A 144,179-nucleotide genomic window follows, 5' to 3' on the forward strand; every position below is an offset into this window, starting at 1 on the left:
CTCATCTCAGACTCCGGACATCTCTGGGGGACCTTCCTCCAGTCGGTCGATGGTTCTTGAGGTTTCAGCTTCATTCTTTCCAGCTGACATACCTTTTCCTCCTCCCACCATTAACGGTGGGCCCAACCCTAGCAAGCATATTATAGTCACTGTAAGAACTTCAAAGGAGCGGTGCATCATCAAGATCAAATACATAGCGCAGGGTTCATGCTTCTGTGCTTTTTAAAGCTGCTCAGAAAATTGTAACGTTCCGCCACTGCACTCGATATGACTGAGTGAATGAATGGATAGAAGAACACACCTGCTTGCTGGCGGGGCGAGGTGGGGGAATTTTAGTGCAAGGAGTTTTCTTTTTGTTGGGGAAAAGAAGAACTCACTTATTCCAACTCAGTGTTGCTGTATCCGAGCATTTAGAAGAGTCTCAAAGTGTTCGGGAAGACATCCACTAGCGTCAACTGTGCCTGTAGAAGATTTCTTGTTTTGCAGCGCTGTCTTGGTGTTTCCCAAGTGCACTTTGGTTTGCTGTAATCCTGTTGACCTGCCGTGAGAGGGCGCCATGCTCCTGAGAGGTGCTGACTCTAGGGGAGTCCCTGCTCTCACTAGGCTGGCGAGAGTCAGGTGTTTCAGACAAGAGGGAGGGGACTTCAAGTATAACCCCTGGAGAGCAAGCGTGCTGCTCTGCTCTGAAACGCGGTGAGATAGCACACCAAAAAAAAAAAAAAAAAAAAAATCCTACTTTCTGGTTGCAAGAGGAAACCATGATTCTCTTAGGCATGGCGTTATTTGGAGAAAAACTGCATGCCTAAGAGAGTGATCTGTCTCAATTGCAGAACTAGAGGTGACAACCTGTCTAGAATGCTAGGATGCAGCAAGCATTGGGCTCCCTGTCGGCTGCTTCTCTAAGTTGGGAACTACATTTCCCAGAATCCCCTTCTGTCGGGCTCTAGGATCCAATCTTTGGTAGTCAAAATTTGACGCGAGTAGCACAACTAAAAGTGTTCCAGAAAACCTGTCAAAAGAAGGTTTGTCACCCCATGCTAACTGCCAAGTACAGCTCCCTCTGTACCTGCATGTTACTGCACAGCTTTCATGCAAGGTTCTGGCTGGATTGATTCTCACTTAGAAACGCACAGGAGAGGGGCTTCTGGGGAAATGTAATTCTCAACAAGTAGATCAGAGCGGAGCCAAATGGTTCCTACAGGGAAGTTTGCAGAGAGGATGGAGGGCCACCAGCGGCAGGTAACCTGCATATACCACATCCATGTGGATAACCCATGGCAGAAGCGAGCTCAGGATTCAGGTCCGAGGATTGGAGGGTCACAGGCAGCCTCCTCCCCTTGCAGTAATGCCTTTCTTCACTTAAGTAATGAGAATGCTCTTAAAGTCTTGCAAGCAGAAAGAGTAGAAAATTGCCATGCATCACTTTTGGGGGCCCCTCCCTGCAGGGGCTGTGCTTCTCTTCCCAGGAGGCTCAGCAGCAGCAGCGTCTGACCACAGTTAAATTAGCTCTGCTTTTCCCCTCATTGTTATTGGAAGAGAATTTTTGAACACAAGCATACTGGCGCATGGGCAAATCACCTATGTCAGTTGTCTTAGCAGTGAGAAGACCTTCACTTGGAGAGAAGCGATGCTGGCAGGTGCAGATGGGTCTAGAGAAACTGTGGTGACTGGGGACCATTTGCAGATGCCGTGAGGAACCAGTCCATGGGAGAGAACAGAGCTGGTCCTTTCCACAGCCAGGCCACACTCCTCTTAGGGAGTCATTGGAAGGCCAGCAATGGTGACCGGCCTTAGATATGCCGTGTACCAATGGATGTCTTCCCCAGTGCTAGACTGGCCTGGCACAAAGGGGGGCCATCATTGCCAGCTGTGATGGAGGGAGGGTCTTGCCTGCAACTTCCTCCCAGACCCCATATCAGGAAAGAGAACTCTAGTAGTGGAAGTTTAAGTTTTCCACCCCATGGTTTGGTGTTCTGATCCTGAAGGATGCAACCCCCAACTCATCATATTATCCATGCATGCCTGGTAAACCCTGGAAGTAAAGATTATGTCATTGACAACGTGCTTGCATTTTGTTCTCCATTCTTTACCATATTACTCAAGACTGCATGTCATCATCTGTGTCTTTCTTATTCTGAAAATGATGAACACCTAGATGCTTCTGGAGGGAAAAAAAGCTATGAAATATAACACTCACTTGTTTTTCCATCTGCAAATAAAAGACAAGCTGCTTTCCTTGTATTATGAAGTTTTACATTAGTATAGGCATACTTAAGGGAACTTTACGCATTCATGGAAAATGGATTTGCAAAGTACGTTTATTTTGGTGCAGAAAAACATTTCAAAATCCATGCCTATGAGGGAACACAAAGAAATTCATGAAAAAAAATGTATATTTTGAAAGCACTGAACAGATGAAAACATTTTCTGTACCTTGCCTTTTTAGCTCCATTTCCATGAAGTTTTCAAGTCACCACCCTGCAGATCCTTCTGACTCCTTAGCTCAATCTCCTAACTCCCCCTTCAACCTCCAACCCTGCTGGCCCACAGCAGGCACGGCAGGTTCCCTGGCTGTTCTCCCATCCTGACTACCTGCCATTTTGGAGTGTGCCCCCTTGTTCAAAGTCTGCCTTCGCTTCAGGCTTTCCTGAGGTTCCCACACACCCCGCAAGATTCCTCAGCACACAGGCCCACACTACACTTTGAACACTCATCACACAGTTGATGGTGACACTGAGCAACTTCTGACCTGCAAAGACTGCAGTCACATCTCGGTCAGTTTAATACAAACAACCTTTTACCCAAACAAAATCTTCCCACATTCCCCTATCCATCATCACTTCTTATACTGGTATTTATTAGAAAGACCTTGACTATTCTTAAATTGGCTTAATAGACATAATCTTCCATTTTTACCTGAAAGCAATCTTAACCCATAGATATACTCATTTTAATCCATGAAAACTTGGGATGTCCATGACTTAACTTTGCAAAAATGAAGCCTAAAATCTTAAAACTTAAAGGTACTAGAAATCATGGCTGCACGTATTGATTTGTAGATAGTATGGAGTTTGCATAGGTGCTACATTTCAAAAACATCATTTCTAGGATTTTTAATCAGAAAATTCCACATTTCTTAAACTATATGTTATCTTTATTATGTAAGAAGCCATACAACCCAGTTTTAAAAAGGCACAATACTATGCTTTTTCTAATTCCACTGCATAGATTCCTCTGTCCCTCTCTTCTTGTGATCTTCATTCTAGATATAATGATAATAATTTCTGTGAGATAAACTGGATATGGAAAAATATGGTCAGAGAATATATATTTTTCTAAAGCTAAGGACTTTGAAAGTATCTGACAGCAACTTCAGAGGCTTCCTTCTGTCTGAGATAATAATGAGGAATGCTGAATTGAATTCAGTATTCTAAGGACAGGATACATTTATAACAGCAGGATAGCAATGGGGCAGCCTGTTACTTTGTATTCCCATGTTGTCAGGCTCCAAGTTATGTGAGAGCAAATGAGTACCTCATGTCCCCCTTGCCCAGATTACTTTCTCAATGTTGCTATATTTCCCCCAGAGCAATACTTATTATGTTAAGTCTTTAGAACTTGACCCCAAAGCATTTATAAGATTTTCTAAAGAACTATCCTAACCTATAGAGACTCCATGATGCTACATCAACATAAAACTGCATCTGCAGTCTTGATGAACATGGTCTACCTTAGTATAGAGAAGCTCCACCTTTTCCAGTTTACGATGAAGCCCATCTTCAATGCCCAAGTTCTTTACTGTCTTGAGAAAGCCACCAGGGATATTTTTAAAATGCAACTTCTTCAAAGGTCTTCTTCCTTTATGTTCCCAAAAACACAATCATTTTCGGTGGCCTTAATCTTGCTTTTTCTTAATAGAAAGCTGTGAGAGTCTTTATGCTGCAACAGAGAGGTCAGAAACGTAAGTGAGTGAAGGAAATAATTTCTACAATAACAATAAAAATCCACAGAGGTTAAAATAATATTAAAAGGGAGCCAGAAAGGTTGTTTGTTTAAGCCCTGGTTCATTCCTATAGATATTTTGCAGTAGCTATTTTCTGTTCTGGCAAAGGAGGGTTCCCCCTGTTGGTCAGAAGGAGTAGATAGGCTTGAGTTATTGCCCCTCTTGAAGCTTTATTATTTTGAACCTTCCACTCACAACCTTTACTTCACATCCCTCAATAATACAAACTTTAAAAAACCTATATTATGCTATTTTAAAGAATTTTAAGAGCCAGTGATTGCCATATACTCCTAGTAAGGAAGAAGTTTGCCTTCTGTATTTAGGCAATCTAGAGCAACAGGGCTTTGGAAAGCAAGCTTGAGCCTACATGGGAATGAAGATGTTGGGCAACTACTTCAACAGTCACATGAACCACATGAACTGAAGTCTTTGCGGGGGGCACGGGGGGAGAGGTGTTGTTGCCAGAGGAGCATGGCTCCATGGCCAAGTGGTTAAAGAAACAAAGCTAATTTTATTTTTTAAACACAAAGACAATTTGAGTTGAGATTTCAGGGGCCACCATTTGTTGCCTGTGCGACCCAAGGCAAGTTAATGAGCCCTTCTGTTTGGTTCCCTAGCCTTTAAACTAAGCATAACATTTAGTAATCACATCTGGGCTGTTCTGAAGATCACATGTGTTCTCCATGGAAAGGAATTCCCACAACATATGGCTCAGGATAGTCCACGTGAGGGTATTTGGTAGAGCTGGACCTGCCTGGTGCAAGGGCTCTGCTCCCAGCATGAGATGGGTCCATGTGATGCTGGTGTCCCATATAAGTGTTGGTTCTAGTCCGGGCTGCTCTGCTTCCAATCCACAACAAAAGATGGTCCTGCCATCTCTGTAAGAGACCTGGTTGGAATTCCAGGCTCCTGGCTTCAGCCTAGCCCAACCCCTATGGTTATTGCCATCTGGGGAGTGAACCAGTGGATACAAAATCTCTCTCTTTCTGCCCTTTAAATAAATAAATAAATAAATAAAGCTCTCAAACAGAAGTAAAGGATTGTTACTCATCAGGAGGACGAGTGAAAGAACATGGGCACTGGGCCTGGTTGCGCTGCATTGTTTTGTCTGTTCTTCTAGGATAAGGATCTCAAAGTGGAACATGCATCACTCTCATCTTGTCAAACACATGCAGAACCAGGTGTGGTCCCAGAGCTCCTGATCCAGTTGGTTTGGGCTTGAGAATTTGAATTTCAAGTAAGTACCCAAGTAACGCTGACACAAGTCTAGAGGCCACACTTGAAGGTCTGTTTGTTTTAGGATGAGTAGTTTCAGTCCTGGTTGCCTATTAGCACCAACTGGGGGAACTTTTTAAAGATTTATTTTATTTTTATTTGAAAAGTTACAAAGAGAGGAGAGACACGCACAGAGCGCTTCCACCTGCTGGTACACTGGATCTGAGCCAGTCTAAAGCCCAGAACCAGGAGCTTCTTCTGGGTCTCCCATATGGGTACACAGCAGCTCAAGCACTTGAGCTATCCTCCTCTACTGCTTTCTCAGGCCATCAGCAGGGACCTGGATCAGGAGTAGAGCAGCCATGACTTGAATCAGCACCCATATGGGATGCCAGTGCTGCAGTAGCTTAATCAGGTACACCACCACACCAGGAATTTGCCTGATCTACCTGAAGCCACACAGCCAGTAAGTGGTGGAGTCCTGTCTCCTATCTCTGATCTAAGCAGCCAGAAAGGCTGTTATGACAGGGAAAAGCAGCATTTATGGGGTTCTTTTCTGAGCTTTTTTACTCCAGAAAGGTCCTTAAGTATTAGCATATTTATTTGTCCTTGTAGAATGAGGGCCTTTGCATACACTCCAGACACCAACAGGAGCTAGAACACACAGAGAACCCATTTACTTTAGGGGGTCACCTTGATTTCAGCACCTACCCTCAGATTTGGATGTAGAAAGGAAGGGTTTGCAAGGCTGTTAAAGGCACTATTTCAAGGTCAGACTCCTGCTTCCTTCCACTATCAACTCCTGTGCAAATTTGGGCAAACCATTAGCCTTCTCTGGGACCCAGTTTGCTTAACTGATGGATGGGGATGTGAAGAATTGAGGTGAATATGTTCATTGACATGAAATGGTCAGACTAAGGGCTGGGAGTGCCCACACATGCTGACACTGACAACTCTTTCTCCTTTTGTTAGCTGCATGACAGACTTAAATGCCTAAAAGCATGCTTAGAAACTTAGAAGCTGTTTTATACAGTAAACACTGCAGAAAACCTGTGAAATAAAATATGCTAGATAGACTAAAGCATACCAATGATAAACAAGGGTTTGTAAAACATGCATGGGACATAGGCAAGAAAAAAATCATCAAAGAATGTTGTGTTCCTCTTGGAAAATTTCTTTGTAAAAAAATTCCCTTAGCCTTCTTACAATAAGAACACTGTATTTCTGTGCTGGCCCTCCTGTGGGCCTAGGCTACATAGGATAACTGTCAGAAAAAAAAATTCTCACTTTTTTTTTTTTAAGAATGACTTTGAGTAAAGGGAGGCCAAGGGCAGATCGACTAAGACGACACTACATCAACACCATAATTGTACTCACGGACCCGGTTTTGCAGAATGTGGTGTTTTTTCATTTTGCTTTGTTCTGGAACTTCAATCTGCTAAATAGATTAGTTAAATGTCAGCACAACCTAGAGAGGCAAGCACACAAATGCTCTGTTTAGCTACTACAGCCCTCCTTCCACGCTAATCCTCTTACTGATCCCGAAGGCTGCCAGGCAGCGGGTGCACCTGCTTGTCACTCATGCATTCCCCCTTCGCTTGGCAGGGTCTAAATCAAGTTCCCAGTGTTTAGCAAGAGTGGTTGCCTATGGATTTTGGATTTTGTGATTTTATGCAGCTTTGGCAAGGGACTTCACTCAAAATGCAAGGTACAGCTAAATCCCGAAATAAGCCATGGAGCTCCAATTCGTATGGGAAGTGTGAGCTAAGTGAGGCTTAACCAAAGGCCCCATGAGTCACATAAAGAATCCAATTCAAGCTGAAGACTCTTGAATAGATCTCTTGGACACAGGTAAATTTAATACATTGCTCAGGGTTCCTGCAGAAACAGATGGCACAACAGGGAGGCAAGGGAACAGACTTTGAAACAAGAACTCTTTAGCTGCTGCTTAAGGGATGAGTGGGCAGGAGTAAAACCAGTGTTGGGATGTTGGGGCCATGCAGGTGCCAGCTACAAGAGCTGCATGGAGGCGAGAATATTTTTCCTAAGATTAATTTACCTTTGTATTTGAAAGAGTTACAGTTAGAGAGGGAGAGACAGGGAGGTGGTTTTTTGTTTTGTTTTGTTTTTTCTTTTTCATCCACTGATTCACTTCCCAAATAGTTGCAACAGCCAGGGCTGGACCAGGCCAAATCCAGCAGCTTGGGGCTTCTTATAGGTCTCCCACTATGTTGCAGGGGCCCAAGTACTTGGGTCATCCTTTGTGGCTTTCCCAGGTGGATTAGCAGGGAGCAGGATTGAAAGTGGAGTAGCCTGGACCCAAACCAATGCCTATATGGGATGCCAGCATTGCAGATGGAGGCTTAGGTTGCTATGCCACAATGTCAGTACAGGAGTAGAATTCTTATCATCTCTAGGTCTGAAGGGACACGAGAAGCAGCTGCCGCTGGAGTCAGAGTAGTTGCAGTTACAGCAGTAGAGGCAGCCATGGCCTTGAGTAGAAGGCTGTACCAACCTGAAAGCAAGCAGGACAAGACTGGAGAAATATCCCAGTCTCACTCCCTGCTCCCAGTCTCTCTGTTGGGCTTCCCAATGGCAACCCCAGGGAGAGCACGAGCATTGAAAGCAGAGCTCAGTCTCCTGAGCACAGAGCTTGGTGGGGCAGATGGAGAAGGATCTGTAAAGGAAAGCAGTGTCTGGCATACCCAATGAACCTGATCTAGCCAGAGTTTGGAGGGAAAGGGTAAGTCACGGAAAAGCAAAGCACTGCTCTCCAACAATCACACACCGCTTAGCACCTCATAGTCCGACATTTCCAGTGGTAAGCATGGACACCTGCAGATGACAGCAAAAGTGCTTGTTTTCTTTATAGAAATGCTCAAATATTTAAAGCCTAGCTCAGTTACTTCAAAAAATCATCTACTAAATCTCAGTATATAAGTAAACACTATAATGTTAAATATGTTGTTAATTATCCTATGGCATTACATTACAGTTTATAATCTTGTGCTATGAAATACAGTTGGAATTCTTAGTTTTTTTCTCTCTTCTAGTCTCTTTCCTATTCACTTCCCTACACGAAAAGAAACCAGAACTTATCACCAATGTTAAGCAAATTTATGATCATGTTCTTGATTTGTTGTAACACATCTTTAAATATTTAATAGGGGGAATAAAACTGGGGAAAGCACATTCACCTCCAATTCCAACTTCCTGCTAATGCACATTTCCTGGAAAGTGGCAAGTGAGGCTCAGGTGGCTGGGTCCCTGTCACCCACTTAGGAAGCCTAGACTTAATTCCCACTTTCCGGTTTTAGTATGTCCTGGTCCAGCCCTTAGCTCTTACAGGCATTTGAGAAGTCAATCAGTGCATCAGAGTTGGCTCTCTCTACTTTTCAAATAAGTAATGTAAATTAAAAAAAAAAAAGACTCCCCAAAATAGAGTATTTTTTATTACTCCAATAGTCATTTATTCCTCCAGAGTAACTTCCCGCCTGGCTCTTCCACACTTCATTAGCCCTGCTCTGCTCACATCATTCTGTGACTGCTACCATATGTATGTGCTGTCTGTTTAAATCAGATGCCACTAACCCTGGTATCTGGTATCTGGTTTTCCCTCCTTGTCACAGAATACAAACACACTTGGAGTACCTGTTACCTTTCAAACAGTCTTACCTGGCCTCAAATGAAAGAAAAATGAAGAGAAAAATCGAGATGGCAATGGTATTTGGAAAGGGAGAGGTATGAGGTAAACAGAAATTAGAAAACTATCTTGCTCTTTTCCATTTTTTAGAAAACTAAATTCAGGGCCTGGCGCGATGGCACAAGTGGTTAAGGTCCTCGCCTTGCACGCCTGGGATCCCATATGGGCGCGGTTCTAATCCCGGCAGCCCCGCTTCCCATCCAGCTCCCTGCCTGTGGCCCGGGAAAGCAGTCAAGGACAGTCCAAAGCTTTGGGACCCTGCACCAGCGTGGGAGACCCGGAAGAGGCTCCTGGCTTCGGATCGGCATAGCATTGGCCATTGCAGTCACTTGGGGAGTGAATCATCGGACGGAAGATCTTCCTCTCTGTCTCTCCTCTCTGTATATCTGCCTTTCCAATAAAACATAATAAAAATAAATCTTTAAAAAAAAAAAAAAGAAAACTAAATTCAGAGGTCAGACTCAATTTTAAGAGAAACAAGGTGTTGTTATTATGGCATAGCAGGTAAGGCTACCACCTGCAATGCTGGTATATTCTATTGGTGCAGCTCTGTGTCCCAGCTACTCTACCCCTAATCCAGTTCCCTACCAATGGCCTGGGAAAAGCAATGGAGGATGGTCAGAGTGCACCTATGTAGGAGACCCTGATGAAGCTTTGACCTGAACATTGCTGCCATCTGGAGGGTGAATGTGAACCAATGGATGGGAGATTTTTTTAAAAGACTTATTTTATTTATTTATTTATTTATTTATTTATTTATTTATTTATTTATTTATTTATTGTTGGAAAGGCAGATTTACAGAGAGAAGGACAGACAGAAAAATCTTCCATCCAGCAGTTCACTCCCCAAGTGGCTGCAATAGCTGGAGATAAGCCAATTTGAAGCCAGGAGCATAAGAGCTTCTTCGGGGTTTCCCATGTGGGTGCAGGATTCCAAGGATTTGAGCCATCCTCCACTGCTTTCCCAGGCCACAAGAAGGGAGCTGGATGGGAAGTTGGAGCTGCTGGGATATGAAATGGTACCCATATGGGATCTCAATGCTTGAAGGGGAAGGACTAGCCAATTAAGCCACTGCACTGGGCACTGGATGTAAGATTTTGATATGTCCCTCTCTCTCTCTGTAACTCTTTCAAATAAGTATTTTTTGAAGGAAAAAAGAATACACAAATTAGTTATAGTTAAAATCTAAACTGTTTTTCAATTCAGAACAAATTTACCAGCATATTCCTGATGTTTTACTATAGTGAATAGTATTTATTATTGTACAAATAGTAAAGCAAAATAATAGTAATGTACTTTTACAAATTCCCTAGGAATACATCTATTGGATTAAATATAGGAACTTTTTTTTCCTGTTATGTTTTGAATTCTGTACATGGCAGAGATAGTTAGGAAAGTACTTTAGTACTCATTGTGCCTTTATTCTTTGGTAGTAACACCTGATTAAACTTGAAACAGCAACACATTCTACTAAAAAACTGCATTTACCAGACTCTCTTGGAGCTAGGTGCAAGCTGATGCTAGGACAACAGTCAATGAACTGTAAGCAGAAATCCTCATGGACTTCTGAGACTCCTTAAAAAAAGTGAGCCCTTACTCAGGTCGTGCTCATTCCACTGCCTGATATGTGGATGTAACTGAAACTCCGCCGCTCATCCTGGGCATGACATTGAAGCCACACATGGAAGATGACACAGCACAGAGGTCTCTGATGGCATTTTGAAGCCTCCATCCCAATCTCAGCCTGCCTTTTTTTTAAGATGACAGAGAAAGCAGCTTCTATTTTGTGTAAGATACCTGTGTTGTCTTAGTTTCCTCAACCTGTTCCTAATGAACACATATGATTTAGAAATAAAATAGTTCTTTAGGAAGCAACGAATCCAAAAAAAAAAAAAGAAAGTAAGATTTAGGTCTTTGTATAGGAATATATTTTTTAGAAGACTTGCTTTTTTTTTTTTTTGCTTTTGATTGTGTTTGATATTGCCTTTAGGAATTTAACTTTTTTTTTTTGCTGTGGTACGTATTAATATTATTCTTTAGTGCATCTGTTTGTGTCCAATTTTAATGATCTATTTATAAACAGTTCATATTTTCAAAGCATTGATTAAAGCTAGCTAAATTTAGCAGGCATCTTTTTTGACTCATTCTTTCAGGATTAAGCAATATTCACTATTCTATCAGCTTTCTGGGCCATCTGCTTTATTTATGGAACTCTTGAGGAAGGGTTTGCTTGTTCTCTCCTTGTGCCCCGAGAATCTTCAAGATTATTAAGATCTTGGGCTGAGAATGTGACTTGTGGAATAGAGGAGACCTCTGTACCCTGGCCCATAGAATTCTTCTATAAGTGACATGTGTCGGGATACCCAGGAAACAACTAAATCACGGTCACATGTTGTCACAGCTACAAACCACAAAGTGACTCCTGTCAAGTGACCTTTGGGATGAGGCCCAGGATTCAGTATGAGTTCAAATAGCTCATCTGTCTCATTTCTCATTACCTTCCACCATCCCCTTTAGCCCAGGATGTTACAGATGAGATTTCAACTTGAAATCTAACCATCCCTACAACATCATCTTGAAAACCCCATTTTCAAGAAAGTCTTAAATTTTCTTTCCAAGAAGCAAAGCATGCGACAAAAGATTTTATGCAGATCAAACATGTTGACTATTTGAAACCAAACAAGAGGATTTTCTATGCAAATCTAAGGAATGCAATGTCTTAAACTTCTCCCTTCTGCATCTACTGAGCTGGCTCTTCAGTTACTCACTGTAAGAGTATTTCCGGCATCAAGTAGCTCACATCTTGTTCATCCACAGCGGAGAGCACTTCTCCCATTTAATGAGGCTACTTCAGTTAATTGCTCTTTTCTTTCTCCCTTTTTTCTTTATATATAATAATCAGAGCCCACGGGTACCCACCCTGAGGACTTGAATCTTGTACTCTTTCAAGAAGGACCTAGTTGATTCACTCCCCACAGGTGTGTAACGAATTGTTCAAAAACCAAGAGGCATGGGCCCAGCGGCATGGCCTGGTGGCTAAAGTCCTCGCCTTGGACGTGCTGGGATCCCATATGGGCGTCAGTTCTAGTCCCAGCAGCTCCACTGCCCATCCAGCTTCCTGCTTGTGGCATGGGAGAGCAGTCGAGGATGGCCCAAAGCCTTGGGACCCTGCACCCACGTGGGAGACCCGGAAGAAGTTCCTGGATCCTGGCTTCGGATCGGCATAGCATCGGCCATTGTGCTCACTTGGGGAGTGAATCATCAGACGGAGGATCTTCCTCTCTGTCTCTCCCCCTCTCTGTACATCTGACTTTCCAATAAATAAATAAATCTTTTAAAAAAAAAAACACAAGAGGCAGTGATTTTATTTTCCCTAGAAAATTATTTTCAGTTCCACAAGAAATAGAAATAAGAATAAAATGCAGCAAATTTTTAAGAAGAAAAAAGTTGCAAAGTAAGGGTCAAGGCTAAACGATAACATCCACCCTCTAATGAAAAACTAAATTTAAATGAAAACATTAGGGAAACTTGGCAAAAGTTTCCTGATTTGAAGGATCAGTAACATATGATGCAAAATAACTATGCTCACAAATATTAGTCAGACATTGGCATTTATAACCATTAAAAAAAAACTAAACTGTGCTCTTACTGGTGACTTCTATATCACGGTGACAAAAAGCAAATCGAAAGGTTTAAAATATCAGTAACTTTTTTTTTCAATCCCTTTAATGAGTTTCTGAGTCTTTTAATAAATATACATAATTCGGCATTGTGAAAAAAGGACAGCGGGGAGAGTAGCTGTACCCAAGGGCTTCTCCAGTGGCCAGAGATGTTTTCACCACACACAACAAAAGAGACTTTGGAGTCTTCGCAGAGAACAACTACAGGGTCTTCTTTAAGCTCCCACCATGGAAGACATGCCCCCAAAGATACCTGGAAAGCCTCCTTTTGGGGAAGGTGGAAGGGAAACATAAAGAGGCCGAGGCTGTAGAGTTGTCCCGCAGTCTCAGAGGACTTCTCCTTGGACAAAACACGCCCTGTCTGGAGACAGTGCGGCCTGGGACCACTGGCCAGGGAGGAGGCTCATGGATTTCTCCCAATATGGAGGGTGACGGTGGGAGGCAAACTTGCTGGCCCCACGGCAGATCTCAGTGTGGACTATGGTGGGAAAGCCAAGCAAGGAGGACTTACCATCTCTGGGTTCTCTGCAGCTGACTTCTCCATCTTCTCTGAGATCATCTTTTTCAAGCAGCTACTCAGCAAAAAAGCCTAAGAGAGAGAATTGTCACACCTGAAGAGAACTTTATTCTCTTTGTCTTTCTCCTGGCATCACAAAGCTGATGTGGAAGTCTGCCTTAAACAGCAGCTTAAACAGGTAGATTTCAAGGGTTTTGATGGCAGGGGAGGGTCTTGCTATACTGCAAACTCTCATGAAATATATGAAATTTGTTCGCTGTATATTAATTTTGAAAAGAAAATGAAAGAGTGCAAAATTTCTGGGACTGGCACTGTGGCATAGCACAACATTAAGCAAATTCTGGCTATTTCATTTCCAATCCAGCTCCCTGTTAATGTGCCCAAGAAAGCAGCAGAAAATGGCCTAAGTGCTTGGGACCCTGCACCCATATGAAAGACCTGGAAGAAGCTCCTGGCTCCTGGTTTCGACCTGATTCAGTCCCTCTCCCAGCTATTGTGGTCATTTGGGGAATGAACCAGCAGATGGAAGACACATTTCTCTTTTTCTAACTCTGTCTTTTAGATAAATGAATCCTTTTAAAAGATTTGTTTAGTTATTTTATCTGAAAAGTAGTATTAAAATAGAGAAAAGGAAACAGATCGTCCATCTACTGGTTTACTCCCAAAATGGTGGCAATGGCCAGAGCTGGGCCAATCTAAAGCTGGGAGCCAAGACTAACGCTTTCTTCCAACATTCCCTGTGACGCAGGACTGAAGCACTTGGATCAGCTACTGCTCGCAGGCTGTAATGCAAGCTTGAAACCAGGGACCTGGGAGAGCTGGGGGAATTTCCTGGCTCCTGACATTGGCATGACCAAGACCTGACTGGGACAATCATTTGGGGAGTGAACCAGCAGATCTAATATCTCACTCTGCCTTTCAAACTAACTAATTAATTTTGCTAAGAGAGAGAGAAAGTAAGAAAGGAAAAAAAGAAAGAAAAAAGAAAACCGGGCTCTGATGTGCTAGATGGATTGGCTAATCCTCCACCTCCAAGCACTGGAATCCCTCCAAGCATATGGGCACTGGTTCATGTCCTGGCTGCTCCACGTCTGATCCAGCTCTCTGCTTAAGGCCTGGGAAAGCAACAGAGCACGGCTCAAGTCCTTGGGACCCTTGTGCATATGTGTGGAGGAGGCTTCTGACTCCTGATTCCAGATCTGCTCAGTTCTGGTCATTTAGGGAGTGGACCAGTAGTTGGGAGATCTTTCCCTGTATCTCTCCTTCTCTCTGTAAACCTGCCTTTCCAATAAAAAATAATAAGTCTTTTTTTTTAAAAAGATTTATTTATTTATTGGAAAGTCAGATATACAGAGAGGAGGAGAGACAGAGAGGAAGATCTTCCATCTGATGATTCACTCCCCAAGTGAGCACAATGGCCGATGCTATGCCGATCCGAAGCCAGGAGCCTCTTCCAGGAACTTCTTCCGGGTCTCCCACGCGGGTGCAGGGTCCTAAGGCTTTGGGCTGTCCTCGACTGCTTTCCCATGCCACAAGCAGGGAGCTGGATGGGAAGTGGAGCCGCTGGGATTAGAACTGACGCCCAAATGGTATCCCAGCACGTCCAAGGCGAGGACTTAAGCCACTAGGCCACGCTGCTGGGCCCAATAAGTCTTTAAAAAAAAATGAAGGGAAGACTTAGAAGAAGACATAGACAGCAAAATCAAAGGAACAGTGGGCTACACACAGGTGATTTGCAACATAGGACTGTACACTGTGATAGCAGTTTCTTGTACTTAAGGGGGAGGCAAAGAGGGAAGACAAGGGGACTTTCACCAATAAGGAAGAGTAACGGATGTGGCACTTACACCCACACAAGGCTCAGCCTCCTCGTTGGGTTAAGAACTTGCCCTGCTGGGCTTGGTGAGGGAGCCTAGTGGCTAAAGTCCTAGCTTCAAACATGCTGGGATCCATATGGGCACCAATTCTAATCCTGGCAGCCCCGCTTCCCATCCAGCTCCCTGCTCGTGACGTGGGAAAGCAATAGAAGATGGCCCAAAGCCTTGGGACCCTGCACCCATGTGGGAGACCTGGCTTCAGATTGGCACAGCTCTGGCCGTTGCGCTCACTTGGGGAATGAATCATCGGATGGAAGATCTTCCTCTCTGTCTCTCCTTCTCTCTGTATATCTACCTTTCTAATAAAAAATAAACAAATCTTAAAAAAAAAAAAAAAAGAACTTGCTCTGCTGATCTGGGTAGATATGTACCCTACACAAAACCAGATCATAAATAGACAAAACCCTGGGTTAGCACAGCCAGTAAGCATGTGAACGCATCCAGCACAGTGTAGACTAGTGTCATATTCCTATACAATGTATGTACACAAATACAAAAGTACTTTAACAAGCTAGTGGAAAACAAATTGAAATACAGATTTATTTGGGTGCAAGAAGTTTTCCAAAATCCATGCATTTTTTTTAATATAACACCTATTTCTTGTGAACTTTTCGAAAGATCCCTGATGCACATTGATTTTAAAGGTTTTGTTCCCAAATAAATTTATCTTCAAACTTTATTTTATAGAAACATTTTTGAAGTTTAGAGAGAAACTTGGCTATAAACTATATCCTTGATTAAATAAATAAAGGGACTGAGCTTTGTATAAAGAGCTGAGAAAAGAAAAGAAATGTGTCCCAGTGCTTACTCAGATTTATATGAGACACAGCCAAAGTAGGCCTTGGGTGCACCACAATAAAACTCACACTTCGAAGGAAATAAAAACCTTACTGGGAATCCTTTAAAAGAATGTTTATGTCTCACAAACTCATTTGTGCCTGACTACATTAAAAGATCGTAATGAAACAGCTGTACTTAACATTGGCGGTGCGGGGGAAGCAAGGAGAAGGTTTGCAATTTCACTGCCTAAATCATTCTGTCTCTCTTTGGCAAACCATCCTACTATTTCCTATGGATGCTTCATATTGAACCCAAGGACCCAGTTCTTGATTTTTCAGACTTATTTATTTATTTGAAAGGCAGAGTTACCAGGGGGAAGAAAGAGAGATCTTTTGTCTGCTGGTTTACTTTTCACAAATAGTCCCAAATAGCCAAGCCGAAGTAAGGGGCCCAGGACACCATCTGGGTCTCCACTGTAGCAGTGGCACAAGCGCATGGACTATCTTCTGCTACCTTTTTGGGTACATTAGTAGAGCAGCTGCGACTGGAATTGGTGCTTATATGGGATGCCTGCATTACATAACAGCTTAACTGGCTGTGCCACAACACTGGCCCCAGGACCCATTTCCTTTACCTAGGGTTTGGATTTGATATTTTGTGTTTTTCGGAAAGCTTTAATAACATGGCCATAATTGTCCTAAAATTAGAGCGGAAAGGGTGCTTTGGTTACTTGAATGCTCCTCAGGGTTTATCATAATCATGAGGGATTTCAGTAGAATAAATGTCAATGCAGACATCATTTGGACATTATTACCACATTGAAGAACATGTCAAGTGTGGCTGCAGTTGAAATTGGTGCTTAGAAAATTCGACTTCTCTTCTCTCTTTGAAGTAGTACAATTTCTGCTCCAGTTTTAGCCATAAGCCTTTTGCAGACAAGAGTAATTTGCTACTACTTCTAAAAGACCCTCACTTTGTGTGGGAAGGCCAAGTGTCAAACTTCCAAGCAATTCTTCATACTTCCTCTAAGTCAATCACAGATCCTGTTCCTCTTTGCTGGATGTTTTATTCTCAGACTCCCTTGCAGCTACAATTGGTCATGGGATGCAGTTCTGGCCAGTTCTGATGATAAAAAACCTGTTGGGGAATATCTGGGGTAAAGTTTTTGCTTTCCAGATAAGATATACAGCTTTACATCTGCTTGGAAAAGGCCGCAAGAATGACAAGGACACCAATTGTTGTCTTTGATCATCCTTATGGAGTTAGCTAATAAAAATCTGTTTTGTCTGGGCCACAGTCAACAAGTAGAACCAGCTTATCACCAGTTTTTGTAAACAAAGTTTTTACAGCCAGATTCTTTACTCTTGGATCCTCTGCAGCTGCTTTGAATTAAGTAGCCACACTAGGGACCACACGGACCTCCATTCCTAAACTATTTACCATCTGGCCCTTTAAGTAAAAGTTGGCCAGTTCCTGGTGAAAGCTAACATTCCTTGAGCCAACCATCATGTGATAATGAAAGTGATTTCTAAGTGAGAGGAAGGTATGAAGACTAAGAAAGGCAAATCAGGAAGGAGAAGTGTTGCGGTCATGCCCATGTGGTGTCCTATCCTTGCTGGGGTGGGGTGGGGTGGGAGATGTGTTCTGCCAGCCCAGCAGGCCAGGCAGCATTCCCACACAGCAGAATTGCACACCCTGCCCGAGAACTCACCTGTTTGCTATACATGACAAACCACTGCCAGTGACCTTCCTCACTGTATTGAAATCGGAGCTCTAAATCCTGGTGGAGAGTTCGCTGGGGCCCATCTGTATCCAGCAGAGTCCCCTGCGGAGGAAGATATGACTGAACATGCTACACTAAGTTAAGTGCCTGTTAACAGGCTGGGCAAAGTACCAAGATGAGTGGGCCTATCCCAGTTCCCAAGAAGTCATCAAGTCTGTTGAGGAGCCATGTTGGGAGACCACAGTTTGGTGCAGTAAATGGTATAAGGGAAGCAAAGTCTGGCCTGGAGAGGAAAGAGAATAGACAGCTGGGGCCAACACAGTGGCACAGCTGGCTAATCCACTGCCTGTGGTACTGGCATCCCATATCGTCTCCAATTCTATTCCTGGCTGCTCCACTTCTGATCCAGATCCCTGCTAATGGCCTGGGCAGTGAAGAATAGTGGCACAAATCCTTGGGTCTCTGCATCTGCTGGGGTCTGTGCAGTAAGTGTGAATAACACGAAGGTGTGAAGAGAACAGCTCCCTGCTTGGCAGGGCTCGGGGAGCTTCCAGCTATTTGACAGGGCCTAGCGGATTTCTCTCTGACCATCTTGACACAGTCTCATCCCCTTTTTGCATGGATCCTCAACTACCCCACTATGAATTTTGTAATCTATTGAGGTATTGCTTGCCCCTGTGAGATAACTTTTGCAACCAATGTGAGCTTGAGAGTTAATGTTATTGATAGTGTCTTGGCAAATGGGCCTTTATCTATGCACAGGAGTACAATTAAACCCACGCTGTTTCTGGACACCTTATTGTGTGCCTACCCATTGCCCTGAAATCTGGCCCAGACATATAGCATGCCTCTGGGAAAGGGCTTGATAAGAATTTTACAAACACGGGCCCAGCACGATAGTGTAGCGGCTAAGGTCCTCGCTTTGCAAGTGCCGAGACCCCATATGGTGCCAGTTCTAATCCTGGTGGCCCCGCTTCCCATCCAGCTCCCTGCCTGTGGCCTAGGAAAGCAGTCGAGGATGGCCCAAGACTTTGGGACTCTACACTCACGTGGGAGACCTGGAAGAGTCTCCTGGCTTCAGATCAGCTCAATTCCAGCCATTGTGGCCACTTGGGGAGTGAGCCGTCAGATGGAAGATCTCTCTCTCTCCTCCTTGCTGCATACCTGGCTTTCCAATAAAAATAAATAAATAAATAAATCTTTTAAAAAAGAATTTTACAAATTAATGGAAGTGATGAGAGTATGGGCTGAAACTGCTATGAGAAAAAATACAGCTAGTAGGACCCTAAAGGCCATCCTGTTACTGTGACTCTAAAGGCTGAGCTTGCAGACCTAATGGCCAACTAATGTCAATGACCCCAATCTCCATAAACCAAGGCCCCAGACCTTTTAACCCATACATAATTCAAGATAGGGGCCTGGTTGTCATAGGCATTGCCAAGGATAGGCATTACCAAAAGTTATCTCACAAGGATAGGGGCCTGGTTGTCACAGGCATTGCCAAGGACAGACTTGAGGAGAGCAGATGGGTGCTGGCAAGCCAAAATAAGCAAGGAATGTGTAATCCTCACTCATTCATCTCTCAAGCTGTTGTAACTTGTGCCCCAGTGAAGCTATGTCAAACTGCCCCTAAAGAAAACTTTGTAATTGTACTGCTTGGGGCCACACTCTGCGTTGAGTGGATGCAACCCTATGATGTAAAAAGTCTGGGCCAGAGCTTGTGGCTGCTTCTGTATAAATAAAGCAAGCAGACACCTTTTTTGCATGGTCCACAATGATCTTGGAATTGTACTGGTTCTTTTCTTCTCTCTATTCCTATTTCACGCACCCTTCTCAAGCTCCGAACTCAGCTGGAGCTGGACTCCAGCATGCATCCGTGTGGGAGACTCAGAAAAAACTCCTGGCTCTTAGCTTTAGACTGGCCCAGCTCTGGCAAGTACAGGCCTAGTCCACAGCAGAGCTGGAAAGAATAGGAGGGAAGAGAAAACCTTGTTAGAGGGAGTACCTGTGTAGAAGTAGCAGCTGGTCAAGGTTGCTGTGGGTTTTGCTGAGTGGGAGAGGGGCGGGTGGGGAGAAGTGAAAGGTGATTTTGATGGAAGACAGAGCAAGTGCAAACACCCTGAGGCAGGAGGGAGCCTGGCTGGCCTTAGGTGCTTGGTCGAGGCTGCAGCATGGGCCCTCGGGCATGGAGGTAGAAAGAGATAGGGTCAGTTGGGCCCAAGCCTGAAAGGCTGGGATTTTTTTCTAGGCAGCATCTGTCCTTTCTCTTGGCAATGGAATCTCAAATTCCTGTAGGATACCACCCTTTTCCATGGTGGGCTATCTATGGAGGATTGTCAGGGGATGGCAAGTCAGAGGGTGGTAGGGGATTCAAGCTTTAGTTAAGTGGACAAATAAGCCCTGGGCTTCTGGGCTTTTCATCTTATTCCAGAACAGAGAGACCCAATACACAGATTCTGATAAAGAGCTGCCTCCTAATTGCTTGGGCTCTTGACTTGCCTAAGGCAGAAGGAGGTATTGGGTAAGTATTAGGCTATTCTGCACCTGTCTGACAAATCCCTTTTTCCCACTACTATGAGATGCTTTGGTTTCTACTACTTGCTGCCAACAGGAGTCCTAACTCTCACAGGGCTTTGCAAACAAAGCTGGGTATCCAAGTCCTTATCATGGGGGTAACAGATATCCATTAGGAGGTTTTAAAAGCTGGATAATGATACAATTAGATTTCTGTTTTGGAAATACTGTCCAAAGGAGGAGCTGGAAAAGAGCTGTTTTCAGACACTGAATGTTGGCTAGCACAAGACTGTTAGCCCAGAGAGAAGGAAAAGGGACTGAAGTGAGAAGCACGATTGTCCCGTTCACTGCCTCGAGGACTTCGCTGGAAGTAGCACAAGGAGAGAGAAGCCAAACCCAGCACAGTGTTCTTGCTGATCTGAGGTCAAACACAAGCTTGGAGAAGCTGTGAAGAGATGATCTGGGTTGGGAGGGAGCAGAAGAGTGTCATAAAGAGGGGAAGGCTTTTGACACAGAGAGAACTCCAAGAGCTCCCCGCAAATCTCTGGATGAAGAATGCATAATTGGTGTAGGCATGAAGTGGACTGCACGAGGCTAGGGAAAGAACTGCTGAACACAGAAGGCTGAGCCCCTCCGGGTGTTCACAACTCCCAGGAGAGAGCTGGGGTTTCTACTGGGCAGAACAGAGAGACGTTGGGCAAGTATTAGGCAGAGTCCCAAAAGTGGTGGCTAATGAAGATAGGGTTAAAGGAGCCCCAAAGACAACTCTGGACTGGCCTGAGAGAGGTCAAAGTGAGCCTGACAATTCCCAAGTAACCCAACCCCAAGACAGAATTATATTCTTGAAAAGAATGTAACAAAAATCTACTGTACACCAATGTGAAAAACACCACGCTTGGTAAACTGCAAAACTAAGCAGAACAAAAACCCAAACAAACAAAAAACAACCTCTAGCAGCAGGGGCTGATGCTGAGGTGCCACAATTCTGGCATTCCATATTGGAGTGTAAGTGCAAGTCCCAGCTGCCTCATTTCTGATCCACCTCCCTGTTTAATGCATTTGGGGAGGCAGCTGATGATGGCCCAAAAGCTTGGGCCCCAGGTGGAGTTCCTGGCTCCTAGCTTCAGCCGGGATCATTTCTGGCTATTGCAACAGTTTGGGGAATGAATCAGCAGATCTCTTGCTCTTGCTCTTGCTCTTTCTTTCATTCCCTCTCTCTGTCTCTCTTTCTCTGTCTTCTTTCCACCCAACCCCTAAACTCCTGGTCACTCTGTCTTTCAAATAAATATTTCTTTTTAAAAAATTACCTGCTATACAATGGAAGGAGGAAGATATGTCCTGCAAAGAGGAAGAAAATCAATCAACAGAAACTACTCACAAATTACTGAGATGACAGGGTTGGTGGACAAAAATATTTTTAAAAATTAAAAGTTATTTAAATATGCTCCAAGCACTTGAAACTTTAAAGAAAGTCATAAGCACGATAATAGAGAAGTGAAAGATATAAAAAGGGCAAAATGTAATTTCTAGAGATAAAATGTAATATCTAGAGATGAAAAATACAATATTAGAAATAAAAACATGCTGGATTGGATAAACAATCAGGTTAGACATTACAAGGGAAAAAAAACCAATAATTTTAAAATCACAATAATAGAAACCCAAAATGAAGCCAGATGGAAAAAGGTATGAAAACAAATAAAATCATAATAGGATATTACGTGGCATACATTAGGTTAGTTATAATTTAAAATTCAGAAAATGATAAATACTGATATGGATGTGGGAAAACCAGAATCTTCATACATTGCTGGTGGGATATAAAATGATGCAGCCACCAGGTCAACCAGCCTGGCAGTTCCTCTTAGAATTAAACACAGAAGTGGGCCCGGCACGGTGGCCCAGTGGTTAAGGTCCTCAGGGGCGCCGGTTCTAATCCCGGCAGCCCCGCTTCCCATCCAGCTCCCTGCCTGTGGCCTGGGAAAGCAGTCGAGGACGGCCCAAAGCTTTGGGACCCTGCACCTGTGTGGGAGACCCGGAAGAGGCTCCTGGCTCCAGATCGGCATAGCATCGGCCATTGTGCTCACTTGGGGAGTGAATCATCGGACGGAAGATCTTTCTCTTTGTTTCTCCTCTCTGTATATCCACCTTTCCAATAAAAATAAAAAATAAATCTTAAAAAAAAAAGAATTAAACACAGAGGTATCATTGGTGCAGTAATTCCACTCCCAGCTTGAACAGACATGTGGAGTGAAAAATCATGTGCCCATCAAAGGTTAAGCAAAAATGTTCACAGAACAGAAATCATAATAGCTAAAAGGGAAGCAACCCATGTACTTATCAATGAATGAAGAGATAAATAACAGAAAGCAAATTTCCCAAAGCTGAAAGGAACGGAACTCATGCACTGATTCCAAGATGAGTGTAGGGTGGCAAGGAGATGGATTCACAAGCGTCTCAAAACTTGCAGGCAGGCAGTGTTGAGAACAAGCTGTGAGAGTATGGAAAAGAACAGCAAGATGGAAGAAGAGCCAGCATTCACTAAGCACAGAGGGCAAGAGAAAGAATAGTTAGAGGAAATGTCAAGTCTTCTAGCCTGGCAGTTAGGGGATGGTGGGGAAACACCCACACAAGTTAGAGAAATAGTGTAAGTTTAGAGCAGACAAGAAGGCAAAAATGAGCCTACATTGGGAAACACTGAGTCTGCAGTGTCTGTGTCATGTCCAGCGATTGTGTTCCAGGGCACAGGAAATGTTGAGGGTCTGGTGGTTAAGAGGTGGATCTGCTGATTGATTTCCGGGGGGAAATCTAATATTCATCTAGAAGTGTAATTTCAGCAAAAGAATTTTCAGGAATGCTCAGAGGGAGAAGGTCTACAAAAATATAGATGGAAAGAGAAAGATGGTTATTTTTAAAAACATTATTTGTTTGAAAGCAGAGAGAGTATTCTTCTACCTGCCGATTCCCTCCCCAAGTGCTTCCAGCAGCCGGGAGTTCAGACCCTACACATTGAGTGGCAAATAGTCGATCACTAGAGCCATCAACAGTTCTCGCTAGAGTCTGCCTACTCAGGAAGCTCAGACACAAGATGGAACTCAAGCATGACAATGCAGGATACAGGGGTCCCCACTGGGCTCTCACCAAGCTCAAAGCTCCACTCCAAAAGAGAGTGTTTGAGAAAGAAAAAGTGAATGGCATTATCAAACGCTACTGAGAGGTTAACTACTAGGTCAGCTAAAAAAAAAAAATCCTCTTGAATTGAACAAGTAAGTGTCAAACTTGCTCCAGAAGCTTTTGTCCCCTGTGTTACACTGCCTTGTGAAGATGATAACCCCACACATCTCAGAGTACGTGTAAGAATGAAATGACAGGGAAGTGCTCAGCCCAGCACCTGGTACTATGTAGGCTCTCCATCAATCTAAGGATGAGCAGTTTTTGTTTGTTTGCATGGAGAAGGCATCATATGCAAGTTTCTAGGACACATAAAGAAGAGCCTTACTGGCCAGCAACAAATTTCCAAGAGCAGAAAGCTTACCAGCACTGAACACAATCAAATGCTTGCTAAATGGCAGCCATGATTATTATCTGCTATAATGATGCAAATATGTGCAACAGAGAAGCTTGCTGTTGGGATGATGGAAGACAAGTGTCTCTAGTGCTGTATGTGGGGAACCTGCACTACACCATAGATAGGTTTTACCCCTAAGTCATGTTCAGCAAGGCACAGATGCTATACTGTGCAAGGTACTAATCCAACTGGTAAACCTGTCTCACTACTGCCAATGGGTCATCAAGAGCCATAGGATTTTCAAACCCTGGATGGAGACTGTAAGTCATGGGAGTGACAGGGTGCAATGCGGACTGTCGACAGATACTCACGAGGAAAGTGACCTGCCAGCACTTCACCCTGCTCAGCTGGAAAGCGATGTCCTGGGTCTGGCCATTGGGCAGGGTTACACAGCAGCTGATCTCGTTGTTGCCGACAGCGAGGACAGCCCTGCAGCCTGGCTCTGGGTAGTCGCAGGTGCAGGGATCCAGCTGCATGTACCCGTAGTGCCACACCTCGCGCGACAGCTTCAAAAACTGCTCCATGGGGAAGACGATGTGGAGGACAGAGGAAGAAAAAGGTCACAGGAAGCTGACGAAGACTTCCTGGCAGAAGCTCCTATTGTATTAGGACACTGGGAACTGCATCACAGGAAAGTACCCTTCCATCTGGGTGGGTGACTGAAGACCAAGTTTTTGTGCAGGCAACAAGCTGTTGGGAAGCTCAGGGTGTGTCCTGCCAAGGCAAGGGCCATTCCTGCTTCACCATTATTGAGTTCCTGCACCTGCAACAGTTCTTGGGACAGAGCAGGAAGGAAAATATGCTACAGGAGAATCAAGATTGGAGTGGATACAATGAATGAGCAGATATGGGTCTGATATAATATTACAATAGCATATGAATAAAAAGTGTACATTTAAGATGCCATCCTTTAAAAACTGAAGAAATTTATGTTGCAGGAAAAGTAGCTGATTTAAAAAAAAAAAGGACTTACTTTATTTTTATTTGAAAAGTTGATTCTACAGAAAGAGGAGAGAGAGAGAGAGAGAGAGAGAGAGAGAGAAAATCTTCCATCTACTTGTTCACCTCCAAATGGCTGCAATGACTGGAACTGAGCTGATCAGAAGGCAGGAGTCTGGAGCTTCTTCCAAGTCTCTCCTGTGGGTCTAGGGTCCCAAGGACTTGTGCCATCCTGTGTTGCTTTGCCAGGACATTAGCAGAGAGCTAACTGGGAAGTGGAGCAGCTGGGACACAAATTGGCACTGTGGGATTTAGCCATTGAGCCATCAGGCTGGACCTACAAGATCTGCTTCCTAAACAGAGTTTCAGAGGGTTCCCAAATACCATGTGAACATGCTGAGGTTACTTGTAAAGCTTAGCTGTCCCTTTTCTTCTAAAGGGACCTCAGACCAGAGGACACCTATGGCCCAAGCTGCTGACTCGACATCCTGTTTTATTAAATTTGTCTAGAATTTTCATTTTTAATAAAGCACTATTATTAACAGCTGCATTTAAATGAAATGTGGAGGTAACATGGCATAGTGAGTAAAATCTTTGCCTGTAACTCTGGCACTGCCTCGTGTCCCAGCTGCTCCTCTTCTAATTCAGCACGCTGTTAATTGCCTGGGAAAGCAGCAGAAGATGCCGCAAGTGCTTGGGCCACTGGCATCCACATGGGAGACCTGGAAGAAGCTCCTGGCTCCTTGCTTCAGCTCCACTCAGCCTTGGCCAGTGCAGTCATATGTGGAGTGAACCAGAGGACAGAAGAGCTTTCTCTTTGTCTGTCTCTTCCTCTCAGTATGTAACTTTGACCTTCAAGTAAGCAGATAAATCTTTTAAAAAGATAGTAATAAACTGATAAGGGATTGAGACCTAGTGGCTAAAGTCCTTGTGTTGAACATGCCAGGATCCCATATAGGCGCCAATACTAATTCCAGCAGCCCAGCTTCCCATCCAGCTCCCTGCTTGTGGCCTGGGAAAGCAATTGAGGACAGCCCAAAACTTTGGGACCCTGCACCAGCGTGGGAGACCCCCAAGAGGCTCTGGGCTCCTGGCTCCTGGCTTCGGATTGGCTCTGCTTCATCCATTGCAGTCACTTGAAGAGTGAATCATTGGATGGAAGATCTTCTTCTCTGTCTCTCCTCCTCTCTGTATATCAGCCTTTCCAATAAAAATAAACAAATCTTTAAAATAAAAATGTCTGTGGGGAGATGAGATTTCTCACAACAACATGTGGTTAAAACACAATGATTACCACACAGTGACAGCTTGGCTCTTGGCCAAGCCACTCCTGAAGCCAGTTAACTTACACCTCCCTTTCAAGAACAGCACTCACCTAAGCAAAGAGGGATGGCTGACTCCATCTCACGCTGGGGGGTTCAGCCACCTGCGCCAGCTCACTGTGCTGTCTTAGGAGATGTGCTTACCTGCCCAGCCTTCCGCTGGGCACTGAGACCCATCAGAGAGGACAAGTTGTGAGGACCTGGGACCTGGGCTGAGTCACACAGTCACAGAACACTCAGAGTGGGTTCATGCTGTCGCTATAGTGCTTTCTTATTCAGTCTTGGGCATGAAGCTATTATTGCTTATCTTACCGTTTGATAACACTTAAAAATGTGCAATAATGGGGCTGTGTAGTGGCACAGCAAGCTAATTTTATGCCCTGTGGCGCTGGCACCCCACATAGGCATGGGTTCATGCCCCGGCTGCTCCACTTCCAATTCAGCTCTCTGCTTGTCGCCTTGGAAAGCAGCAGAAGATGGCCCAAGTTCTTAGGCCCCTGCACCTGCATAGGAGATCCAGAAGAAGCTCCTGGCTCTTTGGATTGGCTCACCTCCGGCCATTTGCGGCCATTTGGGGAGTGAACCAGCAGATGGAAACCTTCTGCCTCTGTCTTTCCTTCTCTGTAGCATCAACCTTTCAAATGAAAATAAATAAATCATTTAAAGAATGTACAATAAATTCTTGCTCTAAAATACATGCTCTAATTTGCGAGAAAGTTGGGGATGAATTCGTAACTTAAAAAACGTGTTGGCATTTGTCATTCAATAGAGATGTTGTGGTATTACAAGTTCTATGGAAACCAGAAGAAAGATCTCTATAAGACTCATGCACTAGAAAAAGTGCATTCTTTTAAGATTCACACACACATACAAAATGGTTGATTTACACACATACTCATTATGCATTCTAACTTTTCTTGTGCATAGTCAGGAAGTGCAGCAGTGGTTGTTAATGTGCTTGCTCCAAGACCAGCAGAAATTCAGAAACACTTATTTAACACTGGCCATGTGTCAGCGTTCTTAGATACTTCTAGGGAAAAAAAATACTCATTTCAATGAAGAGTCAATTTCAAAATCTCATTTGTGATCTCAGGTTTTTTTTTTTTAAGTTCATTATTACTAACAGTATGAAAAGTTCAGGTAAAGCACCTATCATGGAAAAAACAATTGTGACAAACATACCCCAATTGGATAGCATTCAGCGACACAGTGAAAACAATATGATTACAACTAAGAACTTTATAGGCGGATTTGAAGCTGGAACCAGTGATGATATACACAATCTCAGAACTGTAGCGCCCACTGACTGTAGCACTAATTGACTCAGAACTGTAGCGCCCGTCTAACCCATCAAAATCAGAGCTATCACTGTCCAATGTACAAACGCACACAGAAACCCAACTCCCACTTTTTGTTTGTGAGAAAGCTAAGCGAGAAAACCAAGAAGGGAAGCACGAGAAACCACTCTCGGCAACCTTCAGCTTCCCTTCATTTTTTCTTTTTTGCCATCCATTGATAAAAAATTTCCAAGTGCCTGAGCCATTGAAGAATGACTTTCTCTCTCAACCTAAAGTTACATGAGTCCTTCGAATTTTGCTTGCATTCTGTTCAAACCTCAGCAAAGAGAAGCAATGACAGCACACAGTGAAGCGGAGTGCACGCTCTCTGTCCCAGGAAGTCCGGCTAGCAGACTTCTTGGCTCTGCCTGGAGGTAAGAGGCTTGTGAGTTGGTACCACCATTATGGAGGCTTTAAAACAGTATGCTCAGAAACGACACTTAAGGAATGGCAGGACACAACCACAGAGACGGGGGCCGTGGCTGCAGGGTTGTGAGACCTTCAGCCAGTACCTGGCCCAGAGGCTGGGGCAGAGTGATAAATGATATAGCAGCAAACGCTGGCCACAACCGTAAAATGGAATACTCTGCAATCATTCAAAAGAACAGGGAAGAACTATATGAATGAACTTGGCAAAGGACTGATTAGACCCTGCCTGCAGTTTTTAGACCCCTTAACCCATAAACTCTTACTAACTGTATAATCAAAAACATCGGGACAAGTGTTGTCATTTTTGAAAGAGAACTTGGCAGCACTTGATGCTTTTATAATCGATAGAATCAGAGTGATTCCACATTTCTTGCCTCTCCTCCAAGGGGGTTACTTTGCTTTAGTATTTGAATCACCTTTGCTTGATTCTCTTCTCTCTGGAGAGCTTCTAGTTCCCGCTTCTGTGTCTCTGTGGGTTTGGCCCATTCTTTCTCAATGTCCTCAATTGCCTTAAAACAACATACATTGCAGAATTAGCAGTCAGCAGAAATCAGTTACCCAACACAAAATCCATCATATCGGAAGGGTTGAAGTGGGTCCATGTAAGGATCCGTCTTGGGATGAGGGTTACCTTATGAGCTAGTGGGTAGCAGGAGATTGTTCAACGGTTTGAGGACAGTTGGAAACATTTGGAAAGGGAAATAAAATTAGTTCATTACAGATAGAATTAAGACAGCAAATTAATCAGGAAAAATAAAGGTGAGTATTTTAATCTTCTCTTGAGGTGGAGAACATCTTGGGCTATAAAGACAAAATGTCATAATGAAAGTACAGTCACATGTAATTACATGGAATTGTAAATTATAAAGGCCATCAAGAACAAACAAAGCTGTAGATGGTAAAACAGTAAAATGAATGCATTATATATGGTAGAGTTGATGTTTATATAAAGCAATAGAAAAACATAAACATTCTCAATAGGAAAATGAATAAAATATAAGCACTAGCAATTGACCAAACAGAAGTCCAAATATTCCTTCTTACTAGGAATAACAGAATTATTTAATCCATATGGGGCCTGTGCAGAGGCATAGCATGCTAATCCTCTGCTTGTGGAACTGGCATCCTATATGGGAGCCAGTTCCTATCCTGGCTGCTGCATTTCCCATTCAATTTCCTGCTTGTGGCCTAGAAAAGCAGTAGACAATGGTCCAAATCCTGCACCCATGTGGGAAGAAGCTCCTGGTCCTGACTTCAGACCAGTCCAGCTCTGGTCAAGCAGCCTTTTGGGGAGTGAACCAATGAATGGTCTCTCTCTCTTTTTATCTTTCTCCCTCCTTCCCCCCAATCCCCAGCCTCTCTTTCTCTGTATAAAACTGCCTTTCAATTAAAAATAAATACAAACTAAAAAAAAAAAAAAAAAAAAACACCTGGGTCCAGCTTAGTAGCCTAATGGCTAAGGTCCTCTCCTTGCACTCACAGGGATCCAATATGGGCACCAGTTCTAATCCTGGCAGCTCCGCTTCCCATCCATCTCCCTGTTTGTGGCCTGGGAAGGCAACCGAAGACAGCCAAAAGTCTTGGGACCCTGTACCTGCGTGGGAGACCCCCAAGAGGCTCTGGGCTCCTGGCTTTGGATCGGCACAGCTCCAGCCGCTTTTGGGAAGTGAATCAATGAACAGAGGATCTTCCTCTCTGTCTCTCCTCTTCTCTATATAGATCTGCCTTTTTAATAAAAATAAAATAAATCTTTGAAAAATACACTAAAAAACAAAACAAAAAGTCTATTACATATATAGGTTTAATACCTCTCATCTGAAATATACGGAACTGGAAAAGTGGTGTAGATTCTGGATATTTCAAATTTTAGAAAATTTACATACATGTGATGAGCTAACTCAGGATAGAAGCCTATCTAAACACAGAACTCACAGTCTCACACACACCTTATACACGTAGCTTAAAGGTAATTACAACTTTCAGCATGTCTGTGTTTTGACAGTGACCTGTCACATACAGTCAGGTGGGGAATTTGCTACTGAGCTGTCATATTGGCACTCAAAAAGTCCCAGATTTTGGACAAGTTTGGATTCCTAATTTTGGTGTTACAGACGTTCATGTTGTGCGACCAAAATTACTAATGATCTAGGGAAACAAAACATGCTGAACCGCATGATGGGTATCAGTAAAGCTTTCCTTAAAAAATAAAAATATTGTTTTCTCTTTATTCCCATCTACTTGAAAGGCAGGAGAAGAGCAGTGAGAGCGCCATCTTTCACCTCAGGTTCCCTCCCCCAAAACCCAAGAGCAGCCAGAAGCCAGCAATCCTATGCAAGTTCTCCCACGTAAGTTGCAGAGGCCCAAGCAACTGAGCTGCCATCCATTGCCTTCCAAGGGGCAACAGCAGGGAGCTGGCTCAGAAGTCGAGCAGCTGGGACTCTGACACTGCTGTGGGCATCTCAATGGTGGCTTAACCTTGCTGTACAGCAACACCTGCGTCTACCCCAGGAAAACTTTCTAAAGGAAACTGAGCAGTGCAAACGTAAACTCACCTATGAGAATCATAAGCACGTATATTGACAGACCATTATCACTAATTCTAATAATGAAAAAATTACAGCTAACATTTACATGGGCTTGCTATGTGACAGGTAATGTTTTCGTTGCTCTAAAATAACAGTCAGTCCTCACAGCCACCCGATAAAAAGGTGTTGTGATAAGATGCCCAAAATAGGTCAAGTTTGGGTACAAGGAAGAAATGTCATGCAATCAGGAAAAATTATGTGCCGGACTTAATAACGCGGGAAATTATACAGAATGCCTAAAAACATGGGGAAAGCCTCACGTTACAAATGAGGTATAGCCATAGACTTCAATTCTTATAAAACAACAAAAAGTAAATATCCAGCCAATTCCAAACATGACCTTGCATGATGTGAATCAAGGAAATGAATGTGCCTATCTATGAAATGCAAGTGAAATAAACACGCCGAAAGTCAATAGTCTGTGTGTCGCTGATTGGAGACCCTGCGTTGACATTCACGTACCTTTCTGAGCTCTTCCAAATTTGCAAATTTTACTGAAGACCTGGCTGGGTGTGCCTGCTTAGCTTGGGTTAACCACCCTCAGCAAAGGATGCCAGATCCCTACCGGAATTTCGCAGTTACTTCCTAATTCAGTGCCGCTTTCAGCATTAACTGGTCTCCAAGGCAAGCACACTCTGAGAGACAACTGCCAACTCCTCAAGGTTGTCTCCTTGACCTCACTCCTTCCTACAGCAAGCACCCAATAATTCTTTGCCAATCAGCAGGTGCTTCAGTCTGAAGTAGGTCTGGGTGTTATACTCTTTGCTGATTAGTGAATTATGCTCATTTCCAAAACAAAACAAAATAGAAACAGAAACAAAAAGCTGAAGACAATGGCAGAAGCTGGGCAGGTTAAACCAACATCTGTAACCATGGCATCCCATTTCAAGGTGCCAGTTTGACTCCTTGCTTCTGTACCTCTGATCCAACTTCCTGCTGAGGTGCCTGGGAAAGTTCTAGATGGCCAAGCACTTGGGCTCCTGGGAGACTCCCAGCTTAGGTCTGCAATGGCTCTAATCCCCATATCCAGTTGGGGAACACATCAGCAGATAAAAGAGTCTCTTTTTCTTATCCGCCCACTTCTCCATCTCTGTGCCTGTCATATAAATATATATTTTTAAAAGATTTATTTTATTGTTATTGGAAAGGCGGATATACAGAGAGGAGGAGAGACAGAGAGGAAGATCTTCTGTCTGATGATTCACTCCCCAAGTGACAGTAATGGCTGCAGTTGCACCAATCCGGAGCCAGGAGCCAGACACTTCCTCCAGATCTCCCACATGGGTGCAGGGGCCTAAGTCCTTGGGCCATCTCGACTGCTTTCCCAGGCCACAAACAGGGAGCTGGATGGGAAGTGGAGCTGAATGGGATTAGAACTGGTGCCCATATGGGATCCTGGCATGTTCAAGGTGAGGATTTTAGCCACTTGGCCCGCCTCCGCCCCCACCCCCCCACTCCCGCAAGATGTTATTATTAACATTAACCTCCAAGCTCACATTGATAGTAAAAAACCAACTCCACAGTAGCAAACAATGCCTGGATGGATTGGAGTTCTTCCGCAGGGTGGTCTGGTGTCCATGCAAAGGAAGGTAGAGCTGCATTCAGGTGGTTGTGGAGACATCCACTGGACCCTGCTATACAGTGGGAAATTCCTTGCGGCCCTGCCTGCAATGGAACAATACTCTTCACACCTTCACATCCCCCACATCCACTGCACGGATCCCAGCAGGCTACCTTTTTCTCATTTGCACCAAGTGACTGTGCAAGACCTGCTAAAAAGAGAAATTAGAAGCAACCAAGCCTTCAACATCTGCGGAGAAACCTAGTCATGCAGTGGTTGACATGTGGTCTTCCATTTTGTCTGCGTCAAGTTAAAAAGGAAGAAACAAAAGTGAGAGAATAGGATATGGGAATCCAGTTGGCATCCGGGACATCGTCAGGAACGTCTGCTCTGGGCCCATCGAATGGCTGACCCTGATCAGCTCGTTAACACAGCCCTGTTCAGCTGAACTCAGAGCGCTTCTTGCGGGAAGTGCTAACAACACTGGCTGCTGCTTAGTCCTTCACCACTCTTAGAAATGCAAGGGCCCAACACAACAGCTCAGTGGCTAATCCTCCTCTTGAAAGTTCCAGGATCCTATTTGGATGCCAGTTTATGTCCTGCTTGTTCCACTTCCCATCCAGCTCCCTGCTTGTGGCCTGGGAAAGAAGTCAAGGATGGCCCAAAGCCTTGGGACTTGCATTTACGCGGGAGACCAGGAAGACGCTCCTGACTCCTGGCTTCGGATCTACTCAGCTCTGTCCATGATGGCCATTTGGGGAGTGAATCAGTGGATGGACAATCTCTGTTTCTTTTGCTCCCTCTCTCAGTAACTCTGACTTTCAAGTAAAATAAACAAAACAGTTAATGGGAAGTGGAATAAAAGAAGTTCTTTTTAAAATTTTATTTATTTTTATTACAAAGTCAGATATATAGAAAGGAGGAAGAGACAGGAAGATCTTCCATCTGATGATTCAGATGGAACAGCTGGCAGCTGCACCAATCTGAAGCCAGGAGCCAGGAGCTTCTTCCGGGTCTCCCACACAGATACGGGGTCCCAAGACTTTGGCCCGTCCTCAATTGCGCTCCCAGGTCACAAGCAGGGAGCTGAATGGGATTAGAACAAGGCGGGAACTTTAGCAACAAGGCACTGGGCCCAAGAAGTTCATTTTGATGCAAACAATTTTGAAATACATATTGGGATATACATAAACTTAACATTTTCCTAATTAATTTTGTTTATCTGAGAGACAGACCAAGGAGCATTTCCCATTCACTTGTCTACTCCCCAAAGGATCACAACAGCTGGGCCTGCATGAGCCAGAAGCTGGGAACTCAGCCTAGGTCTTCCATGTGGGTGGAAGGAATTCAGTTATTGAGCCAACACCTGCTGCCAACCAAGATGCACTTTGGCAGGAAGCTAGTGAAGAACCTAGATGTTTTCTGCCTTTTGTGACTCTGCCTTAATTGCTTGGCTGGGGGCTGTGTGAACTCCAGGCCTGACAGTCTACGTGACCCCCAGCAGGACACCTGGCAGGTCACGTAGGCAGACCACTCCCCAGGAAGGAGGTCCCAGGTGTTTGATAAGATTCACCGCCCTACAGCTCATCGATTTGTACCTTCTGAAAGTTGCTTGCATCAAACCTACCAATAGAAGCCTGCCAACTTGCTCTTTTTGCGAGTTAACAGTTAAAACTGACCAATCATGACTGTATAATTATATGGAATTGTCCTGAAATGGATAAAACCCTGTGCTGTTCAACTCTTCTCTTTTTTTCTGTCCTGCTATTCCTGCAGCCTCAGCTGCAGCTGCCGCTCCCCTGCCCAGCCCTGCTGAGCTGGGGGAGGTGGCTAGGAGACCAAGGCTAACCTGAATAAACCACCTTTATGCATTAGCACCGACTTCAGACTCAATTATTTTCTGGGGATCTAAAACTCCAGCACAACACTAGAAACAGACACAGAGCAGGACTCGAACCCAGACACTCTGGGATGTGGGCATCTTGAACCAGTGCCTTACCTGCTCTGCCAGGTATCTACCCATCACAACTTTGTTGAAGCATCCTCTTATACATGCATAAGGACATATCCTGTCAGTGCAAGTGTCAAGGGGGAGAGGAAGAAAGTGCAACAGGATTCGGGGACTTGTCTCAGTGAGATGCAAAGCCTTGGTGGGGTCTGCGCAGGGCAAGGGTGCCCTACTCACTGCTTGAGAACAGACTGTGGGATATTGTCAAGGAAGGAATTCCTTGGAGATCGGGAAGCTTCTCAGCCGCCCTTCCAGAACTGTTGATACAGACTTGGTAAGCATCAGGTCTCTGAAAAGATGTTGATGTGCTGAGAATGAAAACCCGAGGGGCTGCTCACCATATGACCATTCCTCCACACATGTATGGACAGCCTCTATCAGATGCTGGACTATGGACATGCACAGTCCTGAACGGTAACCTTCAAACTTTCCTAAGATGCCGATGCTGGGATTTTAGTTAAAATAACAAAAACAGACCCAGAGACAGATCACGTGTGAATTTAAATGTTCATGGATATTCTTTCCAGGCTCATGTCAACGTGGCCCTACATGGTAGAGAGTCCACGGCAAACTCAGAAATCAATGGTTAAGACAGAGGCAGAATTATTTTCCATCTATAGATACTCGATGTGGCATTTTAAATAAAAAAATATATACTCACCATTTTAGCCATATTTGTAAGTGTACAATTCAATAGCATTAAATATACCCACAATCATGTGTAACTATAATCACAACCTATACCTAGAATTTATTATCCCCCAATAAAAACTTGGTTCCCAAGAAAAAATAACAACCTCCTGTCCCCCAGCCCTCAGTCCCTGTTAACTCCGATGGTACTTTCTGTCTCTGTGGCTTTACCTAGTCTTGATGTGGAGGTAGGATTCTTAACTACATCTTAAACAATGATTTCAAAACAAAATGTTTTGAGAGTGCTCTTGGGCCCCCTCACCTGTGTATACAACAAATCCAGCGCCACTCTGCAGTCCATCAGCAGGGAGTCAAGGGATGGATCCATGTACCTGCGTCATTCAAACGTGTACTGTGAATTCCTATGACATGGCGAGTGACCCACCTGCAGGGTCAGTCTCCAGAATGTGGTGCCCCGCCAGCCCAGGGCTCCTTGTCTTACATAGACACATCCCTTTACTTGCCTCCCTTTCAATGTGTCCCTCCAGTTCTTGGGCTAGTTACTTTCTGTATACTCTAAGCCCTGACCTGGTGGTCTCTGAGAACAGATTCATAACTAAGTAAATAACTTCATCCCCTTCAGGGAACAATCTACATTCTTGTTTCCCACACAGCCTCACTCTTGGTCACCAGTTCCTGGATTCCCTGTCACTACAACCAACATGCTTATCCATAGTCACTACCCTCTACCCGGCTCTCTCTCACCTCTCAGCTCAATGCTCTGCTGTCTCCTCCCCAGTTGACTGCATCAGTCTTGTGCCCCCCACAGCCTAATCACACAGTGGTCTTCCCTGGGTAAGCTTTCAGACCCTCCAAGGCCCAGGAGTTGGAGCATCTATTGGACCTGCCCAGCTTTCATTCCCATTCCACTCTTGCCATCCCTTCTCCTAGCAGCACCTCCCAACCATATCCTCTTCTCTCCCCCTGCATAGAAGCCGCTGTCCGCCCCACCTCCCACCCTCCTTCCCTGGTTGATATGTCTTTCTCAGTAAGCCTCAATGTTCCCTCCTCTGGTGCCCAACTCCAAAGCTTTGTAATCTACACTCTATACTTCAGAAACATACAGAGTGTATCCTAACTGCTGCTCTGATAACATTTCCTGACAGCAGATTTGAAGACTCATGATCCTGGGGGCTAGGTGCTCAGTTTTGGAAGAGCAACTTAAAAAGAGCAGTAGGCAGTAGGGACTCCAGGTCTATCTATTGGACTCATCACTGGGATGAATAGAAATTTTAGCAGCATGCTAAGAATGAATGAATGAATGAGTGAGTGAGTGAGTGAACAGAAACACTCTTGCTCTCACCTGCAAGGGCTGTACAAGGAGAGCGGGAAGTCGGTTTGTGACGCACCACCTTGGATCTCCATGTCTGAAGACCCAACCTGGGCACTAACAACAGAGCAGGCCCCCTTTTCCCCAGCTCCCATGAGCAGAGACTCTGCCTGGGTCTGAGGGGAGGGCCCGGGATGAGGTAGATGCTTTTCCTGGCACTTGTCATTTGGACTAGACCTATTTCATAAGATCACAGGCACAGCATAATTTCTAACCATGAGGGACACTATCTCCCTCTTTCTTTGGATCTTCCATTCTCAGGGGAGCTCATGAGCAACAGCATCTAAACCCCAAGGATGTGTGTGTGTGTGTGTGTGTGTGTGTGTGTGTGTGTGTGTGTGTGTGAGTGAGTGGGGTGAGGGGGAGGTCACTGTTATCATCAATATGCGAAAATAACAAACATAATCAAAATATTATAGAGCCATAATGGATTATTTTATCTAAGCTACAGAATAACTCAAGGAGGTGGCTATAATAATAATGATAATAGCCAATAATAATGTTAGTATTCACATCTTACAGAATAAAAACTAAATCTTAGAGGGCCTAAACAATCAGATGGAACTATGCAGCTAAAACCTGAGAGCTGGAACTTGGACTCATGTGTTCTGTTCCCAGGAACCGTTTGGGCACAAACCCTTACCATGTGACCCTCCACAAGCAGGGCACTGTGATACAGGTAAAGAAACAGACCCAGAAATGCCCCGTGCCTTCTAGAACAGCTGCTGTCTAACCTTTAAATGCAACTGCATTCTATCCTTCTTCTCAGGCTATTTCCCCAAGGTTATCACCAAATCTCAGAACATAAGGAGTCTTTAAGAAGTGTGAGGGAAGCACATATTTAGGGGCAAACCATGCATTGGTTCAAACCTTCTTTTTTGAATCCAAATAAATTTACTTTTTTGTTTTATCTATTTATTTGCTTATTTATTTCCTTATTTAGTTATTTATTTATTTTTGCAAACTTCCAAACAGCAGTCTATGAACTTCCTCTAGCCTTATGGGGAGTTTTCTTCTAAAATTCAAAAGTTACTCTGGCACGCCAGCAAGGCATTCCAAGGTCAAGCCAACTATAACTACTAAACTTCCCAATGCCCTTTGTTAGAACTCCTGTACTCAGACTACAGAATAACACATCCGGGCAACGTGAACTTGAGCAGCAATCCACTGCAGACATAGCAATTAACACCGGGGACAGCAGGTTACAACAGTGGGCCTGAGTAAGTGCCATGGTTTCTTACTGTTACTTTCTGTTCATTGCTTCTCTATGGAACCCCATTTCTGGGGGAAAATGAGAAGTTTTGGCAGGGGGACACATGTGTTTTATTTGTCCAGGAATATGGGTGGTACACAGCCTCTAAGCCAACTATTTCACAGTCACATTCAATGCTAATTGGCTGGGTTCATCGTTGGCCTTCAGGAAATTCCACAGTTCAGTAGATGAATTGGGTCTGCCAACCGTTGTCCACTGCTGACTACTGACAGCTGTCTACCCACTCCTTCCCTGAACTCAAGAAGTATCCATCCCCAAGCAAAGTCTTGGCCTGCCAGTAAGCTCCTGCCACCACTGCTTCCACCCCCCTCAGCTCCCTACCCAGTGTTTCCAACTTTCCCTTCTTAACTGCTTCTCAGTGCAGATGGAGAATCACGGGTCACCAACACCTCAGCCCACCATTCCTGAGGAATTAGTTGAGAACGGTGAAAGTCACCCCCAGCATGCACTTCGAGGTCACACATCCGGGTTTCTCCCACCCTCCCTCAGATTCCGTAGTTGTGGGCAGGACCCTGGCAAATTCTATTGGGCACCAGGAAGGCACCCTCAGCCCCCTGCAGCTGCACTTGGTACTCACCACTTTCTGAGTCCAACCTTGCAGTTGTCCATGCCACAGCTCTGAAGGCTAACGTAAAGGAGCTCAAAGTCCACCAACTTCTTCACAACTGGAAAAAGAACAAAGTCAGACTTACTGGCTGGAACGGCACCAGGAGTTGCCCCACAGACACTTTTCAGATGAGAGAATAAAGCGTTTTTATTAGAAAAGAAAATCACAATGAAGAATAAGCTCCTATTGCTGTGTAGGAAAACTTTGACTTCCTGAAGTTCATTAAACAAAAATAGACTTGTCCCCTTGGTCTCCATTGGGAATCAATTCTAGGATTCCATGCAGATTCCCAGACTGAGGAAGTGCAACTTTCTGACATGAAGTGGTCTCGCATTTGCACCTACACTCAGTCCCACACAATTTACATCATCTCCAGACTCCTTATCACACTCAGTAGATGCAGGTGCTATGTAGAGCTATGTTATGGTGTTATTTAGGGAATAATGGCAATGAAGAAGTCTGAACATATTCAACACAAGCACAACTTTTTTCTAAATGTTGTTGATCTGATGTTGGTTGACCCCATAGATGAGAAACTCACACGGTGGGATGGGAATACTCTTATTTGATCCTCATAAAATCGAAGCCCCTGGAGTAGGACTATGGTATGTTATGAGGCAGTTGAAGAAATTGAATAGAATCATAGATGCCCAGGAGGCTTTGCCAGCACAACTCTCAACTCCAAATCACCTCCCACAGCTGCTTCAGGACATGCACATGGACTTTAGGAGGTACATGGAAAAATGGAATTAAGGAAGCCAGGGCTGTGGTGTAGTAGGTTAAGCCTCTACCTCTAGTGCTGCCATCCCATATGATTGCCAGTTTGAGACCCAGCTGTCCCACTTTCGATCCAACTCCATGCTTATGGCCTGGAAAAGTTCAGATCCTTGGGCCCTGCATCCAGATGGGAGACCAGGAAGAAGGTCCTGGCTCCTGGCTTTGGACCAGCTCAGATCTGGTCATTGTGGCACTTGAGGAGCCAAACAATGAATAGAAGATCTCTATTTCTCTCTCTCTCCCTCTCCCTCTCTCTCTCTCTCTCTCTCTCTTTCTCTGTAACTGCCTTGCAAATAAAATAAATCTTTTTTAAAAATGAAATTATAAGTGCATTTTAACTTTATTTTTAAAAGATTTTATTTATTTTTATTGGAACCTCAGATATATATAGAGAAAGAGAGACAGAGAGGAAGATCTTCCATTCACTGATTCACTCCTCAAGTGGCCACATGGGTTTGAGCTACGCCAATCCAAAGCCAGGAGCCAGGAGCCTCTTCCAAGTCTCCCAGCTGGGTGCTGAGTCCTAAGGCTTTGAACCATCCTCTACTGCTTTCCCAGACCACAAGCAGGGAGCTGGATGGGAAGCAGGGCCAGCAGAACATGAACTGGCTCCCATACAGGATCCCAGTGTGTTCAAGGCAAGAACGTTTTAGCCATTAGGCTATTGCACCAAGCCCCTGTAAGTGCATCTTTGGTGTATAAAATGTTGAAAGTCATGCATACATATGTCTACTTTAAGATAAATGATAGTATTTCACATCTTAAAATAACCTTTTAGTATCTGGAACACACTAGAGAGAAAAGCAAAAGGTATGAGAACTGGATTGTCTATCAATGCCTCACAATCCCCTTTTCTCTTCAAAGAATCTAAGGATTTCTTTGGGTTATCCACATTCCATAACAAATCTCCAACAAGGAGGTGTTACATTGTGGAGCTATGGCCTGAGGCCCAGAGTCTAGCATTGCATTCAGGAGAGCCAGTGGTCAATGGCCATGTGACCGGTGATCAGTGGTCAAACTCAGAGGTTAAAGGTGAGAGAGAGAGCGAAAGGCCAGAGAAGGGAAGGCCCAACAGCAAACACATCCACTGGAATGATGTGTGGTCCTGTTCCCAACCTCACTGTCCCAGCAGCTGCCTGCCCCAGCTCCCTCTGAGCAAGTCTAGGAGCATCCATTCCCCAAACTTTAGCCACAGGACTGAGAAAAGAGTTGGGACCTCACCCTGGGAGAGGGGCACAACCACCCTCTCAGCTGAGACTCCTTTATTCCCTGTGCTGAACCACCCCATGCCCCTGCCCACCCCACACATCTGCCCATCTCACACCCCTGCCCACCCTGCACCCGGTCCCACATACCTGCACACTCCTGCTCACCCCACACACCTGTCCATTCCTGCCAACCCTGCACCCCTGCCCGCCCCACACCCCTGCACCCCTGCTTACCCCACACCCCTGCCTACCCCGTACCCCTGCCCACACCACACCCATACCCATCCCACACTCCTGCTCATGCCACACACCTATCCATTCCTGCCAACCCTGCACCCCTGCCCACCCCACACCCCTGCCCACCCTGCACCCCTGCCCATCCCACACTCCTGCCCACCCCACACCCTGGCCCGCCCCTGCACCCCTGCCCATCCCACACTCCTGCCCACCCCACACCCTGCCCACCCCACACTCCGCCCACCCCACACCCCTGCCCGCCCTTGCACCCCTGCCTACTCCATGCACCTCTGCCCATCCCACACCCTTGCCCGCCCCTGCACCCCTGCCTCCTCCATGCACCCCTGCCTACCCCACACCCCTGCCCACCCCACACCCCTGCCTACCCCCTGCACCTGGCTAATTCCTATTTCCTTCTTTGTTTCTTACCAGAGAGTTTCCCTTCCTCGCAAAACTGAATGAGGAAGAGGCTGAAGTAGCCCAGGAGCTCCCGGCACAGCCCAATTTTGTGTGATACAACCTTTAACCAAAAACAAGCAAGGGGGAGAGGGGATAGTGTTAGGAGTGCATCATCATGGAGGATATGGCACTACACTGGAGCCTACAGAGGACACCTGGTACCATAAAAGAGGATGGAAGACAGAACAAATCAATCAACTTCCCAGCAAAGAGTTGTCAGCGTGTATTTGGGCAAACAGAGACTGTAAGTTGGAGTATGTCAGCCAATGGAATCTGGAGTGATTTCATTACAATTGGAGTGGCAAGATCCACAGCAATATAGAACTGTTGAACTATCAAAACCACTTGAGCAGGACCCTCAGTGTGTGTGCCACATTGGGGACCGTGGGATAGTGGAGAGACTGGGTGTGGCTTCTCCCTTTATCTCCGCACTTCCTCCAGATACAGGAAGGAAAAAACAGAAGGTCAAAACAATGGTTTCACCCATTTTCCTCCAGCTCTTGACTCTTTGCACCCTACTCAAATATGTAAAAATTATCAAAAATAGAGTTCACACAATTTTTAAAAAGGAGTGTGCATCGTGTATTCCAAGTGTGCCACAGAACTGGTGTTGCCCATACACATCCAGGTTTGTGGGTTACTGGACATTCAAAGAAATCATGCTGGGATCTAAAAACAGCATACACTCGTCTTAGAAAAGCTGAAACTATAAAGAAAAAGGGAACGAAGCCAGCCACTCCCTTAGGGACACAAACAGATCTCAGATGCAGCTGGTCACCCATCTCTGGTATAGACGCATCTCCCAGATATTTTGGATTTTTATCGTCTCCTGAGGGCAGCTGCCATTCCCCAGGAACAGGCATCCTCCTGTGACATCTGCCCCTGGTACTGCACACCAACACGCCTCCTTGTGGGCTGGATTGCCAGCTGCACAGAACAGGACCTCACCCACTGTCCAGCTGGCATATACACCAGTGCATGTGCTACCAGCTGCCCCCAACACCCACGTTTGCTTCTCTTTGAAGCTTCCTGTCACGGTCAAGTATAACTTACTGTGAAATCTGCAAGGTGGAAATCTAAGACTCAGAAAGCTCTCCACCTTCACAGCAACTGCTTGCATTTCCTTAACAGTGGTTCCTTTTTTACAGCTAGGTCATCATGCTGTCATATGCGCATTGCCCTTCCTTTAGTAAGACCTGCACACCACCCCAGGCTAACTCCATTGCCCCAGCCAGGTCACCCCACCAGAAGGCTGGCTTGACTGGGATTTCCTGCCACTCCCAGTCTCGCTCACCAACTCATCTCTGTAACACTCAGAGCTTGCTCTCATAGCACCAAGCTGTGTTGCTGCTCCCACCAGCGCTCCCACTCCCAAGGATGGATCAACATCAAGTGTGTACATAATGACTTGAGCTGGCAGAAAGTTCCAGAATCATCATTCCTGGGCAGGACCAAGACAGAAAAGAGATGTTTCCTTGCCAGGAAGGCATGAGTGGACCTTATTGTTGGGAACCAGGGGCCCCAACAAATATGGGGCTGAAGGCCTGGGGGCTCAGAGTTCACTGGAGACACTCTCATTCCTGGTTCAGAAGGGGTCAGACAGCTTAACAGCAGCACAACAACTTTCTGTCCTTTAAAGGGTTCACACTTTCTACTTTGTGGTTGCCCTTGTATGCTCTGTACAAGATTAGAACCAAAGTTCCCCAAGGCCTTGGGGAGCTCTTTGCAGCCCAGCAGGGTGGAAGGAAGAACATGCCAGGAGGACAGAGCCAGTAACAACCACATCTGAAGGAGGGAGATTTCTGCATGCTGTCCTTGCTGTCCCCAGGGAGCTGACCCTGCACCCAGAGCTAGACCTGAAGAGCACCGGCCACCTAGGCTTTTCCTGTGGAAGTGGAAGATTTTCAAGTTGTCCTGTCACCAACCACTTGGGTCTGGCCAGTGTCAGACTCAGCAAGGCTGCCCCCTATTTCCTGCTCTCAGCCTTGGGGTAACCCATAATAAAGCCCTTAACATATTTTCAGCCATGTCCCTGGCTTCATTCCTTCTGGGATGTACCAGCAACTTCAGCAGGGTCTTAAGTAATCTCTGAAAGCAGACGTTCAGAGGGAGGGAGGATCCCAGAAATCCCCAGCACTTCTTTAGATAAGTCACTGCAAAGTAGAATGACAGCTAGGAAGCTTCTAGAAGAAAGTCATGTCCTAGTTCCTGCTCTTCAACAGGAGCTATGCCTGAATTCAGTTCTGGAGCTGGAATTTCCAACCAAATTTACCTCTAGGACTCTTTCAGTCGTGTCTGATGTGAGGATTTCGACCTGTAACCTCCCTCCGGCAGGAAGAAATATGTCCAGGGATGTGGTCTGAGTAGCAATGTCGAATGTCTTCTGCAAGCAAAAGGGAAGAAAAAGGAATTTGCACGCTGTCTGTCAAAGCTGGCCCTGCAACAGCCAAGTGCATGATCAGCGGCTGCTCTCCCAGGGGGTTTCTGTGGGCATGTGGTTCCCCAGGACCACAACAGGTGAATGGGGCCGGAGAGGGGTGAGGATGAAAGCGGGACACAGCGCAGCAACACACGAAGACATAGTTGTTCCCAAATATACGACACAGCACTCATTTTGGAGTCAAAAGCTTGGGGCAACGTCACATGCCCCCTCAGCAGCCACGGAATGAGCTCTCCCAGTTCTGAATATTTCTAAGCGCACTGAGAAATCCTTATCTCAGATTCTTCCTCACACTGAATATTGTGTGGAGGAGCAAGGAGCAGGGCTGACGGATCATAGCATCCAGTTTTCCAATGCTTGGACACGAAATCGGTGGCTGACCATTCAGTTCCCTCAAGACACAGTAACTTAGAGTCAGTTCCAGAGCCTTCACGTTCAAGGGTGCCCTTCCAGAGGACTACCTGGCTGCAAATGATGTGCCTGGGCTCCCTACCCTTCTTTCCAATTGACCACAAATTCAAGGGTTCCTAGGACTTCCTAGTTAAAAATGACTTCACTGACTCAAGAAAACTCTTTACTGGCAATTACCGGTCATTATAATGGATACAACTCAGGAACAGAACAAGTACAAGACATTCACAGGCAGGGAACTTCTGTGCCCTCATTGAGGGATCCTCATCCCAGTACCTCGTTGTGTTCAGCAACCCAATAGCTCCCACTGGGTCCTGAGTCTCACAAAGGCCCCCTCTTACACCCACTCTTGGTGTATTTCCTTCCTCTATCTCTACAGCCGGCACCACTCCCCAAACAGCCTGCATGGACATTTATATGGCCCTCTCCTTGTTTCTATTCTCCCCACTACCCTTAAAGCACACAGCTGCCAAAGTGATATTCTTTTTTAATGCTTTTCAAAAATCCAAAAATCTTCCTGGCTTGCTTAAATCCTCTCAGTGTCCTTATGTGACTCCTGGGACACTCTTCTCCACTGGCCAGGAATAAGTCAGTTTGTAATGGCCCCTCACTTTCCTTTCCCCCTTTTCCCTAGCGTGTCCCACAGTTGCCTCAGCAGGCTGCCTGAGCTCTCGTGGTCTCAGGGACAAGCAGGGGAAGAGGAGGGGTAAAATGGACAGCAGCTCCAAAAGAATGTCAACACAGAGCATTGCATGGTTTTGGGGTACTGGGTGAGAAGAGGGTGCCAAGCAAACTCCTGAAACATCTCAGTTGAATGTATTTCTTTCCTGCGACTGCGCTCCTTTACAAATGAGAAAAGCTGACACTGAAGTAGCCAAGCTACATTTTACCCACTCTGTTTATTTGTTGAATGCCTTTGGCTTTCCACACTTGATTTATTTGGATGTCTGCTTAGACAGGAAGCTCAAGGAGTAGGAGACTATGAGTTTATTTTACATACTGTCCTGCACAATGATACATTTGAACAATCTTCATGCCATAGTTCCCTAAATAACTCAAGTGAGCATATTAAAAAAAGAAGAACAACAACTTAGGATAGTGGATCCTAAAATGAAGCATTTATGAATAGAGGCACTATTTATATTTATTAATATGGATCCCCTCCCTGTCTAGTCTGCATACTTGTCCTACTGACCTCTTAGAAAAGAACACTGAAGTCTCCAACATGGACCACATAGGTTTGGGTTAACACAACCTCGTCTCAGTGGAGGCCTAAGGGCCACTCGAGGCCTTGCCACTGGATAGGAGGAGACACGTTGCTTGACGACTGCCCTCACCCTCTCTCTTCTTCCTCTCTAGCACGTCTAACAGGTTGCCTCACCCACTGGCAATCAGATATCCATTTGGCGCCAACCTGCTCCACTTTCCCCAAGACTCCAACCACAACTGCCTCCTTCCTCATTCCCTGCAGCTAACCTCACCTTCAAGAAACCACAGAGAAAACATCCAGATGGGGACTTTCCTTCTATTGTGCCCTTGTAGCCTTGCCCAACGTTTTTCTGTCTTACCTTCAATGGAAGAGCTATCCCTTCTCCACCTGAACCCAGGTTCTGCCAGTCCTCCTTCCTCCAGGCCATGAACTCACTGATTCTCAAGTCTTCTCCTGCACCCTCCTGTCTCCCCCACCTTCCCACACCTCCTTTCTCCACTTCCTTCCCAGCAGCAGCAAATATATCCATCTCTCTCTCCTTCCAAGAAACAGGAAAACAGAAACTCAGAGTGGATTATCGCAAAGAAAATGAATCTGATCTGCCTGATCACTGGGGAAAGTTCTTGTTTTTGACGCGGCTACAGGTCTGGTGAGAGTTAGTGCTCAAGGGAGGTACAACTGAGCATGTATTCTTACTTTTACATAATGCTTGTGCTTTAAATTTATTTTATTTGAAAGAATTACAGAGAATTAGAAGAGACAAAGAGAGATCTTCCATCTATAGGCTCACTCCCCAAATGACCACAACAGCCAGGACTGGGTCAGACCAAACTCAGGAACCAGGAGCTTCTTCCAGGTTACCCATGCAGGGATATCATCCAGTGTTTTTCCAGATGTATTATTGGGGTGCTAGATGGGAAGTAGAGCCTCTGGGACTTAACCCAGCCCTCATATGGGATGAGGGTACTTCAGTACGTTGTTTTATCTGCTACATCACAATGCTGACCTCAGGATAATGCAATTTTAACTCTAGGAAGAACAAGAATTGTTCAAAACGTAAAGGTAATTATGGAGATAATTTGGATCTTTATAAAAAATATTTCTATATTTGCTGGGGTTGGGAGGTGGTGCAGCAAAGTGCTGCCATTCCCGTCCTGGGGATGTGGGTTTGGGGTGGGGGTAGGTTAAGGGTATAGCACTGGTGGGAATGTGGGGACCTGGGAACTCACCTCTAGGTAGGTGGAGTGAACCTGGGGGATTTCCCCATGTGCTTGGTCCTGGGTGAGGTGAGGAGAGAAGAGGGGAGAGCCCCAGGTCAGCATGCTGCCCTGGTGTGCTGGAGGACCAGACCTGGAGAACCTCAGTGGGTCTGGATCTTAGGTGTGTGGAGGGGTAAGAAACCAGGCCAGCCCAGGATTCTGGTAGGTAGGGAGAGTTTTGGATCAGCACACTACCCACCGGGTTTCTGAAGGCTGGGCTGAAGAACCCATGCACTTTTGGGCACAAGGATTGTGGATTGAATGGGGAAAGAAGCAAGGGGATCTGGGGAAGGGAGGACTGCCATGGGAGTACCTTGCAGGTAAAGAAAGACTCCTGAGGGACTCCCAACAACAAGGCCACTGTACTTGCAGGTAAACGAGGGGCCTGAGATCTAGCGTTTTGGAGAGGAGAGACAGGAAGACCTTTCTGGATCAGAACGATGGACCAGCCCATGTGGGAGACCTGAGCTGGGCTTGTAAGTATGGATCATTGCTGACCACCACACGCCAGCCCACACAAAAGTTAGAGCTAGGGGTTTGCCTGACATGGCAAATCCCAGGACCTGACAGTGGGTGTCAGAACAAGGGACAGGTTACGTTAGTCTGGGCCATGGCACAAACCAGCACACAAGAGAACCAGATCTGGGGGATAGATTCTGTGGGGGAAATGTGGACCTAACCCTGTGGAATCACAAGTTCCACTGGTTAGTTTAAGAGTTGAGGTGGTGATGGACCAAGCTGGGCATGAACATGGAACCTGCTACTCACAGGTACTGGGCTAGGAACAGGCTGGGTAGGCCCAGGCTGTAGTACCCACATGTGCACCCTAAAACAGGGTGTGGGATGAGCTGAACTGCAGCTCATACAAAGGTCATACAAAGGTCATACAAAGGTCAGGCAATGCTAGGTAAGGGCCTAGCACCTGCAGGCATGTGTGAGATCTGGGTCTGGGAATGGGCCTAATGGGGGAAACTGGGCAACCCCTTGGTGGATCACAGCTCCCTCTGGTGAACAGGTTTGGGCAGGTTTGGCAAGGTAGTTCCATCCACTGGCAAGTATATGGTTTGGTTTTGGAAGGGGGTGGATCAGGCAGGGCTGAGCAAGCCTTAGTTCAATGGTGAATGTAGAAACCAGGGTGGAGTGCAGGTCATAGCAGGCTAGGCTATCATACCTACTGGTTTAAATGAGGCAGTGATGAGAACAGAAACTGAGCAGGGCCAGGTTGTAGCATCCCTCAGTGAGAGTTGGGACTGAGGGGCAGGCTGTGTCAGGCCAGGCTGTAGCATCTGAAGGCAAAGGCCAAGACAGGTGAGGGGCTATGCCAAGCTGGTTACTGCAACCACTGGCATGCATAAGATTTGTAGCTGGGATCAGACCTGGTTGGGGAGCTAAGGGGACAGACTGGCTGAGTTGTGGTTCCCATTGGTGAGTAAGAGGGCCAGAGTGGGGGCTGTAGTCTGGTCTGCACATGGCTGCAGTGTCCCTCAGCATAGATGTGGACTGGGTCTGGGGTGCACCAGACAGGGCTAGACTAGCACCCATTGGTGCTTGTGAGAACCAGGGTGAGTATTGGACAGTCTTGGCTAGGTCTCTGCCTCTTCAGAGCCACATATAAGCTGTGTCTGTTTGTGGACCAGGCTTGGCTGGGCTGTAGCACCCAACAACAAGAACCAGAATGGGTGATGGCTGGTCAGGAAAGGCCATTGCTCCTGCTAGGACAGGAGGTGGACTTAGAGGGGCTGACTCATAGACCCACTGGTGGGTATGAGATCTGGCATTAGGAGAGATCCTGATGGAGAAGCTTAGAGAACTCCTCTTTCAGGATACAGTCCCTGCAAGTGAACACAAGAACCAAGACCAGGCCAGGTAATGGTACCCAGCAGAATATGTGTGGCTCAGGTCTAGGAGGAGCCAGGCTGGACCAGTTCATATCACTCACTGGCAAATCTGAGAACCAGAGTGAATGTGGGTCATGCCAGATTGGGCTGCAATACCATCCAGTCTATATTAGGGCTGGGATTGGGGATTGTCAGGGCTAGGCAAGGCTGTAGCTCCTACCAGCATGAGCTGAAATTAGGAGTAAGCTGAGTCCAGTCAGGCTACAGCACCCACTGGCAAATGCTGAGGTATGGTAGGCCATGCCAGATTGGGCCACAACATCCAACAACACACGTGAGACTTGTGGGGGGGTGGGGGAGAACCCAGTAGGGGTGCTGTTGAGGTCCCCTGTTGGGCTACTACTCCCACTAGTGAGCATGAAAGCTGGGATTGGGGCAGACCAGGCTGGGCAGGGCTATAACACCTGTTGGCCTGCATGTGAGCTGGATCAGGGAGAGCCAGGCTGGGTTGACTGTTCCTACTGGTGCATGCAAAAGCCAGAGAAGGTATGGGTGAGTTGGACTTTGCTGCAGCATTAGCTGGCAGATGCTGGCACGAGGGAAAAATTCTGTCAGGCTAAACAGCAGGACAACCTGAAGAGTGCAAGATCCAGGAGTGGATATGGGCCCATTAGGGAAACAATGGGTACCTCCATCTTGGGTTGCTACTCCCACTGATAAACATGAGAACCAGAACTATGGACAGGCATGGCTAGACAGATGGTAGCACCCATTAACACCATTGTGTACTGGATAGTGGGGCTGGTTAGGATGAACTAGGCTTCAAGGCCCATTGACATGTATGAGAGCTGAATGGGATGTGGAACAGACTGGACCAGTCTGCTATACATATTGGCAAGCATGGGAACAGGCGGGGGCAGGTCTGGTGGGGGTTATTGCGAGTCACTATGACTAGGCTACAACTCCCACTGGTTTGCATGAAGGCCGAGTGTGTGACAGGCAGGATCAGGGGGGCTCCAATACTCACTGGTTGTGTAAAAGACAGGGCTGGAGATAGGACTGACCCAGCAACTGCAACTATCTATGTATGCATAGGCTGATTTGGTAGGTTGACTGTGCTGGACCCCGTATTGGCAAGCACACACAAGAATCAGTTCTGGGATCACTTCAGATGGGGTTTCTTGGGGATTCCCCTGACACAACTGAACCACTGGACTCAGAACTCCAACTTTGGAGAGAACTGCAGGTTCCATGGTCTGATTGTGGAGTGCATGTTTCAGAGCTGAGCCTCTTCAATGGCTTAGATGGACAGCAGGAGGATAGGGCAGCATATTGGAGCCTGTAGAGGACACCTGGTACCATAACAGAAGATGGACCACCTCATATGTGTCCATGTTGAATCAAGTGATACATAAGTGCTTGGCAGGTTGGTGTTCATTCCAAAGATGGGGAATCCGAGCTGGAAAGCTGAGTCAATTGCCACAGGTCAAGTGTACAGAAAGGAGAGCAGCCAGAACATGAACCCAAGGCCATCCCCATCCCAAGCCTGAACTCTTGGTCACTAAGCCAGCTCCAGCACTGCTGATCCGAGTCCAGGGAAGGGCTTCCAAGTTCAGATGCAGACATGAAGGGCTGTGGTTTACACCTCACCATGACTTAGCACAGGGTGCAAGGGAGAAAGGGTCCAGAAATGCAAGACAAGATACACAAACCACAACAGACAAAAACAATCAATTTCCCCACCCCAGCCTCTCCCTGAAATTGTTTGTCAGCCCACCAACACACTTCTAGGTTCAATATAACCTGGAAGAACTGGCAAGAAAGCTATGGGAAAACCTTGGGTGAGAGGCAGAAAGAAACAAGATAATGCAAAAAGTCTACACCTGAAAACATGCCAGGAAGCTAAAAATGATGGATATGCAAATATCATGGTTTCTCTGAACAAAGATCTCGAAGAACAGATCAAAGCCTTAAGAGGGAGGTAAAATAACAAAAGGATATGAAACAGAGGTTGCAAAGTTCATGGGAAAAAATAGACATTACAAAAGTGATAGAAGTAGCGCTGTACAATGCAACAGGAGCATTTGGATAAAATCAGAAAAGCAAAGCCCTGAGAGAACTAACATCAGGTAAACACCTTTCAAATGACCAACAAACAATATTTACAGAACCCTAAAACATTAACACCCTGTGGATGATTGTTGTTAACAGGCAGTGTAAGGGGCCAGTGTAGTGGTGCAGCAACAGGCATCTTATATTGCAGGACCTGCTGGAGTCCAGGCTGCTCCACTTCCAATTCAGCTCTCTGCTAAGAGGTATGGGAAAGCAGTGGAAGATGGCCCAAGTGCTTGGGGCCCTGCACCTATAAGGGAGACCCAGAAAGAGTAACAGGCTCCTGGCTTTGCACTTGCTCAGTCCCAGCCATGGCAACCACTTAGAAAATGAATCAACATCTCTCTCTATCATGTCCTCTTGTTCTCTCTTTCAAAGAAATAAATCTGGAAAAAAAAAGAAGCATTGAAAGTAAAACCTATAATACACCCCAAAAAATGATGGGACTAAGATCAATTTAATTTTTTCGCCTACAGAATGTTTTCCAAACCAATATTCAAAACATATATGTTAACTTGTAAAATAAAACCCACGTGTTTAGATGCTTGTTTGAGCATGGGAGTGTGTAGAAAACCACACAGTGTTGTACTCAGGTGTCCTGAGTCAAGCTACGATGGGGAAGAAAACTCATTTTTCCATGTATAGCCATTCACACTGCTTGCCTTTGACTACCATCACCAGCAACCTCGACAACAAATTTTCCAAAGAAACAGTGAGAGTATTAAGCTCTTCAAGGAATGAACAGAAACATGTGTCACGAGAAAACCACACATAGAATTCAAAAAGCTTTGGGCTCAAATAAATTTAGCTTTTCAATTCCAGTTCCACAAACTTATTGATACAACTGCCTATTTTAAACCATCCAACAGTGAGAATGGGAAAACCACCACACAATAGAAGGTGCTAGAGCCAGCTCCTAGGTAGGGTGGGGTAGTAAGCATATCAGCACTTTGTACACCTGCCCCAGTGAAATGTGCTCTACAATTTGCACATCAGGGCAAGAGATCCAGCTCAACTGAATAGTATTATCGTACAACTTGAGTCCTCTCAGGGCCTTCGCTCAAACATGCAGGCCACAAAAAGATCTCCTTCTGTGCAGTTAGAAGGAATAATGCGCTAAACAAATGGACACAGCAAAGTTGCACACCATGGATGGCAAGTGACCATACCCTTCTCTGGGAACCAAGGAGAGGGAGTTGCCATGGGTTACCATGTAAGACACTGACTTTCCTCCCTGATTTTTTTTATAAGAAAGGCAGCAGCAGAAACCATGCAAGTCAAGGCTGACATGGCCTACAGGCTCCACGTCTTTACCCCGGAGCAATGGAAACCCTGGGAGGCTGACCCAGGGTCATAGACTTGCTTGCTGGTAAGAGTGGCTGCTCTCCTGCTGCACCCCAAAGCTGTCTGCCTGGGGTCAGTTTTGAGACATGGGATTCTGAGACTATAATAAAATACATCTAATTAACCAAATCAGTCCAGGGTTAATGACACACCTCATTATCCACTTAGATTGTAAATTTGCTGAAGAACAGAATAGGACCCACCCTCAAAACTACTAGAAGTGAATAACTTAACTGGAGTCCAGGCTTCCATGAGTCCAACCACGTGTGCATATGGTGAACATGGATGCAGGTTCTACACAGAGATAACGGCCCAAGAACAGAAGAGTAAGGGCCACCACTGTAACACTGTAGGTAAGGCCATGGCCTGCAGCACCAGCATCCAGTACAGGCACTAGTTCAAGCCCCAGCGGCCCCACTTCCTATCCAGCTCCCTGCTCACATACCTGAGAAAGCATCAGACAATGGGCCAAGTCCTTGGACCCTTGTACTCACATGGGAAACTCAGAAAAAGCTTCTGGCTCCTGGCTTCAGCCTGGCCCAGCTTGGCCATTGTGGCTATTTGGGGAATGAACCAACAAACAAAAGACATCTCTCTCTCTGTCTCCCTGGGCAATTTGCCTTTCATATAAATAAAATGAAATAAAAAGAAGTCTTTTAAAGAAAAAAAAAAGGAGGCGTCCTTTTGGGGGCTTATGGGAGGACTCTGGCGTCCAGCATGGGGCTGCGTCGCTCTCTGTGGCCCGCGATGGAGCCGCGCGGGCCGTGTGCTCTGGGCCGCGGACCGGGCGGAAGCCTTCCTCAGACGGGCATGGAGCGGGACAGGAAGTGCTGAGACGGGGCTGAGGTGGCGGCACGGGACAGGGAAGCGCCCGATCCTGGCCGGGCAGCCCGGGCGGCGGCCGAAGAGCACGAACCCGTTCACGCGCGCCCAGGAGGAGGACTGGCGGCGGCGGAACAAGACGGTGCTCACGTACGTGGCCGCGGCCGCCGTGGGCATGCTGGGGGCGTCTTACGCCGCGGTGCCCCTTTATCGGCTCTATTGCCAGACTACTGGGCTTGGAGGATCAGCAGTAGCAGGTCATGGATCAGACCAAATTGAAAACATGGTACCCGTTAAGGATCGGATCATCAAAGTTACCTTTAATGCAGATGTGCACGCCAGTCTGCAGTGGAACTTCAGACCTCAGCAGACGGAAATATATGTGGTGCCAGGAGAGACTGCATTAGCGTTTTATAAAGCAAAGAATCCTACTGACAAACCAGTGATTGGAATTTCTACATACAATGTTGTACCATTTGAAGCTGGGCAATATTTCAATAAAATACAGTGTTTCTGTTTTGAAGAACAAAGGCTTAATCCCCAAGAGGAAGTGGATATGCCAGTGTTTTTCTACATTGATCCTGAATTTGCTGAAGATCCAAGAATGGTGAATGTTGATCTTATCACTCTTTCCTATACTTTTTTTGAAGCAAAAGAAGGACACAAATTGCCCATCCCAGGGTATAATTGAAGTTGGCAACTGAGTCCTGCTCCAAAGTTGTGATTTTTTTGAAAAATCATGTATCCTGCCTTCTCACAGGAGAAACTCTCTCCAGTTCTCCAATAATGTGAAATACTGTTATACAAAAGGTTTATTTGTTCCCAGTGTACACCAATTGAAACGAAGAGAACAGGTTCAGCTTGCATCACAAGAAACCCACATACCTTTGTAATATGTATGACTTTTAACACCATATGTAAATTTGATAGTATTAAAAGCAGCTGCTTTTTTTTGCTTAAATATGTACACATATACTTGATGGTTGGTCCTAATTCAACAGTTGCCTTCCAGGTTATTACCTTTCATAATAGTAACAATGAACAGGAGAATTTCTCAGCAAAAAAATTATGTCCAAAATTATGTCCAAGACTGCCTACTTGGAGCTTTCGGTGACCACATCTCACAATTGGTTGCTACCATCTGTAAAATAATTGTCCACTATTTTCCTGTAGTGTGACCCATGATAAAAACCCAAAGTGGAAGAAGAGTTGGTAAGCCTCACATGCTTGGCCAAGGATTGCATTCTTATTTCAGATTTGATTTCATTTTTCCCTTAAGGTATAGCACTGTTTTACATTCAGAGTACTGAATCGGTGAACAACCCATGGTATTGAAACAAAATGTGTAAATGCATGTACTAGACTGCTAGTATTTACAATCATAGTTCCAGGTCTTTGAATGTTAAAATGTAAGGGTGCAATTGTGAAAACTTGCTGGCATCATAAGTTCTGCTAACAAAACTGTAAAAAAAAATGTAGTAAATTATTTTAATACTAAAAAAAAAAAAGAAAAAAAAAAGGACCAGCTTACCAGCTGTACCCATTTTAAAAAATCAGTGAAGACGTCACTTTTCAACACGTTCGGGTCTGCAGTTACTGAAAAACAGACAGTGATGTGGGTTAGCTGGGGCTGGGCTGAATCAGCCTATTATCTGTTCTGTCCACCAAAGTAGCCCCCCTCAATATACTGCTAGTGCATAGTTGTCCCCAAAAGTAATGGAGCTTAGATGTCCCCATTACAGGAAAACCCATAAGGCACGCCTCTCTCCAGGCGGCTTAACAACAGGAACCCCTCTTAACAAGCCAGGGTGACGGGGCCCTCAGAAATCTCACTTGGTCCCTGCACCCCCACACTGCTCCACATCCACCTTGCTGCCCTGAGTGATAATGAGCTTAATTAAAAAAAATAAAATAATCTCTTTTTTAGGTTTATTGAGTTTTTTGAGTCTTTTTAAGACTAGGAAGCAGAGAGAGAGAGAGAGAGAGAGAGAGATCTTCCTTCCACTGGTTCACTCCTTAAAAGTCTGCAGTGCCTGGAGCTGCCCCACGCCAAAGCCAGGAGGCCTGGATTGCGTTAGCCGGCAGCTGTATGTGAAGCAACACAGCTGGGACTCAACCTGAGTGCTCAGAGACAACATGTGGGCATTGCAAGCGACAGTTTAGCTCACTGTGTCCCTACAACTTAAATATAGATTCGAATCTAGACTCCAAACTTAGCAAGACAACTAACAATTTGAAAAACTTCAAATCATGCTGAGAATACCTCTTGAAATAATGAGAGCTCTCAAGAGGTTATCAAAAAGGCATTCTGAGATGGTCAGAGAGACTTAGAGTGGCTTACGCTTCCAAAGTCAGAGAAATATATGGCCCTTTCTTTTAAAATGCCAGAAAACCCAGCTGGCAATGTGGCACAGTATATTAACCTTCTTCCCGTGACGCCAGCATCCCATAGATCAGAGCGCTGGTGCAAATTTCCAATCCAGCTTCCTGCTGATGCACCTGACAAAGCAGAAAACAGTCCAAGTGCCTGGGCTGCCGCCATTCACATGGGAGACAGACTGGGGCTCCAGGCTCCTGGTTTGGGCACAGCGCAGCTCTGGATTCTTGCAGCCAGTGGGGAGCAAACCAGCAGACAAAAGATTACCCTCTTATTCTCTACTCCCTGTCCCCATGTGATGCTCTGCCTTTCAAATAAATGCATCTTAAACAGCAAAACATCAGCAGCCAGGGGCTGTGGCCAGAGCAGACAGAGCAGATGCCCAGTGAGAGCTCAGTTTCCAAAGTGCTGCTCTCCCAGGTTCCTCTGACCCACTCTCCCGTACACAGAGGGCGTCGCCTGGATCCTGCCCTGGATTGGAGCTGACTTGTCATCATTGTCAGATCCTTTTCTCTGGGCTGCTGCTTTCCTGAGATCATCCAAGGATGCCTATGAGCAGCAGTCACACCCAGAACGGACTGATCATGTATGGGAGCCTCTTTTCCCAAACAGTGCCACGTTTTCCCACACACGTTGCAGAATCTCTACATGTAACAGGCCAACTCTGTTTTCTGAAAGAGGCACAAAGTCCTTCCATTTTGCTTTATGCAATATTCATGTCATGTGTGATATTCATCTCTGTGGGTTGGGAGGGACAGCTCTGGAACAGGTGCCTGTAGACAGGGCTAGCACAGGGACGCAGTGGATTAACCCACCATCTGCAGCATCAGCATCCTGTATGAGCACAAGTTCAAGTCCCAGCTGCCCCACTTTCCATCCAGCTCCCTGGTAATGTGCCTGGGAAGGCAGAAGAAGATGGCCAAAGTGCTTGAGCTGCTGCACCCATATGGAAGACCCGGATGGAATTCCTGGCTCCTAGCTTTAGCCTGGTCCAGACCCAGCCATCAGGGGAGTAAACCAGCACATGAAAGATATCTCTCTCTCCCCAACTTGTCTGCAACGTTACCTTTCAGATAAATAAATACATTTTAAATAATGGTTTCTGGGCTTGCATTTTGAACTTCAAAAGGCTGATTCGATAAGTCTAAAAAGAGGCATAATCTCTACTTAAAGAGAACAAACGGGAAAACCTTGATCCAGAATTTTCACTCACAGAGTTAAAGACAAATACTCAAAAGGAACAACTCCTTGTCTTTTGCTGTGAAGGACATAAGTGTGATGGTTAATGATGTTTGAATAAGGTCTCCAGATAACGTCATTGTGACAATATTACTCTCCTGATTTTGACAGCTATGTTGTGGTTACCTAAGAGACTGTGCTTGATCTTAGAAAATACATGGAGAAAAAAAAAGAAAACAAAAGTTTAAAAAATATAAAATAAACAAAAAAATTAACAAATATATAAAAAACAAAAATAATAATAATAAAGAAAATACATGGAGAAATATTTAAGAGTTTAGTGGCTGGGTCTGGCATGGTAGCCTAGTGGCTAAAGTCCTCACCTTGCACATGCTGGGATTCTAGATGGGCGCTGGTTCTAATCCCAGCTGCTTCACTTCCCATCCCACTCCCTGCTTGTGGCCTGGGAAAGCAGCAGAGGATAGTCCAAAGGCTTAGGACTCTGCACCTGTGTGGGAGACCAGGAGAAGGCTCCTGACTCCTGGCTTCGGATTGGCTCAGCTCCAGCCATTGCGGCCACTTGGGGAGTGAACCAGAGAAAGGAAGACAGATCTTTCTATCTCTCCTTCTTTCTGTAAACATGTCTTTCAATAAAAATAAATATTTTTTAAAAAAAACATAGATATTTCTCTTTTTAAAAAAGTGTTTAGTGGCTGAGCTGTGTACAAGTACTTCAAAAATACTGTATATATATATATATATATATATATACCAGCACAATACATAGCCATGGGGAAAAGAATAATGAAGCAAATATAGAAAGTGAACATTTCAAAACAATGAGTTAGAGTATGCAGAAATTCCCTGCATACTCTGCATAAAACATCAGACGGAGGAAAGTGTCATAATTCCCTCTGATAAAGTACAAACCACGATCCGTACACACATGACTACGCACACAGGCAACATCTGGGGAATACTCAAGCCATTTGGAAACAAACAAAAAAGAAATCAGAATGCTATTCCCCATGACTGGGTGAGGAGGGAATAAGGTCTGGTCTGACCCCTAATAATTACAAAATTTCTTTCTGGAGACCAGTGACTGTGGCATAGTAGGTTAAGCAGCTACCTGTGACACTGGCATCTCAATAAGGGTACCTGTTTGAGTTCGAGCTGCTCCACTTTCAATTTAACTCCATTCTAACGGTCTAGGAAAGCAGCATTAGATGGTCCAAGTGCTAAGACTCCTGCACCCACATGGGAGACCTGGAAAAAGCTCCTGGTTCCTAGCTTTGGCCTAGCATAGACCCAGTCGTTACAGTCATTTAGGGAGTGAACCAGTGGGTGGAAGATCTCTGTTTCTCCCTTTCTCTCTCTTTCTCCTTATCTCCATAACTCTGCCTTTCAAATAAAATAAATATTTAAAATAAACATTTCTTTCTGGAGCAATGCTGTTGTTTGATTGAAAATTAGATTAAGGTGAGGCACACACAATTATATAAATATGTTCAGAGCTCTATGCCAGTATGCTTTCAATGGATGAGTTCTGTGGTGTGTAGCTTATCCATCAAATACATACCATTTTGCAAATACTGTTCCAGCTGGTTTCTCCTCTCATCGGCCATGGATACAGTCATGGCCAGGTAGTACTTGGGTGGAAACGGTGGCAGGCAGTTCCCAAAGACTCGCTTCAGCTGGAAGAACCAGAAAACACACAGATAACCGAGTTTCCAAGTCAAGGTGGATGGGATACCAATGTCCCTTCCTTCTTCCATGGCAAGTCACTGCCCAGCACTTCATTTGATATTTACCCTTCCTGGTAGACAAAAGGAGAAGAAGATAGTTTTATTTTCTGAGAGGGAAATGTATTCTAGCTTGTGTCTTAGAAGAACTATTAGACACATCACGGACAAACAGCTCCTAACCTAAGCTTGATTGAGTTAGGATGTACTTTTATTTTTCATATGTCTTATAAGACTGCTTACCATACAATACTTCTTTTTGCAATAATTCATTCCAAAAGAGTGCCTTTGCTCTATCAGTGATGATAATTATTAGCATTTTTATCCTTCCATCACACCTCCACCAAAGCTGAACTGGACAATACAGCAGTACTATGTGGCATGATAGGGAGCTACCACCTAGGACCCAGTGAGCACTGAAATGTGGCTCATGTTAGTTGAGATGTGCTCTCGGGGTAAAATTTATTCCAGACTTCAGAGTTATTTCAAAAATTTCAAAGAAAATAGCTACTGAGAACTTGTTGTCACTGGGCTCACATGTTGAAATGAAAATAGCTGTATGTACTAGATTAACTAAAATACTATATTAAAGTTAATCCTGTCCATTTATTTTACCCTTTTAGTGTGGCTACTAGAAAAGTCGAGATTATGTGTGTTGTACACATGGTATTTCTACTAAACAGTGCTGGTGGCAGAACCTCCATAAGGGGGACATATGATCCCAATACAAACCCACATGGGCCCTTTCTCCCATTCCTCCCTCATACATGCCTCAAGATCATACAGCTGACTCTTTCACTTGTTTGTTTTTATTCAAAATAGTTAACAGAGAGTGAGAGAGTGTGTGAAAGAGAGAGAGAGAGGGAGGAGAGAGAGAGATCTTCCATTCATTAGTTCACTCCATAGATGGCCTCAACAGCCAGGAATCGGCAAGGCTCAGTTGAAGAGCCAGGAGTGTCATCAGGTGTCCTATGTAAGTGGGAGGGTCCATGGGCTTGAATCAATGATGGCTGCTTTTATGGATGCTGAATATTGAATGCCTAGAACATAACTTTAAAATGAAGAATCAAAATGTGTCATTGCTCCAGCCCAGTCTGAAGGTGAAGCCACATCATTCTCTCTAGAACAAGAGAAGAACCCCCACACACCCCCAAATCCCAGTTGGGTTTCAACACAGTGCTATGGAACAGCGGGCTGAAATCTGACTATTGCCCTAGTCAGTTGCTTTCAGAAAAAGGAAAGCAGACTTGAGAGAAATGAAACTTCAAACAGATAAGAATCTTAACTCCAGGGCCTTTGGCACAAATACAATAATTACTGTCATTATTTACCTTACATGGGTTCTGACTTCAAAATTGGTGGGAAATCTATTTCTCTCCATGCCCACCACCATCACCCTGATACTAGGCGTTGCCATCTCTTTCCCAGATCATGGTAGCAGCCTTCCCACCAGTCTCTCGGCTCCTGCACTCAACCCTTTTTGGGCTATTCCTGATCCAGCATGCCAAGTGATAGCTAGGACACACGTCACATTATTCCACTACCCTACCCAGAATGGCCAGGGTTTCTCAACTCACTCAGGCAAAAGCCAGAGTGCTCACTGTGGCCGGAGCTGCACCATCCAACATGCTGGCCATCGGCCAGAGGAGCACCTTGAAACAACAAAAATAAACGTTTGAAATTCACTTCCTTGGCTGGCATAATTTTTCAAGTGTCCAGCAGACACAAGACATGTGGCAAGTTGCCACTGCATTGGACAGCGCATGGAAGGTTCCACTGAATCAATCTGTATATTGTTTGGTTGTTGTTTGATTTTTAGAGAGACTTTGAGGCCAATATTTATTTTTCTGATTTTGTTTGTTCAAAGACTTGATTTTTAAATGAGATCGGGCGTGTTCAGGGTGGTAAATATTTTATTTTTATTTGAGAGGCAGAGTTACAGAGAGACAGAGAGAAAGATTTTCCATCCATTGGTGCACTCCCCAAATAGTCACAATGGCTGGGGTGAAGATTATTGGAAGCTGAGAGCTAGGAGCTTCTTCTGGGTCTCCCACTTGGGTTCAGGGGCCCCAGGACTTGATTCATCCTCTGCTGCCTTCCCAGGCCATAAACAAAGAGCTGAATCAGAAATGAAGTAGCCCCCATATGGGATCTTGGTGCCACAGACAGAGACTTAGCCTACTTTACCATGGCAATGACCCCTATTTTTCCCATTTAAAGAAACCTTAAGTCAAATGTTCTAGAGGAAATGCAGCAGTTTTAACAGACAGTTTGGAAATTCCTTACAAAACTAAACATAGTCTTACTACATAATCCAGCAATCCTAGTTTGAAGTATTTACTCAACCAATCTGAGAGCCATGTCCACAGAATAACCTGCATCGAACGTTTACAGCAGTTTGATTCATTACTCTCAAAACCAGAAGCAATGAAATGTCCTTTGACGTGTGAATCAATAAATAAACTATGATATAGGCACACGATGAAACACGGGAATAAATGAGCTAGCGAACCACAAATAAACATAAATGAATCTTAAGTGCATAGTACTATGTGAAAGAAGCCAATTTGGAGAAAAAAAAAAGCAATATACTGTAATGATTTCAATCCTGTGACATTCTGGAAAAGGCAAGAGCAGAGCACCAGCAGAGAAATCAGCAGTCCCCCATGGCTTCAGGCAGAAAAGGGAGTCCTTAAGAAGCGAAACATACCGAATTGTTTTCAGCATTAAAACTACTCTGTATGATACAGAATTGCAGATACACGATAATGTGCATGTGTCGAAGCCCTTTGAACTTTACAAACTTAACAAATTAAGATTTTTAAAAAGTCATTTAGGAGGTTGGAGAACGACAGGAGGAAAGGCAGAATGGGACACTCCATATTACAAATGCAACCTTCTGTGGGTGGAAACATAGGCCATTCCCACCACTTCTCCCTGGACCCTCATCTCATTCCAACCACTCACTGACCCCACAGCTGCGTGAAACTAGCACAGAATACTGCCCTGCCGTAGCAGAGACTGTCCCTGGCCCATCATGCCAGGCAGAGCTGCTCCAACAGCCCGGATGGATGCCTCCTTCTCTCTGCTGATTCTATTAAACCAAAGCAGAGATGTATCTTCTTTGCCTGCAATTGTTTCTTGATTAACTGATTAAGTGATCTTTAAGAGATAGTTGTCTTCCTTGGCATGTGTTCAAACATGTCGAAGCCGCTCCCAGATGGGCTCCAATTCCCACAGCCTAGAGACAGCAGGGCTGCCTGTTACCTGCCTAAAGGAGAGCAGCGCCCAGAGCCGACCCCTCCTGTCCTACTGTGAGGCCCATGGCTAGGGGAAAAGTCAGCAATTGATACAGTGGCTGTGCCCTTCTTGGGGCACAAACTCTCCCAACTCAGAAAAGCTTACCGCTCCTTCTCTGATTCTGTTCTGGGGGAGGAAACAGACAGTGAACTGGACAGTTACATTTGCCCAAAATCAAGCACAGGCCCTGCCTGCTGAGCTCTGCTAACACGGAAGCCTTCTCAGGCACACAGCTCAGCTATGAAAGCTGGCAGCCCTCTCAAGCAATCAGAGCGGGAAACACAAGCCCTTTGCCCCATAACTGAGAGGTGCCGTGGAGTTTGTCTTTCTTGCTTGGCCAGACTTCGACAGAATCTCAGGGAGGGAGCTATTCTGCTACCCCCACATCCCTTCTCCATGGTGGCGGGGATGGGAGTGGTGGGGGAGAAGCAGGTTGTCTACCCTGGTTTACTGGTCACCAGCTTGCTCATTGCATGAGGGGCCAGGAAGCAGGGCTCTCGAAGCCTGGATGCAGAGAAGGTGGTTCTCATTTCAGAATAATCTCTGCTGCTGACTGCCCCAACACACAACTCTGGCCTTGAAAGAGAAGAGAGCCAGAGGAGTCAGAAATATGACCTCCTTTGGGGCTGGCGCAATGGCTCAATCTTCATCTTGCAAATGCTAGCATCCCATATGGGTGCCAGTTCATGTCCCAGCTGCTCCACTTCCCATCCAACTACCTGCTAATGCACCTGGGAAAGCAGTAAAGGAAGGCCAAAACACGTGGACCCCTGCACCAGCATGGAAGACCCAGATGACCCACTCCTAGCTCAGACTAACCCAGCTCCAGCTGTTGAGGCTATCTGAGGAGTGCATCAGCAGATCAAAGTAGACTTCCTACAGGAGGCAGATCTTGACAAAGGGCATATCCCTGGTGAGAGAACCAGAAACTAAGGGTATTCCCAGAGTGAACCAGACAGAGGCAATGAGTGTGCTAGCCTTGGTAGGACAGCAGAGGAAAGCGGATCAGGTTAGATCAGAGGAAGAGAGCAGCAGGCTGTCTGCTCAGCACCAGGCAGGAGGGAGTGCCAATGGGGCATGTAGACACTCGTGGAGCACCTCCTTCCTGTCAAAACCTTCATTGCCAGCTTTCCTGACATCCCCATTATCCCACTTGCCATTCACAGAAGGCGAGAGGCAAGCATCCTGTTCCTAGGGCCTCACATGGCATACACAACCAAGATACTGTTGGTGTGAGTGGATTCAATGTTTCTTTCACACATGTCTATGTATCCATTTAGGTGTGTGGGTGTAGAGAGGGACATAAATCAAACTCGTTTCACCAATCCAAAGGCACAAGAAGATGTTGGGCCAGTGAGCTGACAAGACAGAGGAAGGGGTAGCAGTCAGCAGCAGGTGGAGCTGCAGGAATGGGGCTGCCAGGCCCCAGGAGTCTTCCCCAGTTGGGGCTGGAGATTTTGACAGCTAAGAGCTTGGATTGTGGCTGGCCTCAAGATAACAGCTGCCTTGTTGCCAGGTCCCATCTTCCATGCATTAGCTTCTAGACACATCCCTCGACTGACCCACACATGGAGCTGCCTCACCTGAGCCAGACAGCCCTCCTTCATCTCAAAATGGAAATCTAAGTCTTAAAGACACAGTCTGGATGAGTGAAGATCAGTCTTAACACAGTAAACAGCATGTTATGGGAACTCATTAAAACAAAACCCTTAGTCAATGGGTCAATCAGTGAATTCAGACGGAAGGGCTTTCTAGTCCACTGGGATGCTGAACTTGCCAGTAAATAAAATCTTTCTCTCTCTCTCTCTCTCTCTCTCACTTTCTCTCTTGCGTAAACACACGCACGCGTGCACACACACACCACACCACAGATGGGACCTGTATGTTGCCTCCTTTTTGTAGATCTTTGTTTTAAATCAGATGAAGAATTCTCAGCCATTCACATCTTTCATGGAAGAAGAAGGAGCAAAGACTCTGGGTGACTCAGAAAAAAACAAAGATCACTCACTCAGTCCTGTGTCTCACAGTGCTTGGGCCACACTGGTACTCAAAAAGAGCGGGTGTTATTTCCTGAAAAGGCAAACATTAATGGGGATCCTGTATTCTGACTTGCTAAATCACATGACCATACACAGACTCGTTATGAAGTAGGAGTGATGCTGGCGGCTGCACTGCCCATCTCAAGGGGGATTGCTGGATGCTCTAAGACAAACCCTGCAGCTAGAACTCTGATTCCAGAGCTTGGGGAGGCGGAGGGTGGTAGGGTGAGTGGAGAGGAACAAAGGTGCATGAACTTTTATTTCTTTTTTAAGATTTTTTTTATCTGAAAGAAAGATACATAAAGCGAAAGAGAGACAAAAATCTTCCATCCACTGGTTCACCCCCCGAAAATGACCATAACAGCCAGAGCTGTGCTAGTCTGAAGCCAGGAGCCAAGAGTCAGGAACTTCTTCCTGATTCTCCCTTGTGGGTGCAGGGGCTCAAGGACTTGAGAGAGCCTCTGCTCATTTTCCAGGTCATTAATAGGGAGGAGACTCAGAAGCGAAGCAGCCAGAACTCGAACTGGCACCCTTATGGGATGCTGGCACCACAGGCAGAGGCTTCATCTACTATACTACAACACCAGCCCCAACTGAACTTACAGAAGAAGTGAACTTTCTCTACCTTGACGATGCGGGGGGAATTTGTAGGTGATCACAAAATTCATCACACAGAACACTTAAAATGAGGGAACTTACTAAAGTTATTCCAAAACATAGTACAGACACATTAGAGTAAGCCTAAACCATTGTACTGATACGATTTGTTTTTCCAACTTTAGTAAGAGGCTTCCTATGTAGTGCAGTGGGTCACAGTAGATCCTGAAGAACAAATCCTGACTTCAACACTCTGAGTACAACTTTGGGAAAACTGTGCTTTGGTTTTCTAGCTTATAGGACTATAGTAAGAGTCGTAATAGTCAACATATAAACTATAGCTTGGAAAGAAGACAGAAAAGGAGAGGGGAGAGAGGAGAGGAGAAGGGAGAAGACAGGGGAGAAGAGGAGAGGCAAGGGGAGGAGAGGAGGGGAACCAGGAACCAAGAACAAGGAAGCAGATACCCCACACTCTCCTCGCTGCCTGGGTTTGGCACTTTCTAATGGCCACTTCCTCATTCCAGGAAGATGGGCCAGGGGGTTGGGGCTGGGGGGTATGACACCTGTCTCCTGCCTCCAAATCCCTAGGCTGCCTTTCTCTCCTCTCCCTTTAAGATGCTCACCTGCATCTTCCACCTGCAGTCCTCACCACTTCCACCTGTAGGCTTCTCCCTCAGGCAGCTTCTTGGCGCTCACACACCTGCATCCACCGCCTTTCTTCATTGTATCATCTGTCCCCTGACCTGTGATGGGTCGCAGGCTCTGGCAACACAGAGACCACTTCTGGAATTCGTCACTTCTACACTAGGATGTAGGCACAAGAGGGCACGCCATGGTGATGTTTTCAGCGTTAGAGAGTATAAGCCGAGCTGGTTGCTGACAGGAGGTGCAGAGGCCTGAGCTGGTGTGGACAGCAGGGGTGTCAATCAATCAGAAAAGCAGGGCTTAATAGGACTCTTTCTAACTTGCTGATGGCTGGCGCCTCTGGATAGAGCATTTCTGTCTGCTTCATGCTTTTCTTTGATGTTTCAGGTATGTATTCTTTAAAATTCCCCCGAAAGAATAAGGGCCAGCATTGTGCTGTAGTAGGGTAAGGATCCACCTGCAGGGCCTTTATCCGTCTGCTCCACTTCCAATCCAGCTCCCTGCTAATGCCCTCTGGGAAAGCAATGGAAGATGAACCAAATGTTTGGGCTCCTGTGTGGGAGACCTGGAAGAAAACTCCTGGCTCTTGGCTTCAGCAGTGTCTAACCCTGGTTGTTGTACCCTTTGGGGAGTGAACCAGTGGATGAAAGACCTATGTGTGTGTGTGTGTGTGTCCCTCTCTCTGTAACTGACTTACAAATAAGTAAATACTTTAACAATTAAGAAAGAAAATCGTATAGAGGGCAAAGTTGATTCCTAAACTTGGCATTTACTCCTGAGCTCATTTGGAAAACTCATTTGAAAACACCTCCTCATGACAACAATGAAACCCATTACTCAGAATAGTACCTCAGGCTACCCGGCAGAGTACTCCCCCCAATCCCTTCCAGGCCATCAACTTGAGAAATCAGAGAGGACTCTGACTTCTTAGCTCAGCCATCTGCTTGCCAGGTCTCCAGCCTACCAGGACTTGAAACCCATGAGCGTGGCCCTTTGAAAGTCAGGAACAGCCAGGCACCTTGGCAAAGGGGGCAAGCTTAGAGAAACATTGGAAAGGAAGTCAACCCAACCCCTGAACAGGAGGCCCAAGTCTCAATTCTACGCCTTGGTTTAGAGAGTTCTGCACAGTTTGAAAGGGAACTTAGTCCGGGAGGTAAGGGAGCCCACTCACCCATGGCAGACTCTGCACCCTACCGGCCGCACTGCAGAGGGAAAAGCACTTGCATCCAGCTCTCTCAGTTCTCAGCTAGAGGGGATCAGGAGTGTGAGTGTGTGCTCTCAGAGCTGTTTGCACAGCAGGTCACACCTGGTCCTCACCACGACCCTGTGGACCGGGACTTGAAAGTCCCATGTCTCAAGGGAGTCTGGCGTCCCGGGGCACACTTCTTCCACCTCCCCACTCCCACCGCTCACCTGCTCGTTCCAGCGATGCAGCTGGCTGTAGCGCACTCTGCAGAAAAGGAAGCCGTCCAGGTACACGGAGTACAGCTGCAAACACACACCCCGCCCCGTCCCAGGTAAGCCGTCGTCGAGGTCGCTGTCCCCGGACCCCTCAGCCCTCCCAGCCCGGCCACATCCCGCCTGGCCGCACCAAGTAGCGGCCCCCCAGCGCGTCGGGTCGCTGCTGGGACACCGGAATGCAGAAGTGCATCTTCATGGCTGGTGGGCTCGAAGCAGCGCCGCCTGATGCACCTGCAGTGGCTCCAAAAACCGGGTTGTGGCAAGACAGGTGGCTCTCTCTGCGCCGCGGGGGACCCCACCGGGGCTGGCCACACCTCCTGAGGGAGGAGCTCTTGCCAGCCGGCAGGGTCGGGGCCGGACCGCACCCCTCTCCTTGTCCCTTGCTCCTGCAGCAGGTGAGCGCAGTCCGGGACTGGTGCGGGCGGAGTGCGCCCAAGGTCGTGGCCCAGCCGGCCCTCGGGCATCGAGGGTGGCCATGGGGCAGAACAGGTGCCTACTGGAGCCTGGGGAGCGCAATCGACTTTAAGAGCCTCCCTCGGGCTCTGGAGTCCTTAGGAATGGCAGAGGGGTATGGAAGAGGGTGTTGGAGTAAGGAGGTAGGGGTAGAGGGCCAAATCCCTCCGGGGAGAAAAATCCACGTGTTTTTTTGTTTGTTTGTTTTGTTTTTGTTTTTGTTGTTGTTTTGTTTTGTTTTGTTTTACAGGCTTTCAGAGTTCCTTAAACTAACCGTGAAAGTGCACTCCTGGGGCACACACGTCAGGCAATCGGGTCAAGCGAAGGCATGGCCAGCCTGCCCCCGCCACCACAGCCCCCTCCTGCCCCAGCAGGGAACTTGTCTGCTAGGACCACAGCCTGGTGAGGGAACCAGGGGACCAAGAAAAAAAAAAAAGGAAAAAGCTGAAGTCAAAAATGGGCTCCTGCCCAGGATTCTGACCTCTGTAGACCAGGGGACATTTGCTTTAGGTAGAGACCAGTTACTAGCCTGCCAACACTGTACACAGCAGCGTGAATTAGGGCTTAGAAATTGATGGATTAAATTTGGTATCTTGTGATCAGCACAATTAATCAGGTTCCGTTTGTTGCCTTAAATTTGGTGAACTGTGACAAACAAGTGACCCTACTTTCTTTTCTTTAACCCTCCCTCCAACCCCCACCCCACCTCCGCAAAGGAAGTGGCTGGTGTTGAAACCTGAGAAAGAAAGCAGCCAGCGCTGGCCTCCAACAGGTGCCAGAATCCTGCAGTCAGCTGGGATGCCTATACACCATTTGCTCTCCTGTCTGCCCATTTCAAGCACTCCCAACAGGCTTTCATCCTTAGTTGCTGAGGCTAAACCGGCTAGCTATATCCCAATAGATTTTGTTCCACCCTGCATGGTTGCTGAGGTGGGAAGCCAGGGTGGTGGGGGGGCATGGTTGCCTGTGCCTTTCTTTCCTCCACACCGGAGTCTTCCAGATAACCACTGGGTCAGCATCCTACCAAGAAGTGAAGTCACTTTCCAGGGTCGCAGAGTTTTTTTCTGTGGGTCGGAGTTGCTTCCTGCATGGCGCAAGTGCCTCTCTGGGCTGCATGTGGGACGCAGTGGTTAAGTAGCCCTTTGGGATGCTCGCAGCCCACAGTGGCAGGCCTGGTTTTGGAGTCCTGGCTCTGCTTCCGAACTAATATGCATGCAGCTTGAGAGGGAGGGCTCAGGGGTTGAGGTTTCTACCACCCACTTGGGAGAGGCCAGAGGGAGTTTCAGGCTCCAGGCCTGAGCCTGGCTCTGCCGTAAGCTGCTGGGGGCATTTGTATAGTGAGCCAGTGGATGGATTCCCTCCCACTTTCGTTCCCTTATAATAAACAAAAATAAATAATATTTTGAAGGGCAGAGTGCCTCTGAGAGGGGGAGAAGGAAGAACCAGAACTCACTGAACTCAGCTCTTGTCTTCTGCAATGCCCCAGCCGACATCATACCACTGAATGTTCAATCACCAGGTTTATAGGAAAGGGCTGTTCAGTTAGGGAGGTCGAATAAGGGAAGCTGTTAGGAGAAAGGCAATCCAGGGCCAGCACATTGGTTCAACTGGCTAATCCTCCATGTTCAAGTACCCACATCCCATACAGTCTCACAACTGCCCCCAAGTAGCTGTTGATGGCCTCAACAGATTACAGGTTGGGAAACTGAGGCACAGAACAGTTGAAAACGTCACTCTGCACCACAGAATCTGCAAGTAGTGGAGTGAGGATAAGCACCAAGGAACCTGCTTCTGCTGTGCTCCTGGAAGTCGCTTTTCAATGTGTCTCGGGACACCTGGGCCATAATTTTTACAGGTGTGCTTTGCATGGTTTTTGTTTTCGAGGGAATTCTCAATAAACAAACGTATATATTGCTCAAAGTCTGCATCAACTTCTTCGTAGTACTGCCAAAGTGTACCTTCATGTACTAGCCTGCTCTGTGGTCAACACAAGCTTAACATTTTTGCAACCACAGAATACTCATCGAGTGTTTCTTGGGGAGCAGGCCCTGCAGTGCCATGGGAATGGATCCGATTGCCTGGTCCCCTAATCTGACAGATGCTGTAACCTGCTTTACTGGTAGGCAACATTGTGATGGCCCCAGCGGGATAGCACAAGGACCTTGTTAACTGCTACATGAGCCCCAGACACGCTGTTTACTTGCAGCCTCTCATCCACTTCACCAATCTCCTTTTTCTGTTTTGGTATCTAGAACCCATGTTCACTGGAGGATATGGCTCTGCCCTGTAGAACTCGCCTCCTCTCCTGTGTCCTTCACACCCATGGGGTCTAGCCTAGACAGTACAAGAGGTTCCAGCATGGTTCCTAGTGGCTGGGGCTCTTGTGCACAGCAGGGAACCATTGCAGCATATGAGATGGCATTCTTTGTTCCCTTTTCCTATGGCCCTGCACTGACTGCCTCGCTCCAATCTTTAAAGCCATGAATCATACAAACAAAGGAACATGAGCCAACTTAGAAGCTTTCCTGGTTGGTGGACAGGAGCCCTAGGATGAGAGAGAAAACAGCTAAGTCTGCCTTCCCACCTTCCCCCTACCCCACCATCTATCTTTCTTCACCTGCCAATGTTATGCTCATTCCTTGGGCCAGTTGTCTAGGTTGACTTTACCCATACAGGGCTATATTAAGAACTCTCTGCAATTTGAGGAAGGAATACCCAGAATTTTGAGACACATTGGAGAGCTGCAGAATGGTACCAGAAACAGGTGGCTCTAAAATGTCCATGATTATGGGATGACTGTCTCTTCTAGAATATCTAAGCCCTGAGACTGACTGCTGTTAGTTGAATGATGTCCTCCAAACATTCTTGTCCACTTGATTTAAAGAATGCAACTTGGGCCTGGCGCAATAACGTAGCAGTTAAAGTCCTCGTCTTGAACATGCTGGTTCTAATCCCGTATGGATGCTGGTTCTAATCCCAGCAGTCCTACTTCCCTTCCAGCTCCCTGCCTATGGCCTAGGAAAACAGTCGAGGACGGCCCAAAGCTTTGGGAGCCTGCACCCATGTGAGAGACCTGGAAGAAGCTCCTGGCTCCTGGCTTCGTATTGGCTCAGCTCCAGCCACTGTGGCCTTTTGGGGAGTGAACCACTGGATGGAAGATCCTCTCCATCCAAGTCTCTCCTCCTCTCTCTGTATATCTGCCTTTCCAATAAAATTAAGTATTTAAAAAAAAGAATGCAACTTGATACAAAAATTGGATCTCTTCAGAGACATCCAACAAACTCCTACTGGATTGGGGTAGCTTCAAATCCAATGGGAGCATCGCGTGTCCTTGTAAGATGTAGGGAAGGGAGCCCATGCAATGGCTAAACAGCTCTGTGCCTGTCAGCACTGGCATCCCACGCATAGCAGTTCATGCCCTGGCTGCCCCACTTTCCACCCAGCTCCTTGCTTGTGACCTGGGAAAGCAATAGAGGATTGCCCAAAGCCTTGGGACCCTGCACATGCATGGGAGACCCAGAAGCTCAGGGCTCTTGGCTTCCGGCTTCAGATCAGCTCTCCTGACTGTTGCAGTCATTTGTGGAGTTTCTGTCTCTCTGTACATCTGCCTAACAAAAACAAATAAATCAAAATAAAATAAAATAAAATAAAACGCTGATGCCTGTGTCCCACCTGCCAGGATCTGGACTGGTTGTCAGGATGAAAATGCCCTCCACCTCCCACTCTCACCCCCACCCCAGGCCTGAGGGCTGCTAGAATGTGTGTCATACCTCCCATTCTCACAGCTCTGAACAGCTCCCAGGCTGAGACTGGCTTGAACTTGAATAGTGCCACCTTGAGAAGCTGTGTGAATCTGCATTCAAGGTGCTCAATGGGAAAACCCTGAGTCTCCAAGACCTTGCCTGAGATGTCCCTCAAAGTCTTCCATATCTACTTGCAGAATGGAGATTGGTTTCCCATGCTGCTAGAATCCTGAAGAGCCATTGAGCAGACGCTCTAAAGCTGAAAGTAATAAAGAGATTGGTTCACATGTGGGAGTCCTTAGAGCGCACCTGGTGCTATTCAACCTGTCTGACAATGTTAGTCCACTTGATCCTCTCAACAACACTGGGAAATGGAGACGGACTAAGCCCATGTTGCTGCCAAGGAGACAGAGACGCAGAAAGAGAGGCCCAGAACTTGCCCAAAGTTGCACAGTTGCTGGGCCCTACAGCCAGGATTTCCAACTCCACTGCCTAAACGGTGCAGGCGTGCAGGAGACACTTGGACCAAGGTGGGCTGCGGCCGGCCGGTGTGCCTGGGGTAGGAGATGCTGTTATCGCCGTGGTTTGTGAGGGGTTCTTTGTGATGGGTGAAGATCCTGACTCAGCAATGGTTGTTGGCACTTTGGATTCGAGCTGAGTCATCCATGTAGGCAGGACAGAGGTCAGCTTAAGAAGAGTTTAGATGTGGGCGTCAGTCTCAGAGCAGGGTTCAAAATCAAGGGACATGAGGAAACCTGGGTGTAGAGTGGGGGTGCATTACTGTCCTTCCTATTGTGGTGTCCAAGGTGGCAGCGGGTCCTTCCGACGCTGTTCTGGGGTCCAGCGCTCGAGGCAGAAGCCTGTGCTGTCCAGATCTTGGCGTGCAGCATTTTAGTTATCTTTCTGTTTGTTCACAGTTGATGCTTGTCTCTGTTGGGTATAGGTAACAAGAATAGATCTCATTTTCCTGAACAAAGGTTACAATTGCACAGATAGCAGAAACACTTTAGTGGTTGGTTTTTTTTTTTTTTTTAAATAGTGTATTTACTTGGAAGGAAGAGTGGTGGGAAGAAGGGGAAGATCTTCCTTCTGTTGGTTCATTCACCATGGCCATGGTAATTGGGGATCAGTCAACTTCATCTGGATCTCCAATATGGGTGCAGGGACTCAGCATATGTGCTATTTTCTGCTGCTTTCCCAGGGGCATTAGCAGGGAGCTGCATCAGAAATGGAGCACCTGGGACTCACACCAGTGAGCTTTTTAAAAATATATATATATATATTTTCATAATCTTACTTAGTTGATTAGAGTGCAAAGGGTCAAGGGCTACAGGAAAGTGGGTAATACCATTGTTTCTATACTAATATAATCATTTTTTTTCCTTGTTCTGGGGTCAGGAGAGAAACAAAGGGAAAAGCCCCACCCAGCTTCCCACGCATCTCAGTTCCCTGATGTGAGGCACGCTCCAAGGGTCCTGCTCAAGCAGTTTTGATAGCTCAACTGTTCTGAATTGCTGTCAATCTCACTGTTCCAAGCATGATGAAATATATTCAGAACCCACTGACTGACATAGTCTCTTCATGGTTGGGGTTCTGAGATCAGCAGTTCAGTTGGAGAGATCTCCAAAGAAACTTCATCTGACATGATCCCAAGCCTGATTCTTGCGTAAGTTTGCCAGTACAGGATCCGGCACCAGCCGTCGCCCCAATCAGCTTATGCACATGCTGGTTGTTTCAATTGCTGGGTCAGTTCTGTTTCCAGCCCTGTCTTCCACACAAACCGATGGGTGTTGCAGTCCAGCCTGATCCTGTCCACTTCATACTCAGCCCTCACGCTAACCAGTGGGAGCTGCAGCCTAGTTGGGGCGACTCCCCATAACCCCCACCAGCCTGCCCCCTACCCTGGTTCCCATGCTTCCCAGTATGTACCACAGACTTGTTCAGTCTGTGCCACATCCCATTTAGCTCTTGTACATGTCAATGGGCATTGAAGCCTAGTTCAACCCAACCAACCCTACTATCCAGCCCACACACATACTGGCGGGTGCCTTTCTGTCTAGCCACCCCTGCCACTGTCCTGGTTTTCCTGATCTCCAGTGGGAGTGGTAACCCACGAGGGAGGTGCCCACTATTTCCCTACTAGGCCACTCTCACTCCAGGTTATGCACTCTCCAGGTGGTTCTGGCATTTAACTTGACAGAAGTAGCCTCCAGTGCCAGCCTCTGCCAGATGATGCTGTGGCAAAGCCCAACCAACCCTCACCCACTCTTAATTTTTGCTTGCACCAGTCGTAACAGTCAGCCCAGCCTGGCCCTTCCCTAATCTAGCTCACATGAGGCCCACAGTCAAACCAGTGATCTTAAGGGATACCAGCCTTGCCGGCAGCAGCTTAATGTGCTGCCCCACAGCTCCGGTCTCAATACTTTGCTGTTGTTGTTGTTGTTGTTTTAAGTTTTCCTGTTGTGAAAGTAACATTCATTCATCAAATAAGATTTAAAAATTACAGAGAAGTTAAGAATAGGAGGTCAAAATTTCCTGTAATCCCCACAGTGTAATCTCTTCTTGCGTTTCAGTTTGCACCTTTTGGTACACACTTGACACAAGTTTATAGTTTGTTTTATTTCAGGGTATGACTTCTCATCCCCTAAAATGAAGTCTTCGAATTCATCTGGTTCTAGAACTTTTTAATGTAGTCATCTCCTTCCCCCCCTCCTCCCCTTATTCTGCCTCCCTGGGTAAAGCAAGGTGAGCTTTTGAATCTGTTGATGACTTTCTGATGTCACATCTCAGCATAGTCCATGCTAACAGTAAATAGCAGAGAGAAAAATTACTTTGCAACTATGGAGAAAAATAAAGAAAATACAATTGAGATCACTCATTGGCTGAAGTGAATTACGCCGCCTGGACTAATGCTGCTTGGGTTATATGTCTGTTGGTGGTGGTGTTGATGGTCATTTTGTCCACATGTACTGCTTTGCAGGTACCAGCTTACTGTCTGTTCATTCTTCCTCACGCCGGCTCACAGAGTGGGTGATGGTATTCACAGTAGTAGTCAAAGTTGTGTGCTGCTTTTACAGACTAGAAAACTGAGGCAGTAAGAGGTGAGCTGCCATTTTTTGAAGTATTGGGATTTATGATTGAGATCAGGCTTCAAATAATTTTTATAATCCATATTAAACATACCTCCTGGGAGCTGTTTCCTGCCCACACTGTTACACTCCTGAATGTGCGTTAGTGGGACTTGGAGCAGTTGTTTTATGCCCAACAGGTCTCATCAGGTGCAGCGATGTCACCCAGCCCCTGGCTCTGCCTCCTCACAGGGAAGTTGGCGGCAGCTTCACCATGCAGGGAGTTCCAGCTGACAATGGCCTCCACCCATGCGTTGCCTGTGTCTTTGTCCTGAATCCCTCCTCTCCACAGCTCTCCACCCCTGAATTAGCCAGAGTTAGCAGGCATTGCAGTTAATCACAGTTAATCATACCCTCATCCCACAGCAGAGTCTGTGGATTCAAGTTCAGCTGCAGTCCTATCCAACTTCCTGCTAATATGCTTCCTGGAGGTAGCAGTGTTGGTCCAAGTCCTTGGGTTCCTGTGACCCACACAGGAGACGTGCACTGAGCTCCTGGCTGTTGGCTTCCGCTAGTCCAGACCTGGCCACCAAAGACACTTTGAGATTAAACCAAAGTATTAAAACATGATCTCTCATCCCTCTCTTTCTTTCCCTCCCTCTCAAATAATCTGGTAGATAAAGGGGCTATTAATTTTGGTAGGCTGGTTAGGGACCAGGCAAGCTTCTCCTGGGGGGCCAGGGCTTTCACAGAATGCCTTTTCAGATACTCCTTTTGTCTCCATTTTCGGATTCTGATGGGCTCCTCTTCCTCAGTTGCAAGTGTAGTGCAAACATGCATATGAATAACAGGGACTCTCACGATGCACGGGAGGGGACCCTACCTGCCACTCCCAGGTTCCTATAAAGAAGATTTTTGTTTTGTGAGCAGCCAAGGAGGCTAGGGGTCAAAGGAAGGGCGTTTTCAACCGCGCCAGGTCCCATTGTCAATAACACAGGTCCAGGGGCCTGTCCTGCCTGCTGAGCCTGTCTTACCATTCAGTTATCGGACTCCTAGACTTTGGTTAAACAAACACCCAGAGCCCGGGTGATGTAGGGTGACAGGGAGCTGGTGGCCTCGGCCGGAAGCTGGTTGAGTAAGGTGGCCAGGCCATGAGCCAACAGGGCGGAGGATGATTGCCAAGCAAGACCCTATGATGTGTCTGGCAAGGTTCACGGCCTGGGCAGGAGTTGGAGGGATGACCATGCCACGTGCTGCTGCTGGGCTCCCACAGCCTCCAGGGGAAACCAGGCGTCCAGTCAGCACGAACACGGTGTAGTGCAGTCTGGTGGGAACTTGCTGGGCAGATCAAGTCCACTGAACCTGGCACATGCAGAGGGCTGAGCTGGGGAGGGGCGAGGGGGAAGCAGCTCTGGGATTGGAACAAGGAAGGCTCTCCGACCCAGAGACACTTAATTGGAGCCTGAAGTGTGAGCCTGCATCAGCTGGACCATGAGGCTGGGGAGAAAACAAGGAGGCATTGGTTGAGGCACAAAAACAGCAAGTAGAAGAAAATAAGTTCTTTTGGAGGAAAACAAAACAAGACAAATCAAGACCATGACCTTGAGCACAAGGACAGGATGGAGTGGGGGTGGGGTTCTGAGCACCAGGAGTTCTGTAGGGCTTCATCATGGCTTTTGCTTTGCTTTGCAAACCCTACCTTCCAGAATGTTCCATGTCCCACACTGTGATGTCCATGAGGAACACCAGGCTCACAGTGGACTGACATGTGATCTTGTCCATCTCTTACCAAGTCTTCCCACTTTATAGCTATGGGTCCTTGCCACCGAGCCCATTTTACAGGAGGAGAAACTGAGTGAGGTTTAGAAAAACTTGGCTCGGAGCGAAGATGGCCGACGTAGGAGGAAGGCTGTGAGGGAGAGTCTAGTGAGAGAGGGATAGAAAGCTACAGAAGCAGCAAAGAGGAACAGCAGGGAACCGCAGGGAGAGGTCCGTGAAGCTCCCTGGGACAGTGTGGAGCCAAAAAGATCCACACAACTCGGAAGAACAACGAGAACGGAGCAGGGCAAAGGCAGAGAAACCGACATCCCACTCCAGACCTGCTGAGTCACTTTTGAAAACGGCCTGACGGGAGACGCGGCCAGCTCGGAGGCGGGGAGATCAGGGGGATCGTCACCGGCGGGAGGCCTTCGGCAGCGGTGGAGGCAGACTGCAGCGGCCGGACCTTTGGTGAGCTGGGGGTTGACGTGGCAGCCTCCGCATTTCTTGCCCCCCGCTGAGGCTCCAGCCTCAGAACGCGGAGCAGAGGGCCGAAACTGTTGGGTTTGTGTGGAACTACGCACAGTGGTGTTGTGTTGGTGGCTGAGGGGGCCCCGGGAAGGCGCATCGGATGTCCCTGCGCTGAGGGGACCAGTGCGGCTCGGTGCGCAGAGGTAGCTGGCGAGGGTCTGGAGTCCCCCACATCCTGCCTGGTGAGTGCTTGAAACCACCAGGACTCTGATCGCCGCACCGAGCGGGCTGGGCGCCCCGCCTGCAGCAGCAGCACCTCCGTAGCGCAGGTTCAGGTGTCAGGAGAACTCCTGCAACAAACTGACACGGTGCGAACCTGCCGCCGTGAAGTCATTATAACAGGGCGCCCGGGCCACTCCTCCGCTAAGGGCCTGTGTGGGGGAGCCACACGGGAGCAGGGGCTCTGAACACCCACACACCACGAGTGGTGGATTCACTGCACAAGAGCCACGCCTGCAAAGTGCCTCACCCACAGTCCCGTGTGTGGGAGACGCACCAGGTGGGCTCTGAAAAACCCTGCAGTCCCTGACACGGAGAACGCAGGGAGAAAGCACATAAAACCTTCTACGCACTGCGGATTCCCGTGAAGGGAGCACACCCAGAGAGCGCCTCCATCCCGCCACGCCCTGGGGTGTCACACCTGTAGAAGAGGTGCCCAGAGTGTGCCTGGAATCCACTGGGCCCCCAAGGTGGTGCTCTACAGCCCCGGGCCCTGAGAACGCACCAACGGTGCCTTGAAAATTACCACGCCCGGCAACACCACGCCTACAGGCTCCAATCTCTACAGGAAAGCACCTGACAGCCCCTCAACACACGGGTCCATTTGCCTCACCAGAATACACCAACGCAATGGGAAAAACCACCAGAAAGAGTTGTGCTCCAGATGAAAGAGCCAGCACCCCACCAAACAAGGGCCAAAAGCCATTATCAATATCGACGATACGAGATGAAGACATGGAAGTGTTACCAACAAAGGAATTGATGAAAATAATGCTAAAATCTCTCAGAGACGTGGACACAAAGCTGGAAGACTTCCAGAACCGTATAATCACCGAAATACAACAAATCAAAACCAAACTGGATGCCCAAGATAATAAGATTGAAAGCCTCATCAACAGAATAAATGCGGCAGAGGAAAGGATCTCTGAAACAGAAGACACACAAAATGAAAGTGCCCAGCGAATTAAACAGCTGGAGACAAACCTCAGCAAAACTAATAAAATGATGCAAGAGATGAAGGATTACCTTAGAAAATTGAATATTCGGATCATCGGCCTCCCCGAGGGAGTAGAAAGAGAATCTGGGATGCAAGCAGTGCTCGATGAAATTATACAGGAAAACTTCCAAAACACTTGGAACACGAATCCACCCCGCATACAGGATGGACAGAGAACTCCCAACAGACATGATCCAAAGAGATCTTCACCCAGACACACGGTGCTCAAGTTCTACTCCAATGAAGACAAAGAAGGAATCCTGAGACAAGTACGAAGTAGAGAAAAGATCACATACAGGGGAAAACCCATCAGAATCACTGCTGACTTCTCCGAAGAGACCCTACAAGCAAGGAGAGAATGGACAAAGATCTTCCAAGTCCTGAAACAAAACAACTGTCAACCAAAAATAATCTACCCAGCAAAGATCTCATTTGTATATGAGAACGAAATCAGATACTTCAATAGCAAAGAAAAACTAGAAGAATATGTCTACACAAAACCAGCTCTGCAAAGTCTCCTTAGAAATGCGCTAGTCCCGGACAAAAAGGAGGCAAATCACAAACAAAGTTGGCAAATAAGAAGGTCTCCAAACTAAAGGCCGCACCAACAAGACAATTACATAGGCAACAACACACACACAACACAATCACATGGCAGGGCAAAATTGCAACCTCTCAATTTTAACTCTCAACACAAATGGTCTAAATTCACCAATCAAAAGACAGAGATTAATAGAATGGATCATCAAACAAGACCCAACCATCTGTTGCCTACAAGAAACGCATCTAACCAGAAAGGATGCAAAGAAACTGAAAGTGAAGGGATGGAAAAAGATATTTCACGCCAATAGACGAGAAAAAAAAGCTGGGGTAGCTATCCTAATTTCAGACGAGATAGATTTCATTCTAACCAACATCAAAAGAGACAGGGAAGGCCATTTTATACTGGTGAAAGGAATGATCCATCAAGAAGCAATCACCATCATTAATGTTTATGCACCGAATCTTAATGCACCTACTTATGTAAAGCAATTACTTACAGACTTAAGGGAAGACATAGACACCCGCACAATTCTTGTAGGCGATCTCAACACACCTCTAACAACAATGGACCGGTCTACGAAACAAAAACTCAACAAAGAAACAACAGAGCTCACACAAACAATAGAACAACTGGACTTAGTAGACATATATAGAACTTTTTATCCTAAGGCCACAGACTATACCTTCTTCTCAGCGGTGCATGGCACCTTCTCCAGAATCGACCACATGATAGGACATAAAGCGAATCTAAACAACTTCCAAAACATTAGTATCATACCATGTACCCTCTCAGACCACCATGGGATGAAACTGGAAATCAACAACTCAAAACTCCCCAGGAAGTATAGGCACTCTTGGAAATTGAACAATATGCTATTAAACGAACAATGGGTCAGAGAAGAAATTAAAGATGAGATCAAAAAATTTATGGAAACCAATGAAAACTCTGATACAACATTCCAAAACTTGTGGGACACCGCCAAAGCAGTGCTACGAGGTAGATTCATCGCAATCGGAGCCCATGTCAAGGCCCAAGAAAGACGCCAAATACAGGAACTAACCTCACACCTCCAGGATCTGGAAAAACAGCAGCAGAAGAGTCCCACACACAATAGGAAACAAGAAATCATCAAAACAAGGGAGGAGATAAACCAAATAGAAATCAAAAAAACTATACATAAAATCAACAAATCAAAAAGTTGGTTTTTTGAGAAAATAAACAAAATAGACACTCCACTGGCCCGATTGACCAAAAAAAAACAAGAGAAAGTGAGAATCAATAGCATTAAAGATGAAAAAGGCAACATAACAACAGACACTGCAATCATTAAGAAAATAATTAGAAATTACTACAAAGAACTGTACTCCCACAAATTTGAGGACCACCAAGAAATAGAAAAGTTCTTGGACTCCCACCACTTACCAAAACTCAGTCCGGAGGCAACTGCAGAATTAAATAAACCCATAACCGAGGCAGAGATTGAAACAGTCATCAAAGATCTCCCAACGAAAAAAAGCCCAGGCCCAGACGGCTTCACTACAGAATTCTACAAAACATTCCGAACAGAACTAACCCCAATCCTCTACAAGCTCTTCAAAACAATAGAGGAGGAAGCAACCCTCCCAAACTCATTCTATGAAGCTAACATCACCTTAATCCCAAAACCGGACAGAGAACCATCAGAGAAGGAAAACTACAGACCTATTTCTCTGATGAACATTGATGCTAAAATTCTCAACAAAATCCTAGCCAATAGAATTCAAAAAATCATCAGACAGATCATTCATCCGGATCAAGTAGGATTCATCCCTGGAATGCAGGGATGGTTCAACATTCGGAAATCCATAAATGTTATAAACCACATCCAAAAACTGCAAAACAAGAACCACATAATAGTTTCAATAGATGCAGAAAAAGCTTTCGACAAAATCCAACACCTCTTCATGCTAAAAACTCTAGCCAAAGTAGGCATAGATGGGAAAATCCACAACATAATCAAAGCAATTTATGAAAAACCCAATGCCAGTATCATACTGAATGGAGAAAAGCTAGAACCCTTCCCACTGCGATCTGGAACAAGACAAGGGTGCCCGCTATCACCACTGCTATTCAACATAGTCCTAGAGGTACTTGCAGAGGCCGTAAGACAAGAAAAAGAAATCAAAGGCATACGTATAGGAAACGAAGAAGTCAAGCTTTCACTATATGCAGATGACATAATCCTGTACATAGAAAAACCAGGAGACTCAATACAGAAACTGCTAGAACTTATACGAGAGTTTGGCAGAGTGGCGGGGTACAAAATTAACGAACGAAAATCAACAGCCATAGTGTACGCAAATAACACCAAGATGGAAGAAGATCTAACCAACAGGATACCATTCAAAATAGCAGAGAGAAGTATGAAGTATTTGGGAATAAATTTAACCAAAAGCGTAGGAGACCTATTCGAAGAAAACTACAAACTATTTAAAAAGGAAATTGAACAAAACCTCAAAAGATGGAATAACATCCCGTGCTCCTGGATAGGCAAAATCAATATCATTAAAATGTCTATACTACCACAAGCAATATACATTTTCAACGCAATTCCAATCAAATTGCCCAAAACATTCTTCACGGAACTGGATACAATGATTCAAGAGTTCATCTGGAAACACAAAAAACCACGAATAGCTAGAACCATCCTGAAAAATAAGAAGTTAGCAGGGGGAATCACAATCCCGGACCTCTGGACATACTATAGAGCAGTGGTTATCAAAACAGCCTGGTACTGGCACAAAGACAGAAAGGAAGATCAATGGAATAGAATAGAAGCACCAAAAGGGAACCCACACAAATACAGCCAATTAATCTTTGACAAAAAGACCAATGACAACTCAAGCAAGTGGGAAGGCCTCTTTAGTAAATGTTGTTGGGACAACTGGCTGATAGCCTGTAGAAACAAAAAGATAGACCCACATCTATCACCATACACTAAGATCCAATCTACATGGATAAAAGACCTAAACCTACATCCAGAAACCTTCAAACTCTTGCAGGAAAATGTAGGAAATACCCTGCAAGACCTAGGAGTAGGTTCCGACTTTCTAAGAAGGACACCAAAAGCAATAGCAGTTGAGAACAGAATAAACAAATGGGACCTCATCAAACTAAGAAGCTTCTGTACAGCAAGGGAAACAATCAACAAAGTAAAAAAGCAACCCACAGATTGGGAGAAGATCTTTGCACACGATATAGGCGATAGGGGGCTAATTTCCAGGATATACAAAGAACTTCAAAACAACCAAAAAACCAAAACAAACAAACCACTCAAGAAATGGGCACGGGAAATGGGCAAACATTTCACAAAGGAACAAGTCCAAATGGCAAACAAACATATGAAAAAATGTTCCAGCTCCCTAGCAATAAGGGAAATCCAAATTAAAACATCGATGAGGTACCACCTAACACCAGTAAGATTGGCCCACATAAACAAGAACACCAACGACGCTTGCTGGCGAGGATGCGGGGAAAAGGGAACCCTACTCCACTGCTGGTGGAGCTGCAAATTGGTACAGCCTTTATGGAAATCAGTCTGGAGAACACTCAAACAACTCAAAATCTGCATACCATATGACCCAGCAATAGCACTCCTAGGAATATATCCAAAACACCTGTTTTACGACAAACCAACATGCATCCCTATGTTCATTGCAGCACAATCAGTAATTGCAAAAACATGGAAGCAACCGAAATGCCCATCAGCAGAAGATTGGATAAGAAAGCTTTGGTTCATCTACTCCATGGAATACTACTCAGCTATTAAAAAAAACAAAATGCAGTTCTTTGTGGCTAAATGGGCCCAACTGGAAACTATAATGCTAAGGGAAATGAGTGAATCCCAAAAGATTAGATACCACATGTTTGCCTTGATTTAACCTGTAATTTTTTGTTTGGTTGTTGGTTATTTTTTGAACCGGTCATTGATACTGTCTCAACCCAGATGTTTCGAAGAATGGAACTTGCATTATTTTTAACATATTGTCTACCCATTACTATGTCAATTAATTCCATAATGTTGTATATTGATACTGAGGCCTTGTTGGGGCTTTTAACTGACCGGATCTTTACTCTGTTAGACCTATCTTCAGACCATAGAAGGTCTCCCCAAGAGGCCACTGAACTTATCTGGACAATAAGACGCTGAACTTTATGCTAGGCATGTGTTTGCAAGCAATGAATCTCAACTGAACTTGAACTATGGTTATGCAACAAGGTGGAGGAATCCACCATGGGGGGAGGGTTATGGGAGGGGTGGGGGGAATCCCCAGCGCCTATAAAACTGTACTACATAATACAATGTAAGCAACAATAAAAAAAAAAAAAAAAAAAAAAAAAAAAGAAAAACTTGGCTCAAGAACAAAAGTCTCAGAGCCAAATGCCAAAGCTCACTTACTCACTCTGCCTCTGCAGTGGCACCTGAGCCAAGCTGGGAGACCACGTGAAGGAGCTTTGAGAACTTGCCAAGTCTCTGGTCTCAGCCTTCCTCCTACCCCTGTGATTCAGTTCAGGATGCTATTAGGCAAATCTTGCAACTCCCACCACTTTAACTTCTCGCTCTATTAAACCAGGAGGGTGATCCTGCTTCTGCAAAGCAGGAAATTCATGGAGACACTGAGCAAGAAATGAAAGAAGCAGGACCCAGCACTATGGTTCAAATGGCTAATCTTCTACATCCAAGTGCCAGGATCCCATATGGGTACCGGATCAAGTCCTACATGCTGTACTTCCAGTCCTGCTCTTAGCTAATGCAGCAGAGAATGGCCAAATGTTTAGGCCACTGTACCTGCTTCGGTGACCCAGAAGTAGCTCCGGGCAGACCCAGCCCCAGCTGCTGCAACCATTTGGAAAGTGGATCAGTGGACAGAAGATCTCTCTCTCTAGCTCTCTCTCTCTCCCCCCTGCCACTGTAACTCTGCCTTTCAAATAAAAATAAATGAGTCTTTAAAAAGAATTGAGTGTCCCATGATAAGGCTCCCACCCACAGGTTTTTGTAACGTTTTTATAAAAGGAGAAGAAGGAAAAGGGAAAGAAAGAAAGAAAGAGAGAGAAAGAAAGAAAGAGAGGAAGGAAAAAAAGAAAGAGAGAGAGAGAAAGAAAGAAAGAGAGAAAGAGAGAAAGAGAGAGAGAAAGAAAGAAAAAGAAAGGAAGGAAGGAAGAAAGAAAGAAAAAAGAAAGGAAGAGAATAAGGGCTTGGCACAGTAGCCTACAAGCTAAAAGTCCTCTCCTTGCATGCAGTGGGATCTCATGTGGGCACTGGTTCTAATCCCAGAGGCCCCACTTCCTATCTAATTCCTTGCTTGAGGCCTGCAAAAGCAACTGAGGATGACCCAAAGCCTTGGGACCCTGCACCTGCATGGTAGACCCAGAAGAGGCTCCTGGCTCCTGGCTTTGGACAGGCGCAGCTCTGGTTGTTGCAACCGCTTGAGGAGTGAATCATTGGATGGAAGATCTTCCTCTCTGTCTGCGGGTCTAACGCAGTAGCCTAGCAGCTAAAGTCCTCACCTTGCACATGCCTGGATCTCATATGGATGCCGGGTTCTAATGCCGGCAGCTCTGCTTCCTGTCCAGTTCCCTGCTTATGGCCTGGGAAAACAGCAGAGGATGGCCCAAAGCCTTGGGACCCTGCACCTGCGTGGGAGACCCGAAAGACACTCCTGGCTCCTGACTGTTGTGGCCACTTGGAGAGTAGGTCAGTAGATGGAGGATCTTTCTGTCTCTCCTCTCCTTCTGCAGACTTGACTTTCCAGTAGTAAAAAAAAGACAAAAAATTAAATGTGTAATATTATCTTATTGAAGTGATCTTTTTCTTTCTTGTTTGAAGATTTATTTATTTGAAAGCAGAGAAACTGAGAGAGGAAGAGACGAAGCAAGATCTTCCATCTGCTGGTTCACTCCCTAAGTGGCCACAAGAGCAGGGCGGGGCCAGCCGGAAGCCAGGCACTTCATCCAGAACCCCCACATGGTGGCAGGGCCCATCACTTGGTCCATCTTCTGCCACTTTCCCAGATACATTAGTAGGAAACTGAATCAGAAGTGGGCCAGTGGGCACTCAAACCAGCATACCATTATGGGATGCAAGCATTTCAAGCCATGGCCCAACCCACTGTCCAATAATGCCAGCACTGTAACTTTGCCATTTGATATAATGAAGTACCAAGAAATAGTAATTTTTTTAAAAAAATTGCTTTAAAAAATTTCATGGGCCCAGTGCAGTAGCCTAGCAGCTAAAGTCCTGGCCTCGCATGCACCAGGATCCCATATGGATGTTGGTTCATATCCCAACAGCCCCACTTCCTTTCTTTCCAGCTCCCTGCTTGTGGCCTGCAAAAGCAGTTGAGGATGGCCCAAAGCCTTGGGACCCTGCACCTGCATGGGAGACCCAGAAGAAGCTCCTAGCTCCTGGCTTCAGATCGGTGTAGCTCCAGCCACTGCAGCCGCTGCAGCCACTTAGGAAGTGAATCAACAGACAGAAGATCTTCCTCTCTATATATCTGAATTTCCAATAAAACTTTAAAAATAGATTTATGTATTTGTATTGCAAATGCAGATTTACAAAGAAAAGGAGAGACACAGAGAGAAAAAATTTCCATCTGCTGGCTCACTCCCCAGATCACCACAATGGCCAGAGTTGAGCTGAGCTGAAACCAGGAGCTACTTCTGGGTCTCCCATGCAGCTGCAGGGTCCTCAGGCTTTGGGCCGTCCTCTACTGCTTTCCCAGGTTACAAGCAGGGAGCTGGATGGGAAGTGGGGCAGACCAGGACACGAACCCATGCCCATATGAATTCCTGGAACTGAACCACTATGCCGGGTCCAGAGAGTTACATTTAAATGCACCTGACTTTTGAAACCTATGCTAGTTTTATTTGTTGTTGTTGTATGTGTCAGAAACTAAACCCAGTGAAACTCAAACAGAAATGACATGTAGCATCCATGCTTTCAGGCATTCATAGATCCAGGAGCTCAGAACACAGCCTCAGGAGCCTGGCTCTCTTGCCACCTCCTAATTCTGCTTTCCTCTCCTGGCTGGTTGCCCCTACAGATGGCTGCCTCCATTCGCTGGCAAGGATGACAGACAGCAGGGAGCTCCATCCTGCAGGTGGTCACCGCCCTATTCCGCAAACTGAGCGTCTCCGTGGCCAGGAATGGCTGGTTAGTAGCGCCCTCTAGGGATCACTTTGAAATGTGCAGGTCTGGCATTGATGTTCAAATCTAGGCTTCAGTCGGCTTTCCTTCTCTGTAACTCTGCCTTTTAAATAAACATAAATTAACCTTAAAAAAAAAAAAAAAGAACCAATAACCCAGGGGATCATTCGAAAACCAAGCACATCAACACAAACACTTGTACAAGAAAAGTCATAGCAAAATTATTCGTAATTTTATAGCCAAAAGGTGGGAAAAAGCCCAAATGTCCATCAAACAATCCATTAATAATGTCAGTATATGGATGCATGTACTGCCGTATTTAAAGAACATTTATTTGTATTTCAAAGGCAGAGTTACAGAGAAAGAGAGATAGAGACGTGCTTCCACCCACCCAGTGATCCACTCTCCAAGGCCAGAGCTGGGTCAGTTCGAAGCCAGGAGTCCCCTCCAGAGCTGGTGGTGGGGGGTCTCCACTGACATAAACAAAGAGTTGTCCTCTGTGTCTGTGTATAGGAGTTGTTTTTGATCTGGTGGCCAGAGCTGGAGTGGAAAAATTCCACAAATGAATGGGCATGCAATGCCCCCCTGTGGACTGTTGCTACATCAACTCCTGGTGGTAACATGGTGATCGCATCTTACAGCCAAATAGCGCTCTTGTCTGAGTCCTTTTATTGTCAGCGCATCAGTTCTTAGAATCCTAGGGACGGAGCACATTTTAGGTCTGGGGCAATCCAGGAAAAGCAAAACCCGCCTTCAAAGGTGACAGGTCCAGAACTGCTTGGAGGTCATGATCAGCCTTCGCCCGAGGTAGGCAACAGATAGCCCAGCAGTGGTCATCACCACACACATCACCTGCACGGTGGGCCGTTTCAGTTAGAGGCAAGAGCACCCTGGTGATGTCACCCCCGTATCTTTTAAAAAATATATTTATTTTTATTGGAAAGGCAGATTTACAGACAGAAAAGGAGAGACAGAGAGAAAGATCTTCCACCCACTGGTTCATTTCCTAAATGGTCAAAAACAGCTAGAGCTGAGCTGATCAGAAGCCAAGGGCCTCTTCTAGGTTTCCCACCTAGGTGAATGCAGGGGACCAAGGACTTGAGCCACCCTGCACTGCTTTTCCAAGCCATAAGCAAGGAGCTGGAGGGAAGTGGAGCAGCTGGGACACCAACTGGCACTCATATGGGACGCTGGTGCTTGCAGGTTAGGGATTAGCCAATTGAGCCATCATGCCAGCCTTATCACCCCAGCATCTTACCTGCTCCCCATGCCAGGGCCGTCTGGCTGGCCCCTCCTTCTCTCTTGGAGTCCACCCTGGGGGCCTGCCTACCACAATGTGCTTTCCACATCAAAACAATGATCAGAACAATTCTAGGAGAAGAGGTGCTGTTCAGGGTCTTCAGACAATCAAAAAGAGCCACCAAGAGATTAGGGCAATTGTCCAAGGTCAATTGGGCATGAGAAGCACATGCCACACCTCCAGGCTTGCCACAGAGTCATCCGCACCCAGCTCCAAGTCCCACACTGCTCTTCCCGATGGCTGGCAGTGAACCTCGACAAGTGTTTACATCTTATGGCTCATTGTAGTAGCACTTTCAAATAACACATTTGCATTTTAACAAGGCCCTTCTAGCAATGGAGCCATAAAAAAACAAAATGAAGAAGAATTCCTAATGCTGGCATTTCAAGTGCAACAAGCTTGGGCTTGTGTGGGGATGATAAGAAGGCATGCACTGGGGACAGGTGCTTCTCCAGGTGGCCCTCACAGGACTGTCTACTCCAACTGATCAATACCTCAACACCTCTCTAGGATCTGTCTATTGGTTTCTCCATTTGTCCTCCTCGTGCCCCACCATGTGACAGCAGAGGCCATGAACAAGATTCTGCCTTGCCCCTCACACAGCCTTCCAGCAGCTGCCTCCCTGAAATCACTTCTCAGCGTTTCCTGTCTTGGCTGTTCTATTCTCCCTATCAAAGCATCTGTGAACCTGTTGAGAGACTGGATCACACACCTGTGTTTCCTGCAGTGTCTGAGTTGCACAAGGCATGGATGGGGTGGTCATTTAGATATGGCTACTATGCATGTGCTCTTAAATGTATTTGGCATGCAAAGATATATGCTACCTATACCTGCCCCTTCCATGCTCACCTGCTGGCCAGCGGCACCTTTCCTCTGGCAGATAGCAATGAGTACCTACGCAGTATAATGAGAGTTGGCCAAGCTGATCATATCAAGTACAATTTTTAACTTGCCTTTAAACTAATTCTTTAGTTTTGAGAGTTATTTAAAGGGCAGAGTTCCAGAAAGAGGGAGACCTATCTGCTGGTTGACTCTCCAAATGGCCAAACAGCCAGAGCTGCAACAGGCCAAAACCAGGGGTCAGTCTCTGACATACATAGCAGGAGTCCAAGTACTTGAGGTATCTTCTGAGCCTTTCCAGGCACAGTGGCTAGATTGGCAATGGAGCAGCTGAAACCTGAATCCATGCCAGTAAGAGATGGTGGCATCACAAGTGGTATCATCACAAGTGGCAGCTTAATCCACTGCACCACAACTTTTTAAAATGAAACTTGCCAGCTTTCACTCTTTTAGGATGGTCAGCTGCCTGTTACAACCATGTGCTGTGTCTACAAGCCCAAAGAAGAGAGCTCTACTCCCCCGTTGAATGGGGGAAACCTGGGGACAGGCTCCAGGTCACACACTTACAGCCTGGGAGCAGTTCATCCACTGCTGGTTACTCCCCAGCTTGGAGAGCCTCATGGTGCTCCAAGTTCATGGAAGAGACACATGTAAGCCAACTGGGCAACAAAGTGCTCCCAGGTAGAACTACATGTGTGCATGGGGGACTTGGCCTTGGAGGTCAAGCAGGGTTTCCTTAAGGAAATGTTTGCACTGAGATGAAAAGGATGAATCACCTAGGGAAAAGATCCAGGCAGGGAGTTCTGGGTGCCAGGAGCCAGACAAAGCAGCATGTTAATAACAGGCCCTGGCCAACCAGGTGGCACCTTGACCCCAGCTTAAACCGGAGATTAAGAGGGCAGAGGGATTAGTTTGTACAGCTTTAGCTGACTGGAGAGGTGATAGAAGGAGCTAAAATTATAGAGCATGGGAACATTTATTCCAAGTCTTACGTAAACACCACACAGATGCACTTTGCCATTCTTCAAACCTCTTCCAAATCACAGATCTTAGGGAAAATGCGCCCTGCTCGTCACAGGTACTTCCTCTCAGTAGGACACAGAAGCCATTGGCATGAGGTTAAGATGAGAAGCCAGAGCAACAACCCAGAGAGGGATTGAAATAACAAGGACTCGGCTTCCAAGGTCCCCTAAGGTCTTCCACCAAATGAAATGTAAATGTGACAAAGCCGAAGAAGCCCAGTGGCCTAGGACGTGATGTGGTCTTATCCAGTGATAGATGTGGACTTGCCAGTGTCAGCTAATTTTTTTTTTAATTAAAAGGTAAGTTTATTTTGATGGAAAAAAAAATGTTTGCAATCCATATATTGTTTTTTTTTTAATTTTCTATTTTCTTTTTAATATTGTTAACATAATTGAGAAGGATGCATGCCTGTGCGGGCCTCTGGTTAGGTAGAGGGTCAGGTCTGGAGGAAGGTGGGTGGGACATGTGTTTTAATTTTTTTTCTCTCCTGTATTCACGGAAGAGGAGGCTGCTTCTTGTTATCAAACTACAAGGGATGGGGGACGGTCATTTGATAATGCCTTAGAGATCCCGAGGAGGGGAAGAATGTTCTGAGAGTGTTACATGAGTGTTTTTGTTAGTTCTACACTTGATCTTAGCCAAAAAGCCGAGAAGCGATGTGTTTTTCTTAGTTCTGAAAAATTGTTGGTTACCATGCTCCAGGATTGAGAAAACCTTTGCAAGGTCTATTGGCTGACCAAGTCCATCTTAGTGCTTCCATAGACCCAGGAACATGCTGCAAATCTGTGCTGGGGTAGTTTTCCAACCTGCTCTGCTTTCAATCGTCTGACAAGGCAGTTGACATCCCTTGCTGGCCTGGATGATCTGACCATCATGTGTCCTGTATGCATCTGGGCACGCTGTCCACCACACAGGCAATTAGCAACTGAGGAGGCCACGTCCTGGTACTATGCACTCCAAGATAGGACAGCACATCCTGTGGTATTTTCTCCTGTGGCCAGGTCTCAGTCCAGCATCTAGTTGGGGAGTCCCCCAAGAAACTTTGTTTGGGGTTACCTCATACTTGACTCTTGTGTGTGCCTGCCAGTGCAGGGTCAGGTTGGTTAAGTTCTTGTAAAGAGGCAGCAGTGGCTGGGGGCTTTACAATGGAAACAGCACGGACAATCTAATGCTGTATCTAGCACCTCTGCTAGTTTATGCATGTTTTTCTAATACTGGTTTAAAAAATGTAGTAGAAGCAGCTCGCTGAACATGTGTTTCCCTACAGTGTCACCAGACAAGAGGTCAACCCTGGGCACTTAGCACAGATGCATATGGAAGTGAAGAGAACTGGCTACAATCTGCTCTAAACCAAGTCTTGGGCAGGAAATATTCAGATGATGGATAGCTCTTCCAAGTTGCTCAATCTATACTTCTTGGAGTACAGTTCTCTGGGCCCAGCCCATCTCCAGAGCTGGCAGTTCCATCCCAAACACACGCACCACTCCCCACTGGAAGGCTTCATCTTTGCTTGTGCTTTGCTCCATCCTGGTAAGTGGTGTCTGAGGAGAGCTTTCCCAGGGATAGGTGCCCCCAGAGCTTAGTCTGACAGTATCACCATACATGTACACAACGCTCCCTGAGCCTGGCAAGCAGACATGGGTTATTGACAGCCTAAGGCCAAGAGGCAAAGACACTGGGAACTCTGCTTAGCATCTGTGCCAAATGATGTCTCTTGAACTTTCTGTTCTACCTTCTTGCTCCTGGAATTTGGATCTCAGCTCCCAGTCTAGGGTCAGGCTAGAAGGAATTAGGACCCAGGTGATAGCTCAGTGGTTAAATCCTCACTTTGCAAGTGCTAGAATCCCATATAGCTGCTGCTTTATGTCCTGGCTGCTCCACTTCCTTTCTATCCAGCTCCCTGCCTGTGGCCTGGGAAAGCAGTGGGGGGTGGCCAAAGCCTTGGAACTCTGCACCCACATGGGAGACTTGAGGCTCCTGGATCCTGGCTTAGATTCTGGTTCATTGCAGCCATCTGGGGAGTGAACAAGTGTATGGAAGAGCTTTCTCTCTATAAATCTGATCTGCCTTTCCAACAAAAATAATTAAATATTAAAAGGGGGTAGATTAGTAGGCATGGTAGTGACTGAGTCCATAGAAAAGGGGATACTTCAGGAGCAGTTGGGATTGGTTGGATGCTGTGCCCAGTTCAGCTGCCGCTCCCCACTATTTCTTGGCATGCTTAGAGGATGCACAGCGTGCTAAGGCCAGAGGGAAAGAGACTCTTGTAACCCAGCCAGTTGCAATCCTCCTCTTTGTCTCTAGAAATAAGCAAGACTTTGGGCTCAGCTAAACAACTACATTTCCCTGCTTCTCTTGAATATGGCATGTGACTAAGTCCTAAGTCATGGTACATGATCAGAATTGTTGTGGGAAGGAAGGAAACTGACACAATGAGAGAATCTTATTTCCCTCCTTCCCACTGCCTGATGTGCCCCCCTCCACAGTCAGTGACATCTACTCTGGGGGAGACCAGAGCTTCCCCCTGCACTCTGAGTCGTCTAGGAGTAGAGTTGAAACTGCAGATTTGATGGCTCCACTGGCTAATCCTCTTCTTACAAGCACCAGCATTCCCGTATGGGTACTGGTCCATGTCTTGGTTGCTCCATTTCCCATCCAGTTCCCTGCTTGTGGCTTGGGAAAGCAGTGGAGGATGGCCCAAAGCCTTGGGACCCTGCACCTGTATAAGAAACTCAAAAGAAGCTCCTTCCTTCGTATCAGCTCAGCTCCAGCCATTGAGGTCATTTGGGGAGTGAACCAGAGGATGGAAGATCTTTCTGTCTCTCCTTTCCTCTGTAAATCCAATCTGCCTTTCCAATAAAAATGAAACAGATTTTTTTATGAGAAAGGGGGAGAAAGGAAGGAAGAAGGAAGGAAGGAAGACTGGAATGTCTTATACCTGAGAGCCAGGAGGCATTTAAAAATATTACAAGGACATGGCAAAGTTGGTTTGAATGAGCTGACAGTCATAGCATTGGTCATTTGAGCACTAACACTGACATTACAGCAGTTCAGGTTAAGCCACTGCTTGGGATGCTCTCCTTACATGTCAGGTCCTAGGGTTTCAGTCCTGCCTTCTCTGCTTCCGATTTGGTTTAACTGCTAATGTGCCTGGGAGGCAGCAGATGGTGACCCAAGTCTCTGGGACCCTGGCACCCACGTGGGTGATCCCGATGGAGCCCTTGGGCCCCTCTTTTCAGCTTGCCCCAGCACTGGCTGTTGCAGGTGTTTAGGGAGTGAGCCAGCTAGTGGAGGGTCTCATTTGCTCCATTCTTTTCTACCTTCCAAAAAAAAAAAAGTCATTAAAACATTACTGAAAGTAACATGCTATATCTCATTGAATAAAACAGGAAACCATAACATCATAGACATATAAACAAATCGTTGAGTAAATTGGATGTTTGATGAGCAGCCATACTTTGCATAATTTCCAAAAGCCTCTCTACAAAAAAATATTTATTAATCATAAAAGCAGTAACTTTATAGGCAGATGACTATTTAATCCAATGTTCAATGTGAACATCATCAGAAAAAGGATAAAATTAAACCGTGGGCCACTTGGAGAATGCAGCATTAATTTTGAGGTAGTCTTACCAAAAATGCATAATCTCCACCTAAGACTAAGGAAGCATCACACCCAAATTGAGGGATATTTTACAAAACACTATAGTGTTCAGAAATATCTAGGTCAGGGCTGGCATTGTGGTATAGCAGTCTAAACCTCCATTTGCTTTTTTTTTTTTTCTCTGAATAAAAATTACATTTTAATACATTTGAGCATTTTTATTTTTAAAAATCTTGAGTCTAAATCTTAAGCTTTAAAAAATTCTTATTTGGGCCCGGCGCGGTGGCACAAGTGGTTAAGGGTCCTCGCCTTGCACGCCCGGGATCCCATATGGGCGCCGGTTCTAATCCCGGCGGCTCCGCTTCCTTTCCAGCTCCCTGCCTGTGGCCCGGGAAAGCAGTCGAGGACAGCCCAAAGCTTTGGGAGCCTGCACCCGCGTGGGAGACCTGGAAGAGGCTCCTGGCTTCGGATCGGCATAGTATCGGCCCGTTGCGCTCACTTGGGGAGTGAATCATCGGATGGAAGATCTTCCTCTCTGTCTCTCCTCTCTCTGTATATCCGCCTTTCCAATCAAAAAATAATAAAAATAAATCTTTTAAAAAAAAAATTCTTATTTGCTGGAGGATGGTGCTGTGGCTAAATGCCATCACTGCAGTGCTAGCGTCTCATATGCATGCTGGTTCAAGTGCTGGGTGCTCCATTTCCAATCCAGCGTCCTGTTAGTTTGCCTGGAAAAGCAGCAGAAGAGGGTCCATGTTCTTGGGCCTCTTCACACAAGTAGGAGACCCAGAAGAAGCTCCAGGCTCCTGCCTTCGATATGGCCCAACCCTGGCCACTGCAGCTGTTAGTCACTTAGGGAGTGAACTAGCACATGGATTCTCTCTATGTAACTGTTTTAAAAAACTAAATAAATTTTAGAAAAAAACAATAAGCCAAGCATAGAAACACAAGCAGAATCTCACTCCCATTTGGAATCCAAAGCAGTTGATCTCATAGAAGTTGAGAATGGGATAGCAGTTACCAGAAACTGTGAAGGGTAATGAGAAGGGTTAGGGAAAAGTTGATGAATGGGTACCAAGTTATAGGCAGACAGCAAGAAGAGGTGCTGGTGTTCTCTTGTTCAGTAGGGTGTGTAGGGAACACCAAGGTACTAGATTTAGTTCTGTAAAGGAATCTCTAGAATTAGACATGTTTTTACCATAAGGAATTGTTAAATGTCCAAGGAAATAGATATGTTTACCCTGACTCTACATTATATATATATGTGTGTGTGTCTATAAACCTGATGATCCATTAATATGAACGATTTTATTGAGTTAAATTTTTCTTTAAAACTACTTTAAAAAATATGGAAAAGCTGGGTCTGGCATGGTAGCTTAGTGGCTAAAGTCCTTGCCTTGCATGCTCTGGATTCCCATAGGGGCAATGGTTCATGTTCTGGCTGCTCCATTTCCCACTTAGCTCCCTGGTTGTGGTCGGGGAAGCAGGCATGGACTGTGCAAAACCTTGGGACCCTGCACCCATGTGGGAGACCTGGAAAATGCTCCTGGCTCCTGGCTTTGGATTGGCCCAGCTCCAGGTATTGTGGCCACTTGGGGAGTGAACTAGCAGATGGAAGTTCTTTCTGTCTCTCCTTCCCTCTGTAAATCTGCCTTTCTAACAAATAAAAATAAATGTTGAAAAAACATATATGGTAGCCAAAAGATACCATTAAGAACTGACTAAAACGTTTGCAAAGGAAAAAATGGCAACAAAGTTACAACAAAAATGCAGTCATTCCAAAACACAAAACTTCAAAAAAATTAAAATGAAAAGAAAAAGTAGACATGGGGGCCAATGTTAAGGCACAGCTGACAAAGGCCATGCCTGTCATGTCAGCATCCCAATACGCCTCAAGTTTGCTTCTTGGTTGTCCCACTATCTGTGCAGCTCCCTGTTAAAGGCCTGGGGAGGGCCCAGCTGATGGCTCAGTGGCTAAATCCTTGCCTTAAATGCCCAGGATCCCAGATTGGCTCTGGTTTGTGTTCCAGCTGTTCCATTTCTCATCCAGCTCCCTGCTTGTGGCCTGGGAAAGCAATGGAGGATGACCCCAAGCCCTGTGACCCTGCACCCGTGTGGGAGACCCAGAACAAGCTTCTGTCTCTCCTTCTCTCTATACTTTTGACTTTTTTAGAAAAGGCCCTGGGGAAAGTTCCTCCCATGTGAGACCTAGGAAACTCCTAGCTTGGGTTTGATCCCAACCCCTGTCATTGTAACCAGCAGGGGAGTGAATCAACTGAAAGAGGCTCTCTCTGTCCTTCTCTCCTCTCTCTATAATTTTAATTTTCAAATAAATATATACAAAAAGGCAAAAAGCAGACATACCACATAAAAAAACATAAATGTAACACTAGATGTCTAGTAATTACAACACAAATCACCAGATACTATGGAAGGGACCATGGTTAGCAGTCTGGTTAGTAATGTGAACAGGCATCCCCCACTGTAAGAAAAGTATTTTGTAATAGGCTCATAAAGTATTAAATGAGTCAAAGAAAGATACTGTGCAATGGTACGAGACACAATTTACAATGGCTACATGCACACACGTTTATTTGACTTTATCTGGTATATATCTATACATGTATATGTGTGTACATGTATCCTGTAAGAATTGGGTGTGGGAGGAAAAATGTCTATCTTAAAAGCATCTTCTTACTTCATCAGAAATGAGACAAAGTCCCTATTGTCTCCACTAGTAATGGAACTAAGACCCAGCAAAAGAGGCGTAAAGAAAGGCAAAGTCAGTTACTGCCAGTGGAAGGACAGGGCACCAGAGAGATGCCAGAGACAAACACATGACCAAATGACCTCAATTTTAAAAAATTGATGGAGTCCCTGGGCTTTGCAGTGCAACAGGTGAAGTCATTGCCTGGACACCCACATTTCCTATTGGGGGTTCAAGTCCCCAAAATTCCACATCTGATCCAGCTTCCTGCTAGTGTGACTGGGAAGCAGAAGCAGGTGGCAGTAAGGCTAATCTTCCGTCCGACGGCTCCAGTATCCCATATGTGTGCCAGTTCATGTCCTGGCTGCCCTAATTCCCATCCAGCTCCCTGTTTGTAGCCTGGGAATGCAGTAGAGGATGCCCAAGTCCTTGAGACCCTGCACCTACATGGGAGACCCAGCAGAGGCTCCTGGCATCCTGGTTTTCAATGGGCTCAGCTCTGGCCATTGTAGTCATTTAGGAAATGAAGCAGTAGATGGAAGACCTTCTCACTGTCTCTCTTTCTCTCTGAAACTTGCCTTTCCAATAAAAATAAATAAATCCTTTGAATACGTAAACATAATAAGGCTAATAAATTTGGACACATAAAAAAGCACACTTTTGTCTGGCACAAATCCACTATAATTGAAGTTAAAAGACAAGATACAATTTGGCAGAAAGCGTTCAGCATGTATCACAGATGATTAATATCCTTAATAAAGAAACAGTCACTAAAATTAAAGGGGGAAACACCAAACACCCACTTCCAGCCCTGCTGTCTGCTAATGTGCCTGGAGAGGAGCAGATGTTCCTTAAGCACTTGAGTCCCTGCCACCTGCCACTGGGCTTCTGCAAGCATAGTCCTGGCAGCCACCTGGGGAGCCAACCAGTGGGTGAAGAGCCCCGTCACGCTATTTTTCAAGTAAACACAGGAAGAAAGCTTTCAGAATGTTCAACTTGATGCACAGAAAAAGGATATGTTTAAATTGCACTGCACTACTCCTTTTTTCCACTAGAGTGGCACAAATTCACAAAAAACATGCTCTCTGGACCAGCACTGTTATACATTAGCTGCTGGGACTGCAAAGTGGCATGGGAGGGAATTGAAGGCGAAGAAAACTGGGAGAAAACTGGAGAGACGTTTATTCTTTCCCAGCAATCCCATTTCTGGGAATCCACTTGAAGGAAAAAAAAAAATCCAACAATCAGCTTCTTTTTTTTAAGATTTATCTAGTTTGATTGGAAAGGCTGATTTACTTAGAAGGAGAGACAGAAAAATCTTTCATCTGCTGGTTTCTTTCCCAAAATGTCCATAATGACTGGAGCCGAGTTCATCCAAAGTCAGGAGTCAGGAGCTTTTTCTGGATCTCTCACGTGGGTACAGGGGCCCAAAGAGCTGGGTCATTCTCCACTGCTTTCCCAGGCCACAAGTAGGGAGCTGGATGGAAAGTGAAGCAGTCGAACTGGCACCCATATGATACATGCTGGCTCTTGCAGGCGGAGGATTAGCCTGCTGGGTCATAGCACTTGCTCCAGCAATCAACTTCTTAATCTACTCACGCACTTTAGATTTCAGCTATTCAGTGTACAAAAAAGAAATCTAATTGCATTTAAAGTAAATAGTATAAATATTCTAAGGGGCAGAGCAGGGAAAATCAAATTGCAATTACTTGTATATGTTCAGTCAACTTGTGTTTGAATTCAAGCCTTTGGTGGTTGTTGTTTTGTTTTGGTCACGTGGACAGAACAATGATGAAACTACTGCCAGTATTTAGTTAGAGCAAATGTTGCTAGAGGCCGAAGTCTTTACTGGGAGAGAGAGAATGGAGATACACATCCAGAATGGGGAAAAGAGTATGTAGGAGGCTTAGCCTGGGATTGATCAGTATAAACTATCCTCTCTTGTAGTTCCTGACTTGAAAGGGCTTAGAAGGAATGTTAGACCAAAGAGCAGACTTGGTGCTGGCACTGTGGCGCAGCTAGTTCAGCCGCTGCCTACAACACCACAATCCCCACGAGCTGGAGACCCATCCAACTCCCTGTTAATACACCTGGGAAAGCAGCGAAAGATGGCCCAAGTCCCTGGGTCCCTGCACCCCTCTGAGAGACCTGGAAGAAGTTCCTGGCTTCAGCCTGGTTCAGGCTAATTGGTGTGGTCAACTGGGCAGTGAACCAACAAATGGAAGAACTCTAACAGCTCTAACTCTGTCTTTCAGACAAATCAGTCTTTTTTAAAGAGAGCAGACCTAATGCCTTCCTCTTGGTATCTTTCCTTGCTAAAGCAACTAGGGCCCCTTAGAGAAATACTTGGTCCAAGGGTTGGGATAAGTTGGTACAAATAAACCTGAAATGTTTTAGACATGGAGAAAGAGAAACAGAGCTCTCCCATCTACTGGTCCACATCTCAACGGCTTGCAGCAGCCTGTCCTGGTGCAGCAGCCTGTCCTGGTGCAGGACTGCACTTCTTCTGCAGAGGTGGTGGGGACCCCATTACTTGAGCTATCCCCTGCTGCCTCCCAGGGTGTGCCACTAGCAGGAAGCTGGAAGCAGACACGAAGCCAAGACTCGAACCTAGGCAGTTTTGGTACAGGATACGAGCAGCAATCCAAGTGACATGTTAGTCTTAGGCACTTTAAACCACAGATGGGATGTTCAAAAATGTGATAAGAGGTGATTTGTGTGATATGCACACAGTACCCAAGGTGCTGGGTTCCCATGGGCCAAGTCTGAGAAAACATAAGCATGAAACCAAGAGCACAATGGAGTAGAACCATGGATACAAAGAGAAATTGTTGGGTTCATAATGATAATCAGTATTACTCTAAGTATGTGGGACACAAGACTGCTCTGTTCTATCAACGTGGAGTTCCCAGATCTGACAACTGTGCCACTGTCACAAAACACACAGAGCGGGCCCAGTGTGGTGGCCTAGCGGCTAAAGTCCTCACCTTGAATGCGCTGGGATCCCATATGGACGCTGGTTATAATTCCGGCAGCCCCGCTTCCCATCCAGCTCCCTGCTTGTGGCCTGGGAAAGCAGTCGTAGACAGCCCAAAGCCTTGGGACTCTGCACCCACATGGGAGACCTGGAGGAAGTTTCTGGCTCCTGGCTTCAGACCAGTGCAGCACCAGCCGTTGCTGTCACTTGGGGAATGAATCATCAGACGGAAGATCTTGCTCTGTCTCTCCTCCTCTCTGTATATCTGATTTTGCAATAAAAATAAACAAATCCTTTTTAAAAAAAAAAAGAAATACAGAAGTAAAGTGAGATGATGTCTTGCAGCCTGCTCTAGAACGGTTCTGAAAGACAGATGTGTAGAGAATGAAAAAGCTGAAAAGGATGCTGAATTTAGGTACAGGGGAATGTATAAATCCTCCATAATGTTTAAGCTTGAAATCATTTCAATGAGAAGTAAAAGTGCATGACACAAAAAGAGATGTTTCTATTTTCAGAAATTCATCACTTGAGAAGAAACGCTATTTGCCGTTGGACTCACACAGCAAGTCTCAAAGAATGTCTCCTGGGAGCCAAGCACAGAAGCTTAAGGGACTTCTTGATGCCAAATGGGTTATCTGCATTTCCCATTTTGCTCAAGGTCTTCTCATCCAGGATCCCAGCAGAGGGGAGCTCCATGTATTGTTTCTGTGTCATGGACTGTCCCTCTTCAGGTAGAAAAAAAGCTCTAAAGGTTAAGAAAAGAAAACAGAAGATCTAGGTTTGCTTTAAGGCCACCAAGTAACAACAACCATCGCAAGATGGTTTATTGGGTGGCTGCAGTACCAGTCCACATTTTAAGACCTGCTCTCATTGTTTCGGGGATTTGAAGATATTTCCCCTTTGTTTGGGCATCAGTGTGAAGACAGTGCCCTGCAAAGATCAATGTTGCATTGTCTCTGGAGATTCTGGCGTTGGTTCAGCGTCATAAATCAAGTTGCGTTTTGCTGGTGGCTCAGTGGAGCAGTCACCAGTGCAATGCCTACAATCCTATTTGTTGCTGCCTGAGGACTGGTCACAGGCTTGTACTTGTCTCTACCTGCCAAGAACTGAACACTCAAGTCAGCAAGAGAATGAATTGTGACACTTATGTTGAACACTACACTACAGAAAAGAACTATCTAGTGCAATACATCGCATGAATACATCTCAAGGTATAATGGCAAACCAAAAACAATAACACACAAGTTGATGCTATACATTTACACAAAGTTCAAAAACAGCTCATACAAATGTACAGTGACAGGGTAGGAAAGCTACCTTTGGGAAAGGGTCAAGAATAAACTGAGTGGAGAATCCAAGGGGGTCTTTGGAAAGGTTCAGTGTACTTGAGTGGCAATCACAGGGGTAGAAACATTTGTCCAAAGCTATAAAGCTGTAGTCTTCAGAGTTTCAGTCTCAATGCTTCATAAATGGCACAACAATAAGTAAAAATTCAAATCTGGGGCCTGGGACACTAGGCTAGCGGCTACAGTCCTCGCCTTGCATGTGCCGGGATCCCACATGGGCGCCGGTTCGTGTTCCAGCAGCCCTGCTTCCCGTCCAGCCCCCTGCTTGTGGCCTGGGAAAGCAATTAAAGACAGCCCAAGGCTTTGGGACCCTACACCCACATGGGAGACCTGGAAGAAGCTCCTGGCTCCTGGGTTCAGTTCAGTGCATTTCTGGCCATTGTGGCCACTTGAGGAGTGAATTATTAGATGGAAGATCTTCCTCTCTGTATATCTGACTTTGCAATAAATTAACGAAAATTAAATTCTGGGTAGTTAAAAAATTAAAAAAAATCCAAACAAACTAAAAAATGAGTCCTAAGGAAGGGGTAACATTTCCTAATTGCTATGTAGCGACATGTTCAGAATGAAAGAGTCCAAGGGTGGCTTACTTACTGCACACTGTCTTCTAGCCACATGCCCAGGTCGTGACTAACATATACTATTTCTCCACCTGTCTGCTGCCTTTGTTTCTTACAAGGGGAAAACAGGGAGCTGGGATATGTACTAGTCACAACTGCTCCTTCAGAGGAAAGCTCTCAGTTTATATGATCAAAATAACCTTGTTCAGCAATTAGTAAAGAAAATGCAAAGAATTCTCTATCAAGAATTAGCAAGAGGGGCAGCACTGTGGCCCAGAAGGGTAAGCAGCCACTTGTGACAATAGCATCTCATATTAAAACACTAGTTAAACTGCCACCAGCCCTACTGCAGGTCCAATTCCCTGCCCATGCACCTGATGGGCTCAAGGAACCCTTGCTGTCCTTATGGGAGATCCGGATGAGTTCTTGGTTCCTGGCTAAAACCTGGTCAAGATCTGATTATTGTGACCATTTGGGGGAATAAACCAGTGAAAATCTATCTTCCCACCTCTCAACAAACAAGTATCTCTTTTAAAAATTAGAAGAAATAAAATCTGGGCCCGGTGCGATGGCGCAGTGGTTAAGGTCCTCGCCTTGCACGCCCGGGATCCCATATGGGCGCCGGTTCTAACCCCGGCAGCCCCACTTCCCTTCCAGCTCCCTGCCTGTGGCCCGGGAAAGCAGCAGAGGACGGCCCAAGGCTTTGGGACCCTGCACCCGCGTGGGAGACCCAGAAGAGGCTCCTGGCTTCGGATCGGCATAGCATCGGCCGTTGTGCTCACTTGGGGAGTGAATCATCGGACAGAAGATCTTCCTCTCTGTCTCTCCTCTCTGTATATCCACCTTTCCAAAGAAAAAATAATAAAAATAAGTCTTTAAAAAAAAATAATAATTAAAAAAAAAAAAAAGAAATAAAAGCTAAAATAAGAAGTCAATAGCACAGAACCTGGTGAGCACCAGGAGTTTCATTCAGAGCTGGCCTTGCTTTGAAGTAGCAGATGTGTCACTCAGCCGAGTGTGAACAAGTCCCATTTGTTGGAAAAGTCTTTTTTAGCAGCCACAATAGGTGTTTTATTCAACATTGTCTCAAGTGTTGAGAAAAGGTTGACTTCCTCCTAACTGGCATCGAAGTGAAACTAAGGGTCAGGAAGACAAATACTAAAGTCTGTCAAGGCTGACAGTGCAGTTAGTCCCGACAATTTACAAGAGGAATGCGAATAAATGCAGAGAAATCCGAGGGTCACTAAGGCAATGCCTGCTAGCCCAAACAGGCCAACATGTTGGCAATCATTTGGAAATCTATGCCTACTTTTCGTAATGTCCATTTCCCACACCTCTGCGTATGGCTTTCAAAATTTTTATACCAAAACAAACATACCTTGTAATTCCCATGAACTCTGGAAAGCACCCTTCCGAAGTAAATTGCATGCTTTTCTACCTTTATACATAACGCAGACATGATTACAATGGTCAAATAAAGGGGTAAATATCACCTAAAATCTTAAAACTAGGTTACCCTGTAATCCTGCATGGTTTCCACACAGCACTTGGCAATCCAGTGCTTGGGAAAACGCAGCCCCAATTGAGACCTATCCAAGGATGCGTCACGGAAAAGCTCACCAAGAACCCTGAAATCTAACCTGGCAGACTGTCTGAAGACAGCCTACATCTAGAAACCCAGAAGGAAGAAAAATAATTCATGAATGTAGCTTTTGCAGTCGAAGGCTGCCTGTCCTGACTGGCTTGCCTTGTAGTACCTGTCTCCACAGCTGGAATGTTCGCCTGTCAGAGCCGAGCACCTCAGCTTGCCCAGACCAGCCAGCGTATTGATGGACTCCATCCGCTTTCCTGGTATTCTTTTGCTTATGCTAATCAACAAATGCTAAACCTTAGTATCTTGATATTTTATCCTTGTACTAGCAGATGCCTGAAACAAATTCTAATTGCTGGAACCTGGTAGAATGCAAGTCCAATCACACATTAAAATGGGAAGGAGCTAGGCTAGAAAACTTCCCAGAGCATCCACCTAAAACTGCCACATGATGCAGCTTATCTTCATACACGGCACACGGCAGTCCAGTGTCAGGTGCTCCCCACTTCAAAGCCACTGTACACCAACTATTACCAAACCCAGCTAGTCCACTCTTGTCATCAATGGAACTTCATAGTTCTATGAAATGACAAACAATGAATTAGCAAATATTGAATCATGGTCTCCAGAGGAAATTTAGGGTCTGAGTTCCTGTGAGATCGTCACATCCAACGTATGACATGGTTTTACATTTAGGACACCTAAATGACGAACTCATCACCAACAGCATCCCCCACCCTTGTCGGACTCGTGAACACTTACATTTTTCCTCTGGAATGGCAGAGCACTTCTCTACAAATCAAGGCCTCTCGAGACAGATATTCGTTTCCAAAATGATCGGAACTGCAGAGCAGGGCAGCAGCCATAGCCTGTGCCCTTTCAGTGCCTTAAATCTGTTGCTGCCGACACGCCCACCCACTGATGACTGAAGACAGCCAGGTTACTTGTAAACACACCATCTTTACAGGAGTCACTACTAATTTTTCCTAAGATCATTCCTCTGAGGCCTGTATCTGTTGGCTCCTTGCCCAACATGCCAATTGACTGCATCTAAGTAAATGAAGCCAGTTCAAGAACAGATGGGAGAGAATTTACATCCCATCAGAAATACTAAATTCCAACTACTCACTGTAGAAAGCTACTATCTGTATCAACTGTCACCAACATTAGATTTCTGAAACTAGTGTAGGAACTTTACAACTTAGCCCAGACATGTTCCATTTGGAACCATTTTACATTAGAATTAAGTAGCATAACACACTTAACGCCTTCCTGGAGTACTGATGCAAAATGTCAGTCCTCAACAGAGATTAAGCCAGGCAAAATATTAAAATTGTCCACCTTAGACCGTTTTAAGCCACAGGATGGAAGTGCATGTTGCATCGTCTAAAAAGGAAGCAAGAGGCTGGCATGGTGGTTGGAATTAGTTGATTCTTCACTTGCAAGCATCCGCACCGAAAATGGGAACCAGTTTGTGTCCTAGCTGCTCCACTGCCCATTCAGCTCCCTGCTTGTGGCCTGGGAAAGCAGCAGAGGACAGCCCAAGGCCTTGAGATGCTGCATCTGGGTGGGAGACCAGAAGAGGCTCCTGGATCCTGGTTCTCAATCAGCTCAGCACCAGCCATTGCAGCCACTTGGGGAGTGAACCAGCAGATGGATGCTCTCTACAAACCTTCCTTTCCAATTGGAAAAAAAAAAAAACCACTTTAAAACATGTTTTTAAAAATGAAGCCAAAGTGAAAAAAGCATTCCAAATAAATCATCCCAAGTAAAAAAAAAACAGGGCTTTTATTTGGATTTATTTGCTCTCAAAGGCAAACAATGATGCTTCAGTTATAAAGTGACCGGTGGGACGAGCAGAGTAATTCAACAGGCCAATTCTCCACATGCCCGCAGTCCTGGCTGCTTCACCTCTAACCCAGCCAGGCAAAGCAGTGGAAGATGGCTCAAGTTCGTAGGCCCCTGCACCCTCATGTAAATCCTCAAGTTCCTGGTTTAGGAATAGCTCAATTGCAGCTCTGTAACCATTTGGGGAGTTGAACCGTGGATGCTGGGAGTTGTACCCTCTTCTCTGTAAATCTGCCTCTGTAAATCCTCAGAAAAAGTAACTGGCAATGTAGCAATCAAAACAAAAGCATTTCCTCATAGTGTACTCACACAGCCTGCAACATTGTGTTAGTTTTCTCCAGTCTTGAGCTAAAGCCACTTTTTGCAAAGATGTGATCATCTATATTGGCAGTGATTACCTTGAGTGAGAAGTTATTACACTTCCACAGCAACCCACAACTGTGGGCAGCAGATTGTGTCCCGGCTGCTCCCACTGGGATCCAGCTTCCTGCTTATAGCCTGGGAAAGTAGCAGAGGATGGCTCAAACCCTGTGCCCTGTCCCCACCTGGGGGGACCTGGAACAAGCTAGCTCCTGGCTTCGCATTAGCTCAGCCATTTGAGAACAGACCAGCAAATGGAAGATCTGAAATGTGTAAGACCTAGCAATGCAGACCGGCTTAAGAATTTATAAGCAAATCCAAGCCCACAATCATGTATGCACTTTTTAGTAAAATCAAAACATCCTTAAAGTCACAATAAAAAAAAAAACCAAAAAACAAAAAACACCGCACTACTCGCAGTGCAGATGTTACAAAGAGAAAGAAGAATCACGCACTGTTTAAGGAATTTTTATTAAAGCAAGAATTTTATAATCCAAATTACGTTTCCTCGCTCAGTTATCAGTTCTGTTCCTTAAAACAGAGCTGACCTTCTGAGCTATTCCACAGTAAAGAATTACAAAATTAAAGAAAGGAATGCTTTAAATTTTTGTACTTTGCTGAAAATTCTTTTTTTCCAGGGTCTATAAAACATTACTTTGTTTTTATATTTTACTATTTTTTTGTGGTTTTTGTTGTTTTTAAATCAATAAGTAATCTAGGACTAGCATTGTGCTTGCTAGACCTGGCATTTGCTCGGTACATAAGGTTCAAAGTTTCCTTTCCTTTTTTTTTATTTATTTTATATTTTGCAATGTTTTTTTTCCATAATATTTAAGTTTTTCGATGTTTAGATATTTTTCTTCGGTGAAGCACGAGTTTCTTTTCGTGGTCCCTGATCAATCTGTAATGTAAAAATAAAATAAATAAATAAAAACAAGACCAACACTGAACCAACAGATAAAAAGATCTCTAGCCTATTTTCTTGTAGTTGACCTTTCCAAAAAGACCAGTGCTGGCACTTACCAGCCAAAAAAGAGCCCTTGGCCATATTCAGTCTGTTGCTAGTATGTGTAAATAGTGTTACTGGAACAGAGACAGCAGGACCCACGGGTGCCCCTTTAGGAAGAGGGCGGCTGAGTACTGAAGCCACTGTCCATAACAAAGGTGCAAAGGGGGGCACTGAAGCCGACCCTTGACAGAGCATTGAATACAAATCACCACAGTCTGTATATTTCTACTTTTCTGAAGAATTAACAATACTTATAAAAAACACAATTTTCCCTAAGCATGCTTCATACCACACTCTAGCAAATTTTTAGAAGAGCTTAGAGAACCAGGTTTAGAACAAAGCCATGAAGGGAGCACTCACTCTAAACAGTTGGAACACCAGTGGCACTGTTCACGGCTTTCTGGGCAGCCTCTTTAGCTTGGTGGGCTTGTAGGACAGCGACAGCTTCATCAACCTGAAGGCAGGCAGGCAAGACACTGGCTCAGAAACCCAAAAGTAACCACTGCAAAGCTTAGGGAACACACCTCCCCCAAAGGACAAACTCCCTTCCTGGAATCAGTGAGGAAAAGGGTACAACCCAAAGAAAACCCCAACATTCCAGTTACACCTCTGCCCTTCTGGCAAGAATCCCCTGAACTTTCCATTAAGGTCGACCAGTAGTATGCATTGCTCCCTTCTCCATCAGAGAAGGGGTGCTGATTGGGCTTGAGGCACAGAGTCCGCACTCGCTTGAGCCCCTTTAGGTGTTCTCAGCCTTGCCATGATGCAGTTTCCCTAGCTACACCAAAGGGGAACTAATGAGCAGCACAGGTCACGTATTGACAACTAGCACTTACAAAGCTCTAAGGACTATGCATGGCTTACAGAAAGTACTGGGTAAACATTCTGTAGAAAAAAAATGCTGATAAATGCATAACAAAGAGGCAACCAGGCAAGTGATAAACTGAAATTACTTTAGAACGGAGAGACTCTGGAGACTCCAGCATGTGAAGAAGCTCTGAATTGTCAATCTCCAACAACATGCCAGTGATTTTACCAGCAAGAGTAGGGTGCATGGCTTGAATAAGAGGGAACAGCCGTTCACCTAGGAGGAAGCACATGCAAAGGCCACCATTCAAACAAAGACAAAGTAACACAGCACTTAACATTCTACAGGTTATAAGAAAGCTTAACACTTAGCTAAACCAAGTATGTACAAAAATGTAACCCTTCACTTACAGTTTTCATGGGCAGAACACAGCTAACATATGGAGCAAGTATTTACTATCAACTGAACAGCCACATTTAATAATCATTAGGTGGTCAATCTGTGCTCAGAGTCAAAAGCTAATTTGATTATGATGCCCCCTTTCCAAAAATGGAGTGGGGCCCAAGCTAACTCAGTGTGTTCCTTTAGCTTCCCAGAGTTCTAAGTATGTAGAGACAGATTATGCCTCTCTAACCAAGCCACTTCAGCCCGATCCCACTACCGGATCACTGCTCAGCATAAAGGACTTGTCCTGCTGAGGCAGGTCACAGGCACTTACCCAACATTTGCTTTTGCTCTTGAGGGGGAGCAGATGCCAACATGGAAGCAGTCAAGGGTTCCTGACCTTGTACATGAACAGCAGGCTGAACAGAAAGCAGAAACATTTTTTAAGCTTAAAGTACCAGATGCAACAGCAATCAGTCATCAGACAGCCACTGAAGTGGCAAGACACAAATACCAAGGAACCTACCAATACCATTTGGGAGATTTTCACTTTATCCAGCTTTCTTTCTCATGCTGTTTCCATGGCTTTGGTCCCAGTGTCAGAACAAAGTCAGCTCAATCCCAAGTGCCAACTAAGCTTCCAACTCTTCTCAACTTCCCCCAATGTTAACCCAGGAAGTAGACCACTGTGTCTACTTCTAGTTTAAGACATTTCTGCATGCTACCAGCAATTAGCAGGATGAAACCTCGTCAACCACAGCTGCCTTTGCGCTTTAATTTTAATCAAGAAATGGCCAAGCACACACACCTGCTGCATGGTCACCTGGGGCTGTGCATTCAGGTGTTGTTGAGGATTGCGAACACCTGCAGCGTATTTGTACTGTGGAACAGTGCGGACAGCAGGAGTGGCCGCAGCAGCAGCAGCTGCAGGACGTGGGCCCATCGTCTGTGTTGATGTGTTAGCTGCAGAAGAAAAACACATCTGTTTGTCTGCATCCTGCTCTTTCAAACTGGAGACCAACTGTTACAGGAAGGGCTAAGACTCACCAACACGCTGTGTGGACATGACTCGTGGAACCTGTGAAGAAGCTGGTCTCATGGTACTAAATGGTGGTCTAGGAGCGGCTGGGCGGATAGCACCGGGCATATTTTGGAATGCTACGTTTAAAGATATAAACATACAGTAACTCAGACAACTGACATCCAGTTTTCAAAACTAGCTTCACAGTTATCATATTCACTTATTAGGAGAGCATCAGTGGATGAAAACGTACTTAGGAATACACTCAAATTCCTAGGATTCTATAATACAGCCCCCCACCCCAAGTTCCAAGGGACATGGCTCAACTACCAGAACTTAACTCGTGTGACTAGAAACAATGAATATTCCCCAAATCTTCATAATGGAAAAAAGCCAAGCCAGTAGATACTCCTAAGATAGGAACATTGAAGCATTTTGGGTGCTTTTTAATGCCAGATAGAATCCCCCAAAAAAGCACATTCATAAAATGATTATGGAAAGCATTAATGATCAAAGCGAAACTATTTATTAGTGTTTCGTATGTTTAATCCAAACCCTAACTTAATGAAAAGCAAAACAAAAGACTTACGATGAGGTCTGGCACCCTGAGCAGTCCAGCGAGGACTTGGTCTTAGTTGAGCAATTTGGCTAGGAGGATAGTATGCAGCACGGTTCTGAGTCTGTAGAAAGGAAGCCAGACAGCACGCATCATGCTTAGGAAAAGGCAAATACTGTAAATAGTCTAACATGCTCTTAAAACCCCCACCAAGCCCGCAGGCACCTAAGCACGCTCCCAACTCCATTACATAGCATGTCTCCAAGTGTTTTCATCTTATGGCTTATTTGAGGGAAGTGGGTTGTCCACAAAAACACACCAGAACACACTCTCAGGAAGTCCCTGCTGCCTCCACAAACTTACCTGTGGGATAGCTGCCATGAAGTAACCTGAAGGAGGTGCTGGCTGGTAAGGGTTGATCACTGGGTTGGGCACGGCTCGCACACTTGCCATTCTCTGCATATACTGGTTAGTAAGGTGAGCCTGGCGCTCCTCTTTGCGCTGAGCTAAAGCTACATACAAAGGCTTGGTGGCAACAATCCTACCATTCATCTCTGTAACTGCTTTAGTGGCTTCTTCCGGGGAGGAGAAACATACAAAACCAAACCCTTTGCTGCGACCACCCTCCATCATAACCTATGAAGAGAAGAAAAATTAACATTAATGGAGTGACACGATGACACAGAAAAAGCAGAGCATTATCAATATTACTTTACTGAATCCAACACCAGACCCAGTTAATGCTGATTATCTTGTGTCATGAACTGGAGTTCACAATTATCACTTACTAAAAAACTACACACTGCCTCTTACATTAGGCAAGCAAGAAATAAAAGGATGCCTTGCAGTGCACTCCCGACGGCGCCGGTTTGTGTCCAGGCTGGTTTACGTCCCATCTAGCTCTCTGGGACCCTGCATTCATGTGGGAGACCTAGAAGCTCCAGGCTTTGAATTGGCTCAGTTCTGGCGACAATAGCCATTTGGGAAGTGAACCAGTGGATGGAGGACAGAACCTCTCCTTTTCAAAATAAATCTCAAAACAAAACAAAAAATCTGCCTTTCCAACATTTAAAAAAAAAAAGGCAATAAAGGAGAAAATGAGAAGGTAAGAGAAGCACCCACGGAAAACACACTATTTGCATTTTTACCTGTATTCTATTTCATTTAAAAACATCTTCTCACCATCACAGCAGCTCCACTGGTAAACTGGGCTGCAGTTTTAAATCTAACAAAGTAAAACTTTGATTACTAGGAAAACCAAAGATTTGACTGATCTGGAAGAAAACTGACTACACACTTAAAACGCCCGTGAGACATACGGATGCACGTGCAGTTTCCCGCCACATGCCAGCGTGTCATGTGTCTTTACCTTAGCACTGGTGATTGTACCAAATGGAGAAAACTCTTTTCGGAGCCGTTCATCGTCAATACCATCATCAAGGTTTTTCACATAAAGGTTAACACCCTAACAAGAAGAAAAAAACACCTATAGACTGAGCACTTAAGAAGCCACTGTTGCATCTAAACACATACTCATTGCATCCCATGTTTCTTCTCTTTCCCCTCAAGCCCTCCAGCCACCTGGCAGTAACTTAAATGAATGTAAACACGTTTCCTCATCTCAGTCTTATTCTGTTACTCAATTAAAACTGAACCTGGTATCTGGTGATCCTGTCTTGCTTCATCTGTTCAAACTTGCGCTTAAGTTCCGTCTGGCGTTCCACTTTTTTCTGAGCTCGGCCAACATATATTTGTTTTCCATTGAGCTCCTTTCCATTCATCTCATCGACAGCCTTGCAAAAATTACACACAAAAATATATTCATTAGTAACTTGTAACATCTTCAACAGTAAGAAAAAACCTGTTACATTAAACTGTAAAAATTACAGGCTCATCTCCAGTGTCAAGGTTTTGGGACAACACACATCCCAGAGTTTCAAAACTAACGCATAAAGTCAGTCATTAGCACACACATCCATTCCAACACTAGCACAATTCAAAAGACCCCTCAGAGACCACACACCAGGAAGTACTGTGCTTCAGCCTTACCTTCTGTGCATCTTCATGCCTTTCAAAGCTCACAAATCCAAACCCCTTGGATTTCCCACTTTCATCGGTCATTACTTTCACACTTAAGGCAGGTCCTGAAAAACCAAGGTTTTGTTTTTAAATTCAAACATACACCATACATTTACGTGACAACTTTCAACATGCAAAAGCAAAACCATCAAGAGACTTTGATAAAAAAAAAATGGTCCCAAGGTTGCAGAAATTGATCCCTCTAAGGCACCAGGCATTTGCTATTTTCAAAAGGCCCTTTATTTGCATTAGATAAATATTTCTATTTCATTAAAGATTCTTCCGTCCATATAAGAACATATTTTATTTTATACAGCGTTAAGGATGGGATGTTTTTACTCTTAGCTGAACAGTGCTTTTCTTAGCCAACAATTTGATTTTCTTGCTGTTGGAGATACAATTTCCTAAGCTCAGACCTCCCTGCTTTTCAGTACGGGTGTGGAGGCCGTGTGTTACACAGTCTGTCACCCAAAGCAGGCAGTATGTTTCTTAAGACAGACACCTCAGACCCTATAAGCAAAAAAAGGAACTCAAAATGGAATATAGGTGGTTAGTACATACACATGAACCTCAGGGTGAAATGTTAACCTCATTTCATTAAAAAGAATTTAGAAGATGAATGGGCACAGACTGTTTCTTCTAATCTCTGCTTTGCAAAACAAAGTCAACATCTGACATAAATACATACTTCATGGCCAATATGGCACTACGCAAAAAAGTGGTTAGCAACACACACCCTAAAAAATACCTTCAAAGTGAAAAAAGCCAAACAGTAAGAGCTAAAGACAACCTGAAGGAAGATGTGAATCTTGTTACTCATTTTCTATCTTACATGCTTTATCTTTGTGCAAAAAATACTGCCTCTTTCCTTATTTACTATGTGAGCACGCACACACACACACATTTATATTGCTTATTGTTTCAACCACTCCTCAAAGCAAGGCTGGTTTATACGTGATTAATTTTAAGTTTAATGGCATGTTTAAATCCAAGAAAATATTTTAACGTCCTAGATTCTAAGAATGTATGACTGTCCCACTGGGATTTTGTCTTCACATACGAAAAACAGCAATGCTCAAATACAACACAACTTGCAGTGACTGGCTCGACTCTCCTGGAAGCAGACTGCATACCACCCTCAAGTGGCTGTGCCCAAAGCATGCTTTGGATGAGTTAGGATCTCCATGTGTAAATCTAGCATCTTAAAAGCAATTCCTTATATAACCTGCTCTAATTAGTCACACAAACCTACTAGTAACCTTTAATCTAAATTGGGTAAAACGCTGTTTATGTGCTACTTTGGTTTAACAGGCAACAGGTTAAGTCAAGTAACTGCCAAACACTTCAAGTACCATAGACATCTCACTTAGTCTTTTCCTATAATAAAGTATTGGTCAAAATTAAACATTTAACAGTTACTCAGAAATGTTTTATTAGCATATTTGCAAGGCAGAAAGAGAATATAAAATATGCAGACACATTACCAAACTTGCCAAAGAGATCCTTAAGGCGCTCATCATCCATGTCTTCCCCAAAATTCTTGATGTAAACATTGGTGAACTCCTTCGCCCTGGCTCCGAGCTCTGCTTCTCGTTCTTTACGAGATTTAAATCGCCCAACAAATCTATTAAAATATGTAAGGACAACAGGTCATATTCTGCAATAAAGGTGAGATTTTCTGCCAGATAAATTTACAGAAATCTGTAGTAAAATGCTTACTACAAAACAAAAATAGGACCTTAACTGAAGATACGAAAACAAACACCATAAATAAGCCTCTGAGCTATAATCACAGCAATGGAACTTTCTCCAAATCTACACAATTTCAAATTTTTTCTGTATTAAAATGCACTTATCTTTTAATTCCATTCAGTAAAATTTTCTGAGGTTCTGACAACAGCTTGGTGTTAACTCTAGAGCATTATCTTAAAACTCTTTAAAAGGAGTTAAGTCTACCTCCAAATCTCACTCAATTCAAGACCTACTATCGTTCTTTGCTTTCTACCTCTTCAAGAATACTCACTAATGGATGTATTTCTTTATCCCCATGAAAATATGCCAGACACACTCCACATTATCAATCTCAACAAGCTTTGTTCTTAGATAGGCAATACAAACATCCATACAAACAGTCCAACCACTCTTCCAAAGGCTTCTAGCACATTTTTAATTATTAGTCACTTCATGGATCTCTTCGGTGTGAAGCCTTTTTAAATTTTTCTAAGGCATCACTGGCAAGCATTTAATTTGCTGGTGTAGACAGAGATGCTGGGGACCAGAAATACCAGAGTTTTGGATTCTTGGTTGTATGTACAAACTTTTCTGGATGAGAACCCCTAATTCAAAAACCTGAAATTCCCTAAAGTTTGCAACTTCTGATTGCAGGTGTCTGACCTGCAACACACTTGGTGACTGCTTCTCACTTCAGGAGGCGAACCATCTCTAGGAACTGATCTTTGTAAACACCACTCAAGCCTGAGGTCTCAGGACTTCCCCATTTTCTTTCCATGTATCCCAAAGGCTTTTCCTAACCATGGAATCAGAGGGGCTGTGGGAAGAGCACTCAGCTCACCTCAGGGAGACCTCACAGCTGCAGTGCCCTGGGTGAAAGAAACCCACTGGCACTGAAACTAAAAAAAATTCTGGTCATTTCTCTGACAAATCTTAAAATGCTTTAACAGACCATAGCCAGAGCAGCCTTAGATGTTTTACAAATCTCCAACAAAGCTTGCAATGCTTGAAAACCAATGGATTTCAGGAAAGAACCAGGAAAACTTCCGTTGTAGGATCTTCATCGCTCTGCTCCCGCCACCCCACACACACTGCAGCAGAAGGGCAATGCAGCATGCGCTCTGGATTCAGACCCTGCCCGTGCAGGGTAGCCACTCACCTTAACAGTCAGTGTGCAAACACAAACACCTTACCATCCGTACCCTCTACTACAACGCAAACCAATTGAGTTACCACTCCAGTAATTACTAACATTAAATTTAAGATTCTTGGTTTTCATTAATGCATTTACTTTATGTCCCTGTTTACTGTCTACTAAAAGTACAGAAATATTTGTAAACGAGTAGATTTCCATAAAGGCAGGATCACACTCACACTTTGCGGTCATTCAGAAGCATTCCGTTCATTTTCTCAATAGCCCTTTCAGCAGCCTCCTGTGTCTCGAAATGAACAAATCCATAGCCCTTAGAACCATTTTCATCACAGACCACCTAGGAAAAAAACAGATTTCATTATCTTTCCAGGGTTCAGGGGGAACAGCCATTTAACCTAGGTATCTGAGGAGAGACAATACCCTTTACCAACAGAGAGCAAAATGTCTTGTTTTTGCTTACCTTACATGAAAGGATGTTACCAAAAGCGGAGAATGTGTCATACAATGCTTTGTTATCAATGGATTTGTCCAAGTTTTTGATGAATATGTTGCCTACTCCACTTTTGCGAAGCGATGGATCACGCTGAGACCACATGATACGTACTGGCTTGCCCTTTATCACATCAAAATTCATGGTGTCCAAAGCTCGCTCCGCTGTGGGAGGGACAGGTACAGAATGTGACTTCCAACCTCACTGGCCAAGTCAGATAACGTAAACTACGTGGAAGAGTGGGGACTTGGGGGCAAGGCTGAACATCAAGCTCAAGAGGGCTGGTCCTGTCACATCAGCCTTGATTTAGACTCTACTGCCAAAAGACAAATGCCACAAACTTCAAGGTTTCCACATTATTAAAAGATGACATATTGCTAACCCACGCTTTTCTGAAGCAACCTAGTCCTGTAACTGTCATTAAACTTACAAGTATCTTTATATGTGATAAACATAAGACCAAGATTCTTCAAATACCATCTGTTTAAGGAGCAATAGAAAAGATTTGGCGACTAAACATTATTGTGACTTCAGCATTTCAAGTTCTCCTTTATCACTGGAGGGTAAGCAAGTGACTTCGCGGCCCAACTACCTATTACTATGGAAAAAAACACCGTGGGTACGGTGCGGTGGCCTAGTGTCTAAAGTCCTCGCCTTGCATGCAGTGGGATCCCATATGGGCGCAGGTTCTAATACAGGCATTGCCGCTTGCAGCCTGGGAAAGTAGTGGAGGATGGCCCAAAGTCTTGAGACCCTGCACCCACATGGGAGACTCAGAAGAGGCTCCTTGCTTCAGATTGGCACAGCTACGGCTGTTGCGGCTGCTTGGGGAGTCAATCATCGGATGGAAGATCTTCCTCTGTCTCTCCTCCCCTCTGTGTATCTTTCCAATAAAAATAAATAAATCTTAAAACAAACAAACAAGGCTAGCGTAAGGTTTAAGAATGCCTTCAAAATTGTCAAGTTGAACATACTTAACATTCTGGGTGATTGCAGAACTTTTGAGCAGTTCTGGAATATTCACAAGTAACTTTTTAAGTCTTGATACAAAAAACTATTTCATAAATTAAATCACTTTAGTTTTCATGACTAGTAATAAAGTGGAGCTTCTAAGTAGAAAGACATATCCCCAAGTAAAAAGTCCTAAATACAAGAGTCGGATGGGAATCCTGAAAACAATATATAAATCCCATCCCACTGTAACTGTAAAGTTGTTATTGACAGGACAAATTCCCTTTTTAAAAATGTGAGTTCCAGTTTCTAGAATGTAGTGATAAACAGCTGTCAGCTTGTTATCAACTGGCCACGCCTACTCAGCACCCATAGCTTTTTTTTTTTAAGCTGACTTTGCTTGAGCTTCTTTTCAATGAGTCACCCCTTCCTGCTACTGGTCACACTTTCAGAAACTATTCTACAAGTCCGCCAATGTGTGGCAGGTAAAAAAAAAAAAAATCTATTTGGAAAGGCAAACTATATAGAAAAACTAAAAAAAAATGCTCCCTTCTGTGTAGTTACTGTACTAGTCTACTGGTGTAGACTGATATTACAGTATATTGTAACCATGGTAACCACAAGTTCAACTTTAAGTCTCAAGAAACTAAATCGCTCTTCTGGATTTAAAAACACTAACTTCAGAAGGACTAACATTTTTAAGTTCCATTTTACCTCTACAGTTTTCTCTGTCAACTCTAGATTGTGATGACTTGCTCCAAAGTTACAGCCAGCGTAGGGGGCTGTCACCCAGTGACATCTGGGAACTACTGACTCTCGGAGGGGGTCCCCACGAGCGGCACTCTGCTCACCTGAAATCACGGCCACCCACCAACTCTGCTATGTGACAAACCCCATCACTGACCCAAGTTCTGCTGTTGACCTTAAAGAAATCAGAGTAGATGCCCTTTTCTACTAAAACGAATTCCTCCCGCTTCTGCACCCTGGATAATAGAATCCAGAGAAGCTGGGGGGCTAGTCAACTGACCCAGACGTGAAAATGCTGGCAACCCATCAGTCCCCGATCATCTCCAAATCTGTGACCTGCTCTGGAACAAGCAGAGCCCAAGCGTAGTGGGCACTGCCCGGCTGCCTACGGCTTTCAAGCTCCATCCAACTTGGGGATGTTGTCCTCCCACACTCGTGGATATTCTAAACCAGTTTTACAAGAGAAATCTCATCTTGCCTGAAGGACAGGAACAGATTAATTCTAACACCACCAAAATTGGTGAAAAAGCCCTCAAAACTCACAGAAGCTATCTAAGAGGAAAAAAAAAAATAGCAAATGACTCGGGGCACTATGACACTCCAGAAGGTCAAACTCGATGAAAACGGCCTAGGTTGCCAAGACCCGCCCGTAAAAGGGGTCGCCTTCCATCCCGCTCCTCCTATCACCCTACCACGGGGAGGCTGCCTCCAAGGGAAAACAGCCCCAAAAGCACGTTTGCAGGCCACCTGCAGGTGCGGACGCCCGGGCCCAGCGGGCTCCCCCTGGCATGTGCTCGGGCGAGGACCACCACCCCTGCTCTCCAAATCCACTTCAGACTAGGGCCCGGCGGCTCCCTTAGCCGGTGAGGCCGGCAGCGGGAGCGGGCCAGGCCTGGGAGGTTACAGGGTTCAACACGTGGTATTTTTTTTCCCCGAGCACCGAATTGCACTTCCTCCCCGGGGCTGGCTGGGGCGCCGGCAGCCGGGAGCGCCTCCACCTACGACCTGGTGCGTGTGGAGCTGGGGGTGGGGCGGGGTGCTCGACACCCCCAAATCCTGCGGCCTGCGGGTGCGAGCGCCCACCTCAGCCACCCTCCCGGCGACATCCTCACCCCCAAAGTTTGAGCAGCCCGCTGAGGCCGACGAGAAAATGGTCGGCAGCAGAGGAGGAAGTGGCCGGGCACGCGGCGGCGGCGTGGGGGGAGGGGAGCGTGCGGCTCCCGGGGCGCCCAGGCCGGGGGTGCGGGGTCCCCTCGCCCGCCCCCGGGGACGGGCCGCCGGTGACATGCCTCCCGCCCCGACGCCCGCGCCGCCCGCCGGGCCTAGCCCGCCCGCCCGCGCCTCATGGCCGCCCGCCCGCGGGGCCCGGCCCTCTCACCGTCCGCCGGCTGCTGGAAGTTGACATACGCGTAGCCCAACGAGCGCCGGGTGATCATGTCCCTGCAGACCCGGATGGACAGGATGGGCCCGGCCGGGCTGAACTTCTCGTACAGCATCGCCTCGGTCACGTCGGGGTGGAGGTCCCCGACGTAGAGCGAGGCCATCGGGTAGCTGGGCGCGCTGGGGTTCATGTCGGCACGGCTGCCCGCGGGGCCCACAGGCCGCGACCTTTCCCGGCGGGAGGAGAGCGAGGGCTTTTGGGGGGCCGCTGGGGGAGGGAGGGGGAGAGAGCAGAGGGACAAGATTCAACCGGAATCGAAAAAAACTACTCAACGGCCGCTGAACCGGGTCGATCCGCTGCCGGCTGGCGTGCGGGGCTGGCCGGTTGGGTGCGAGGGTTGGCGGTGTCGGTTCCGGGCTGCGGGCGGAGAGGAAAGGAGGAAGGGAAGGCCTCGGTCTCTGGGTTCCTTCGTAGAGCTGCTTGCGGGGCCGCGGGCGGGCGGGTCGGTCTCGGCTGCTTCACCGGGTTATTTTTATAAAAGGAAAAAAAAAAATAAAAGTCTCCGGCGGGGGAGGAGACGCGGATTTTTTTTTTCGTTAAAAAAAAGAAAAAAAAATTTTTTTTGGGTTTTTCAAAGATTTTTTGAGATTTTTTTTGGATTTTTTTTTTAATAATAAATGTGTGTTCCGAAGCCGGAGCACACACTCCGCACTCTCAGCACTAACCGCCGGGGAGAAGGGGAAGCACCGCCTCCTGCACCCTCTATTTATACCCCCGCGTCGCCTTCGCCCCGCCCCGCGCCGTCTGACGCCAGTGGCCCTACGCGAGCGTCAGCCGCCGGAGGAGGCGGAGACAAGGAGGAAGAGAGGAAGGGAGTCGGGGCGGAGAGGCGGGGCCTCTGCGCACGCGCCGAGGCAGGGAGGCGGGACCTCGCGGCGAAGGGGCGGAGCCTCGGGGCGCAGGGGCCCCTGCGCAGGGGGGAAAGGGAGGGCCGGCTCGGCCGAGTGGCTGGGGGTCTGCGGTCCCCGGCCCCCGGCCCGCCCCCCACCTCCACCCCGAGGAGCGTTAACCCGTCCCCGCAGCGGTGGGCGGGGCGCGGCGCTTCCGGGTTCCCTCAGCGCCCACCACCCCCCACGTGCGCGGCCTCCGGAGCCTTTTCCCGCCGTGGTCGCCCCCCGCCCCCGTCCCCGCCCCGGTGGACCGCCCAATGGGGTTGGGAGTCGGGGCGTCAAGCACGAGTGAGGCCGGGCGCCGGCCCCGCCAGCCCCGCAGGGTCCGAAACGTGCACGGAAGGAGCAGGGCCGGGCTGGTAGGTGCTGGGGGGGGGAGGGCGGCTCCTCCTGGGTTTTTTTTTTTTTTCCTCCTACCCGGACCGCACTACGAGTCCCAGCGGGCAGCGCCGCCGCCACGCGCGTCGGCCGCGAAGAAGCGGTGCCTGCCGGGAGCTGCAGTCCTCAACGGCCGCCGCGGCGCTCGCTCGCTTCCCCCCCGCACCTCTCGCTACCGGCCGCGGGCTCGGGGACCCCCTTCCCCTCCAACCGCTCGGGGAGCCGGGCCCGCGTCGCCCGCCCCCACCGCAGGGGTCCCAGCGGGGGTGGGGGAGGGGCCCCAGCCCGACCCTGGGGGCGACCCTGGCCCCCGGCGTTGGCCGGAGCCGCTCTTGCATGGGGAGACCTGCCCTGGGAGGCTCGAGGTGTCTGACCGCTCCGTTACCTTAAGGTGCTGGGTTGGAAGCGCTGATTCGTGTGGTGAACTTGAAGTACCTTTGCTCACAATGGAAGAAAAAAATATATATTTTTAACTGTCCAGAGTTCTATCACGTTCGTTCCTATGTGGCACCACAGTCCTGTAACAAAAATAAATAAATAAATAAAAAAGCAATTAGAGAGGGCTTGCCACAACACACATGAAAGTAATTTTGTGCTTTAGTGAAGTTTAATAGAAAAAAATACCCACTAAATTTGTTTCATTGGTAACCGTACAAATAGCAGCTACAGAATGATACATCAACCTACGAACTGCACTTTAAAAGTAGTAATGAACTTTAATATAAGCACTTAAAGCATTTTTGTTATCGTCCTGTCATTTGTTCCCGACAGTAAACTTGTGTGAGTGGTGGAGCAGGAAATAATTTTATTTGGTAACGAAGCAATCTCCAGTTAAATGATTGCCCAACTCATTCTTCAAGTCAGTCAGTGTTAATACATGCCAACTCTCGTGCCTGGTTTGGCCTTGGATAGATCTGCGTGCCAGTATTTTGTCACTAATCTTTTAAGCCAAAGGAGTCACAAGTACTATTTTTCCAGTCAGGGTGGGAAGCAGCTGTTACTTTTGCTTGTTGGTTTCTATTTATTTTTATGGGAAAGGCAAACTGTAACAGAAGGACCAAAAGACACGGATTTACCAAGCTACACATTGGCCAGAGTTGAGCTGATCAGGAAGCCAGGAGCTTTTATGGGATCTCCCACGTGGGTGCAGGGTCCCAAGGCTTTGGGCCATCCTCAACTGCTTTCCCAGGCCACCAGCAGGGAGCTGGATGGGAAGCGGGGCTGCTGGGACATGAACTGGTGCACATATGGCATCCCGGCACGTGAAAGGTGAGGATTTAGCCATTTGTACTGGGCTCCAGGACTTTTATTAAAAAAGAACAAAATTTGGAACTCTGCTTTGGGAGGACACATGAATGATTAAATGAGAAATCTAAGATGCTTTGAAAAGTTGTGTAAACAATGGTATTCAAGAATAAAGTTAGTTTGGTAAAAAAAAAAAAATTAAATCCATGGGTGGTTTTTACATTTGATGTATTTTCCTTGAGCTTTTTCAAGGCCTCTTAGATTAAAAGTTTGTGGTTAAAATCAACCATTATTACCTCTATTCATCAAATGCTTACAAAATGGAGAGTACCACATATTGTGGGTGAGGGAAATAGATGACAGACAAAAGCCACTTCCTATCCTTAAGAGGGTTATTAATGAGCTCGCTGGCACGTGATAAATACCAGCGTTGAGATCAGAGCAGTAGGGGCCAGCATTTCTGGGACACAGCACTCTTTCGGACCACTGGTTCCAGTCCCAGCTGCTCCAGTTACAATCCAGCTCTCTGCTTGTGGCCTGGGAAAGCAGTAGAGGACAGCCCGAAGCCTTGGGTTCCTGCACTCACGTGGGAGACCCAAAGAAGCTCCTGGCTTCTGGCTTCAGACCAACCCAGTTCCAGCTGTTGTGGTTATCTGGACAGTGAACCAGTGAATGAAACTCTCTTCTGTCTCTCCTTTTGCTCTTTTTTTATTTTTAAAGATTTATTTATTTTTGTTGGAAAGGCAGTTACACAGAGAGGAGGAGAGACAGAGAGGAAGATCTTCCATTCATTGATTCACTCCCTAAGCGACCACAACATTTGGAGCTGATACGAAGCCAGGAGCCCAGAGCCTCTTCTGGTCTCCCACATGGGTGCAAGGTCCCAAGGCTTTGGGCAACCCTCGACTGCGTTCCCAGGCCACATGCAGGAAGCTGGATGGGTAGCAGGGTCGCCAGGATTAGAACTGGTGCCCATATGGGATCCTGGCATGTTCAAGGTGAGGATTTTAGCTGCTAGGCTACTGTGCTGGGGTTAAACCTTTCAAGTAAAACAATCTTAAAAAAAAAATCAGTGCAATGACCATCCAATCTTAGCGTTTTTATCAGTCTGCAGCAATCTTCCGTCAGTTTCAAAAATTGTTTTCTTAAAATCTCATTATTTACAGTTTAAAAAAAAAGACACAGCTTCATTTTGGCATATTTATTAATTATTGAGCAATGATAATATGAAAAATCAGCCTGGCATAACCCAAAGTGTGCTCTCATTGTAAAAGGGTAAAGAAATATCACCTCCAGTAACTTGGAATTTAGTTGACACCAAGAGTTCAAACTACAAACTTCAGATATAGTAACTAAGACCTATCCAAGGCCTTGCATATGTTTGCAGAGGAAGCTCAGGGCGCATTTTCCGATGAACTTCATTAATGTGTGATTATAAATAACAAGGTGAAAGAATGTTCTACTTGGCGTTTCGGTTTCTCACTGTGTTGGGTGTGTTGGGTGCTGAAGCTGTTCTAGAGATCTTCCCTGTAATTCCCTATACCTTTCACTGAAGCCTGCATTATACACCTCTCTGAAGTCTCCTCCTTGCTGTAAGTTCATTTCAAATGAAGAACCTTTGAATTTGGTAAGACCAATGAGTAGCTAGTCCTCGAGGCTAGTTGGGCAGGGGACATGGAAGCCCTGAATTGTAGATCCATGTGTTCTGGACTGTAGAGGTATATTAGTTGTTTGTAGACACATGAGTTCCTGTAAGATGAATTTGTTGAAAAGGGAGTTGGCCCTCAGGATTGATTTGTAATTGTGGTTCCTGACATTGAGTGGATGTCCTCGTTATCTTTGAGGAAGGTGCAATCAAGCCAAGGGACATAAGAGGCCAACCCAGAGGAGAACAGAAATGTGGGATCTGAACCTAAGTACCTGTTCCCTTCATCCATCAAGTCACTCTTTACTCTTTATCTCTCATTAGCTCTTTTCTCTGATTAGAAACCTATCCCAAGCAAAAAGAAAACAAAACCTGCCTTGGTGACAACATTCTCTGATTGGCTTTTTGTTTCTTATCTCCCCTTCATCCTTCAACCTATACCAGGATGCGACTTCCTTCACCTCCGCTCCAGCTTCCCAGCCCCACAGTCGCCAGGGACTTGACGTTCTGATAGGCTTTCTGCAGATCCACTGTACATGACATCTGTAGGGATTTGACCTCGTTTTTCTCCCTCTCTTTGATAGCATATTCCGTTGGCATTTGGCCCCTTCCTTCTGCCCAGCTCGCAGAGTTCTCTTGTTAAGGTACATCTCCCTGACCACCCCCTTCTGGCTGGGTACCCTTTTCTAGAGTTGCAACCTGGTCACTTCTGCCACTGTGTTGCCCATATTTTATTAAAATCATTTGTTAATGTAATGAGCTGTCTCCCAAAGTAAGCCCCCAAAGAAAGTCTAGGACAGATTTGTCTGAAGTCTGGCACATTTTAGGGGTGTGTGTGGTATGTATGTAAGGTAACCGGGAGATCCAGCCAGGCTTGCCTTGTGAAGTGACACACAGTGAAGATTCACAGGAGGAGCTCACCCTCTGTGCAGAGCACTAACCTACCGGGTGGCCTCTCATTCCTACTGTTGGGCTTAGAGATGGAAGACTTTTAGTACCCAAAGCAGGCAAACGTGCCTGGGGAACTGGACAAAAGGGGGTATTGAAGAGGGGCGGATCCCACCTCTCTCCAGCCATGCTTTGGGGGCTGTCAGATTCCCTCTTTGATTTAATGTGATTGCCAGAGGTAATGAATAGTTGACAACTCCCTTTGCCTTTTTAACTCACTACTTTTTTTTTTCTCTTCCATCATTTCTTTTCAGCTAGGAGGGGAAAAGAAATCTGTCTATGTTTATTTGGCCTGTCTGTTTATCTAATTTTAGACTGCAAGCTGTGGGATAGAATCCTGTCTTTATATGCACAGCATTACACTGTAAGGGCCTGGGAATGTCTAATGATATCAACATCTTCCAAGTCACCTGTTCATTTGCTTGACTACATTGTAAAGTTTTCTTGGGATCCTGTTCACTTGAATTTCACTGGAGATTTATAAATCATTTTCAGTCAATAGTCAGACTATTTCTAAAATATCACATAGTATCCTGTAGAATGTAAGACAAAACCTGAGTGGGCAAGTGTCATAAGGTAAGACATACATAGGAGATAGATGATGGTGATACAGTAGCCTCCTCCCATCTGAAGGAGTACACTTCCTGCAAGTTCCTGGAAATAGGAACATATTCAATAATGGCATAGGACCCAAACATACCAGGCCAAAATAATATTTAAAATGAGGTCTTTGGTCTGAGAATTCAGGGAGGATAAGCACTTGAAAGGGCTTTTTAAGGCTAAAGAAACATCCTGGAGACTGGAATAAATACCTTGTTAAGGCAATGACAAATCTTCTACATGAACCTCGGCAGATGGGACAGGAGGACAAGGAAATTAAAGAAAAAAAAATAGGTGAGGGGCCCAGAGTAGTAACCTAGCAGTTAAAGTCTTCGCCTTGCACGCTTCAGGATCCCATACGGGCACCAGTTCCTAATCCTGGTGGCTTCACTTCCCATCCAGCTCCCTGCTTGTGGCCTGGAAAAGCAGTTGACGAACGACCAAAGCCTTGGGACCCTGTACTCACGTGGGAGACCCAGAAGAAGCTCCTGGCTCTTGGCTTTGAATTGGCTCAGCTTTGGCTAGTGTGAGCACTTGGGAAGTGAATCATTGGATGGAAGATCTTCCTCTCTGTCTCTCTTCTCTGTATATCTGAGTTTCTAATAAAAAATAAATTTAAAATAGTGGGGTGAGGATGTGAAGACCAAAGAAAGGGATTATGGGCATGAATGCAAAGGGAATGCAGCATTTAATCTTTTGGCCTAAGGGTGTTTTCCATGAAGGATGCCTGGCAATTGTGTCAGAGGATGGAGTTGAAAGAGGGGAAGGGAAACCAGTGAAGATTTTCTTGGAATGGCTCACCTTGATTTTCCTGGAAGAGACGTCTAAGGAAACACATACTCGCTTTGTAATGAAAAGAAGCTCACCAGTTTGATTCTGGATGACTGACTTTCTTCCTGTAAGACATCAAAGAAGAACTTGCTGTGCAGTTCATTACATAAAGCACACTGAATGTTAATATTCCTGTGTTTGTTCAGTGTCAATCAATTCTATGTAAATCAGCCCACATTGCCTACTATTTAGGGCACTGCATTTAAAATATTAAAGGATGAGTCTGGTGGGACAGTGGGTTAAGCTGCCACATGTGACACCAGCATCCCATCTTGGAAAATTGTTTTGAGTCCTGGCTGCTCTGCTTCTGCTCCAGATCCCTGCTAGGTTACCTAGGACCCCACAGATCATGGCCAACATACTTGAGTCTTGGCCACCCATGTGGAGTTGTGGTAGAGTTTTCGGTTGCTTGGCTTTGGCCTAGCCCAGCCCTAGCCATTGAGGTCATTTGGGAAGCAAAACAGCAGATGGAAAAATCTGTCTCTCCCTCTCTCTGTCACTCCACCTTTCAAACAAATAAAAATACCATTTCTGTTTAAAATCGAAAATATTGAAAGCAGCCAAGTCCCTGCTCTCATGGAGCTTACTTTCTAAGAGAATGGACAAGTTGTTTTAAATAGGGATTTTTGTCTTTCATCACAGCAGCAGTTTCATGTAGATTTTTTTTTGGTTTTATCAATGTTCAATAATGGCAAGTCATAATACAGTAAGGGCGTTTTGATAAGAACTTTGACAGATTACCAAATCAATAATAATAATAATAACATGATGGGGCAGCCTTTAGGCAACATAACTCAACTCTCTGTGTTGTTACCTGGCTGTTTTGTTTTGTGTAAGAATTATTTATTTCTATTGAAAAGTCAGATTTACAGAGAAAAAGAGAGAGGAAGATCTTCTTTTTGCTGATTCACTCCTCAAGTGGCTTCAACAGCTGGAGGTGAGCTGATGCAAAGCCAGGAGCCAGGAGTCTCTTCCTGGTCTCCCACATGGGTGCAGGGTCCCAAGGCTTTGGGTCGTCGTCAACTGCTTTCCCAGGCCACAAGCAGGGAGCTGGATGGGAAGCAGGGTCACCAGGACATGAACTGGAGTCCACATGGGATCCCGGCACATGCAAGGCGAGGACTTTAGCCACTAGGCTACCGTGCCAGGCCCTGTTTTGTTTGTTTGTTTGTTTTAAAGGCAAGATTAAAGTCCAGTTCCAACCAAAATTTCTGGTAGGTGACTAGAGGACAGGGACCCCTCTCCTAATTTGGGGATTAAGAAGAGGTATGTGTGTGTATTTTACATCTATGCACTTGACTCCTTCCACATTATGTTCACTGGGTGATATGTTTGGTACCTTCAAACATTGCAGGACTTGTAAGAATGACAACATGAGGGCTTAACTGGCTCTCACCCCAGATCAGTGAAATTGACCTTCCCATGCAGAGGTGGGAATGAAAAAATAACAAGAAGACCCTGTGCAGCTTCAGATAAGACAAAAGAATCTCTACCTGGAAGAAACTACTATGACATCAACACCATAGAACTAATCTGCTTTTTTTTTTTTTTATGTCTTAATGCATAGGTTGCAAAGCTCCCTAGAAAACTTCACTCACTGAACTTCCTTAACGATTTATACATAATTTTCAAGCTGTTTCTCTCTAGGATATATACATATTTAAAACTCTTATATCTCCCTATGTAAGATAAATCTGAATTCAGTTGCTTCATAAAATATATAAGTGTAGCATTAGGAGGCCTGTCCGAAGTAAGTAATGAGAGAATAGCAACTCCCAACTGAGAAGTTCTACTTTCTAAAGCCCTATAAGAATGAAATATGGGGCCCGGTGCGATGGCACAAGTGGTTAAGGTCCTCGCCCGGGATCCCATATGGGCACCAGTTCTAATCCCGGTGGCCCTGCTTTCCATCCAGCTCCCTGCCTGTGGTCCGGGAAAGCAGTCGAGGACGGCCCAAAGCTTTGGGACCCTGAACCCACGTGGGAGACCCTGAAGGGGCTCCTGGCTTCGGATCGGCATAGCATTGGCCTTTGCGCTCACTTGGGGAGTGAATCATCGGACGGAGGATCTTCCTCTCTGTCTCTCCTCTCTGTATATCCGCCTTTCCAATAAAAATAAAATAAATCTTAAAAAAAGAAAAAGGAATGAAATATGGCATGGGGAGTAGGGTGTGACAGAATTGCTAAGGATGATGATGCAATAATGAATGGCGCAGGAGGAGGATGACCCCAGGCTGCTGTTGAGGCACGGGCAAGTGCATCATGCATAAGCAGATGCAGCTTTGGGAGGGTCTGGGATTGAGGACATAGGGGAATGACCATACTTAGGGTTTCTAATTTGATGATCGCCACCACCTAACAGGTCCACGTATTGAAAGCAACAGCTCTGAGGGGCCCAGTGAGGTCTGGAGAAGGTTCCTGTGCTGCTAGACCCTAGGCCAGGGGCCTTGGGGGGGACCCACTTGCTCTGGGTGAAGCTCTGACAGAGTGCTGGGCTGACTCCTGTGTTTGGCCTATCAGATTAAATGAACAAATCAGGGCCTAGCTAAAGTCCTTGCCTTGAACACTCCAGGATCCCACATAGGTGCCAGTTCTAATCGTGGCAGCCCTGCTTCCCATCCAGTAGAGTGGCCCAAGGCCTTAGCTCCCTGCACATGCATGGGAGGCCTGGAAGAAGCTCCTGCTGCTGGCAGCTTTATATCAGCTTAGCTAGAGCTGTTGTGGCCACTTGAAGGGATGAACCAGTAGATGGAAGATCTTTTTCTCTGTATCTCCTTCTTTCTGTGTAAATCCGACTTTCCAACAAAAATAAATGAATCTTTTAAAAAATGAAATAAATACATGCAAATTCAAAAACTAAACACAAAATTTCTTCAGGGAAAAAAGCATTCAGGTTACACATTGAGTCATTTTCAGTAATAATTTTGGAATGTTGTTCATTTTCTTCTATATAGAAATTTATGTTTAAAGTACTATGAAGATAGTGATTTAACTATTGATAAGGTAACTTGCCTTTGAAAAACAGAATTCTAGTTTGTCAAGAGCAAAAAGTGAGAAGCTGAAAATCACTAGCACCTAAGAATCAGCAGTGTCCGTTTCCTGCCTGCCTGCCTGCCGCATCCACTTGTGAACCAAAGCAAGGCCCAAGCTGCACCTTTGCAAGTGGCAGACAAGTGCGTTACTATGAATGGCAAAATCATCAGTCTGGACATTCTGAGACACCGAGAGGAAAACAAGGAAAAATTTGAATGTTCTTTGATAGTTTTACTGCTAGAATTATTATTTGCACTATCATTTTATACTTCTCTGTATTGACAGATAAAAGAAATAAGTGATTGTGCTTTGTCAAGAATTCAACATTTTCATTTAGCGTGATAACCAAATGTTTTGTTGATTATAAAGAAAGGGAAATACCATTATCTAATGGAAGAATAAAAAATGGAGACAAGCAGGTGGTAATGTGAGAACTAGGTTGGAATTAGTAATACAACCCAACAACACTTAATAAAATACATCTCTAGGTTTGCTCAATGAAACAGCCAAGAAATGGTATTGATCTACCATTGTGAACATGAGCCTAGGTACTTCTACTGTCTAAATTTTTGGTTCCATTGTGAATTTTTTCCTGCAAGGAACCAACGTGCCCTATAACCGCACTGATTGCATGCCTTGCCTTAGAAGGTACGGGTGAGTCTTGGAACATTTTGGGGGCCAGAAAGCAAGGATGCTTTTTAAAAATAATGCTATTACCTGGAAGAATACAAAAGCCAGCATGAAGGAACTTCTGCTGATTAAATTCTGTCAATTTGAATATCAATAGAAAAGTGATGAGTACAGTTGGTTAAAATGCATTTTGTGAAAAGCTTTGAGAGCATAATAATAGCAAAAATAAGAAAAGTTGACAAAGTGTATGAAAGACATTGAATATAATTAAATCTCATTACTCACCTTGTTATGTTAGTACTACTGACTCATTTATTATATATCAGGCAGAACACCAAATTCAGGAAAAATCTAGCATGTTAGTTTTACTTAATCTGTATGTACATTTAGAAAGATAATTCCTTAACACTCAGGCTGTCACTGCCTGTGTCTACACTGATGCAAACTGAATTTTTGGCAGTGACAAAATTATTCGTGTGTAAAGGCACCCATCCAACATGTCCCCAACTACCTTAGCAATCTAATACTGGAACTTCCAGGGTTGCATCTCAAACTGTCATCTAGTGAGTCGTCTTAGGAATATTAGAGGTGGAATACATTTGAATTATTGTACTCTTGAGTCTCTGTGTGTTGATCTCAGGCTTTTTAGGCGCTTCAAAAAGCTGGTAATATTTGGCATACATAGGCTGTCCGGCAGGACTTTTCATGAGAAATATCCTGGATCTTTGTTGTCCAGTTTGGTAGCCGTTAGTCATGTGAGGCATATGGCCATTAAGTACTGGAAATGTGCCTAACATGACCAAGGAACTGACTTTTTCATTCAATTCAATTCAACTTGAAGAGAAGTAGACATTTGTGATTAATGACCACTGTATTGGATGTTAAAGCTGTAGATTTCAGTGCCTCTTTGAATTGGATAGAACAGGTGAGGGTTGCCCAGTGATGCAAGTTTTTTCTCATCAACAAAGAATGCTGTCATTTTCTTTTTAGATAAACACCTATATTGAAAAAAGTTTAGGATTTTAATTAATTTTTAATAGGTGATATATTGTTTTTGTTTATTTTGTTTCATTTTCATTGGAAAGGGAGATCAAAGTTACAGAAAGAGATACAGAAAGATCTTCCATCTGCTAATTCACTCTCCAAATGGCTGCAACGGTCAGAGCTGAGCTGAGCTGATGCAAAGACAGGACCCAGAAGCTTCTTCTGGGTCCCAGGCAGGTGCAGGGTCCCAAGGTTTTGGGCCATTCTCCACTGCTTTCCCAGGCTATAATCAGAGAGCTGGATGGGAAGTGAGGCAGCCGGAACACGAACCAGCATCCACATAGAATCCGGGCACATACAAGATGAAGATTTAGCCAACTGAGCCTTCATGTGGAGCCCATACTCACATTGTTTAAAATATTCAAATGACAAACAGAAGTATAATAATTCTGTACTCCCCAGCTACCAGGCTTCTTCACCATAGGTGTGGCCAACATTATGAGTTTGATTATGAGTTTCTTATGTTTTTTTTAAAAATTTATTCCAAAGATATCTTATGCATACACAGTATCAGCACATCATTCTGAATGTGCATTTTTTTCCTGTTAGCATATTGTAGAGACCACTCCATACCAGTCACATGCTATGACTGCATACTCTTAAGAATCTGTTTAAAGGCATACCTGAGAAAGTGGCTTCCCTCCTGTCTTTACAAACCAGGAAACAGCCTGCCCTGGGAATGTTAAGAATCCTAATGTCACAAGATGAATCACGAGAACAGCAGGTGGAATCTGTGGCTGTCCCTCCTGACTACACCCACCCTCGGGAGGAAGCCTGTTTCAAAATGCCCAGTTCTTTTTCTTACCCTTTTACCTGTTCACCTGTCTGTCTACTTTTTGGAGGTGTAGAGGGATAGGCACATAGAGATGCTTTCCACTGATTTATTTCCTTCAAATGTCTGCAACAGCTAGGACTGGGCCAAAGCTAAAGCCAGGAGCTGGAAACTCAAGCCAGGTTCTCCCTTGCCAACATGAGTGTCTGGAAATCAGCAGCCTGAGCTAACTTCCCTGCCTACCAGGACCTGCAGTAGCAGGAAGCTGGAATCAGAAGTGAAGCTGAGACTCAAACCCAGGTACCCCAGTGTGGGATATGAGCACCTCAACCAACACCTTAACGGATAGGCCAAACGCCTGCTTATCTGTTTTCTTCAAAACTTGTATATTAAGCCAATTCTATCAAAGCTTAGTGAAGCAAGTTGAAATATTAAAACACTGAATGTGATTTTTTTTTAAACAAAATGACAGACTATAAATTTCAATACTATGTAACCCTCCTTAGTGTTTTTTCCATTGCACATAGGATAAAATCCAGCCACCTCACTAAGGCCTGCCAACTAGGGGTGCTCTAGTACTAGGCTTCCAAATCACAAGTGTCCAGTCACAGAGGCCCCTGGACACAGCTGGCGCTCCCTGCCTCACTCACTCTCCTAGCATACTAGCTCACACCTTCTCTGGATCCCTACGTTGTGTGGCTCTCCACTTCCTCCTTCTCACTGATGTCTTCCTTGATTTCACCTTCTGTAGGACTCTCTTGCCCTGTACCCATTCTACTCCTTGTTTCCTAGTATTTTATTATCATCTGTACTTATTTTATTTAGCTATAGGTTGTCTCTCTTCCACCAGAATGTAAAACCCCTTGGGAACATGAACTCTCTGCACTTTTTTTTTCCTCTTTTAAGATTTATTTATTTCTGTTGGAAAATCAGATATGCAGAGAGGAGGAGAGACAGAAAATCTTCTATCTGTTGATTCACTCCCCAAGTGGCCACAACAGTTGGAGCTGTGCCCACCAGAAGCCAAGAACCAGGAGCTTCTTCTGGGTCTTCCACATGGTACAGGGACCCAAGGCTTTGGGCCATCCTCCACCACTTTCCCAGGCCACAAGCAGGAAGCTGGATGGGAAGTTTAGCAGCCAGGATCAGAACTAGTGCCCAAATGGAATCCCAGGACTTTAGCCACTAAGCTGCTGTGCCAGGCCCAAACTCTTTGCGCTTGTGTATCTTCAGGGCTTAATACAGTGTTTGGCAGGATACAGAATTTATTATATATTGGAACCAATAAACACAAAGGTGAGTAAGAAAATATTAGATGTATTTCGAACATAAAGCTCAGAGAGGGACATAATTTAGACAAATACAGTGACTTTCCAATAGTCTTTCCTGGAGTGGCTCACTCCTACAGTGACGTACTTTTACGGAAATGCTGAGTTTACGTGAGGCTGTTTGATGTCAGTAACCTCTGCCTGGAATCCTGTTTATTTCTTTTGTATGTCAGAGGTAGTCAAGGTGTTTGAATCACCAAAGCTGCTTGCCATTCATGAAGTGATGCCACTTAAGTCATAATGCTACATGTGCCTCCTCTTAAAATCTTTTTGAGTCACCAACTCAGCATGTACTGTTCTCTATGCAAATGATTAGCAGTCAAGCGCTTAGCTTATCATTAGTGGGAAATACACACTGGTCCTTTAAAAGTTTGTCAAGAAATTTTTATGAGTGGTGATTTACATGATCTTCCCAGCTTCTCCTAATCTACAAAGCATCTTGTGGGCTTTTTTCCTAGTGAAGTTAATTGAACTCAGGAGAGTTTAAACTTTGCTGAAAACCCAACCGGTAAGAAACAAAACTCAACTCTTCCACGTAAAGCTTCCCAAGTCCAAATCCTTGGCTTTCTCAACTTCACCTCAGGCATCCTAACATTGTATTTGAATGAAATTTTGTAGTTTACAAAACAGGTTCATATACAATACCTCACTTGATTCTCTTCACAACCCTTGCGGTAGCCAAGGCTGGTAAAATTCTTTCTCCATCTGTCACCCTTGAGTTAATACAGTCTCTTTAAGGAAACAATTCACTTGCTCAACAAGGCACTTGCAAAAAAAGATGTTGTTAACAAAGTAATATAAATACCCAGAAATCAATTAGAAAAGTGTTCAAATGCCAGAGATTGTGAGCTGTATATAGCCCAGTGAGATCTATTACAAAGCCCAGGACAAGGTGCATGTGTAATAGGGTTTGGAAGGAGAGGACAAAGCCAGATATGAAAGGGTTGAGAACAAAAGTCAAAGTCCAGGATCAGAGAAAATGGGACATGCGAGAGTGTGTGTGTAGACACACTGTTGTGTGGGGCGTGTGACCAGCAAATCAGCTTGACAAAAACCTGAGGCAGAATACAGAGATAGTTTCATTTACTTCACAGTTTTGGAGGCTGAGGGTCCAAGATGGAATGTCCCAGCTGTTGGGCCTTTGGGGAGGACTGAACATCAGATAGTATGGTGGGGGCTCACGTGGGAACAAGAGATCACACTGCCAGATAAAACCCAGAGCCCAACTAAGGGGTCAGGTTCAGCCTTTCGGAACCAACTCAGGGTCCCACAACAAAGATCTTAATGCTTCTATTGAGCTAAGGTCATCTTCCCAGTATGCTCTACCTCATAAATATACCAGCACTGGGCTCAGCATAGTAGTTAGTGGTTAAAGTCCTCACCTTGCATGCACCAGGATCCTGTGTGGGTGCCAGTTTGTGTCCTGGCTGCTCCACTTTCAGTCTGACTCCCTGCTTGTGGCGTGGGAAAACCGTGGAGGAAGGCCTAAAGCCTTGGAACCCTGCACCCATGTGGGAGACTTGGAGGAAGCTCCTGGCTTCAGATCAGCTCAGCTCCGGCCGCTGTGGCCACTTGTGGATCTTTCTCTCTGTCTCCTTCTCTTTGAAACTCTAACTTTCTAATAAAAACTAAAGTGATATTGTATTTTAAAAAATGCACCAGCACCTCCTGAAAGCAATACCCAGGGGAACCCAACTTCTAAGATAGGAACCTTGGCAGACAATGTCAAAGCATAGCAGATCCCATCAAGAAATAACTAAGATAAAGATGCTAAGAGTAGGAGTACTTCTGGCCAGTGAAAAACCTTGGGTGTCAAGCAGAGCTTGGGTTTTGTTTAACAGATGTCAGAGAGTTGGTAAAAGCTCAGGAAAGTAAAATTTGAGTGGAAAAATTGAAATTTGATGACTCTTGTGACAGTTTTGTGCAGAATGAACCACAGGGCTTGCGGGGGGGTGGCGGGGAGCGGAAACGGACATGTAGGCTGAAATCCTCATGGGACAGTGTGAGGATGGATGGATGCTACTAGTGGCTGAGAAAGGCTGCAAGAAAGTGGACCTAACAGAGGAAGGCTCCTGTGGACTGCAAGATAGAATTAGAACAGGTTTGAGAAAGTGAGGAAAGAGGGAAAAACCACCACAAAGTCTCCAGCCCCCGGAGTTGGGTTGATTGTGATACAATCAACATATTTTATTCTGAATGGGAGCCTCTTGGCTAAAAAAATGGGAGGTAAGGAAATGATGAGCTAAGATTCTGAAATATCGAGTTGAAGATGTTGCAGGAGTCTTCAGGGGCAGGCCTGGGTACCTGGAGAAACCAGCCTGGAAAAGAGTCAGAGTCCACGGGGTGTCATTTTCATCCACCTCTGACTTGCATACCCTGTGAACTTGCTGCTTGCCTGCTCATCCTCACACGCCCTTCCTGACGACCCACTACTGAGAGAAATTTACCTGCCTGATTTGGATATTTCCCTGGGAACTTTCTGTAGAGTAGCACAAAAAAGAAAAATACTTTTTTAAAAGACGAATTTTTTTTTAACTGGAAAATCAGATTTACAGAGAGAAGGAGACAGAGGAAAATTTTCCATCCACTGGTTCACTCCCCAAGTGGCTGCAATGGCTGGAACTGAACTGATCTGAAACCAGGAGCCAGGAGCTTCTTCCAGGTCTCCCACGTGGGTGCAGGGGCCCAAGGCTTTGAGCTGTCCTCTTCTGCATTCTCAGGCCACAAGCAGGGAGTTGGGGATGGAAAGTAGAGCATCTGGGACACAAACTAGAGCCCATATGGAATGCTAGTGCTTGCAGGTGGAAGATTAGCCAACTGAGCCATTGCACCGGCTCTAGGAAAAGATTTTTAAAACATTTTGAGGTTTTCACCATGAGACGTTACTTCTGATTTAAAAAATTAATATTCATTACTTATAAATATAAAGTTCTGTTTTTAATTTAAACATTTTATTATTCTGTTTACAGTTTTAGCAAATTGATGTCTGATCTACTTGGCTAAACATTTTAAACTGTACTTATTAATTTAATAACTTGATTAGTTTTTTGAAACATTCATTTTATGATTAATAAACCTTATCAAATTCTTAATTAATTCTCAATAAACCAATAAATTAAGGTAGTTTAGATGGTGACTTGTAATTGCTCTTAAAACTTGCAAAAATAGTGTGTAAACCTCTCAAGAATTTTTAACTTAAAAATCAAAATTCTAAATAATTTAGTTATATACTTAACAACAGCATTGAATGGCAAACTTCTCCCAGCGGTGGAGGAGGCACAAGCACCTAGGCCATTCTTCTCTCTCTTGCCTGGTGGATTAAAGGGGAGCTGGATCAGAAGTGGAGCAGCTGGGACTCAAACTGGCACACAGATGGGATACTGGTGTTGCAAGTGGTACCTTAGTTCACTATACCACAACACTGGTCTCTAAAACTCTCTTTCTTTCTAAAAGATTTATTTATTTTTATTTGTAATACAGATTTACAGAGAAAGAAAGAAATCTTTCACTTGCTAGTTTACTCCTTATATGGCTGCAATAGCCAGAGCTAGGTGAGTGTGAAGCCGGGAGCTTCCTGGTCTCCCACATAAGGTGCGGGGACCCAAGGACATCTGGCTGCTTTCTTAGGCTATGAGCAGGGCACTGGATCAGAAGTGGAGCAGCCAAGACTCGAATTGGTGCCCATTTGGGATGCCAGCACCATGGGTAGAGGCTTAACCTAATTCTCCATGGCACTGGCCCTGCCTAAAAGTATTTCCAGTAAAGCACTGACATTGTGGTAGAGTGTTAAGCTGCTGCTTGCAATTCTGGCATTCCATATCAGAGTACCAGTTACAGTTCCAGCAACTCTACTTCCCATCCAGCTCCTTGCTAATGAACCTGGAAAGGCAGTGGATGATGGTTCAAGTACTTGGTCCCTCACCACCCATGTGGTACTAGGATGGAGTTCCTGGCTCCTAGCTTCTGGCTTTGGCTGGGACCAGCCCTGGCTGTTGCAGAAAAATCTGTCTCTCCCTGTCTCTGAGATACTGCCTTTCAAATAAATTAATAAATCTTTTTTTGAGAAGGTATTTCTAATAAATATCATTGAGTATTGGAAATGTTTTAATTATCAAACATTATAAACACTTAAAATCCCAAATATGGGCCTGGAATAGTAGCCTGGCAGCTAAAGTCCTCATCTTGTACACACTGGGATCCCATATGGGTGCTGATTCTAAACCTTGCTGCCCCACTTCCCAGCCAACTCCCTGCTTGTGGCCTGGGAAAGCAATTGAGGATGACCCAAAACCTTGGGACCCTGCACCCATGTGGGAGACCCAGAAGAGGCTCCTGGCTCTTGGCTTTGAATCAGCTCAGCTCTGACTGTTGTGGCCGCTTGGTGAGTGAATCAATGGATAGAAGATTTTTCTCTCTGTCTCTCCTCCTCTCTGTATATCTGCCTTTCCAATAAAAATAAAGAAATCTTTAAAATAAATTCCAAATATATGAATTCCTTAATGCAAAACACACATGCACAGAGAACCTATAAGGTTATATTTTCATTGTGCTTCTACATTTAATTTGAAATCTTCCCAGGACTAAGAGATAAGTGTTTGGGCTAGCACTGTGGCTCAGCTAACTGACTAATCCTCTGCCTCCAAGTGCTGACCTCCCACATGAGTGCCAGTTCTTGTCTCAGCTGCTCTGCTTCTTATTCAGCTTCCTGTTTGTGGCCTGGGAAGGCAATGCAGGCTATCCCAAGTCCTAGGGCTCCTGCATCCACTTGGGAGACCTGGAAGAGGATCCTGGTTTCAGATCAGCTCTGCTCCAGCCATTGTGGCCATTTGGGAAGAGGACCAGTGGATGGAAGATCTTTCTCTCTCTGTGTCTCCTCTCTGTAAATTTACCTTTCCAATGAAAAAGAAACCCCAATTTGAAAAAAAAAAAAAAAAAACCATGTGTCCACTAAAGAAACCATTATGTTATCCCAAACAAATCTGTGAATACCTGCCCCAGAAATGTTAGGATTCACCCTCTTGGTGAGGAGATGGTTGGTGGGGTGAGGGGAATTGGGGGGAGTGGCCCGTGGCCCTTGAATCTCCAGGTCTTGCTATCTCTACTGGAAGGAAACACCCAAGGAAAAGGGGTTTTAGTTACTCTTTGCAGGGGTTGGCTGCATTCCAGTCCTACACCTCCCTCTTAGTAGATATAACTACCTTGTAACTGAAGATCTGCGCTTTGGAAGCACACGTATGGGCCATTTTGATTATCAAAAGGCCATCAAGCGTGAACAGAAGGGGCTTTTCAAGTGAGGCTTGGAATAATGAAGAATACATTTAAAGTGCCAGAGGACAGTCTGAGTGACAAGAAGAAGAAAGTTATAGCCAGTGGGGAGGGGAAGAGGTGCCATCAGAGGGTAACGGGCAAGGATGGAGGATATGGCGAAGGGTCATGTGCCAGTTCCCTAGTGACACAAATGAGGTGGCATGGGCAAAAGTTTTGGTTCTGCAATGTTTGCCTCTCTGTTACAGCGCTGTCTGCTGAAAATCACCCTGAGCAAGGAATGTGCTGTGGTTGAGTCAGAGTGAGGAGACAGCAGAGGTAGGAAAGACACGAGACAGCCTATCCCAACTGGCTGGCGATGGTGACCTTGGCTGTGGCAGCATCGACTGGAATGGAACAGAAGGGACAGGTGGGAGTTGGGACTATGTTCACAGGGGGCATGGAGTGGGGAAATGGGAGTGAAGGGCTTGCAAATTCGGGTGGGCTGGAAGGAGCGAAGGGGGACAAAAGCAAGCAGCAGCCATGCTGGAGTGATCATACCAGGAGCCCTCAGGGGGTCCTGTGGCTGGGAGCCAGGCCAGAGCTGGGGCCAGAGGGAGGATTACATGTGACAAAGGTGAATGGGGCAAGATTCTGAGTATAAACAAGTTGCAAGAGGAAAGAGCTGACTATATACAACAGCTGAGGGCTCTAAGCATCAGAATCGGGGAGATGCAGTAAGGGAAAGGAATCTTTGAGAACAATGGAAAGAAATGGTATTGCTGTGGCTCACTTCCCAAGAAAAGACAAAAGTGACCTTGATTCTCATGTCACATGAAAGAAGAATTTTCATGTGGACAATTTCAGTGTGCAAGATTAATGAGAGATAATAAGAATGAAAACCTGGGACTAAGCGCAGTGGCCTAGCAGCTAAAGTCCTCGCCTTGAATGCACCAGGATCCCATATGTGCACCAGTTCTAATCCTGGCAGCCCCGCTTCCCATCCAGCTCCCTGCCTGTGGCCTGGGAAAACAGTTGAGGACAGCCCAAAGCTTTGGGACCCTGCACCTGCGTGGGAGACCCGGAAGAGGCTCCTGGCTTCAGATCAGCGCAGCACCGGCTGTTGCAGTCACTTGGGGAGTGAATCATTGGACAGAAGATCTCCCTCTCTGTCTCTGCTCCTCTCTGTACATCTGACTTTCCAATAAATAATAAATAAATAAAATCTTCAAAGAAAAAAAAAATCAAAACCTGCTGCAGCAGGAGAGGAATTTACAAGAGAGAAAGACCCAAGAAAATGGAAGTGGCGTCGTATTTATTTATTTATTTATTCAAAAGGTGGAGTTACAGAGTGAAACAGGTATTTTCCATCAGCTGGCTCACTTCCCAAATGACCACAGTCAGAGCTGAGTTGATCCAAAGTCAGAGGCCAGGAGCTTCTTTTGGATCTTTCTCATGGATTTAGGGACCCAGGGACTTGAACCATCTGCTGCTTTCCCAGGCCATAAGCCAGGAGCTGAACCAGAAGAGGAGCAGCTGGGACACAAACTGGTGTCTATATGGGATGCCAGTGCTGCAGGCAGAGTATTGGTTTGCAGCACCACTGTGCTGGCCCTGGAAGTGATGTCTTTTAAGCACAGTTCAGGTAAGTAAAACAGTAGCTGATGGAACAAAAGGGCAGGGACAAAGCACATCAGAAGGTCAGAACTGTAATCTTGTCTAGCTTATTCCTAAAGCAGAAAGGGTGTGACTGAAGACATCTTTCCATGTTCATGAGAAGCTAAAAACTAAGGAGGGTGGGAAGGCATTTTGTCTTGTTGAAAGTACCTTCCAGAGGACAAACCAGGTGTTTGTAAACTCTTAAGAGACTCTTCCTTTTCTCATTCCAACAGAGAGATAACCCTGACCACCTATCAGCCCAGCTAACTGTCACAGTGAGAAAGAGCAGGGGGCTTGGTGGGCATTTGGCACAGTGGTTAAGTCTCTGCTTGGGACACCTATACCCTACGTGGAAGTACCTGGTTCAAGTCCCAGCTCCTCCATCACTAATCCAGCTTCCTGGATCCAGTCTCCTGGAGGGAGACCCTGGGGAATGGCTCAAGTTCCTGAATCCATGCTACCCTTGTTGGAGACCTGGATTGCACTCTTGACCTTAACCTGGCCCTGGCTAGTGGGGAGGCTTTGGGGAATGAACCAGTGCATGAAAGATCTCTGGTTTCTGTTTCTTTGCCTTTCTTTTGTTTTTTCTTGATTTTTTTCTTTAAAATTATTTTTATTGAGAAGGCAGAATTAACAGAGAGGAGAGACAAAGAAAAAGATCTGTCCACTGGTTCACTCCCCAAGTGGCCACAACAGCCAGAGCTGAGCCAATCAGAGGCCAGGAATCAGGAGCTTCCTCTGGGTCTCCCACACGGGTGCAGGGTCCCAAGGTTGTTTGAGCCATTCTGTGCCTCTTTCCCAGGGAACAAGCAGGGAGATGGATGAGAAATGGAGCAGCTGGGACACAACCCACTGCCCACAGGGGATCCCAGCTGGTACTAAGCAAGGATTTAGCCGCTGATCAAGCCATTGTGCTGAGTCCTGTCTCTCTACCTTTCAAATAAAATAAAAACAGTTTTTTTAAATAAGGAGAGAACTAGGGCATTGTCAGCTTATGAAGACCGAATGAAGAGAATGAAGTCAACTCATTCCCAACAGATGTACAGTATGCAATTGTGTTTTGATTTATTAGTTGCAGTTAAGCACCTGATGATCTCAGACAAATAAACAAGGCCATGACTCTGGCCAGGGTAAAGTGACTTTCTAACCTCAGGGTGATCCTGCAGGCAGGGAGCAGGTCTCCCTGGGTGTGGCTGCAAGAGCCCTGTGGGCCTTGCCTGGGTCAGAGGTTAGTGGTCACACTTACCCCGAGGGTGTGGGAAAGACAAGGTCAGAGGGCACCACCTTCCTAGCCTACACCAGCCCCGTGTGATGCTGCTGCTGTTGCTGTTGTCACAGTGGCTGCCAGGCCACGGACTGCACAGGCCCTGGGCTCATGGTTAGTGGGTAAGGCTAGTTGGGAGAGCATGGAACCACAGCATCTTCCTTCTCTGTGAGCCCCAGGATCTGGCCTTCCAGCTTTCCTTACTTCTCTTTTCCCTCCGATCCGAAGTGACAGTTTTTAACGTTGTCTAAAAGGCTGCATTGCCAAAGCCTCACTCCCAGGCTCCTGCCCCCTGGCCACCTTCTCTGCTTCTTTCAGGACACATCCATCTTAGGATGTCTCATTTCCGTGTGGCTGCTGCAGAGACACCTCTGCCAAGAACTGCCAAAATGTGGTTCAGTTCTTGAATGAAGAAATCCACAAAAGGATCTGTGCATGAACCGTGGGGCTGGCCAAGCCCCTTCCTCAGGATAGCTACACGATTTAGGAGTGAGAAGCAGCCAGTCTGCAGTGGAGAGTCACAGGGACCAACACTGGCAGTGACCACCTGGCCATCCATGTGGAGTGCGGGGGGAGGGGAAGGTCGGCAAAGAACAGCTTCATTATGCTCCATTCCCAATATGGAGCTGGAGGCACAGAACTTGATCTGGCTGGGTTCTTTAGCATCCCACATCCCAGTTTTCATTCATTTTCTCTGGAAATCTGCCTGCACGTCTCTCTCACAGTCGTTAGGAAAGACACGGCCCTGACTGACATGAATCTGATCTATTGCAGACTTTCTGCATTTTTCTAGAAATCAGCTCCTTTGAATCTGCCACTGAGAGATAGATCTGTTCTCTCTCTCTCTCTCTCTCTCTCTCTCTCTCTCTATATATATATATATATATATATATATATATATATAATCTATTTATCTGAAAGGCAGTGTGACACAGAAATTATCTGTCAGCTGGGTCACTCCCTGAATGGCCATGATGTCCAGCACTAGTCCAGGCCAATGCCAGAGATCCAGGACCCTATCTAGGTCTCTCACATGGGTGGCACAGGTCTGAGAACTCGGACTGTCCTCTCCACTGCTTTCCCAGATGCCTTAGTAGGGATCTTGACAGGAAGTAATGCAGTTGAGACTCTGATATGGGATGCCTGTGTAACCAGTGGCAGCTTCACCCGCTGTGCCCCGAAGCTGGCCCCTGAACCTGGTCTTGACTTGCTGATGAAATCTGGCTTCTCAGTCTGCCAAGTTGAGGATCAGACCTTGACTGGTCAACTCGGCAAGAAGTGTCCCAGGAGATGGCTGGCTGCTGTCCCAATTATTTCCCATGACCTATAATCATAGGGAGGATAACAGGTGGCACGGTCCACGTTGATGGGTCAGAGGAGAGTGATAGGAGATGCTAACATCTGCCCACTCGCTGCCTGAAAGGGTAAGAGTGTGCAGGGAGAGTTGAGCAGCTGGACCCAACATAGTCCAGGGAGAAGAAAATTAGCATGGCAAGTTGTGGGAATGCCAAGTTGAAGTGTGGGAGGTAGGGTGGGGTTGTTGGGTGGCTACAGAATCAACTGGGGTAACATCAGGCATCTCAGGGGGTGAAGGGGAGTCCTTTAAGTCTTTGAGACAAGAGGACAGCTGGGAAAACCTGGATCTCTGGCTCCCATTCTGGGGCTAGAACAGGAGTTTCAGGAGGAGCTGGTCCACAAGCAGAGTTTGGAAGGATGATGAATTCTGAACCCATACAGCACAAACATTCAGGAAGCACATGATCACCAGGATTTGGTTTTGGGGCACAAAATGGTCAAAGGAAAAGGAAAATAGCAGCATCCAGGAGGGCTCCCAGGGCCTGGCACGGATGTGGAAGTAGATGGTGCGAGGTGAACTCACACAGGAACCCTTTTGGGTGAGCATTCTAGGGAGGGAAGGGGGTGAAGCAAAGGGAAAATATTATAGTAAGCTTAAGTTTTTAAAAAGTGTCATTTTTGAAGTTCATATTCTGAACTTAGTGCTGGGTCCTCAGAAAAGATGGTGGTGGAGCTAAGGACTGGCAAGTTATCCTTGAAAATCTGAGAGCAGATGAGGTTGCCCAGGTTAGAGAAAGAAAAATGGTCCAGGGCTTTATATTTATATAAAAGATTTATATATTTTTATTGGAAAGTCAGATTTCCAGAGAGAAAGACAGAAAAAAAATTCTTCCATCCTCTGGTTTGCTTCCCCAAGTGGCTGCAACAGCCAGAGTTGAGCCCATTAGGAGCCAGGAGCTTCTTCCGGGTCTCCCTTTTGGGTTCAGGGTTCCAAGGTTTTGGGCCTCTACTGTTTTCCCAGGTTACAAGCAGGGAGCTGGATGGGAAGTGGAGCAGCCGGGACACGAACCAGTACCCATATGGGATCCCAGTGCATGAAGGTAAGGATTTAGGCACTAGCATATTATGCCAGGCCTGGCCCAGGGTTTTTCTTAGGGCATAGGCAGAGGCTGAGCCCGTGGAGACTAAACGCCTGAGAGCAGAAGAGGAGAGGCAGAAGGCAAGCTTGCCAAACTGGGGAAGCAAGTTGAAGGAGAAGGGGTGGCGACTCCCAGGAGTGGGTCCAGGAAATAAGGACTTAGGAATGTCCAATCACAGTTGACAGTTGCCCCAGGATTGAAGACTTTTGTATCCCATGTCAGGGTCCTGGGGTTCAGTTCCCAGCTCTGGCTCTTAACACCAGCTTTCCTGCTGAGGTAGACCCTGTGAGGCGGCAGAGAGGGATGCAGTAACTGGATTCTCGCTCCACATATAGGAAGCCTAACCTGAGTCCCTGGTTCCTGGCTTTAGCCATGAGCACCTGCCATTCCATTTGGGATAGAAAGAAGCTGGTTTCTTTGCTCTGATTATCATGATACACCAATCTTACTCCTGTTTCCTACCATCTGGAGGGCCAGCGCTTTGTGGAATGTTAAGATCTCCAGCGTTTCCGAGGGACCCAGGCTTACCCCTGTTCAGCCTTCCCGTGACACAGAATTTCTGTAGGAGAAGCTGAGGGTGGGGCTTGGGATTTCTTTCAAGCCTCAGATTTCTGGAACCCTAAGGCACCTAGGTCTCCCGAGTGAAGCTGGAGCTTGGGGAAAACAGAGCATGTGATGCCTGTGAAGGGAGGCTGGTCTCCACTCTACAGCACAGAGAACAAGGAAGGCGCATAGGGCCCCGTTTCCCTATCGCAGGGCTACCTCATTGCCCACCTACGTGGATGCCTGCTCCTTGAAGTTCTGGAGCGGTTGGAGCTCTGCTTAGCTAGGGTCCTGAGCAGATCTGGGAAGTTTTTGGACCAAGCCCAAAAGATGTGACCCATCTCTCAGGCTCTTCCAATTTTTTTTTTTCTTAATTAAAACTTTGCATACTTTTTCAAAAGAAATGACAGAAGGAAGGCAAGTCATGGCAATCACATGAGATTCACTGTTGAGCTTTTAGTTCAATCTCACAGACTTTGGCAAGAAAATATCCAAGGGATAAAGAGATTCAAGAGCCAGGAGAGGAAGAGTTCATGACGGAAGCAGCTGTTGGAGCAGGCAGGAGGAGGGATGCTGTGGAGACCACCAACGGAGGGGGGGCTCCAAACAGAAAAACATGTCTTTGGATACTAATGCTACCTGGGGTCAGGAGGGGCGAGCAGTGGTGTCACTCTTGCCAGAGGGGCAGTCACCTGACTTTTTTTTTTTTCAAAGATTTGTTTATTTTTATTGGAAAGGCAGATTTACAGAGAGAAGGAAAGACAGAGAGAGAGGTTTTCATTCAATGGTTCACTCCCCAAATGGCCACAACGGCCAGAGCTGACCCAGTCTGAAGCGAAGAGCCTGGAAATTCCAGGTCTCCTAAATGGGTGCAGAGGCCCATGCATTTGGGCCATCTTCTGATGCTTTTCCAAGCACATTAGCAAATTGGATTGGAAATGGACCTGACTAGACTTGAACCAGGTCCATGTGTGATGCCAGCACCTCAGGCTGAGGCTTAACATACTGTGCCACAGTACCAGGCTTCCATTCAGTTATCTGGGTTTTTAATGACCTCAAAGTAATGTAGTAAAGAGTAAAGTGACTATTTGATGAGGACCAGCCCCATGCATGATGTTGAGTCCTGGCAGCAACCTCATAGATGGACACTGTTCTCTTCTGTGCCAAATGGAGGAGTTCAGAGAAGCTAAGCAACAGGTCCTAAGCCACACAGCTTACAAGGGGCAGACCTGGGGCTGGGATCCAGGCCTGTTTAGTGCTTGCTCTGTGTGACCCTGTGTGACCCACACTATCTCAGAACAATGGAGATGGAGAGTGAGCCTCTATTGGCAAGTCCTCATGGGTGCGGTCCCAGGGGGCCATTCATAACTTCATCTATGCACTCACCACAGGGTGTTATCCATGTGGCTGTTGAACTTGTCCTGGAGTCCAGATTTTCTAGTTCATGTAGAAATCTGATCAACCATTACAAAAAGCACTGGCCCACATAGAGTTTGATAACAGTTGTTTTGGGTTAGGCCAAGCGTTAGCCAGGTATTCGAGTCTTCTGCCTGGGGTTATCTGGGCAACAAAACTTCATAAAACCCAGTGTTAGCAAAGAACCCTGCTAAGTCCATTCAGCAAGAACATTCCTTCAAGGGGCTGGTGCAACGGCTCAACTGGTTAATCCTCCACCTCTGATGTGCGGCATACCATATGGGCTCCGGTTCATGTCCTGGCCACACCACTTCCTGTTCAGCTCCTTGCTTGTGACCTGGGAAAGCAGCAGAAGATGGCTCAAAGCCTTGGAACCCTGAACCCATGTGGGAGATCTGGAGGAAGCTCCTGGCTCCTGGCTTTGGATCAGTTCAGCTCCTGCCATTGTAGCCACTTGGGAAGTGAACTAGCAGATGGAAAAGCTTTCTGTCTCTTCTCTCTATAAATCTCTTTCGAATTAAAATAAATAAATCATTTTAAAAAGGCATTCCTGTCTCAGTGTCTGGTCACTCTCCATAGTTGATCAGGGCTCTCAACCCCCACTCCAGTGTGACATTTAAGCAACCCTTGCCTGTGTTCAGCAAGAATCTTGTTAGGTCAGTTTGGCCAGAATCTTCCTTATCCTTAAAGTTTTCTCTTAGTCATTTCCCTTGCACCAATCACTACACTATTGTTCATGAATTCCCTCTCGCTGCATTACAGAACCCAGTCTTTCTCCCCCACCCCCACTCCCACCCCATTCCACCCCAAGTCTCTGTTGCTGTGGTCTCTTCTATCTACCACAACGTTCCTGTGGAAAGTCTCCCTCCTCAACAGGTCAGGCAGTAGCTAGTGTTTAAACTAAAAATTGGGAAACATGAGAGTGGATATGGAACCCACCTGCAAGATGTCTGCATCCCTCATCAGATCCCGGGTTGGATTCCCAGCTCTGGCTCCTGACTCCAGCTTCCTGCCCTACAGACCCTGGCAGGCAGCAGCAAGAGCTCCAGTAAGTGGGGTGCTAGTATGCACATGACAGATCAGGGCTGTGTTCCTGGCTTCCTGTTTCTGCTCTGTCACAGTCCCAGCTATTGCTTTTGGAGAGTGAACCAGCAGGTGGGTGCTTTCTGCCTATCTCTACCTCTCAGTGAAATAACTAAGCTGATACAGCCAGCAAATAATCTCCTGATGTTGTGTCTCATTTCATTAAACAGTGTCTTTGTGATAACTGAAATGCAGGAACATCTGGAGAGAATATTTGAAGTACTAGAGATTTGTAAGCAGTAATTATGATCCAGTTTCAGAATGAAATGGGTGTGGTGGCTTACCAGGCTAATTTTCCATCTGCAAGCACTGGCATCCCATATGGTTGCCAGTTCATACCCCACATACTCCACTTGCCACCCAGCTCCCTGCCTGTGGCCTGGGAAAGCAGTCGAGAATGGACCAACGCCTCGAGACCTTGAGCCTGTGTGGAAGACCCAGAAAAAGCTCCTGGCTCCTGGCTTTGGATTGGCTCAGCTCTGGTCATTGCAACTACTTGGGGGAGTGAAACAATAGATGAAAGAGCTTTCTCTCTGTAAATCTGATCTGCCTTTTCAATAAAAATAAAAACATCTTTTGTTTAAAGATTTATTTACTTCTTTTTTTGAAAGGCAGATATACAGAAAGGAGGATAGACAGCTAGGAAGATCTTCTGTCTATTGATTCACTCCCCCAAGCAGTGGCAAATGCTGGAGCTGTACTGATCTGAAGCAGGAGCCAGAAGCTTCTTCTGGGTCTCCCACATGGGTGCAGGGTCTCAAGGCTTTTGGGCCATTTCCCACTGTTTTCCCAGGTCACAAGCTGGAAGCTGGATGGGAAACGGAGCAGCTGGGACACCAAACGATTTTGGTGTGTTCAAGGTGAGGACTTTAATTACTAGGTACCACATCTGACCCATAAATAAATCTAAAAAAAAAAAAAAAAGAAGAAGAAGAAAAGAAAAGAAAGTGACCTCTGAAGGGGTCTGAGGAACTGCCCAGGGGCTGTTGGCCTGTGTTCCTGTGTTATTGAATCAGATATAATTGCTATTGTGCCTCTATGTGATGACATTAGCTACTTGTTAAATGGGAAATCCTCAGATATCACTTCCCCAGTTGGGACTTCCTCACAGTGGTGTCCCTTTGGCCCCAGGTCTACAGTCACTGTCAGGGTACCTCATGGCTCTAGGAGCTCCAAGACCAGCGGTGAATAGTCTACACATTGGCATTCCACGGTGCTTCCCACTCTGCTCTGCCCCAACATTGCTTTCCCATTAACTCAGCATTTCCTCAATGGAAGCTTTCCTTATGAACCCTGAGTGTTACCACAGAAAAAGCGAGTGTGAGAAAAACAGGCATATGTGGCTGTCACACGGGTGCTATCCTGAGGATGGATTTGAGATGGAAGGATTAAAGGGTTAATGACAGGGAATGAGGGATTTAGAATTAAGAAAGAGTAAAGGAGGGCCCAGTACAATGACTCAATTGGCTCATCCTCCCCTGCAAGCACCAGGATTCCATATGAACACTGATTCATATTCTGGGTACTCTGCTTCCCATTCAGCTCCCTGCTTGTGGCCTGGGACAATGGCCCAAGTCCTTGGGACCCTGCACCTATGTGGGAGATCTGGAGGAAGTTCCTGGTTCCTGGCTTTGGATCAGCTCAGCTCTAGCTGTTTACAGCTGTTTGGAGAGTGAACCACTGGATGGAAGGTCTTTCTCTTTGTCTCTTCTTCTCTCTGTAAATCTGGCTTTACCATAAAAATAAAATAAATCAAAAAGAAAGGAAGAAGGAGGAGGAGGAGGAGGAAGGAAGGAAGGAAAGCTGGAAGGAAGGAAGGAAGGAAGGAAGGGAGGGCATACTCTGGGCAAATTCTTTTAGGGGTGTCTGGAAATCCTGGGAAATGTGGCTGCTGGGGCAGGCTGGGGCCAGTTGGGGGAACTGTGACCCACACCAAATCTAACATCTTTGCCATGAATCCAACATTGACCCAAGCAAAGAGTTTTACATTCCTTTGTTGCGATGCGTCTAGACTTGGGTTTCCATCAGCTGCCCACTCTCTAACCTTGAATATTCAAAATGTTGGGCATATTAGCTATGTTCTAAGTTCCACTTGGAATGACAGGGGTGCTTCAGTGGAACAAGATGGTTCCCCTTTACTTGGTTATGCCAGCAGTTAGGAAACAGAAAATAGAAGGACTCACAGAAAGGGACATCAAAATCAGTGGGGAGAGTCAGGGAGGTTGGGCAGGCTGTGGGTCATGAGGATACTCAGTAAAGCCTTCTCTATAGGTCATGACCTCTGGGATGAGCATTCCATGAGCTGTGTACACCCTCCATATGGTGCAGATGAATTTGCCCAGTTGAGAAATAGAACGGACCTGTGCCTGGAGCTCAGTGAGCCAAGGGGGGAAGGTGTTGGAAGGAGGTTGAAGAGGTGGGATCCAGCTGGGCAAGGAGTTGGCCTTTCATTGCAACACAATCAGGAACTGCTAGAGGCTCTGAGGCAAGGGGCTTGTGTCCCATTGATGGACAAAAGAAGTTCTCTTGGACTTCCATGTGGGCAGGAGATTGTTTAGAGGTGAGAATGATCACTTAGAAGATCACTGGGTGTCATCCAAGTGATGGACTTGAATAGAGGCTAAGTAGGAGAAATGATGAGGTCCACAGAGCTTGCTGGCAAATTGAAGGCTGGGTGTGCAATAGAATCATTTCTCATTTTATTACTGGAAAGTTTCCCCTTATTTTCTATTTCTACTCTGTCCTTTGTGAAAACTTAAATATTCTTAGTGTAAAAATAATATATATTGATGTGTAACATCTGTAACATCCAAAAGGTATAATGAGGAATACACTCATGCCTGTATTTCACAGGTAACTACTACTAATCTTTTGGTTAATTTACTATTAATATTTCCTCCTTTTTTTTTAAGAAAAGAAGTTTCCGCAAGAAATAAAACAACACATATTAATTAGAAAAAAAGCAAAAATAAGCATACAAATTAAAGTTACCCATCTATAACAAGAATTAATAATTTTGTTGTGAGAGCAGAACAATAGAGATGG

At 45.7% G+C, this 144,179-nt stretch overlaps 3 protein-coding genes across 7 annotated transcripts; 1 reads left to right on the forward strand and 2 right to left on the reverse strand.

The window, feature by feature from the left end:
- Positions 1-3,812: 3,812 nt before the first annotated feature.
- On the reverse strand, positions 3,813-65,315 carry SNX31 (sorting nexin 31). Its single transcript, XM_040972649.1, has 14 exons — positions 65,250-65,315; positions 65,072-65,146; positions 56,915-57,029; positions 53,311-53,375; positions 42,616-42,726; positions 40,314-40,404; positions 37,633-37,720; positions 34,715-34,784; positions 28,025-28,117; positions 23,893-24,096; positions 17,488-17,601; positions 13,114-13,191; positions 6,600-6,656; positions 3,813-3,939 (listed from the first exon to the last, which is right to left on the reverse strand). The coding sequence occupies exons 1-14, from the start codon at positions 65,313-65,315 to the stop codon at positions 3,844-3,846; spliced, it is 1,323 nt and encodes a 440-aa protein (XP_040828583.1). The 3' UTR covers positions 3,813-3,843.
- Positions 51,652-52,713, forward strand: LOC121151320 (cytochrome c oxidase assembly protein COX11, mitochondrial-like). Its single transcript, XM_040972650.1, has one exon. The coding sequence runs from the start codon at positions 51,652-51,654 to the stop codon at positions 52,468-52,470; it is 819 nt and encodes a 272-aa protein (XP_040828584.1). The 3' UTR covers positions 52,471-52,713.
- A 36,914-nt stretch (positions 65,316-102,229) lies between the features above and the next one.
- PABPC1 (poly(A) binding protein cytoplasmic 1) lies at positions 102,230-114,828 on the reverse strand. 5 transcript variants are annotated; one of them, XM_040972655.1, is made up of 16 exons: positions 114,416-114,827; positions 114,085-114,146; positions 110,979-111,172; positions 110,740-110,855; positions 109,119-109,258; positions 107,605-107,699; positions 107,211-107,348; positions 106,925-107,020; positions 105,919-106,191; positions 105,589-105,679; positions 105,026-105,136; positions 104,787-104,941; positions 104,313-104,397; positions 103,740-103,870; positions 103,147-103,240; positions 102,230-102,678 (listed from the first exon to the last, which is right to left on the reverse strand). In XM_040972655.1, exons 2-15 carry the CDS (start codon positions 114,140-114,142, stop codon positions 103,148-103,150), a joined length of 1,776 nt encoding a protein of 591 aa, XP_040828589.1. In that variant the 5' UTR covers positions 114,143-114,146; positions 114,416-114,827; the 3' UTR covers positions 102,230-102,678; position 103,147. The 5 variants fall into 5 exon arrangements, with proteins under 5 accessions (XP_040828589.1, XP_040828588.1, XP_040828585.1 ...); XM_040972654.1 differs by having other exon boundaries at positions 111,075-111,172; positions 114,085-114,314; positions 114,397-114,798; XM_040972651.1 differs by having other exon boundaries at positions 114,085-114,828.
- Between the last annotated feature and the right edge of the window lie 29,351 nt (positions 114,829-144,179).

Source organism: Ochotona curzoniae, unplaced genomic scaffold (assembly GCF_017591425.1).
Source record: "Ochotona curzoniae isolate NIBS_2020 unplaced genomic scaffold, NIBS_Ocur_1.0 contig_2318, whole genome shotgun sequence".
NCBI lineage: Eukaryota > Metazoa > Chordata > Mammalia > Lagomorpha > Ochotonidae > Ochotona > Ochotona curzoniae.

What these genes read in the sequence shown, in the direction of transcription:
- SNX31 (XM_040972649.1), bottom strand. Translation starts at nt 65,315, where the DNA reads ATGAAGATGCACTTCTGCATTCCGGTGTCCCAGCAGCGACCCGACGCG. An exon ending in GCTGGCAGGTCACTTTCCTC is followed by an intron (nt 17,602 to 23,892) that starts GTGAGTATCTGT and finishes CTTCCTCCGCAG; the next exon opens with GGGACTCTGCTGGATACAGA. An exon ending in ACCACATTCTGCAAAACCGG is followed by an intron (nt 3,940 to 6,599) that starts GTCCGTGAGTAC and finishes TCTCTGTTGCAG; the next exon opens with CATAAAGACTCTCACAGCTT.
- PABPC1 (XM_040972651.1), bottom strand. Translation starts at nt 114,277, where the DNA reads ATGAACCCCAGCGCGCCCAGCTACCCGATGGCCTCGCTCTACGTCGGG. An exon ending in GGATCTCTTTGGCAAGTTTG is followed by an intron (nt 107,700 to 109,118) that starts GTAATGTGTCTG and finishes TTGGTTTTTCAG; the next exon opens with GACCTGCCTTAAGTGTGAAA. An exon ending in CAGAGTCTCTCCGTTCTAAA is followed by an intron (nt 103,241 to 103,739) that starts GTAATTTCAGTT and finishes GCCTGCCTTCAG; the next exon opens with GTTGATGAAGCTGTCGCTGT.
- LOC121151320 (XM_040972650.1), top strand. Translation starts at nt 51,652, where the DNA reads ATGGGAGGACTCTGGCGTCCAGCATGGGGCTGCGTCGCTCTCTGTGGC.